This window comes from Camelus dromedarius, chromosome X (genome assembly GCF_036321535.1).
Source record: "Camelus dromedarius isolate mCamDro1 chromosome X, mCamDro1.pat, whole genome shotgun sequence".
In the NCBI taxonomy this organism is placed as follows: Eukaryota; Metazoa; Chordata; class Mammalia; order Artiodactyla; family Camelidae; genus Camelus; species Camelus dromedarius.
Genome location: NC_087472.1, coordinates 50,995,424 through 51,139,602, shown reverse-complemented (window position 1 = coordinate 51,139,602; position 144,179 = coordinate 50,995,424). Strand labels below are relative to the sequence as shown.

General features: G+C 34.5%; 1 protein-coding gene across 1 annotated transcript; it reads right to left on the bottom strand.

Moving 5' to 3' along the window:
- Positions 1-49,246: 49,246 nt before the first annotated feature.
- On the bottom strand, positions 49,247-142,130 carry HDX (highly divergent homeobox). Its single transcript, XM_010989685.3, has 9 exons — positions 141,984-142,130; positions 135,854-136,972; positions 112,613-112,666; positions 87,903-88,049; positions 75,824-76,031; positions 62,544-62,623; positions 59,343-59,426; positions 53,912-54,034; positions 49,247-49,724 (listed from the first exon to the last, which is right to left on the bottom strand). The coding sequence occupies exons 1-9, from the start codon at positions 142,128-142,130 to the stop codon at positions 49,599-49,601; spliced, it is 2,088 nt and encodes a 695-aa protein (XP_010987987.1). The 3' UTR covers positions 49,247-49,598.
- Between the last annotated feature and the right edge of the window lie 2,049 nt (positions 142,131-144,179).

Below are 144,179 nucleotides of genomic sequence, written 5' to 3'. Positions count from 1 at the left end.
TCTACAATGAAACAGAGAAAGTATTAGAAGATATAACAGCAGAAAAATTTCCTGAAATAAATTTGCAAATCTAAAGACTATACTCTGTGTTCCAGGTAAATCTGATAGATACTGATCGAAATCAAGTCATATCTTGATTACATTATTAAACGTCAAGGATAAAGAAGGCAACCATGTAGTCATGGAAGGCAAGTGATGTACAAAGGGAAAAAAAACTGTTAATATGGTTTTTCTCCAGAGATACAGCTAATGCCAGAAACAATGGAAAATATATAATGTTCTAAAAGAAAGTGTGGTCCAAGAATACCAGCAAAGTTCTTAGATCAAGTGTAAATGCAACAAGCATATATTCTAAAACATGAGAGAACTCAGAATAAATAACAAGCATGAGAATTTTTTAGAGGGCAATAACAACTGAATAATGAAGTATTTCATTAAAAAAAAAAAAACCCTACTGAATGTTGAATGGCTGGCCAACTGAAAAAGAGTGAAGAATTTAGAAAAAAGAATAGTAGTGAACAATTTATTCCATTTAATCATAGACCTAAGAATAAACTGAGGGGTTATTGTTACAGAATAGAATGTAAAAGTCACATAGTCTGATTAAGTTTTAAATTCCATGTACTCTGATTATATATATGCATACAATTCTATAAATTATATATTATATTATATATACCACAAAAATCAGAAAGTGGTGGAGGACAGTATAGGAAATATAAGAGTGCTATGTTCTTCATCTTTCAAAGCAGGAAATCAGTAGTTGTCTAAAACTGAAGCATAAAGCTTGATAATTCATGCCTCCAAAATTTTACTGTTTTTAATTCTGTATGTTCTTTTATATTGGCTGTTCATCAAACATTCCATGCATAGTCCCATTTCTACAACTGATAACTATATGATTATGAGAGTTACCAATCTCCAATCTGAAAAACAAAGAAGATGCTTTGGAAGACAGAAGTAAGACATGTCTTATTTCAAGTCATGGTCAGGTATTGATTAGTCATCTCCATTACTACAATATTCCTCAGAACTTGACAGCTTCACTAGAGCCTGAAAAGCAATAACTGAAACAGAAAATCTGACTTACTAGAGGCTTAGGTGCACTAAATCCACAAATGAAAGGCTTTAGTTGCACTGCCTCTTAATTAGGGAGGTAATTTGAGAACATCTTACTGCATGCAAGGGAGGAAAAACAGTGCCACTATTAGAAAACTACTGACAGTAGAATGATCAAGGAATATTTTATATAGGTTTAAAGGGCGAAATCCGGGGCAGAGGGAGAAACTAGATGGGGGTGGTGGTGATATGAGCAAAGGCTGTATATACGCAAACAAGCATATAGTTTTTGAAAACTGAAGTTTAATTGAATTCATTTTAGTTCCAGGTGCACAACATAGGGATTTGGCATTTTTATACATTGAAAAATGATCACCTTGATAAGTCTAATTACCATCTGTCACCATACAGTTATTACAACATTATTGACTATATTCCCTATGCTATACATTACATCCCTGTGACTTATTTATCTTATAACTGAAAGTTTGTACTTCTTAACCTCCTTCACCTATTTCACTCACCCCCCACCCCTGTCCTATGGCAATCACTAGTTTGTTCTCTGTATCTATGGGTCTGTTTCTGTTTTATTATGTTTGTTCATCTGTTTTGTTTTTTAGATTGCACATGTAAGTGAAATTATATGGCATCTGTCTTTCTATGTTTGACTTATTTCACATAGCATAATACTCTTTAGGCCCATCCAATTGTTGCAATTGGCAAGATTTCATTTTTAATGACTGAATAATATTCCATTGCATATATCCATGCATCTATTGATAGACACTTAGTTTGCTTCCATATCTTGCTATTGTTAGCAATGCTACAATGAACATAGAGGTGTATATATATTTTTGAATTAGTGTTTTTGCTTTCTTCACATAAATACCCAGAGGTGGAATTGCTGAGTCATATGGTAGTTCCATTTTTAATTTTTTCAGGTTCCTCCATACTGTTTTCCCTAGTGATTTTACCAATTTACATTCCCACCAACAGTGCACGAGGGTTCCCTTTTCTCCACACCCTCTCCAGCATTTATTATTTGTAGATTTTGATGATAGCCATTCTGACTAGTGTGAGATGATATCTCATGTGGTTTGGTTTGCATTTTCCTGATTATTAGTGATGTTGAACATCTTTTCATGTGTCTGTTGGCCATCTGTATGTCTTCTTTGGAAAAATATCTATATTAAGTCAACTGTCCATTTTCTAATTGTATTGTTTGGGTTTTTTTGATATTGAGTTGTACATATTCTTTATATATTTTAGATATTAACCCCTTATCTGATACAGCATGAGCAAGTATCTTCTCCCATTCAGTTAGTTGCCTTTTTGTTTTGTTGATGGTGTCCTTCCCTGTGTGAAGGCATATCTTTACAGGGCAAATTTCTTCCCATTGGGAGTTTCAAGAGGAATGAAATATGAAACAAATCCTGGTTTTCCATTTACTAGCTCTATGACTTCATGTATATCACTTCCTCTCTGGAGGTCTATATTTTTATGTCTCTGGAGGTATTCTTGGTATTCATAAATTTCTAATACCCACAGGCCCACTCTTTCAGCTAGGCTGAATCTAGGACAAAGCTCCCTAATTGGTAACTACCAGATATCCATTTCCAGGCATAATTCTTGGCAAAAGTATGAAGTTGGCAAAACTTATCTCTGGAGCCCTTCCATCTTTCTAATTCTGTAGGCACTTCTAATTTTGTTTCTTGTTTCACTTCCACCCCTGCTTCTTCCAACAGCTAATCTAAACTTCTTCAACATTTAGCTGATAATGGTTTAAATGCTGAAGGTGAAGCAGTGGAGAGGGATTAGGGAAGCATTTATGGAGAGGAGAGGTTAACATTTGAAGTGTGACTATTTGGGGCAAAGGGTAGATTTCTGGGAGAGAAAGGTTAGGTTGGAATCAGATTTTGGGGGGCTTTATACCTCAGGGTTAAGGTGTTTGAAATTAATTTGATAAACAGTGGGAGCCTTTGAAGAGTTTGTCCAGGGGGTGACATGAACAGGATGAAGCACAGTTCTCTAAAAAGCCTCAGTTAAAATGCAAATTATGTACCTTGGGAGGGTAATGTGTTAGTTCACTAGCACTTATTAACACCTTAGAGAGAGATTTATTATCAAGGTGCAAAGTGCCCTGAGGGACTGGGTCACAAGCACAAAACAGAGCAATATTGATTAGGAAGAAAAAAGGAGTATACGAGGTTCAGAGAACAAGTGGTACTTTTATTGTGAGGGTGCCCTGAACAGATGAAAAGCAGCAGGAGAACAGCACTGGACCCGGGGTGGAAAGGCATAATGGCACTGTGAGTTGGGGTGCTAGGTTAGGTCCTGGTTCCAAGTATAATGATCTGGTAACAGCTCCTGGCCTCAAAACATGTCTTTTCTGCTAGATGGAAATCATACCATGTGAGATTCATTCTATAGCATCTGGAAAGGCATTTATTTTCAGATACCTTGAGCCCTCTAAGAAAATTCAAATATCCCTGGGTAACAAAAACCTAATGCACATGATTGGGCTCTAGTTACATCACTTCTCACAATCTCCCTTTTCACATCTGTAAAATGGGGATAATTCATGCTTTGCATTGCTCATGTATTTGAGGTGAGAGAATAAGAGAGTTAGATGAGATGGTAGATGTTATAGAATTTAAGGAATGGTGAATTTTTTTTTTTGATTATTTTCCTTTCACAAAGAGCTGGGCCTTTTCTCATATATACTTATTAAGACTGAATTGAAATGAATTGCTGTAATTTAATATATTTTCATAAGGATTATATAGAGCTAAAAATCTCTAACACTAACAAGAAAGACAAAAAGAAACCCTTCTTTAGGAAAAGTAGTCCATGAGCAATCTAACGTAGATACTGGAAGATATATGAAAGCTTGAAAGAAAGCAATTATTTACCTCTACTTTTGCTGTAGCCTCTGCAAGATCTATGGCCATGTTGTTGAAGTCCAAATTTGCTTCAGACTATCACCAGTTCCTAATTAAATGCAGTTTTAGAGTACTGCTCTATGGTATTCGACTTTTAAAAAGTGATCTAGTATAATTTGTTTATTGAAGCAATTCTTTTTGTGTTTAATTTTAATATAAGAAAGCAGCTAATTATTTTGCTCCAAATGCTTTATATCAGTGGTTATTGATTTCACATTGTCTGGACATATTTTTGCTGGAGCTCTTTGATCGTTCCAAGAATTTGCTTAAAATCAAAGTAGGAAGTGTTAAAATCTTTAAATGTAAAAATACCTTCTTCTGATCTTCAAGTCATAGTCTTATATGGCTTAGGTCCTGGTATTTCAAAGCACTCTGAGGTTCACTGTGGTGCAGTGGGTTTGAAATTCTTCAGCTCTTAATCTTTCTCCTGGTTTTCTGCCTCCTTAACCATATCCCAATCTGGCTGGGCAACCCCAGCACTAATCATTCTTCTAAATTGATACAGGTCAGAGAAAGGACATAGGTGTAAGGAGAAAAATAAGATTTGCCTATAGAAATCTCAGTTTTCAGAAGAGCAAATAATGAAATTTGAGTTAGCAGACCTGAGTTCTAGTCCAGGGCCAGATATTTACTACATTAGGCAAGTTACTTTCCCCTTCAGGATCATAGTTTCTCTATAAGTAAAATAGTATACTGAACTAGAAGTTATCTAAGGTCTCTTCCACCTCCATCAACTGAATTTCCATGCCCGAGAATATAGGATAAAATTCTGCCCATTAGCCTAGGTGAGTGATGTCAACAGACATGCATATGCTAATTATTTCATTGTTATGTGGCTCTTTTAGCAAAATATCATGGAAGACCATTTGTGTATGTACTCTCCTGGTTGTCAGCTTTAGATCCTGAACAAGGCCTTTCCAAGTACTTGGTACTGCTATATCACATCACCCACACAACACCATCTCAAAAAAGTGTAACCTGGAGTCATTCTCGTTAGAATCACCCGGAATGCATGTTACAGGGTTCCATTCCAACCTACTGAATAAGAATATCCTGGGTAGGTGAGAACTGGAAATCTGCACATGATAATGCACATTGATAAATGTCCTCAGCTGATTCTAATGTACACTAAAGTTTGAGAATTATGGAATACAAGGTTAGAGTCATTCAAGAATATGTCAGATACAGAGAGAAGCAGAATCACTGTGCCTTGAAAACAGTGCTTGCTGGGGTGGGAAGAGTGTGGGTGAGGAGATAAGGCACTCAGGATAAGAAAAACAACCCCCTGCTTGTGGAATAGAACGTTAAAACAATTGAAGAACATAGCAGCCTTGAAGTTAAGCACAAGATTACATGAGAACAAATCATCAGAGGGGAAAAGTGGAATGCGAACATTTGACATATTAAAAAATCACTCACGTTAAAGAGATTACACTTGTAGAGAGTACAGGTAGTAACATCTTTAAGGTGTCTTGATTTTATTAGGGGGACTATGCAGTACTTTTCCCCAGAGACCAGGAATGTGGCTCTGGAGTTGTCAGAATTTTCCTTTTGGAAAGTGGGATGTCCCTGGAGGCTTTAAAAACCAAATCATCAGGGGCTTCTCCACACTCTGAGGTGCCAAGGCTGGCAGGAAAAATAATGGAAATGGACTACAGGAAAAGGAAAATGTGAGAATGAATATGGAAAATGACAGATGAGTCAGGGAAAGGAACTAATCAGAGTGAGAGAGACTTTATAGGAATAAAAAGAGAAGGCTAAGCCATGTAAAATATTGAATAGAGACTAGGATTGAACAAAACTGGGAAGGAGAAAGAATTCTAGGTAAACAGTTTTCTGAGTATAACTCTAATTCGTCACATGAAATAAAAAAAATAGTTTGATTTTGTATCTAACCTGGAATAGGGTCCACTGAAGGTCTTGGGTCCCATACAAATTTCTCCTTGAAACTGAAAGCTGGTTTCAAGGTTGTTCCCGTCTTCAAACATCTTTAAGAACTGCCTTTTTAAGAGAAACATTCAAATCCCTTTGCACATGGTTGGTTATATATTAATTTGCCAGACAAATCCTTAGAGGTGGATAACACTGTTAGCCTGAGGTACAGTGATAGGCTTTATCTTGTGATTTGAGGTTAAAGAGTTCCCACTCAGAACCTTATTCTTCACTAGCCTGATCTGAAATTCCCAGGAAAGAGTCACTCCAGTTCATTAGCTTTGTCTCAATAGTCTCTGTTAAAATGCAAATATCATTGCCAGAAGAGGTAACATATTAACCAGTTCACACCATTAACATTTATTAGTTTCTCAAATTAGTTTTAGCAGGTTTTCTTGGAGCAAGGCCCTGAGGCAATGGGATAAGTCCCCAGAAGTTTAGATATTTTTGGTGGGAAGGTGGTCAGTAGGGCAGGATGGTACTGAGGAAAACCCTGAGAACAGTTTTTTTCTAATATTCCATTTAAGGTTGACCTAGAAAGAGGTGGCAAAGACCAGGAGAAACTGGAGGAGGAGGTATGAGATGGGTTCCTCAGAAGCCAGTATTCATGGACTGGATATCTAAAGTGGAGGAAAGTGTTAGAAAAAGGTACAGACACTAGAAAGCATTTTGGGATGGGAAGGTGGGGTGGAGGGAGAAGAGGCTCTGAAGACCAAACTCTTGATATGACCTCTCTGGAGCTCAGTTTTCTCATTTGTTAAGATAAGGGAGATGGACTAGATAATATCAAAACTCCTTCAGGGGCTAACAGTCTGGGATTTTTGCTTCACAATGTGATCTAGGACTTTCAGTTCCTGGTAAAGTTGAGTTCCTAGTGTACTTACTGTTAACAAGCACTCTGATTGGGAGTATGAGAAAAGTGAAAGACTTAAATAATAACTTGCTGGTTGATCTGTCTGCTGGTAAAAGTCCAATGAATCACACACTGGTTTTGTATTAGTGAAGGAACTGCATTCTCAAAGGGTCAAATATCGACACACAGGGTTAATAACTAGAAAGAAAGTATAAAAAGTTTTTGCAGTTTCAACTTTCTTGCAGAGAATGGGATTGATGAGAAGTGATGTCTCTCCCTGGGCAAGCAGTCAAGAAAAGAAAAGATTCACAACTTTTCAGTCTGTTGATGATTCACCAAGATCTATTGAGCCTAGAAGAAATGTTTTGGCCACTACATGAAAGTGTATCATAAGATCGATAACCTCATTCTCAGTAAACTATATATACATATACATATTAACAACTTGTAATGTGCAGTAAAACATTCTCAGCCGTTACAGTAACTTATTAGAAAAAGAATGTTTTTTCAACATTTATTGAAGCTTAAACAGAATGTCCTTCACTGAGTTCATGAGAAGTAAGCAGTTTTGTAACCTGCAATCCTCTGTTTCAACACAGAGGGCAAAGACCTATTGCCTACAGAGATGAGCTAATTAGTCTCATAGACTCTCAAATTTGGAAGGTTACCAGAGATCATTCAGCCAAACTGTCTCATTTTAAAGGTGAGAAGGTGACTTGGCTAGGGGACCACAGTGATCTGGAGGCAACACCTAGATGGAAAGCAAGCCTTCTGGCTGCCAACAGAGGCAATGTGCCATCATGGTTGCACTTTAAAGAATGTGGACTTTTAGAAATGCAGACATGGTTCTGAACACCACAAGTACTACTTCCTAGCTGTGTGACATCAAATTAGTTACTAAACCTCTCTAATTCTTGGTTTTCTCATCTGTAAAATGGAGGTTGAATATCTACCTTGTGGAGCTTTTGTGAGGATAATAAATATATCATCTCTAATTCACATGTCAAGAAACAGCATAACATAGTGGTTAAGGATGTGTATTCTGGAGCGAGATTGTCTTGGTTTAAATTATGACACCACCACTTAACCTACCTCTATATGCCTGTTTCCTCATTTGCAAAAAGGTCAATTAAAACAGTATTTACCTTATAGGTTTGCATATAAAAGTGTCTGTCACATAGTAACTCAATGTAGATGGTAGCTCTTATTACTACCATAATTGCCTCCACTTGCTCACCACCTCCTTAACTCCATTTACTGCTTCTGTCATGGTTGTTAAAGTAGACTACCAAGGATAGGGTCTGAATAATATCTACTTTCCCCACAGGCAGGCAGTGTGGCCTGGACTCAATATTGATAAAGTCTCAGGTTTCAGTAAATCCATTAAAGTCATCCATTACCATACAAACTCTCTGTCTCAGAAGGAGAACATTTAAGTCATTATCACTTTAGTTAGAATAATCAAACTAGCTCCCAAGATTTAAAAAGGACTTTGCTGTCAGAATCTGGGGAGTTTAGTAGGGGCTGAGGAACCCTACAAGTTTTGAAAATCAGGGATGAAAACCCAGGTAGAAATCCATAGGAAAATATGTTGGACACCTCCATGGGGGGAAGGGGTGGTTATAAAAGAAAGGGAGGGTATTAAGAAGGGTAGAGGAGTGGAGAGCAAATCCAGCCCTAGACAAAACTGGCTAGTCTGGAGTGTCACTTGCACCCCTTTCCCCAGTCAATTCTTGCTGCTTTTAATACCACCTTCCCTCTGGGCCTCTAGCAAACAAATACCCCCAAGGTATAGGTGTCTTAAAGAGTTGCTCTTCCCACGAGTACAACTGTGCCTTATTTAACAAATTGTCTTCTTAAAGTTTCTTTTTATAACAAAATTGACCTTGATACCACCTCAAGATAAATCAGAATATATGAAAATTGAGTTCTCTGGAAAATCTAGGTAGGGGTAGCAGTAAAAGTAAGGGGGAGTTCTAGCCTCCAGCTTGTCTAATTCTGAGATAGGGATAGAAGCTGAGTAGGAGAAGCATCACCAGCAGGGAGTAGAGCACAGGGAAAACTACAAGAGGGAGAGGAGAAACCTCTCCGTGACCCCAAGCCAGTTATTTGGGCAGGGATTTTTATGTGAAGCGAGATACCCTCTGGGATTCCCATGTTCTGTAAGACATCCCTCTACTTCTTTTGCATAAAGTTTCTGATTTCTAGCTAGGTTATTAGAATTAATTTTCTTCATTTTTAGAGGCATCTATGATTCCCATTAAAAAGAATGGACCTTCCAAATGATATCACTCAGGCATCTACCTGTTGATAGGATATACTCAAGGATTTAGTATGCGCTTCACACAGAAGTGGAAGAGCCCCAAGTGTAACATTTCCTCAGCTGATACTGGTTCCAGAGGTCAGTCAAATATGTAACTCAAAGAATCAAAATGTGAAGATTCTCCTTTCCAACTTCTCTAAAGAGAGCTGTGACTGTTTTGAGAAGTGTACTTTGTACACTGAGATCCAAGGTGCCTCACATTCAACCATTTGATTTGTTTTCAAATGACTTAACTTGAAATCGAGCTCTGAACAGAAGGAAATGTATTGATGGTATTCACATACACCCCCCCCCATTATGATGTGTGAGTCACTGGCCTCACATTGCTATTTCCCTCGGCACTCCAAGTCTGTCTGCCTCTTTCTCATTTCTTTAGTCATTACAACAAAGTGTGACTTCCCCTGAGAGTTGGAAATTGCAGTTCCTGCTATAAGTGACATATTTGTCAAATGGATTCAAGTCTTTCACTGTCCTGATTCAGGCCAGAAAAACAATAAACTAAGCCAGTGGAATGGCTATACCAACAAATAAACTTTGAGACTCTGAAGAAGTGTCAATATCTGTTAACATGTCAGGACTCTTCCAAAATGAGTTCTATTTTACTTCTGATCTGTGGACAAAGAATGTCATCTGCCATTTAACTGAACAAAGGATGTTGTGGCCATAAAGCCAGCAGCCACCACAGCTGCCCCCTCCCCACACCCTTAAAAAAGGGCATCATGAGGGAAATTCAGGATAGAGAAAAACAAGATACTGGCACTAGATAGTTAAGGTGCATATCAATGGAATAATTTCAATGAACCCATCTTCCCATATACAGAAAAGGACTAAAATCATTAACTTGTATATCTGTTTTTTTGATTAGCCATAATTTTGTGATGTTCAACTACATGATTTTTTAACATTTTTGAGTTATAATCATTTTACAATGTTGTGTCAAATTCCAGTGAAGAGCACAATTTTTCAGTTATACATGAACATACATATATTCATTGTCGCATTTTTTTCAACGTGAGCTACCATAAGATCTTGTATATATTTCCCTGTGCTATACAGTGAAATCTTGTTTATCTATTCTACATTTTGAAATCCCAATCTGTCCCTTCCCACCCCCTGCTCCCTTGGCAACCACAAGTTTGTATTCCATGTCTATGAGTCTGTTTTTTTAGATTCCACATATAAGCGATCTCATATAGTATTTTTCTTTCTCTTTCTGGCTTACTTCACTTAGAATGACATTCTCCAGGAGCATCCATGTTGCTGCAAATGGTGTTATGTTGTTGGTTTTTATGGTTGAGTAGTATTCCATTGTATAAATATACCACTTCTTTATCCAGTCATCTGTTGATGGACATTTAGGCTGTTTCCATGTCTTGGCTATTGTAAATAGTGCTGCTATGAACATTGGGGTGCAGGTGTCATCCTGAAGTAGGGTTCCTTCTGGATATATGCCCAGGAGCAGGATTCCTGGGTCATACAGTAAGTCTATTCCTGGTCTTTTGAGGAATCTCCATACTGTTTTCCATAGTGGCTGCACCAAACTGCATTCCCACCAGCAGTGAAGGAGGGTTCCCTTTTCTCCACAGCCTCTCCAGCATTTGTCATTTGTGGATTTTTGAATGATGGCCATTCTGCCTGGTGTGAGGTGATACCTCATGGTAGTTTTGATTTGCATTTCTCTGATCATTAGTGATATTGAGCATTTTTTCATGTGCCTATTGGTCATCTGTATTTCTTCCTTGGAGAATTGCTTGTTTAGGTCTTCTGCCCATTTTTGGATTGGGTTGTTTGTTTTTTTATTGTTAAGTTATATGAGCTACTTATATATTCTGGAGATCAAGCCTTTGCTGGTTTCATTTGCAAAAATTTTCTCCCATTCCGTAAGTTGTCTTTTTGTTTTACTTCTGGTTTCCTTTGCTGTGCAGAAGCTTGTAAGTTTCATTAGGTCCCATTTGTTTATTCTTGCTTTTACTTCTATTGCTTGCATAGACTGTTCTAGGAGAACATTTTTGAGATGTATGTGAGATAATGTTTTGCCTCTGTTTTCTTCTAGGAGGTTTATTGTATCTTGTCTTATGTTTAAGTCTTTGATCCATTTTGAGTTTATTTTTGTGTATGGTGTAAGGGAGTGTTCTAGCTTCACTGATTTACATGCTGCTGTCCAGTTTTCCCAACACCATTTGCTGAAGAGACTGTCTTTATTCCATTGTATATTCTTGCCTCCTTTGTCGAAGGTGAGTTGACCAAAATTTTGTGGGTTCATTTCTGGGCTCTCTATTCTGTTCCATTGTTCTATATGTCTGTTTTGGTACCAATACCATGCTTTCTTGATTTCTGTAGCTCTATAGTATTGTCTGAAGTCTGGGAGAGTTATTCCTCTAGCCTCTTGTTTTTGTTTTCAGCAAAAACTCCTATATGTACTGGCTCCTTTCTTACCTCTTTGGAACAGTTTCTCAGAGCTACCTCAGTGGCTGTATCCTGGGCTATCATCCTCAGTAATGCCCCAAATAAAACACAATTCTCAACTTTTAGGTTATGCTTTTTTTTTTTTTTTTTTTTTTTTTTTTACAGTCAACAGACCTAAGAACCAAAGTAAGCAATATACCTTTCCCCTCCACAAATCTATTTCTGGTCTAGTCTGTGATCTGAAAGGAGACTAACTATTGGGAAGTTAAAATCAAATCAAGGGACTTTAAATCTACTTAGGTTTCTCCTGATTTTAGAAACTGTACTCATAAGTAAGAAGAGAAGGAGGATCCTGTTTGGTGTGACTTCAGGTTACAGTGAGAAAGCACCATTTTTCTTAAAGCATATTCCTCTAATAAACTGCTAATGCTCCAATATCTGTTGTTTATTCATTCAATAAAGCACTTACGGTGTTTACCATGTGCCAGGCATATTCTCAGGAACGTGGAAGAAGTTGAGGATATCTTTAGATGAGAAAAGGGGGATGTAAAAAAGCACTTAAAAGCTGACCTGAGGATAACAGGGGAGGGGAGTGAAAAAGGGATACTGCCAAGAGAAGAAAAAGTTCAGAGAGACAGATTTTCTGATATTCTAGTTGAGGTCCCAATGGAAATATGTTAATATGTCTCATTCACAGTTCCAATTAGCTGGTTCAATTGGTGACTATAGTTTTTAACAAACTAGTACCCTTCTAAGTTATGGGAGAGAACTGTCCTGAAAAAAATAATGTTTTACATTCATATTTTCTATCTTTACTTTTAGGGTTTGGGAATGATTGTTGAATAAGCAATTTATTAATTCAACTAATTTAAGGTAAATGAAGTTTAATTTAGTAATTAAATATTCACCCATGTTGTTAGCATGTAACTGATTCAGCACTCCTGCTTTGAGCAATGAGGGAACAGGTAAATATTTTGGCAGAGCTTATCAAGATTTTTCTCCAAGTTTCATGTTTCTGATTCCTGAGCACACATTGCTCCAGAGTATATTTTTTTGTGAACCAACATTGAATATATTCAAAGATCACTGATTACACATTTTTGGCATTGACACTTTCCCACAAGGACCAACATTGGTTTTACTAGCATTTTTTACATGACCACTGAGACCAGTAGGCAATGTAGGCAAAGATATTAATACTCCAGGGCCATGCCAGTAAATAAGACCTACCCTGTGGTAGAAATCTCAGCCTGAGATGGCTAACATTTGAAGATTAGAAATTTGCTTTCTAAATCTTTAATCTCTACTTAAGTAGACAATCAACAGATTTCTTCCCTGAAACATAAACTATTCATTCCTTAGTAGACTTCTGACACAAAATAAACAAAAAATAAAATATAATAACAATAAAACATTTCTCTAGAATGTGAAATATTACCTTGGTTTATGTGTAATGTACTATTGCTGTTTAACATAAGATGAAAATCCTAGTGGTAGTACATTTTATGTGATAATTTTTAGTGATGTGAAAGTTGTGAATTTCTGATACACTATCCAAGAAAAATACTATTGGGGCTGGATAAATTTATTAAATTAAGTTTAACTCACTTGAGAGTTTTCAATCAACAGTTGTTCAAAATAATTTCCTGTTGAAGTAATCTGTTTTGGAAAATTGTTACATCCTGTGAGGGGAGAAATCTGTTTAATTACTGGATTTTGAGTGGAAAATACTCACATAGGAAATCAAGCAAATGTTTCTGATTTTTATTAAATGGAAGATACTTGTTCAGAAAAACTAGGAAATTAACACTGATACAATATTATTTATTATACAATATATAACATACAAGCCTGTGGACCTTTTATGAATTCCACCAGTTTTTATAGGAATACACCTTTTCTTCTCCAGGATGCTACAACCCACTTAGTTGTCATGTCTTCTCTGTCTCCTCTGGTCTGTGATAGTTCCTCAGTCTTTCCTTGTCTTTCCTGACTTGGTCATGCTAGATTGACATTATGTATTTTTGTATGAACACCACAGAGGTGACATATCCTTCTCTGTTCATCAGATATATGTCTTACACTGGTCATGTTAACTTTGATAATTTGGTTAAGGTGATGTCAGACAGATTTCTACACTGTATAGTTACTATCCTTCACACTCTTTTGTAACCAATATGTATCTTGTGGAAGAGATATTTTGAAATTATGCAGATATCCTGTTTCTCATATTTTTGCCCATTGGTTTACACATCCATCTATGATTCTTGCTTGCAACAATTATTACTGTAATTTTTGTTTAATGGGTGATTTTAAAAAAATCCTCTCATTCTTTCTACATGTATTCATTGAAATTCTTCTAAAAGGAAGAGTTATTTCTTCTTTCAAATTTATTTATTTATCTAATTGTTTCCACAAAGTATGGACAGAGGAATATTTATTTTATTCTATGGGTTATAATCCAATAGTATCATTATTTATTTTTCCTGATCAAATTGTTCTAGTTTTGGCCATTGGGATCTCCTTCAGGGTGGCTATTCTGTCCCTATGACATGCCATCTTTCTTTAGTGAGTACATCATTACTTTCTGGGAAAGGAAATGCTTCAGGCTTGTCTTTTGTATTCCTTGCCCCAGCATTATAGTCAGAAATTTCTCCATGGCATCTTGGTTCCTTTTATTAGAGAATAGTAATTATAAACCAAGATTTGGAAGCTAGGTGTACTCATTGTTACTGAGGTTCATTGCTTCTAGGCTCTCCTTGGCAGACAGATCTATAAGTATTTCGGTATCTACCTGTCTGTATACATATTAAACAAACTATGAATTCATATCGATGTCTCTGACTTTCATCTCCAATTCCAATCCAACATTAACAGGTTTCATTCTAGCCCTTCTCTTTTTCCTATTTGTAACGTATTTCTCTGACAGTGAGAAGCCTGCCTCTCATTCTCCATAATCCTATATATACATAAACTAGTTTCAGTCCATTTCTGAGCTTTATATTTTATTGTATAGGTGATTTTTTTAATTTCAACTGATAACATAAGGAAAGAAATGGTTTACTTTACAATAGGATTAGTATAGGGAAATAAGATTGGGGAAAGCTTCCATCTTGACTGCATAAATCACATAGACAAATGTCCCATGTGTTGTGGACTCTATTCTTTCCTTTACATGCAGTGGGACAATTGCTAAGTCCCTTTCTGGGTTCACAGGAAAACAATATGCTCTTCCACTCATCTACATGATAATCAGCCTACCAGCAACATTGATGCTAAATTATTATAATAACAATAACAACTTATAAATACACACATGATTTCATGTGCAAGGCACTATGCTAATTGCTCTATATGCGTTTACCCTTCACAACAGTCCCCAGTAGTGCAAGATTATAGTATTTTCTTTCCAATTTGCAGACTAAGAACATGAGGCCCAGAGAGTTAATATGCTCAAGATCACTCAGCTGAAATGATCACATGGGTCTTTTCGATTCTAGTATCAGCACTCAACCACTATTTTACATTGCCTTACTACAGTAAAGCACATCAGTGAGAAAAAGAAGTTCATTAGCTATAGAAAGGACCCTAGAAATGGCAAACAAACTTTCCACAGACCAGTTTTAGTGTTGTCAATAGCTTAAGCTAGTGTTTCTCATGCTATTGTCTAAGTTCCTCTTGTATGAGAATCATCCAAGATGTTTGAAAAAAATAAAAATCCCTGGGCCACACTCCAGACCTCCCACACCACAACGTTAGCCATGGTGACTGTGAATCAAGAGTTTACAAAAGAGTTCCAAGCGATTCCTCAGTTTGAGAACCACTGGTATAAACTATGTGCTTATTTGTAGTTTGAGTGTATTTGGACATAGTCTGGTCATACATCTCATGCCAGGCTTCCCAGTGTGGAACATTACACCCTTCAGTTTCTTAAATAATGAAAATATCTGAGATCACAAGTTTATCAGCCTGCATCCTCCAACCAGGGAGTAACTCATACTACGAGAAATACCCATTCTCTCTCAGAAAGTTTGAAAGTCTAGTCATTTCTTTTCCCCAAAGCTCTTTGCAGTCTTGGAATGAAGCAAAATAAAATGCTCTTTTTTTTCCTCTTATTTTATAAACCCTGTGGAGTAACTGTGAAATGCTAATAATCAGTTAAAACTAATAGATGAGGTTAGACCTAAACTTTTAGCATTTTTCCTAAAAGCTGCAAAGTATTTGCAACGGCACATGTTTCAGAGGGACACAGAAGTTCAGGATTACAAAGACAGAGAGAGGTGATTTAGGCAGGGTTAAAGTTCAAAAATTGTTAGATGCAATCCTTTCTTGTTAAATCTTCATGTAATTAATACCATAAAGTCACAGACCACAATGAATTATATTTGTTAGTACACTTGTAAATATCATCCACCCATATCATTGACTTACCGCCTTTTTCTCCTCCACCACTCCTTTGCTACAGGAGACCTACCAAATCACTGCTTTGGGACAGTGGCTTCCACAGGACAGTCCACTTTTACAAAAGCAATCCAGTGATCTGCAATCCCAACAGAAACAATACAGTCTCTTCTCAGCATCTCTAGATCTGGTTACAACTATGGCAGTCAAGCCTATAGACTTGCAGCAGGCTAGAAAAGTTATTGGAGCTTCACATCAGGTTGTTCTTATAATAAAGTTGAAGCTTCAGGCTTGCATAGGTACCTTCCAAAGCTCTGAGAGGCACCTTAGCAATGTGTTCACATAGTCACATGCTTGTATAAAACTTGCAAGTAAATTGTGCTTATTATTTTTCTTAAATAAAGCATGCCATATTATATACAGTTCAAGCCCTACAAAACCTGGATACATCCTGCATCTACCATATCACAAACATTTTCTAGTTCATAAGTAGTTAGAACCTTGTGGACTGGATTTCAAATAGATGCACTTTTTACCGTATCCCACTTAGAGTGAATAACCTTACTTACCTGAAGTGTGACTCTCCAGCTTGTAGCTCTAAGGTCAGCCAGAATATACAGAAAAGAAACAATCTTCTTCCTTCTCTTTTCACTTAATGAATTATTTTCTTCACTTGACTGCTTTGAAGGCAACTGTGGGTTGTTTTCTGCCCCTTGGAGTCACAGGGAGGGAATCAGCTCATGCAAATAGCTCTCTATTTCACCATTCTCCCTATTTCTAAGCTCCCTCCCTACCGACAGGAAGGGTCATGACCCTGGCCCAAGCTCTGTTTTCTTTTCTGTCTTAGTTATCAGTGTTTAATCAAGATCTACATTGAGATGAATGCATTTAGTAGCCTTCAAGCAAGGCTAAATTTAGCACAGTAACACACATGAGTGTTCCAATCTCATTTTGAAGCAATGTGAACATTATTTACCACCTTGTTCTGTGAGCAGTGCCTCTAGACAATTTTTACATGCAAAGAACTTGATTCAGTGCTCAATATCTACAATGACGAACAGAATAGTGCCTGGACATATGCCCCAAAGGAAAATTACTCATAATAAACAGAACTTTGGGCTTTCATTTTGTCAAGGCTTCAGAATTACCTGCTTCAGTAATAAAAAAATACATTTCTTGTATATTCACTGGGTGCATGATTTTGTACTAGATGTTCCCATGATTTGATACTATTTAAGAAAAATGTGTCTCTTGGTTTTTGTGTCACTCTAATCAAGTGTTGGAGCTTCACATGGCTACTCTTATGTCAGAAAATTGAAAAAACTAAAATCAAAACAGAGAATTTCCTCTTAAAAGTTGGCTCAAGCAAAATAAAGAATGATGATGTTGGATTATAACCCATTGTATATATAAAATAAAAACCTGTGGGTCCATATTGATATAAGTTATTGAATAAGTAAATAAATGGGAGAGAAGAGAAAGCTCATTATCTGCTAGAGGAATTTCAGTTACTAAATGTACAAAAAATGATGGAAATATAAAACCACTATTTGACAAACACCAGAATAATAACATAGTATCAAAGTAGTCCCCTACATAAAAAATAATTATTAATTGTGAAAAGAAAAAATAATAAATTTATAGTGGAGAAATTCTCAATCAAATGATCAAAGTTAGTAACATCACCCATAATGGAACAAATGGGCATCATATGATTCCTGATATGATGCTCTGAGAAGCACACCTTACTTCTATGATATTTACCAAAATTCACAATCTGATCACAAACGTAAATTAAGGAACATTCCACAGAATAACTGCCAATACTTTGTAAAGGTGTCAAGGCTCTGAAAGACAAAAAAGACTAAGTGTTCAAGTTTAAAGAAGACTAAAGAGACATGACAACTGTAAATGTAACATGTGATCTCGAGTTAGACACTGGATCACAAAAAACACATTAATGGGGCCATTGGTGAAATTTAAATAAGGTCTGTAGATTAGATACTATCATTGGATCATTGGTAATTTCCTGATTTTGATAATTGTGCTGGGGTTATGTACAATGAATCTAAGGACAGGTATTTGGGAATTCTTTGTACATTTTTGCAACTGTTTTGTAAGTCTGAAATTGTAAAATGTAAAATTTAAAAATTAAAATAAAACTTAAAATTGGCTGATATTTCTGAAAATAACAGATACTTATGTTCCTGTATTAACATGCTATCACATTTCAGAGAGATGAGATGCTCCCTAATGTTGGCTTGAAGAGATTCAGTGTCTCATTTATTGAACACACCTCATATGCTAGGTACAGAAAAATGTGGAAGACATAAAATGAGTAAGATCTTGTCTCAGGTCTCAGTGTAATAGGGAAAAAAAGACAAACTCAACCAAGATGAAGATCTGTGATTATTGTTATAAGAGAAAGGCAGATAGCATGTTACAGGCACTCAGAAGAAGGAGAGCCTATTTCCTGCTTTAGAGTAGCAGAGAAAATGCAATTGTGAAATTAATCTTTGGGCTAGGCTTCAAAGGAGAGCAGGATTTTGACAAGTATAATTTGGAGCTAGGTGATAAAGTATGCACAAAGCTAAGAGAAATAGCAGGAATAAACTTCAGAGGAGGAAAGAAAATTCAAAGACCACTCTCCCCCTAGGCTCCAACACAACATATTTGCACATTTTGTTTTGGGCTACCTTATTGGGATATTATTTGATTATTAGAATTTTTGCTCATGAAAACCCTAGGTGTGTACCCACAAATCACTAGATTCGGAAGGTACCTTAGAGATCTCCTTATCCAGCTACCTCATTTTAGTGCTGTGAAAAATGGGAAGGTACTTCTAAGGCCTCACACAAGTATCAGCAGTAGGACTAGGACCTAGAGTTCCTATTTCCCAATCTAGTACTCTATCTATTCTAACATTGTGAAACTTTTAAATAAGAATTGTGATACCAGCCAGACACATTAAACATTACAGAAATCTTCACAGTGGCTTCTCCAGATTTCTAACATCCTCAGACTCTATTATACTTTGATTCTATCCTTCATTTCCTGGGCCCTTCCTATCTTCCTTATGAAGTTTTATATTGAAGATTGGGCAGAGAGGCACCATTTCAAGGTACTCTGTGACTAGTAGCAAGTAGCCACCTATTAGCTAACTTTGATGGGGCTGAAGTTCTAGTCTCATGTAAGCCCACTCATGTGTTCATGTCTTCTGACTGTAATTGGCTGATGAATCAGCCCTTAGTCTGAAACAAAACAATCAACAGAAAGCCAAATTAGCCTGTCATTTGTATCTCTTCAGGTAAAGCCTTCATAACCATCCTACACACTCTTCCCTCAGAATCATGTGCTTCCCTTTTTGAAGAGATGACATGAATTCTAAAAATGCATTTGCTGAAATAATACTGTCCTCAGAAGGCATGAAGCCAGGCCAGGGCACCAGAGAGGGAGAGTGAGAGAATTAAGTCAGAGGCTGGGAATTAATACTTTCTATTCCTTGTACACACAACTGACTATGTCTGCTCTGAAGGCCCATCTGACAATTTGCTCTTCACTGTAAAAAACTCTTTATTATCCTCGATATATCATTCTCTCATTTGCATGGGTGTAGGTAAGATTTATGCACACAGCATAGACAATTGTGAGAAGGAGGCAATGGAGATTTAGAAATCTTCTCACCTCACTGCTCACCAGGCCTGCAGGGTCAAAGGGAGGCCTAGGGACCCCTTTGGAATTCTAAGCAGTTTGCTGGTCAATCTTAAGATTCTGTTTTCAGTGGAATAGCATCTGTCATGCCTAAAGCTAAGGTTAAATCCATTTAAATTTGAACCCAAGTAACCAAACTGGCCATGAATAACAATTAGTAAAGCACAAAGAAATTGTGGGGATTGAAGCAGACCTTGTGGCTGCTCTGCAGAAGAAACACTGAGGTTTCCGTTGTTAATGAGTTATTAAAGAGGAGGAAAAAAGCAGCTAGCTCTGTAACTCTCCCATTTAGGAGCAGCTGCTTTATGATCAGGATTATAGCCAGAGCATTGGGCTGTATGCTGATGTGCATGTATCCCTCAAATTAGTATGTCCAAGTAGGTAAACTGGGGACAGATATGGTGAAGGAGGTCAAGATTAAAGTCTTCTGTTACCTTCCTGGTTTTTGGCAGGTCTCCAAATTTTCCATGCCCTCTCATTCAGTTCTTTCCCATTGACAGAAATGCCTGGGGGAAAATACTATAGTTTCCAATTTTCTCTTCCTACTTACCACTACTGGCAGTTCCTTCCTCTCCCACCGTCAACATTTGCCTGTCTTCTGTCCCATTTTCTCAGAATCCTGCTCAAGGAAAAGTTAGTTGAGATGGTTAAGACTGATGAATGTGTAATATGTTGCCCATTTCAGAGAACATTTATATTCTAACAAGGGCTGTTAATCCTTTACTGAAAGGAGTGCCAAGCTAAGGAAGGGGCAACACTCTGGGAATGGGATGCCCCTTACTGCTTTTCACATCACTGCATGGAGCTGGCCATCTATTTCACTCTGAGTAAGGCTGGCACAGTATAGTGGAAAGCCATCTGGATAGTGCTAACAGGAAGGACACGACAGCCAGTTTTCTATTCTGTATTCTGTGAATAGAGCTACAATGAGTTAAGAATGCAGAGTAACAAACGTATCAAACTGAGTTTTTAAGCTATGGCTAGATTCAGTGAGGAGAAGAGTTCATAATTTGAATTTTTCTTAAATTATCCCCACCCTCCCCATACACATATCCCTTTGCTATCTCCTCTAGAACTGCTAAAATCATGTCCAATGTAACATTTATTATTCAGCTTGTTCAAACCTACCCTACTCTGGATGCTGCTATTTAGTTGCCTTTATGGATGGGCACCATCTGAGAATTATATGAGAACAACCATAACGTATGGTACTTTTCATTTTTAGCTCATGTAACTCTTTTGTGGGTGGTTCTAGCCATTGTGAACCAGGGAAAGTCTTCATAATTCAGTTGCTATCATAAGAATAGGATTTTCTGCTTTATATTGGCTGTAAATCAGTTTTTGAGATGGTAAATCAGAAATTAGAAGCCACTTCAAACAAATTAAACAGCACCATAGTCAATATGTTATTTGTTTCTTTCCACTGTTCCAGTAATAGGTTCAAAATCACAGAGTTGGGCTTTTCAGCCCTGGGGAGGCAAACTGGTTCCAGGTTCAGCATGGCATTCTCTAAAAGGAAATTATCTTAAATTCTTAACTGAAAGAAATAAATATAATCCAGACAAACATTTTTAAGGAAGCAGGTGGGATCATGAGTTTAGTAAAATCAAACAGATGATAAGTTTATCCTGACTTTCCCCCAAATCAGAAATAAATGCAAGAGTGTATATGCGAAGCATGTAGGTGGTAAGAAAGCTGAGGACAAAGTACTCTCGACTAAGTCTCTCAATACACCATACTTGCGGAAAAGCTGGACTAATAATATGTGTCTTACACAAATCCTGGAGGTCAGAGCCCCAGGCAGAGAGTTCTTCTTGCAGCAGAAAATTCCAAAAGCATAAAAGCTATTTTGACTCAAGGCAGAACAGAACATTTTCAGGACCTGAGGAGTGACAGGTATATACTTTGGGTGACAGCATAATTTGAAATACCCATGGCACAGCTGTGTGTGTTGAGGGAGACTCAAAGAATGAGAGATCCTTGATTCACCCATAGGGAAGTGATAGTTAACTAAAAGTCTGAAGGGTTACTTTCTGACATTTTGCTTAAGGGCCTGGATTTAAATTAACTGTTATAAGAGGCAAGGGCAAGCATCTCAGAGTTGTGCAGTAGGAAAAAGTCAAATATTAACATTTTCAACATGTGCATGAACAAAGTTGTAAAGTTCCCTTGCAAGGCAAATTAGGGTACAAGGGAAAAGGGCTAGCTTAGGTGAAAAAATATCTGAGTTCTAGTCCTGGCTTCTGCTATTGGTTAGCTATTTGTTCTTGGGCAATTTTCTTTCTCTATTTGGGCCTTGGTTTCTTTAATTTTTAAATAATTAGTTTATTCTCTCTGTATTTTTCAGATCTAATAAAAAAAAAGTGTGGTGTAAATACAGGGTTGCTTAATTTTTAGCTTACCAATAAAGATACTTTAAAAATATCTTACTGTCTACTATTGCCATCATCTATAAACTGGGAACAAAATGTTACTTACCTTACAGGGTTGTCGTGAGGATTAAATTAAAGGCTTGATTCACAAAGTTATTTCGGTGAATATCTGTTCATAGGTTATCACATTACTATAAGTGAAGTAGCAAAAAAAAGTCCACTATCCAAAAATACTGGTTTCAAACCCAGAGGGGGAGAAAAATATTCTGACATAGAAGAACGGGTGTGTCAGTCTTTGGATATTATTTACCAGTATTTTTGATAGGTAAGCTAATGAATACATTTCATAATTTCTAGAAATAAGCATTTTCTCATAGCATAAATATTTTCAGTGTGGTTACAAATCATACACTAACAGACCTAAGCGTTTTTAGTTTTTCTGTAATAAGACAAAAGTAGGTAAGCTTAGGCTTGTTTACCATTAATGTTTCAGAACTTACTTACGAAACAGACTCACAGACATAGAAAAAAAACTTATGGTTACCGAGGGGAAAGGGAGTGGGAAGGGATAAATTGGGAGTTAGAGATTTGCAGATACTAACTACTATATATAAAATAGATAAACAAGTTTATACTGTATAACACAAGGAACTATATTCAATATCTTGTAGTAGCATATAATGAAAAAGAATATGAAAATGAATATATGGATGACTGAAACATTATGCTGTACACCAGAAATTAACACAATATTGTAAACTGACTATACTTCAATTAAAAAAACTTGTATAATAAACAGTTTACAATAGTTTGATTCTTAGTTTTCACTAGAAATTAAGGTTTCTAAGGGTTAAGAATTTTAATTAATGTATGTAATTAAAACTGCTAAAATTAATATGGAAAATATCTTTATATGTAGAGAAAAAATATGAGGAATGGAAATGAATTTTGTTAAGGGAAAAAGGTAATGTTGTCCTGAAGAGAGGTTAAAAAAAGAGAGGGAAGGCATAGGACACAATATAAATGCAGAAAAGAAAGTTACAGAATGTTTGTGGAAAAGGAACCTTGAGAAAAGAGTTTTATGCATGAGCAAGCTGGCTAAGACTGAAATGAACTGAACTGAGTGAGTGAATTTTAATATTCACTGGTGCAAAGCTAGAATTTTGTTTTCTCTGTTGAGAGAACAAAGTTATTGGACAATTGATCTGCTTTTGATAACAGATTATAAAAGTTTCTTTACCTTTTAAAGTAATCTGTTGCAACTTGCTATATTTGCCTTTGCAACCTTTTGTCACTTTAGTTGGGTGATAAATAAGTATTGCTTCACAGAGACCTATAATCCTATTTGGCAAAGTGTTATACAATCTTTTTGATATTTTTGACAAATGTACCAAAAATCAAATTCTAAATTAAGCATTGGGATTTCAAAATTTGTAGATACTGACAGGCATATGCAGAATAGATAAACAAGATTATGCTGTATAGCACAGGGAAATATATACAAGATCTTGTGGTAGCTCACAGTGAAAAAAAAAGTGACAATGAATATATGTATGTTCATGTATAACTGAAAAATTCTGCTCCACACTGGAATTTGACAAAACATTGTAAAATGACTATAACTCAAAAAAATGTTAAAATTAATTAATTAATTAATTAAGTATTAATTAACTGGAAATAAGTTTGAGGTTTCCCCTGGAACAACCCAATGAATCAAGTTTTTCCACTGGTTCTGCAATGTTTTACCCAGTTTAGTGGTATAGTGGTATAGGTTAATTTTCTCTCATTATAAAAGAGAAATAGTAAGCTAATTAGGCTTATTTGATATGTTAAATTATACGGGAAATGTTATCAAATACGTGATGATAAACATTCTTAGGTTATATTGCATGGATGAATGTTATTTAATATAAATATTATAGAGATTGTATGAAAGTCTTAAAATTCAACTATATCTTGGTATAATGTTATCAGTCATAATTCTAGTTACTGTCTTCATGTTATATGACACAGAAATAACCAAATTTCTTTGTCATTTGCATTATAATCACAACTTTAATGACACCATTTTAAGTCTTATTATTTTTGACAGTTATTGTTTTATTCTGATGCTTCTGCTAAAATGCTTCATCTTCAAGAAGATTCATAGAAAGAGCTTTTTGACAGATACAGCTTTCTGCTAACTTTCAGACTATACCACTAAACTGGGTAAAAAATTGCAGAACTAATGGAAAAACTCAATTCAAACAAAACAAGAATTATTCATATGGCACTGAATGAACTGATGAAGATGATTATACTTTTTATGACTTTTGTTTGAAATATTGCTGGCCTTTAATCTTTTGTTTTTCCAAATATAAGGAAACTTTTCCTCTTAAGCTAACTATGATTTATAGCAACTTGGTAAATTGTTCCTTTGAAAACAGAATTGAGACATTAATCTTTTTCTCCTTACTGGATCCCTCCAGAATTCAGAAATTTATTATCTTCATGACAAAACATTTATTTACTTAAGTTTAAAAAGAATTTGTTCTCATTATAATGGGACACAATTGGAAATGGTTATATTACCAAGGCTTTGAATGTAATGTCATATTTGAGAACAGGCATAGACTCAGATACAACCAGACAGCTTTAAGGAGCTGAGGTTAATTTTATGAAATCAATAATGCCTCTTGGAAAAACAACCTGGTAGTTTGCTTACAACCCAGCAGCATTACCTGGTGAATAAGTAAGGGAGGGCACTTTCTGGGAGGTGCAGGAAACTCAAGATATTTTGAGGACCTCAAAAAAGGGAATTCACCCAAATTTATAGGTAGGTATTGCAGTCAAGTCTGATGGCAAGTCCTTAGTTTGGCTTTCTGGCCTCAAGGCATTTTAAAGTTCAATCTGGAGATTCTTTATGAAAGGTTCCAGCAAGGCAGATTTGAAAGAGCCTTATGTGGTCAATCGTTATTCTTGTTGTACTTATGTAAATAGACCACTTTTAATGAAGCTAATCTTCTTCTGCAAACAAATTAGTCTTAATTTGGTTATCCTGGGTAGAAAAGAGGGTGATGTTAGAGGAAAAAACTGTTTCAATAGAAACTATAATACACATTTGTGGATATTAGATTCTAGTTCTGTCAATCATCTTTGAAGTCTTGTTTTTCCACCTGTAAATGGAACTGAATTTTTTCTAGTTTCCTCAAATAATTGGCTCCAACTCTCCAAACTAATATTCTGATTTTTCTCCCACATTTCATTTAGAATTATTGAAAACTAAAGCTGCAATTTTCCTGAAGCCATGAAAAATGAAGCATAACTTGATATAAACTTAAAAGAGATCACCACAATTGCCCATGTTTAGACAATCTTTGTGCCTCTTGCTTTGTAAGCCACTCGTAAACTTTACCTGAACACCCATTGACATCTTCAGAGACATTTCAAACTGCAAAAGATGCTTTTACCCTGAATCTAGAAAACGTCTCAACTGGCTACTCTCAGAACTCAGACACTGGGGTTATAATTTCCTCCAACCATTAACCTTTGTTTTTCTTTGTCTCCATAGAAATGCCTCTTGTTAAATACCTGATTGCTTGTACCTTATAACTTTGAGAGCCCACTGGCATCACCACATTCTGAAATGAAGTTAACTGGACCGACCTATTGTCAGGACTAAGAGACTGGTTTAATTATCTATCAACTAAGCTTCTGAATCAGGAAACTTCTTAAAAAATTTCAAATGCAGGACTGTAAGGGAGCAAAATTTGCGACCCCAAAATATGTCTCTTTGGCATGTTAATTATTTTAAGCCAGTATTTTCTAAGAAACAGCAGACACATGGGAAAGACTCTGAAAACCAAGCAGCAGTTACCCTTTTGTAAGAAACATTGACGTCTGTAAGAAAAATCTCCATTTGGAAGGATGTCTCCCTTACTGTAACAGAAAGAGGAGAATGCTCAAATCTTTAGAAATCTATCATCAGAAAAGGCAAAGACTTTAATCTTCATAACAATCTTACCCTTATTTACTATGCTTTTCCTGGAAGGCTCCCATAACTGACTCCTCACCCTCAACATCCTCTTTTGTCTTTAGCTAAGGATGGTATTTAAGGTGAGGGCTTCAGCCATTTTAGGGAGTTAGTTTTCCTGGGTCTTTTCCATGTATATATGTTATTAAACTTTTGTTTGATTTTATCCTCTTAATCTTAAATGTCTCGTGTCAATTTAATTCTTACACCAGTCAGAAGAACCTTGAATGGTGGAGAAAAATTTATTCCATGACACACCCCACCCACACTCTGACCTTATTTTCAAAGAATATGCAATTTCCTAAGTTGTTCTCGGAACATCAGACTGACTTTGCACTAAAGATCAACCTGAAAGCCATCCTGGAAATGTGCCTGATCTTTTAACACCTACCTCAAGTGCAAGTAGAAATTTTACACACCCATGAAGTGAAAGCCCAGAGAAGGTCTTAGGAAATGAGACCTTGAATGTTTATAAGCTCCAAAGAAGAAATGTGAATGCATCTGTATTGCTGTGCTGCCCCCTTGTAGTGACTGCAGATAAGAAAACTGATTAAGGAGAACAGCAGTTTCATTCCTTTAAATTTCACAAATCAAGCCTCATCAAATGCTTGAGATGAATGGGATGTAAGACTTAAGGCTTCCAAAAGTAGAACAGTGATCAATCACTTGCCATCATCTTGCTGGCCTTTCCAAAGTTTGCAGATACATAGGGCTATCAGATTGGCTGCTTTTCCTGAGCAGATTGATCAGTTGCATCGTATAGCCAACTAGTTTGACATTCTTTTTACCCAGCTGACAGAATTGATTGGTTATTTTGATATCAAGTAGGCTAAGTTTAAATATCTTCAGGGACTCTTTCTAGTGAGCACCTTGTAGAGAAAATATTTCATTATAGGCAGAGAACAAAATATCTTTTAAAGAACTAATGACTGCTGTTTATATCAGGGGATTAAGAACTTTAGATTTTATTCCAAGCATAGCTTCCCATTTTTATCATGACCTTGAGTTAGTTATATAACCTTAGAGTGGCCTTATTTTCTTCATTTACAAAATATAAAATCATACCAGCACCGTACTAAGATGTCATTGTATTTTATGGTTGTATTTTTCAATATCCATGCATGCTATGCATCCATGTCTGTTCAAGCATCAGATCCTCAATATGGTCACTTCCAATTCAGCCAATAGTCCTTTGAGATCATACTATTGGAGCGACTGCTGGTGAGTGTAAAAAAGATTCTACCACAGTTCAGACAAGCAGGCCGAGAGCTAACCTATCCATGGATTCACTCTCCTGACTCAGATTCATGTGCATCACCTCTTTATATCCTTTAGGAAGCTACAGAGCAGAATCATTATTTCTTTTTGCTTAAAACTGGAAAGAGAGAATATTGGGGTAGCGTGGTCTAGTTATCTAAAGAACTAGAAGGCAGAATTATTTCTTATTGCTTAAAATGTAGTCAAACCTACCTCTCATTTTCCAGATTTTGCATATGTAAAATGAGGGAAATAACATGTATAACAGTATTTCATCTTACCAACATGTACATCATTTATCTATTAAGTACTATATACATCTCTTTCAAAATAAATTTCCAGTCCATACTACCTAAAGAGATCTGCAGATTCACTGCAATCCTTAGGAAAATCCCAATGACATTTTTGTGGAAATAGAGGGGAAAATCCTATAATTTACATGGAATCTCAAGGGATCCAAATTGCCAAAATAATCTTAAAACACACACACACACACAAACTTGGAGGCCTCACACTTTCTGATTTCAAAATATATTACAAAGAGACAATAATCAGGACAGTGTGGTACTGACATAAAGAACAATAGAATGAAATAGAAAGCCCAGAAATAAACCCGTGTGTATATGGTCAAATGTTCCCTGACAAGGGCACCAAGAACACACAATAGGGAAAAGACAGTCTCTTCAACATATGGTGTTGGGAAAACTGAATATTCATATGCAAAGAATGAAACTGGACCTTTACCTTACTTCTTAAGTTACACAAAAATTAACTCCAAATGGAATAAAGACCTAAAACTAAAATCTTCAACTATAAAGTTCCTAGAAGAAAACATAGGGAAAATGCTTTTGGACATTAGCATCATTAATGATTTCTTTGCTATGACATCAAAAGCATAGGCAACAAAATATAAAAAGACCAAGGGGACTGCATCAAACTTAAAAACATCTGCATAACAAAGGAAACAATCAACAGTGAAAATGCAACCTATGGAACAAGATAAAATAATTAAACAATTGAAAAATCATATCTGATAAGAGGTTAATATCTAGAATATACAAAGAAATCTTACAACTGAACAACAAAACCCCAAATAATCCAATTTAAAAATTGGCAAAGGAACTGAATAGAAGATATACAAGTGGCTAACCAGCATATAAAAAGATGTTGAAAATCAATAATCATTAGAGGAATGGAAATCAAAGTCACAATGAGATATCACTTCAAACCCATTAGAACTGCCATTATCAACAAAAGAAGCATTGATGAGGTGTGCAGAATCAGGAACACTTGTGCATTGCTAGTACAAATATAAAATGGTGCAACCATTATGGAAAGCAGTACAGAGGGTACTCAAAAAACTAAAAATAGAATTACCATATGATCGAGAAATCTAATTTCTGGATATATATCCAAAATAATTGAAAGCAGGATCTCAAAGAGATATTTACATGCTTATGTTCATTGTAGCATTATTCACAATACTAAAGAGGTTGAAGTAACCAAATGTCCATCAGGAGATAAATGGATAAAGAAAATGTAGGGTATACATACAACGGAATGTTATTCAACCTTTATAGAGAAGGAACTCCTGTCCCATGCTACAATATGTATGCTCCTTGAAGGTATTATGCTGAATGGAATTAGCCAGTTACAAAAGGACAAATACTGAATGATTCCACTTAAATGAAATATCTAGAATAGGCAAAATCCTCAAAACAAAACATAAAATGGTGGTTTCTAGGGGCTGGGGGGTTGGGGATAATTGGGAGTTGCTGTTTCATGGGTAAAGAGTTTCAATTTTGCAAAGTAAGAAAGTTCTAAAGGTCTGCTACACAGCAATGTGAATATAGTTAACACTGTACTGAGCTGTACACTTAAAATGATTAAAATGGTGAAGTTTATATTATGTGTCTTTTAACCACAATTTAAAAAAATATTCTAGAAATATCATCTTATTTAAAAACATACTTTATCAATAATTAAATGAGAAATCCTTTTCATGGGATGTCATGCTATATGCTCCCAAAATCATTTAAATTAGTACTTTAAAGGTTCACATCCTTGGAAGGGGATCAAGATGGTGGAGTGGTAGGACGTGAAGCTCACTTTCCCCACAAACAAATCAAAAATACATTTACACCTTGAACAGTTCTCCCAGAAGATTTACTGGAAACTGGCAGAAGATCTCCTATACAATCAAAGCTTCAAGAAATATCTCCATGTAACCAGGTAGCAGAGAGAAAAAAGGCATCAGGACAGGCTTGGCACCCCTGGGAGGGATCTGTAAGGAAAAGAAAGCCCACACAGGCAGACATTCACACTGGGGAGCCTCCTTGCCTGCTAGGAAAGCCACTGGAACAGATAGAGGGACTGGAGAAACCTAGAATCTATTCACAAGGAGCATGCTCGCTGGCTTGTTAACAATCTGGGTGGAGAGAGACATTTGTCCTGGCAGATGCTATCACACTGCATTTCCCAATCCAAAGGGGGAACACCCTAGCCCTGCTCACTCCAGACCATAGCCTCGAAGGAGATCAGGACAGAGAGTCAGTCTAGCTGCACAGAGACAGACCAGGGCACCTGGGGTGCGATCCAGGAAGAACTGTGAAGACAATTGTTAGTGCATACACAGTGAGGGTGGGTCTGGCCATGGTGGATGTTGTCAGTGCACACACTGGGCAATGCCACAAGAATGAGCAGTGGCTAGGTGCTAAATCTCAAGCAGATAGGCCTTGGGAGAGGACTCGATCTAGCTACACAGAGAAAGCATGGAGGGTCTGGGTGTTACCCAGGGGGAGCCATGGAGCTCGTGGTCAGCACGTACACAGTGGGGGTGGGCCCAGCTGGGGCAGACATTGTCCGTGTGCCCAGGAACACACAGTGGCATGGTGCTGAGTCTTGGGCGGACAAGTCCTGGGCAAGAGTATGCTGTGGTTTGTTTCCTGGAGGGATACACCCACTCCACAACTCAGCTTGCTGCAGGATCAGGGGTTAACAGGTCCTGGGATTAGTCTGCCACAGAGGCAGCCTAGGTCTCAGGGAGCAGCACAGCCACCTCGATTCCTCCATCCACAGTGCTCCAGCTCCTAGGCCCAGCCTCCTTCACACCACAACCTTGCACTAGATCTGGGATGAACACAACAGAGAAAGGGACACAATCTTAGGCTGCTTCTGGGTGGAACTGTGGACACCAGCACGGGTAGCACATAGGTTTCTTGTGATCACGTAAGCCTCACTTGCTTCAGCAGTCACCTTCTTTGGGAAAGAGCACACACTCAAGGGCAATGGAGCCTGACTGAGCCCAATCTTCAGGGCTTCTACTCTAACAGCTGGGAAACAGGCCCCACCCCTAACGTGATGGCGAAAGCCACAGAGCAAAGAGGAGACCCTAGCAACACCAGTCGCACTCACTATCAAGGGAATAATGAACAAAACATAAATACAAAACAGAAACAGACTCATAGACATAGAATACAAACTTGTGGTTGCCAAGGGGGTGGGGGTTGGGAAGGGACAGACTGGGATTTAAAAATGTAGAACAGATAAACAAGATTCTACTGTATAGCACAGGGAAATATATACAGGATCTTGTGGTAGCTCACAGAGAAAAAATGTGACAATGAATATATATATGTTCATGTATAACTGAAAATTTGTTCTCTACATTGAAATTTGACACAACATTGTTAAATGAGTATAACTCAATAAAAAAATGTAAAAAAATAAAGGGGGAATAATGGCCAGCACACTTGGAGGAAAGATGTGGCTGATATCCATAACAAAACCAAGCCTCACACCAAAAATATTGGACAAGCACAGTCTACAACAAAGATACGCCCATATAAAAACACCTCTTCAAGACCACAGAAAATAACTATTTCTCCTAAATTCATAGAGACAGAGAAAGGTAAGTAAAATGAAAAAAGAGAGGAACTATTCCCAATTAAAAGAACAAGAGAAATCCCCTAAAAGAACAAATAATGAAACAAAACTCTCCAACCTACTAGACCCCAGGTTTAAAAAGAAGGTGATAAAAATACAAAAGGAATTAAGAAAGATTATCAATAGAAGTGCAGATCACTGAAAGGAGGAATTTAAAATTACAAAGGTGAACCAATCAAAATTAGACAATTCAATTGCTAAGGTAAGAACCAATCTGGAAGCAGTGAGTAGCAGACTAAGTGACACAGAAGAATGAATAAGTGATCTGGAAGACTGAATAATGGAAATCACCCAATCAACACAGCAGACAGAAAAACAATTTTTTTTAATGCAAGCAAGATACAAGATCTATGGGATAATATAAAGCATGTAACCTATGCATAATAGGGGTTCCAGAAGGAGAAGAGATAGAAAAGTTGATCAAAAATATATGAAGAAATTATTGTTGAAAATTTCCCTAACATGAAGAAAGAAACATATCCAGATACAGGAAGGACAGAGGGTCCCAAACAAGATGAACTCAAACAGACACACTCTAAAACATATCATAATTAAAATAGAAAAATTTAAATAGAAGATTCTAAAGGCAACAAGAGAAAAACAGTCATTTACAAGGGAGCCCCCATAAGGCTGATTTATCTGCAGAAACTTTGCAGGCCAGAAGAGAGTGGCAAGATGTATTCAAAATGCTGAAAGATAGCTAAGACATGGAAACAACCTAAATGTCCATCGACAATTAGGACTGGATAAAGAAGTTGTGAGATATATCTATACCTATATATCTGTAGATATATAGGTATAGATATATAAAATGGAATACTACTCAGCCATAAAAAGGAATAAAATAATGCCATTTGCAGCAACATGGATGGACCTGGAGATTGTCATTCTAAGTGAAGTAAGTCAGAAAGAGAAATAAAAATATCATATGATATCACTCATATGTGGAACCTAAAGATAAAAGATGAACGAACTTATTTATAAAATATAAACAAACTCACTGACATAGAAAATAAACTTATGGTTACCATAAGGGAAAGGAAGAGGAGGTAGATAAATTAAGTGTATGGGATTTACAGATACAAACTGCTACACATAAAATAGATAAGCAACAAGGATTTGCTGCATAACCCAAGGAACTATATTCAATATTTTGTAATAACTCATAATGAAAAAGTATCTGAAAAAATATATATAACTGAATCACTGTGCTGTACAACTGAATTAACACAATATTGTAAATCAACTAACTTCAATGAATAAAAGGGAAAAAATTCACATCTTTGTATACATTTCTAAGATACGTTATTTCAGTCTTTAAACCATGACTTAATTGTAACATTTGGCTTAGTCACATGATCTATGTAAAACTATTTTATTTCTGTAAATTACCATTCATTCAAATTTCTTCATCTCGTATTCTCACTATTATAGTTATGCAGTCTCACTCTAAAGCTGTTATATTGATCTCCTGTCTCTAGGAACACAAAAGCTTTATTTTACTCAGGAGGTTCTCAGGAGTCTCAAATGGTCTGTGTTATAGCTATCCACCTCTGAGACCCCGCTATCTTTTCCTTTAAGGTGATAGGATACAGAAGATTATATTACAGACCTAGGATGCTATTACTGTATGCCCTCTCAGCTCCTTGTATATTATTCAAACACATGGGGACAACATCCTTGTTAAGCAGAAATACTCCTTATCTGAAAATAAGATGTCAACTTATTACAAAGTATTGGAATTGTACAGTCAAATGAGTGGCACTCCCTTCAAAGTAATAACTTTGAGGAGCTATACATTTTACTCTAATGATGCTGCTTTTGCTCTAAACAATGCAAAGAGCTTCTCTTTTGGAGCTGCCAGCAGTCAATTTATGAGCCACATGAGGAAATAAGTCCTACCAATTTATAGTCATGCCTCGTATAATGTGCGAGACAAAATGGCAGGACCGTTTCTCTCAGTGGGAACTCATCTGAGGTGATATCCACATTACCATTATAAATGAGTGAAAATTCAGACTTGGCTTAAATACCCAACTATTTCCTAAAACTTTATCTGATTTTCCTCAGTCAGAGGCAAACCCTCCCTCCTCTGAACTGCCACATGGATACTTTTCTTAGGACACTGAGGTCATATTGTTTTTGGTTATAGTTAATTCTACACCTTTGAATTATAAGCTCCTTATGAGCATGTCTTATTTAGCTTTATATCTCTCTCACAGAGTAGGCTATCATTAAATATTTCTTGAATGAATGACCAAGAAGGAACCACTTTTTAACATTGAATAAAGGAGCTTCCTGGGCCTTATCTGCCACATCTATGAAATGGAAACACTAACAATCATATCTAGTCCAAAAGCATGTTGTGACAACCAAATCAGAAAGCTGAAAAAATGCTCTGAAATAGCTAAATGTTACAAAAATATAAGATATTAATTCTTTTTTGTTGTTGTTAAAAGAAAACTATTCAATACTCTCAACACATATTTCTTGGCACTGTAGTGAAATAAAGATGAATCTGTCACATTTCCTGCTCTAGAGGAGTTTCCAACCTTCTTCATAGCACTTTATCACTCCCAAAATTATATATTGACTATTTTTGTCTCTTCCACCAGAGTGAAAGCTTTAACAAAGATAGAGATGTTGTCTGTATGTTTGATGCTGTATCTCCAGTAAATGTTTTTTTTAAATAAATGAATGAATAAATGGCTATATCTAGGAGGATATATAGAACTTTAGACAGTATTCAAAAAATATTTACTAAGACTCTGTAATGAGCAAAACTCCAGAGGATGTAAAGGTGAAAAGAAAATGGACAAACATCTAATATAGAAGGCAGAGTGTGAACAAAAAGGTGACAGAGTTATAAGCAAAGTTCTGTGTGAATCTATAAGATTTCATGGAGTTGGGATTTGCTCTGTAACTTGAAATATGAGCAGAATTTGGGCGAGTGGAGATGAGGTGAAAATATTTTAAGCAAAAGTAGCTTCAGGAGCAAAGGCATAAAAGGTGGGAACATACAGGTATACTTGGGAAATCCAGATAGTTCAATATAACTGGAGCATAGGATCCAAAGGAAGTGAAAATGGTTGAGTCCATACCGGAGAGGGCTTTGAATACATGAATAATTCAGCCAAACAATATTCTTGCCTGAAGAAAGAGGAGTTTTGTACAATACTGCAGGGAAGCAAGGGATTAGACTTGATGACTTACAAGTTCAACCTAGACCCATTATTTCCTGACCCTTTAATGCTGTTGCCAGTGTTGTTATTTTAGTTTAAAATCCAGTTTTAACAAAGGTAGGGTCCTAAAGATCAGTTTTATTCAAAGAACTTTTCTGACCCTATAGAAAACGGTTTTGACATGATTGGAGAATGGTGTTTTGCCAGCAATGGAAAGTCTGAGGTAAAATAGGGAACAGCAGAAATAAGACATTTCCTTTTGTTGTGTGGCCTTCATACCTTTGATCAGAGATTTACTTGTATTTTATCGTGTTTTAATTTCCATAGATTGTGTACAAATCAAATAGTATCAAACTCTGGCTAAGAAAATGTAAATGAGATTTTGAGCAAATGCTTTCAAAAGAAAGATATACAAAGGTCACAAGAGTCAGTCTCAGTTGGTTGTCTAATTTCAAGGGTGGTACTTATGCCTTTTTACAGGAATATATGTGAACATGAAAACTGCTCTCTTCTTTGGCAAATCTTAATAATGAGACTTTTATTTCTTAATTCTAATTTCACTTCATTTTCACACACAGACACAAACACACACACACACACACACACACACACACACACACCCCTATCTGTAAAACATTTGGGAATGGAGGCTGTTGTTTTATTGTTCTTTCATTGAATATTTTAAAAAATGAAAGTGCAAACCAGATCAGTTGCTGTAAATAGTCTCCTCCTTGTGTACTCACTCTTATGTAAAACTAGGTTCTTGATGTCTGCCATGTTTATCTATCCATCCATTCATCTATCTATCTGTGCATCTTTGTGTCCATTATACAAGCATTTACAGAGTAAGTATATTTTCAGATATCATGTTAGGTACTATGGATACTGTGCTTTCTCTTAACAAGGTAATTTACATTTATTTTCAGTATATCCACATGCAAAATCTAAAATGAGTATAGAAAACAAACATATTAACCTATAGATGGAGCCATTTAAAAGCTTTTAAACATTTAACAATACACTGATTTATTTTTTTATTTATTTTTAATACACAGTAACTGAATGGATTACTTCAAGACAAATTGTTCTTTTTAAAGTCAGTTTGTTTGAGGAGCTGTAGTTAATCATTGAATTGAATCTTCTCTCTCTCTCTTTTTAAGGAAGTCCAAGAATCTTAGAATTAGAATGAACCTTGCCATCTGATCATTAAAATGCTCATTTACCTACCTTTCTCCAATGAGGAAAATATATTATATTTATTCTTAAATATGTAGTATGATGTTTTTGGTGGTTAGCTGACACAGTGATGGTCAATAAAAAGAACACTGAACTTAGAGTGAGAATTTGGGGTTTGATTTTCACTTCTATAACTTATTAGTCATATGGCCAGAGGCAAATAATTTAATTCTTTATGAGCATCAGTTTCTTTATCTTAAAATAGAAAAAATAAGGCTGCTTTTGTCTACCTCGTGGAGTTGTTATAAGAATCAAAAGAAATAATGGATATGAATACCCTTGTTAAATTACCAAATGCTCTTAGGTATAAAAGGGATTTTTTTTTTCTTTTTCAGTCTACATGTCCAGAAGGATCAAGGTTAAAGTTAAGCTGCTGGAATTTTCAAAGAATTGTTGTAGAAACCTAATGAGAAAAAAAGATATCTTAAGTGAAAGACAACAAAACAAAACAAAACCAAAAACCCACAAAGCCTCCTTATTTACAGCAATGCATTGAGCTGGCTCCAGGTCAGCCATATTTGGTTCTGGATGGTCTTTTTTTATTCCTCAAATCTCCAATTCATCTGTTTTGCTTTGAGTTTGAAACATTCATTAGTAGCAGAGCTGCCCCTAAGGGATAGAGATTATTACTCCAGGTCTTGGGATTTGTGTGTGTGTGTGAGGGGTGGGTGGGGTGTTCACTCTAGGAACTAGGACATTACTAATAGAGGGAGACTATAAGGGAGAAGATGATGGCTCTCTTGGATGATACTTAAAGAAAAATAAATAAATAAAAGCCTAAATCCGGTCCACAAACTTTCACACTAGAGTAAATAGACTGCAATAGCCATAAGGGTAAAGATGATTCATGTCTTGCTCAGAATTGTCTGAATGCCTGGCACATTGTAGATACTTTGTAAATATTTGTTCATTGATCTTCAACCTATAAGAAAGGGAAGAACTTTCCACCTCTAACCCTCCCACAAAGCCTTTGAAATTTGTACATTTTTTTGTGTTTTCTGTTTAATGGCTGATTAAATCTAAATATAAATGTTTGAAGAAGGGCAAGGGGTAAAGCACAAGCGTTGTCATGGTTGCAGACCCCAAATTGCAATTGTTTGCTGATCCCAAATAAACCTATTTTTGCTGGAGAAATTACTGGCAGTCTATTTAAGATCAACATTATAAAACAGTGGCCCCTCTGGCCAAGTGAATTTTAAAAGGGCGACCCTTTCAGGCTGCCTTCCATTCCCAGGTTAAGTCTTAACAAAGGGCGCACTAATTGGATTTAATCCCTTGCCTGGATATGTAGGTGCAGTGTACAAACTGAACAATAATATGCACCATTACTACTTTCAATATTGTCACTATTCCTTAGAAATAGCCCATACTCTCTAAAAACAGCTGTGATAACTACTAATTACTGCTTGCAGTTTAATTTTCTTCTTCATTAGTAACTTTTTAATCTTCTAGTTTAGCCTGTATAACTAAAGCATTGAAAATTTACTCTTTATTGTTTATTCTTTTTTGGGAGTAGTCATATTGTTAAAACCTCCATCTTTTTAAAGGCAATTTGTAGACTGTATAAGAAAGTATATTTTACATTAACCTTCAAGTTTTTAGAGGTTTTCAATGGATGTAAATGACTATAATTGGGCATTCCTATTTCAATAGGATGCCAATTTGAATTTAAAAAAAAAAGATGTGAGAGCTTCTTTAGTATGGCTTGAGTGTTTTAGCTTTTCTAATATGTAGCTCAGTCTTCTTTAACTATATAGAAATCCAAAGCAACACCATTAGTAGTTCTACTTTACTCCTGACTGATTGCACGGCATCTGGAATTTGATTTCATTCCAGGGGCAACAATCTCAGATATTCTTCTATAGGAGAGTGACCAGGCTGGTTTAAAGTTTGGTTATTATGAAGTAAAAAGTGGAATTGTTGGAAATAACTGGGGCTGTTTGACATAGGAAAATGCTCGTTAAAATTTAAAATTTGATTTGTGGATAGAAAGAGACGTCATTTTTAATATTGGATATATTGTCACCACAATTTTTTGATTAGATACTGGTGAAAGACCCAAAACTTCCAGTCCTTGAGATAAAATGTGAGAAAATCTGCTTCCTAATCATTGTATATTGTTATTCCATTTTGTTTCTGGGAAGTGTTTAAAAAAAACCCACAAGTACAACTAACTGTGGGAATAGATAAACTCGAATAGCTTCTTAGCATGTAATTGTTTGGTACAAAGAGTATGGGACAGTGAGTACAACACTCTTGGGTTCTATACTGGCTTCTAACTTCTCCTGTAACTCTTAGAGCTTGGACAAGTTATTTTTCTCATGATAAAAGAGGTTCAATGATATTTGGTCCTAAAATACTTCTCTGTTACTGTTAGGGTTTGGAGAGCTTTGGAGACTCAAGTATGTCCAAATTCCCACCACACCAATCATCCTTTTCCTTTTGAGGTCACTGAAGGAGACATCATGTGAGAAATAATGGTAAATAAGAAAGTAAAGTGTGACTGTCTATTTTACTGGGCTTGTAAATTCCTAGAGCTGAGATTTGTGTAAAACTGGTTTGAGAAGAAGCTTAGACTGGAAACCTAACAGGGGTCTTTTCCTTAAGCCCAAATCAGTCAGCTCAGCTACCAACAGACTACATAATACAGAAAATTCAAAAGATGAGCTTGAGAAGAGGTGAGCAGGCATCAGTGGATCATGCCTTTTGACACTCCTAGATTTATGGAAGGAGGACATACAAAAGCTCCAGAGAGAGAAACAGAGACAACAACATTAACGATATTTTCACACATAGTTATCCCACTCACTAGCAATGGGTAACCCAATTATATTCCTAGAATCTGATTCATCAGAGAGTGCCACTCCTATTTGTGGATTGTTGTTATGTGTGTGTATGTGTGTTCCTTTAGATAGAATTTTAATGTGACCTTAGAGGCCTACATTTTCCTTAGAGGCCTCTGTTGATTGTCATCACAACATGGTTCTAGGGTCTAAGCTAGGTATCAGTGATTCTGTTCTAACACAGAATCCTTTCTGAAAACACCAGACAGGTATTGATTCATGAGCAGCCTACTCAGTTTGGGGCCACTGCTGTGGTATTAATAGTATAGGGTAGTCATTTCCTATTCTATGATGAAGGAACTAAAAATTCTAAGGCTATGAAAGACTTCAACATAATAAAATAAATTTAAGTTCAGGCTTTTTATATATGCAAAGACCAAAGATCAATGAAATGTTTAAAATTATCAAGATTATTAATAAGAGTAACATCAAATCATAGAACAATGGAACTATGTATAGCTATTAAACTTTAATATAAAATTTTTCTGATGTGTGATCTGAGGATCACTTACATCACAATCACTTGAGTAAATCACAAGTTTAAAAAAAAAACATAAAAAAGCAAGAGAAAGCAAACAAACAAAAAAACAACCCAAACCCAAGTCTCAGGTTTCCAGAAGTCTAAGAACTTTCCCTTTAAATAGCTCCTTCCCAAGTGATTCTTACTCAAATTTAAGTATGAGAATCATTGTTTTAAAGAGGCAGTTTGAAATTAGTAAAATAAGGTACTATTCTATAGTTTAATATTATGGAAAACACACTGACCTGGGTAGGAAGAGACTTAAGGTCTAGTCTTGGCTTCACCCTTTATCATTTGTGAGATCTTGTGTAAGTGATGTCATCTCTGAGCACCACTTTTCTTCCCTTTACAATGAGAAATTTGATCCAGAGAAACTCTAAGGTCTTCAGCCCTAACATGTATTAATCTACACAAGGGACATTAAATTAATTGAACTTGTTCCAAAAGGCCACAGAACCTAGCACCCAGCACAATTTCCTGCACAGAATATGAATTCAATATTAGTTATGTGAATGCAGACAGAAAATATAAACATGTTCAAACAGGAGTTAAATCAGTTCTCAGGTGACAGATATGTAAAGAACAATGCCTCAAGGAAAGCTAGGGAAATATTTGGGAGCTATCTTTAAACCTGTGGAGACAAATCATGTATTTTTCCCCACATCATCTTTTGGTGACCAACAAGGATGAATTCTTGGCTGGATCCAATCATCTCAAACTTACCCTTTCACACAAAGCTTCCTTTGACAATTGCCCCTTGTTTAGGTCCCTTCCAAACAACTCTCCACCAACCCCTTAGCAATCACATCATGATATTTAACACTCAATTTTATGTTATCTTATACGTTATGTTTTATCTGTTTAAGCTGAATTTTTCAAAGTACATCAAGCTCCTGGAAGCCAGGGAAAGTATCCCTTTCCCTTTGTCTCCCAGAACCTATATAGCGTTGAATATACAGGCAATCAATGAGTATTAGTAGATATTAATCTTTTTGCTGTAGTGCTTTGTAAGTTGTAAAGGGCTTTTCAAACTGGTTAATGATTCTCACAATCACTGTGAGAGGCAGTCGGAGCAAGTATTATTTCCATTACATAGACGAAGAAATTGAGGCTTCAAGAATTTACAGCTTGAGCAAAATCACATAAACAGTGATCTTTCTTTTCTACCACACTACATTGTGTCTTATTGGAGAAAAGAGAGGCTGGGGCATAGGTTTTAGGATCCTGGAACTTTCCATCTCAAGAATTTCAGCCCCTTCTGCTAAAAATGTTGGCACTACAAAAAGACCCCAAAAAAGGAGAGGATAGAGCCTAGAATATTACGAGTTTCTAATTAGGATGAAGCAAAACATTAATTATTGGATAAGTAGCTGTATTAATTTTGACCTAAATATTGTCTTGGTTCTAGAGTTTCCTAAACTCCTTTACCTAGCCCTTTTTTTCCTCCTTCTCAGTTCCCAGTAAGCATTTGTGTCCAAAGGGGTCAATGTTTCTTATTAGAGTGAATCTGAGGTCTCCTGCTTTTTATGTCTTAACCTTTTGTTATTGTTGTTGTTGCTGTTTTTCCAGTTAAGATGTGTTAATGCTTTAAAAATGAAAAATGAATGTAAAAATTTATAAGGCCATATAAGAAAATAAATCCATTGAAATCTTTATCTAATTTCTCTGGCACCTATATTAGTAGATTTTAAAAGAGCTTTGCATGTAGTAAACAGCCTTCGGGAAGGTAAACAGCCTTTTCCTCTGACCAGATGTGCCAGTGAAGATACAGGTTGTACAATCCTTGATACAGGGGTGAACTAAGTATTTTCAAATGGCATTTGATTAGAAAGAATAACCCTTAGAAAGCAAAATATTTGCTCATGAATAGACTGGAAGAAAGCCTATCTGTAAATATAGAACCTGTTAATTAGAAAAACCATGATATGTTTTCAAATGTTAAATAACATGAGCTTGAACAAAATATGTTAACATATTCCAGAACCAGTAATAACTGACTAGAATTCACTTTTTTTTCTATTGCCCTAAAAAATTCCCTTGTGGCAGCTTGCTATCTAAGTCCTGCTCCTTACCCCAATCTCTGGCAACCACTTATCTGATTTCTGTTTCTATACTTTGCCTTTCCCAGAATCTCATATAACTGGAATAATGCAGCATGTAGCCTTTTGTGTCTGGTTTCTTTTAGTTAGCATAATGTCTTTGAGATTCATCCAAGTTGTGCATGTATCAGTAATTTGTTCTTTGATTCACTTAATTAGAAACTGAAGACAAGCCAAAATAAAGCAAGTAATCTAAAATTTCTCCAGATAATTTCAAAAATCTGTGTCAGAAATTCACCTGCATACACACACACATTAAGCTGGAGGCCAACATTTGCTATATGAACAGTTAAATGAATGTTTAAAGCAATATCATTTTCCACAGTGAGTTTGGCTCATATAAGATTACAAAACTATATATATACAAATAATAGATCAATAAAAGTGGATGAAATATGTTATATGACATCGATATTTTATTCATTGCAAGATAATGTGTCTGATTCGCCCCAGTTCCCATGGTAGCTCTTTGATAGTGAGGAAGGGCTATTAACTCTCTAAGGCAGTAAGAAGACTACTGAGGACACTACAGATAAATTGTGCTGTCCTTTAAATGTGACTACCCTGCTAGTAAGAAACTAGATGTAGGTGAAATTGGTTCAAGTTGTGTTTTTATTCTAAGATATTTGCATTGAGCTATTTCTGTCTGAGGTAAAACTGGTTGGTGGGAATTGTCTTTGGATCCCTTCAATCTCCTTTTCTGTAAGTAATAATAATAGCATTGGGCTAACATTTACTGAGGACTTACTGTGTGCTAGGCACCATGATAAGCACTGTGCTAAGCATTTTATGACAGGTTATCATATTCCTCACAACAACCCCATGAGATAGGTATTATTATTATTCACACTTTGCAAAGAAGCTCAGAGAGTTTAAATAACTTGTCTAAGATTATACAGCTAATAAGTGTTAAAACTGAGATTTGACCCCATGTTTAACTCCTACAATACTCTACCATAACCTCTGCATTCTTCTACTCTACATACATTTAACCTTCAGATTTTAGAGTCTAGAATTCCCTCTCTCCTACCCACCAGCCACTTAGTGCCCTCTATTGTTATGCCTCCTTCAAGACTTCTAGAGGTTCTATATTTATCCCCCTCCAGTTTTAATCACCCACCTCCCCAGCTATCCTTTTCTCAGTGCCCTGATCTTCTTCACCCAATCTTGTAAAGAATGCAGCTGATTAAGCAAATGCCACTATGGTATGGATACCTTACAGACCCTCCTTATCTTTGTTAAGGATGATTACATTTTATATCAAATTATCCCCAATAAATTACTACCATTAAACTTCCAACAGAAGCATGGAGGGTGGATGGGAATGGACAGGAGAACCTTTCCAGCATCTATTATCTTATACCATTTAAGCAACATATAAGGTTAACTATATCTACCTGCATCTTTCCTCTGGTGTTCTGTGACTAGTGATAGACTTCAAGACAAGATTTGGACACGGTGGTCCTGTAACAGGATTTTTTTTTCCCCTCTTGTATAAACTAACTGAATTGAGATCAAACTTGTGACCTAAGTCTAGGAACTGTGTGATAGACAATTTAAGTTAACAAGAGTTCTTGATACCAGTTCCAACATTACTGAAGCAGTTCATTGAATGGTAGCTTAACAACTTGAAAGAATTAATAAGGTTCACTACAGATGTAATTCTTAACTAGGGAGTAATCAAGGTACTGGGAAAGATTAGAGTTTCATATGGCCTAGATCACAGAGGAGGTATTTGAATATGATAGTCTCGGTATACACTGTATTACATCATAAAATGGAAATATAAATATTGATTACTTCACAAGAAAATCCAGAATTGGCAACGTTTTTAAACTTTCCAAACTGGCAGAAACAGAACACTGTAATAAAAAGAAACAGTCTTATTCTTTACAGAAAAATTGGAATTGCATTCCGCCTGACTTCTGAAAAATTATTATTCCTAGTAAATTCATAGGAACAAAAAGTAAAACAGAAGATATCAGGGGCTGGGGGAGAGGAGAATTGGAGTCATCGCTTTATGGGTACAGATTTTCTATTTGGGATGGTAAAAGAGTTCTGGAAATAGATAGTGGTGATGATTACACAAGTGGCCATTGAGTTAGAACAGTGAATTTTATGTTATGTATGAGGCAGGGAGCCCCATAAAAAGACCGGCAGGACCCCTAGGCAGGGCCGCTGCTCTCCTCCCAGCACCGACCGGTTCCCTGGCCCAGAGGCTCTATCTCTTTGCCTCTAAAGTGGCTAACTTCCACCTAAAATTCTATTGGTTCCCTGAGCTCATTTCTGATTGGTTATTTCCTTCACTCCTGATTGGTTATTACTCTCATTTCTGATTGGTCCACTTCCCTCACTTCTGATTGGTCCATTTGTAGTACTTCATTTGCATGGAGCTCACTCCTGATTGGTTATTTATCTCACTCCTGATTGGTCTATTTCTACAAAGCGTGTTCCTGGTTGGTCAACTTCTGTTGCACTTTATTTGCATATGATGTTACAAAGTGTAAAACTGGCAGCCTATAAGAGGCCTGTGTAAACCTACAGATGGGGTCCAGAGCTTAAAGTGTTAACTCCTCTGGGCCCGCTGGCATAATAAACCTGAGTTGTCCAACTCTCCGAGTGCTGCTTGGTCTCTCGCCTGGATCCAGGTTGCTGTCACAACTGAGCTGTATCACCAAGCTGTAACACATTTTTCCGCAACATGTATACTTTACCACAAAAAAAATTAACTCAAAATTAATCAAAAAAGTTCACTAAGGTTATACGCTGAATGTATAAAGTATCCTGAACCTCAAAATTTAAATGTTAATCACTCTTTAAAATAGCTAAAGGTTTAAAAAAACATTTTATATGGGTAAATCAATTGACAGAATTTTTATGGAACTATGCCTCCTTCTCTCAAAGTCAGTTTTGTAAATAAATAGGATTTCCAAACTAAAAACAAAAATCACTCCAAGTGCATATTGGTGTACATAATATGAGACTTTTCATACCTGAAAATGATTTTGTTTTATTTTTAAAGTTTAGAATAGCTTACTAGTAGGCGGAGGGTATAGCTCAGTGATAGAGAGCATGCTTAGCATACATGAAGTCGTGGATTCAATCCCCAGTACCTCCATTAAAAAATAAATAAGTAAATAAATTTAATTACCTCCGCCCCAAACAAACAAACAAAGAAATAGCTTACTAGTATAGATGACATAAACATCACCTAGGAAGAGGTCTTAAGGAGAAGTACCTTGTAACTTGCAGCCAAATTATAGCTACTTTATTATTGTGAAGGTAAATAAGCAGTATCATTTGTTTTAAATTTAAGGTAAAAAGTATAGTACTTATGTAAAGCAGGTACTTGTTAATTCTTTAGAACAAGCGTATTTTCATCAATGGAAGGTTTGATTTTTTCTTGTATAAATTTTTTAAACAATTCCTGTTTAGGTCTAAATGTAACCGAGAGTAAAATACCTTGGTGACAAATGGTCACATTGGAAAATGCTCTCATTACATAATTAAGAGAAAAAGCAGGATATGAAACTGCATAATCAGTATAATCACAGTATTGCTGAATATATGTAATATGTAGAAGAAATGATTAGAATTAAATATGCATAAGATATTAACAATGATTATTATTGGGTATTGGGGTTACAAGTAGTTTTTTCTTTATATTATCTACATCTTCTAAAATGTCTACAATGAGCATCTATTACTTTTATAACATGATAAAAACTAGTTGCAAAAGATGTGAAAATACTCAATCTTATCTTATGGACATACTCATCCACTGACTTATCTTTTAAATAGATTTGTAATGATTCTCATTCATTTTTATAAAATCAAACGACTTCACCACCTTAAATCAATGTTTCTGCAGATCTGAGAAAAGACTTGGGTATTTGAAAGTGCATGTTTATATGATTTTCTACTTGCAACATTCTTGAAAATGTATCAACTGGGAAGGAAAACTGCTGATGTGCTATGTGAAACTCACCCCTTGCCCTCCTCCCCCATCTGATGACAAGAAGAGTTTCATTTGGTATAAGATTTTGAGAAAAAAAAAAAAAGCATGGGCATTTTTCACCCAAAGTAAAAGAATGCTCAACGAGTGTCAAAGAGAGCCAGAATTAGATACAACACTGCCACTTAAAACAAAAAAATCTGTTGTAAAAATAGTATTCTTTGTTTATACTGTGGAGATTTACTTGTTGGTTTTTACCATTGGAATATACAATTATGGACAAATATATTGCATATTATAGAATATTCACTCTATATCACTGGTGTTGGAGTAATTCATTTATATGCAAAGTCAATTAAGGATGATATATGTGTCAGCTTGGAAATCAACCAAATTACTTGAGCATTCCATGTCCTACCTCCCATAACACCAAATACCTTATTCTCTGCATTTTTTGTCTTTTTATCAGAACCTTATTTTGGAGAGGAAAAAAATTATCTTTAAAGGGGGAACAATGCTTGCAAAACAAAGACTTGAAAAATAAACATTAAAAGAAAGAAATAGATGTCTGTTAGTTGGAAATCATTTATTGCCTCTATAAAAGCTTAAATAAAAACCCTACAAAAGTTCACATTACAGTCTGATGTGGTTTTAACGTGATAGTATGTTTCAGAGGTAGTACCAGTAAAATGGGATGCAAGATTGCTAAAAGGAATTACATAACAAGTTAATGCAAAATAAAATTTCAATGTGGAGCAATATATACTCAGTATACACTTTAATGGAACAACCATAATATATTTCCATGAAAATATCACTTTATTCTCTTTTCTCCCTTAGCAAATCTGTTCTTAACAAAAGTTTGTTTTGGGCAATGGTATGTTGACTGTAGGCTCACAAGTTAGTAGGCTCCTCCTTTATAACATCAGAGGGCATAGCTTGGTGAAGAGCATGATACAGTGCTGTCTGCCAAGGATAACACCAACTTCAAAGATAAACCCATATATTCATCATTAGAAAGTATGGTACTGATAATGCCCTTAAAAGACTGATCTCTCAGAATTTGGCATTTTAAGATCCAAATAAAAATTTAATATAGTTATTAAAATAGGCAATATTCCTGATATACCATCACTGCAATATGGAAGAAGGACAGGAGTTAAAGTTTTCAGAATCCCTCTTTAAAATGATCATAAGCTATCAGGCTAAAATGAAGAAATTATTCCTTGGAAATGGGCTGAATGGACCCTCCTCGACCCCCCACAAAGGGCAACAAAGTCAATCTTAGAGCCTAGAATGCTTTTAAAAATACCACATGCTTTCTCTTACAAACTTACAGATTGCTGACTGTGAAAGTGCCTTAAAAGAGATGTTACTGTCCTTGGAGAAATTACCTCTTGGACATCTTTCGAGGTCTTGGTAGTATACAGAGTACAGGATGTGATTGAGCTGTGGTCTTTTCTTTTCCAACAATAAGAAACATTTCTATCACATGATTGCAGTGGTAGTAAAAATGTCCTGCTGTTGATAACTGACCTTACAACAAAACATCCCTAAGTTCCATGAACAGGCCAATTTTCTTTTAACGTTTTCCTTGCAGGTGTTAATTTTCCTATTCTCCAGGGTAACTGCAGTTCTCATTTTCTTGAGACTAATTTTAGCTTGGCTGAAATGAGAAAAGTACTTTAAGGTTTTTTTTATATACATTTTGGAAGGTAAGTGGTCTTAGATACACATTTCCTCTTTAGAAGCTGTTTGGCTATCTTAAGCAGAAAGCAGACATCAAAGAGTAGTTAAAAGGAAGGAAAACAACAGTTTTTTTTTTTTTCACGGTGGCATCTGCCTTTGTGAGAGATAGTATGGGTTTAGATAGTATGTTCTGTTTTATTATTGTGTCAAAACCCTAAAGAAAGAAATACTAATTGTTTTTCTCCTCCCAGTCATGAAGAGGCTCACAAAAGCAGTCTATAAATTAATATTTTTCCTGCTCTAAAATGTCTCAAAACCAATTCCAATCTATACATGTAAAAATACATTTTCTTCAAAACAGATTTTTAATACTTTACCTTGACACCTTTTTCAAAATCTACAGTGCATAATTTCATTCTGCCAATTATGATTTTCTCTGGATATGTATATTTCCTTTGGTTCCTGCTATAGAACAATGACATTTCATTTTAGAAATGTTTTAATTCCAATGGTAGTAAAAAGAAATAATTCTGGTGCTGAAACACAAATGCCAAGACAAAAGGATTCTAAGTGTACTGTTATGATTTATTCAGTTTCTATTTTAATGGAACTTTAAACAGGGACAAGGGAATAATCAATGCTTTCTCTTAAAATTGTAGACTAGAAATCGTTCTAGGAATCGTACTTAGCAAAATCCTTAAATCTATTAAAATTTCTACTTAAATAATTTTTATTTATATCCCTGAAAAAGTGAAAAGAATTTGTTTTGAAGTTTATGGCTTGCTGAGGAGCACAAATCCAATGTCCCCATAGCAGAAGTTCAGTGAATATTTTTTGATTTAGTGACTAATTGCTGAACTGTGACAAATATAATCTATGGAGTCAAAAGATGTAGGAGAGAATCACCTATCTTTACTTTGTAACAAGAACCAAATAAGAAGGGACTTAAGTTGAAGCAGGAGAAATCAGAGTTTAAAGATAAACTCAATGACTAGTAAGGAAACCTTAAGAGAGACTTGAAGGCCTGAAATTTGTTCATGCTACCTTCAGAAATGGTTTCTATATGTGCTGTATGATGTAAGGACTCTTTATCTCATAGGGGAATTAGTGTGACTGATAAATTTAGTCTTAAAATTTGAGCTTCTGTTACTCAGCCCTCTTTTCTCTGAATGGAATTTGACTTGTCAACACGGAGTACTAAACATTGTTTACAAAGAACCATATGGTTCTCAGCTAAAAGGTGGCACACCTAACCACTGAAATATTTCTGCTAACAAAGAACCATAGTAGTCACATGGCAGCAATATTAAATCAAACAAATGGCTGACAAAGCGAAGGATTATCATTGAACCTTACCTATTTGTGTGTGGGGGAGGAGACATTTCAAGGTCAAAAACATTCATGACTGCCTTTCTGCATTCATAAATTTGTATTTGTGAATTCCAAGATCAAAACTGGTTTTACTTACAAATTACAAAAATATCTGACATAGAAATCCGATGACCAAAAGAGCCATCTAGCTGCTTCATTAATCTTTTAGGTATAGATATTAATTTAACCATGCAATCCAGTTCCACACTGCCAACTCACAAATATGTGATACTGTGTGCTCAGGGAGAAACTGGCATTTTCCCTTCTATGGGTCTTGGTTATACCATCTGGTACCCCGGAAGGGAGGTCTGCAAAAAATTGTCTACAGTGTGGTGCCATCTGGTACCTACTAATAGAACAACTGGGTAGCATGCCCATTTTAAGAGTGTGCTCATAGAATAGTATCCAGGAAATTCAGAGGACTGTGATTTACAACCAAAGTAGTACAATTCTTTTTGGATATTATCCTTGGCTGATGACTCGGTACAAGGCCTCACATGGAAATGAGGTAAATTTTGTGGCAAAGCTGAGTGACTAGATAAAAAAAAAAAAAAACAAAAAACACCAAGCTCAGTGGCTTACCTTGACTTCCTGTTTCATAAAATGGAAGAACTGAAAAAATATTATGAAGATGGTGATACACTTGTAGTATTTGTGCAACATTTCATCTAACTCAGTTACACAAATTTACTAGTAGAATGCAAATCTTTTCAATATTTGTCATTTGCAACAATGAAGAGTTCCCATTAAGACTAATCTTTTACAACATTTTGTTTCTATACACTTAATAATTCATTTGACTTCACGGTGGTGAATCACTTTTCCATAATGCTTTCTCTCCTCCCCCCAAATATTTGGGTTAGATAATGGAAGAATACCAATAATTTACAATTGTATACTAGTAATTACTTCAATCTTCAATCATTAACTTAAGTCAGATTCTCATAGGGGTTTAAAAATAAATCCCAGGACTCACTCAGTCTAAAACATTTTTAAATTTTTGTTTTCAATTTTCAGTCCACTTTCCTGAGTAAAAGTGTATGTGGATGACAGGAAAGGAGAGAGGAAGAAAGAAGATGTAATGGCTACAAAAACAAGACTGATCAAGCTTCAGTAACTTAATGAGCCATGTTGAAATACCTTTGTTTTTGTGTCTCTGGTTAAAACTATTACTAAAACTAAGATTCATCTATAAAGTTTAAAAAAAACTTTCAGAAATTAGACATTATGCATTTCATAACTAAACTGCTCAAAATTAAATACATTTTCCCCCCAGAGTTCCATCAGTTTGGGAAAAACTCTCAAACAATGCTTTTCAATTTTACATATATATTTTTTGCACCATAGCCATTATATCTTGTTTATCCTTCACAGAATGTTTGTTTCAACAATGTTTTACCAACTGAAGAATTTCAGGGTAACAGAATGCAAGTATGAAATGCATACCTGTTAGGTAGCCAAAAGGCTGTATCATATATCCCCCCACCCCATCACAAACTGTCTGAGGCATTTTTCTCTGATAAAGAAGACACACTGAATGAGGTATCATCAGGCTCCGGCGAGGCATGATTGAAATCCATCTCTTCTAATTCAGGAGGTAAATCTGACAGCAGTGCCTGAGTCAGAAAAATCAATTTTTTTGAATTATTATGTGGACATATTTTTTCCAATTTTATAGTTGTAGTCCTTTCATGTTGATTTATTCTTACAGATTTAAAGAAAAGAGCATTTCTCTTTCAGGACTAAATACAGTATCTCATCTAAGAGAAAAATTCTTCACTCACTATTAAGGAAGTAACAAAATACTCGATCTTGAGAGTGTGGTTTATGTAGAGTGGAACCCTGGACAAAAGGGAAATCAGGAGAGAAATGAGCAACTATTCTGAACCAAACGCTCTGAAGTGTTTGAGTTAAGTGATTTTCATACTAGTTTTGAGTGTTCGCTGATCATTGCTAAAGGGCTTTAGAATTATATTCCTTAATAAAATATTCGTGTCCAGTTATGCTGTCCTACAGAGAAAAACGCATTTCACAAAAGACTATTTTATACTTCAGTGGGAGAAAGAACTCAGCAATTCAGGAAAAAGTTCAGCTATTCTACTTCAGACTAAACTTTAACAACTTGAAAAGTCCAAGTGATTTTTTTTTCCTTTTTTAAAGCTATGCCCATATCTACAGATGGCCAAGCATTCACTGGGGCACTGCTGAACAAGTGAAACTAGCTGTGTAACTATGTACCTAGAGGGCTGCTCATTTCTCTGCTGAAATAATAAGCCAAGAGCCATGAACTAAGCTTTGCCATGGTTTAATTGTTACATCTGGAGTTGCAAAACATGCATTCATTCATCCTGGAGAAATAAATAATCAAGTTTTATGTGCTTGGTAGTGCTGATGCCCACTTGACCATCAGAAATTGCAAACTAAGTGACTGATTGCCGTTCCCAATACTAAAAATAATATAGCATACCTTGGCAATTTTTAGACAACATTACTTGTAGTGTGGGCTTTGGGTGCAGTAGTAAACAAGGACCAAAGGAAAAGGAACAAATGCAAGCTTGCCACTACACAAATAAGGAACAGAAAGACAGGGCGTTTTGGAGAACATATGAAGTCCAATGTTGGAATAAGATAGTATTCTCTTATTCTCTTTATTAAAAGAAATGACAGCTATAAATCCTATACTTTTTGTCTTACAGCAGAAAGGAAAGATTAGACCTTTCTGCCAGGCTGCATAAGGAAAGACTAACTCTTATCTGAAAGAAAATTTGTTTTCTATTTTATAGTATTAAATAGTTCATGAGCTTCTTGATGAAATTGAGAGTAGTATTTACAAAGAAGTCACCTAAAGGTACTACGTGCTTTCTAAGGTTTCTAAGGTTTCCAGGTTGCAGTAATAGGACACAAAGCCATTTTCTTCCAGAATAGTTGTTTACAACTAACGCAGCCCAGGTGAAACAAAGCCTTTGCTGATATTGGTTGATCATAGTTTATGAAAAATATATCACTGGATTTAGTTCTCTTTACAATTGTGAGCAAGCCACATTAAAGAGGGCTAAGTCTTTCAATTAACATAGAATATTGGAAAGTCAAATGGATGTGCAGTCTTAATGGCATTCTAAATTCTATTGAGGGAACCTTCAAATAAAAGAAGCACTACTATTTATTTCCCTGTCATTGCATTTAATGTAGTTGGCTGACTAAAATGAGTGTAGTATGAAATAGGAGAACTTTAATATCTGAGATAGTATAAGGGACTACTAATGCATGAGGCCTATGTCAAAATTCTTTTCAACATCTTTCTGGATTGCAACATTGGCACACTGAACAAATCTTTGGATTATGTCAGTTGCTAGAACTGACTTTTTCATAGATACCAAAGTAAATACAATTAACTCTCTTCATTCAGGTTCTTTATCAATCAGAGTCAGACCTAGTGCCCCTCTTCCCAAGAGATTAAAGCATTTCCCAAATATATCATCATTCTCCATAATATTTATTCTAGTTCCTAGGTTGTGAATGACAAGTTCCATAATGTTAATCATTCTTATACTACTTGCAAAGTGGAGAAATTCAAATCTAAGAAAGTCAATTGAGCTGACTAGAATCACGTAGTGAATTATCAGTGGGAAGAAAGACCATAACTAATGACTTAGTACAGTGCTGGCAACATTTATTTTTATTTTAAAGAGACTACTGATTTTAAAAAAACACATTTGGATAATCTAATACTTCAGTCAGTATCATATATTTTAAAATCCTAGACTGCTTCATTGGGGCAAAATATTCTGTGGGCAACTCATATTACTCAATTTGCCTAAGTCAAGATTAATAAAAAAAAACACAGGATTTGTTTTAATGAGAAACCAATGACACAATGGTTCTTTTTTATTAGGTAGAGTAAAAACCAATTCCTTTCAGCAGTAAACCTCTAAGTATTTCATAGCATAAAGATCAGTATTTGAGAGATCACCTGGATAACTTTTGTGGATTACTATTGGTGTCTTCTATATTTTCAGACCATATTTCGAGATCCATTATACCCAATCTCAGCTATGAAAATCAGTAGTTTCTGTTTGGGTGCTGATTATATAGGCTATGATTTTCAGTGCAATTTTTGTATAACTCTTTTTTTTTTCAACCAACATTTTGCCCATATCTTAGTTCTTCAGCCTTTTAGCAAAGGAAAAGTATAAGAGAAGGAGAAAAGTGAAATGTGCAATAGATACTTTTGTTATTTGTTAGTAGTTTTGGAGAATCAAGTGATGGATGAGGTTAGAGTTAGAAAATAAAATTCAGTCTGTGTGCTATTTCTAGATATCAAGAGACACAGACAACTGCTAATAAGTGAGCATATAGCTGAATTCCAAATCATGCTACAACTTTTGGGATCAGGACCACATTCCAACTTAATCTTATGCTTGGACCTAATTCTGCTTTTTTTTCTTACATTTATTTAAAATGTACAGTTCCTTTGGGACCATGTTCAAAAATACCATCGTATCATTTAAAATCTATATTTAGTTTCCTAAAAAACAAACAGATTTTCAATATGACATGGAATATGCATAACATACATAATATAACAATATGTTTAAATAAAACTGTCAAAGGTAACTGAAAACTACTGTCTTGGGATGTCTCTGTGTGTATAGCCCAAGGGGAGCAAAATTCATGAAACTGGACACAATGGACATGCTGGTTTACGCCTCATGAATTAATTCTTTTATAGTTTAAATTTTGTGGTTCAGTACTTTGGTGAAACATATAAAAGCTTTTTTCTTAAAAACAAAAGGGATAATTGTGGGATGCTAAGACTCTAATCTGTTTCCCAGGAGATGACTGGGAGAAGACTACTACATATGTGCAGTCTTACTTGGATATAAGGGATAAATGTGTGTACTCTAGCTGCAGAAAAACCTCTGAGATTGTTTCCTAATTAATGGTCACCTGTGTGAGATACTACTCACATTGAATTTCTCCGACAAGGAATCAACATGGTAGTGTACAACTCAGAGGTAAATTTGGTATCATTTAGTATTGAATGAAATATTTAATATAATCCTATATTCCTTTTTAGTAAGAGGAATAAATTAATACAGAAATTTCAACTGAAAAAAGTGAGACAGAAAATGTAATTTGGGAGGAGTTTGTAAACAAAAATCTACAGAGACAAATACAAGACATTACATTTCATCTTTGAGGTAGAGGAATCAAATACTATAGTTAGACTAGGAAAAGTAAAATGATGCACTGTGTTCACAAAGAATTTCACAAAGTAGTTTCACATTTTTTCTAGTGATGAGCAACATATGAAATAGAAGGTATTCAAACATTTGTGAACTCTAGTAGGGACTGGAAGGTAACTGAAATCTACAAGAGAAGCAAATGTCTCACTTTTTTCATTCACAATATGTCCCAAATATGTGCCTCTCCAGTTAGTGTAGCCTCATCTCTACAAACATTTTGAGAATTTCTTCAAAATTAATGAAATGAAATGAAATATGTAAGATGGGGAATATAATCAATAATTATGTAAAAATATTTTAAATGTTTTCCCTATTTAATGCTGGCTTGGAATAAACAAAGTATGTTAATCAGTTATTTTGATTTTCCACTAAAACACACAAATCTGAATATCTATTCTCAGGAAAACTGTGCTAAAAAAAGTCATGAAGTAACAAATCTTTCCTTGATGCCAAGCAGGAATGAAATATAAAAATGAAAAAAATATGAAGAACCTAAGTGTGACATGTCATTTTCCAATATGATACATTACAGCTTACTTCTCTCTTCTGTCACCTACCTGCTGTTGCTCCTTATCATCAGCTTTTATAGCTAGTATCAAGCTTCTAACAAATGTCTGAAGTTTAAAGTATTTTTGCTTTTGAATCTCTAGCTCGTTTTCAATGAATCTGACTTCTTCATTCTGAAGGACAAAACATCAAACAATACAATTACTCTATGCAAACCTAGGACTATACATGTTTGAGGCACAATACATTTTTAAAAGCAGTCAAATGAGAAGGACAATAAAGAGGATAAAATTTTAGCATGAAGGAATATAAAGCACAGAAGGAAATTATCCTATTACACAAAGGCTCCTTTTTAAGCAAATCAACAGAACACAATCTGCAAGGTCAAAAATCCAATCAAATAAATTCCAGTAAGAGAAAAATCAAGAAACAGTTCCCTTCTTGGAAAGACTCCTCCTATATTAAACCTAATTAGCATTTGGATTAGGATTAAGAATAGACAGAGGCCAATTAACTCCAAATAAAGAACATAGCAGATGCAGTAATGCTGAATGTACCATTAACAAAGTCAAATACTAAGAACTAGAAAGGTTATTATTTTGTACCAAGGAGGGACTGAAATTTTTACTAAGATTGTCTTAAGTAGTTTGCTGAGCACTCCCACCTTTAGGTGTCTGTTATTCAGAAAATATCTCCAAATGTACCACTGTGTACCACTGATTTAAAACCTAGTTTCTCTTCACTACATTTGCTAGTTGTGTAGAAAAATAATAATAGACTAGGTTTGGGGAAGATTTTAGTGCCAGGTCTACTGATAATTGTGCAAACTTGTGCAGGTCAATTAACCTGTAACTCTATTTACTCAACAGTAGAATGGATGTAATGCTAGTAATCTTTGGCAAGTCTAGTTTCAGGGTCATAAGGCACAAATAAGTAATGGCCACAAAATTGCTCTGAACAGATTTACCGTTTAAGCTACAGCAGTCAAGGAAGTGTGGTGTTGGCAAAAGGATAGACATATAGATCAATGGAACAGAACAGGGAGTCCAGAATATATATGTATTTTTTTTCAGTTGAGTTTTGATGAAAGTGTAAAGGTAATTCAATGGACAAAGAAAGGATAATCTTTTAAAAAAACAGTGGTTGATACCCCCCAAAAAAGATTATCAACCCCTACTTCACATCAGATACAAAGTTTAATAAGAAATGGTCATAGACTTAAATGTGAAACCTAAAACTATAAAACTTCTAGTGGAAAACAGAGGAAAAAAAATCTTTGTCCTTGGGTTAGGCAAAGATTTCTCAATAGGACACAAGAAACATGAAACTTAAAAAAAAGACTTCATTAAAACAAAACCCCACAATACTGTTTAGCATGGGGAACTGCATTCAGTATTGTGTAGTAACGTATAATGAAAAAGAAAATGAAAAGGAATATATGTATGTATATGTATGACTGAAACATTATGCTGTACACCAGAAATTGACACAACATTGTAAACTGACTATACTTCAATGAAACAAAAAGGAAAAAAAAACCTCACAATCTTTGCTTTTCCAAAGACACTGCTGAGAAAATAAAAATAATAGCTACATATTAGGAGAAAAAAGTTATAAATCACATATCTGATAAAGAGCACTTACAGCACAAACATAGGACCAGCGAGAGAATAAAAAGCAGGCAAAATATTTGAACATACACTTCATCAAAAAAGATATGTGAATGATCAATAAATATGTGAAAAATGCTTAATTTTTTTTGTGATTAAGGGAATGCAAGTTAAAATCACAATGAGATACTACCACCAACATACTACAATGGCTAATGTTAAAGAGACTGACAACAGCAAGTACTGATGAGAATGCAGAGCAATTAGAAGTCTCATCCATTGCTGGTGGGAATGTAAAGCAGTACAGTCACTTCGGAAAATGTTTTGGCAGTTTCTTGTAAAATTAAACATACTCTTTCTTACCATCTGACTCGGCAGGCAATTCTACTCTTAAGTATTTACCCATGGGAAATGAAAACACATGCCTACAAAAAGACATACATGAATATTCATAGCAGCTTTATTCATAATAGCCCCAAACTAGAAACAACACGTGTTCACCAGCAGATGAATAAACAAACTGTGGTCATGGTTACACAACTGTCTCCACTTGTCAAAACCCTAACTATATGAATTTTATTGTATGTAAATTATATAACATAAAACCTGATTAAAAATTATTAGCCAGCTTTAAAATAATAATTGCTAAAATAAGCTATGCCAAAAATAAGCTATGAGTATTTTCTGCAGCTGGCGAACTTGTCTCAAAGAGCACAGCAAGACCTTTACAGTATTAGTTTAAAAAGCTGCGCAAACGACATTAAAATTAGTCAATTCTGTGGGCATTCTTGTTTCAACTGAGAGGACACAGTTGTATTAATCACACTCAATCTATGACTATGTTTACTGCATCAATTAGTTTATCAGCTCAGTTTAGAACTTATTTTACCTAATAAAACTGCTTCCTTTTCAGACCATTTAATAGCAAGTGAATGATCTGCAAATGATGATTCAAGCTAAATTCCTTATCTAAAGGCACTCTTAACAGCAGTCTAAGTTACAAGTAAGCATTATAATAAAAGTCCACATGATCCTGCCATAATACATTTGACTAATTCTAAACTTTTGGGTTTTTTTTAGTATTCATTGTAACAGCGACAGTGTTAGTAAAGTGCTGACCAGGAAGTGTTTTTGAATACACGAGATATCTATCATCATTACCATACTGTCTCATTTGAATGCACAGTCCTTTTGATCTGCACTCACAGTCCATTAGAAAATATTTTAAAAATATTAATTCACATTTGCAAAAGTCATGAAGCATCTTTTGGTATGCAGATCTCTAATTTCGCATGCAAATAGTCCTCCTCCTCAGTATTCATGCAATGTTTGAGAAACATAAACAGCTTTAAGATAATTTAATATTGCAGACATTTTCTTCTTGGAGCTGCTTTCTGCAAGCCTATTAAACACTTCCTAGATTACAGGCAGTAATTTATGTTCTTTTGAGATTTTCCTGAGCAAATGGAGCCTTTGTGAGAGGAACTAGTAAGATAACATCAGTCACTGAATTTCACAAAACAAGACCTAGCTCATTTTTCTTGTTAAAATCTTCTGTAAATTACCACTAAGCTTTGTCAATTCTTTTCCAAGGTGACTGCAGGAAGCACTCAAGGCTTCTTGTGGACGGAGGCTTTGATCTCTGAGCAGGCTATTAATGGCTGCCAAACTTGAGGTGTTATTTTACCATAGAGCTACTCATGCCTCAGGAACTGAGCTCACCAACTTCTCTCATAAGCATTTGGGGTTAGTTAGAACTCCTAGCAGTCTGGATTTCTAGCAAATATCTTAATCAGAAACTGCACTATGACCAAACTGAATATTGATAGTTGCATAGTAGTAATAATCAAATGTACATAGAAAACCTTTCATTTTGCTACAATGAATCCCAAGAATGAGAGACTGCCTAATTTAGTGTGGGGGAAAAAGGTCATAATGAGCCAGCTTCAGATCTTAATTCATTTTATGTAAATAAGCATAATAATATTAAAAGTATTTCCAAGGATAAATTAATTATTTTTTCACTTACTTAGGAACTAGTTACTGGACACCTATATCCTAGGCACTAGACCAGGTAACATGTACATGAAAAAGTATCTGCTTTCAAGAAGCTTGTGGTGAATACACTGGAGGAACCAACAAAGTGATTTTGATCCCAATTCAAGGAACATTAGCATGTGTACGCAAATAGAATACAACAATGTTCTTTGAAGGAAGATTAAATTTCCAAACTGGTAAGGCTCTTTTTCAATGAACATGCTGAAATCAGCAATGAGAACTGCTATATGAGATTTTGCTTACTTTTACTTTAGAATTAAGGTAACAAATTCACAGATGAAGTGAACTGGAATATTTTAAATAATGATTATAAAATGATAGGTTTTCTCTATAGGTGCTAATTTTTGAAAGTTAAAGAAAAGTTTATGTAGGATGGTGATGTGTCATAAAAGATATCCCTCATAGGGTAGTGAAGGACCCCTTGTTCCCACAGCATTTACCACAATGGAGAACACCGGATTGTTAAATGTCCATTAGAGCTCAATGAAAATGTTAATTAACATTTCTGAACTGAACATTCCAGCCTGCTCTGGTCTTCAGTTTCAAACCTTCTCAAACTGAGCTGGCACCCTAGAGGGGAAAGGTCCTGGAAAGAATCCTCTGAGTCCTGGGCCCAGCCCTATCTGACCTGTTTGAGAGTACTAAGTGGAGCACACTTAACAGCTGTGCAATCCAGTCATCTCGTCTGTAGTTTCCATAGCCTGTGCCAAGTGGCGGCGTGCAGAGCCATTTTAATCCTGAACTGGGCATTTAGAAATATTATATGACCATGTAGGAGAGATTAGAATGATCTCTTGTACTTCAGACCAACAACTTTATGATTTTATTAGCTGAAAATACAGTTTTAATGCCGGATTATATTGTGCTCTTTGACCACTTAACAAAAGCATTTCAAAAGCTAATTTCCTTCTGTGTTTACAATGCTCAATATTTTAAAGTCTGACATGTTATGAGCATTTGGAAAACAGAATCTGTTGACTGACAGAACTTTCAATTATAGTAAAACTGAAAAGATTTTTGAGAAAATGACAGCTGTTGTCTTTTCTGATTAAATGTCTTTTCTGTTAACACCTTACTAGTCTCTGAACACTTATGATATTCCAAAAACTTTTGTGTATGAAAGGAATGACTGTGTGGACAAAATTCCAGAAGGCCCCAAAGTTACCTACTAAGATAGGATACTGATTAACAAAGGGACAACAATTACACCTCTATCCAGAAAACATATTGACATATAGACTGATGGCTTCTGTCAATTTAATAAAAACAAAATTATGTATGGCACACTGTCAAAGTAAGCCTTTCAGTTTAGTAACAAGTGACATTAAGAAAAGGTCATCTCCATTCATATTCATTCAGTATTTACTTTGGGGATTGTTTTTAAACTTCTAAAACAGGTATATTATTATAATGAACAAAGGTCTTTAGAAATTGAAATTCAAGATAAAATCAGCAAGGGACACTAGAAAAAAATACCTCTTCATCATCATTTAAAAATGAACATTGGCTATTAAAAAAGCATTATCATTTATTTCACATTAACCATCACTATGGCTTATCTTGCCATACACTATCAATAGTTAACTCCTGCTCAGGAAACTCTACTTAAAATCATAACCACTAAACCAGCCAACATCAATTAAAATGTGTGTCACCCTGATTGATATCCACGTGACTGAGAGAGTCAATGGAAAGCCCCAGGGTGCTTAACTTATCAAAAAAAGAGTGAAATAAACCAGTACATAGGTATTGTAAAAGTCTACCCCCTTTAATACCTTCTTTTAAAAAATTCAGAATCTGAAATTACTTTTACCTTATAATCCAAGAAAGAGTTCACTTGTTCTGCTTCAGAATTACTTATCATGTCACTTTCTTCATCATCAACAATTTCTATTTTCTGTAACACAAGTAGAGAAGTTTTCATAAATATATATCTGATCATCATCATTACACTCAATAATGTATAAAGCATATATACATTCAATGTTCAGTTTTAGTGACGGGGTTATCTAATATAGATTATCCATAATAAACTCTTAACTAACTGGTTCCTCAGCATTACACTCAGTATGTGTCTAAGCCACCACCACCTATTTTTTTTTTTTTTGGATTCTACCACTTTATTTAGATAAGAAGTCACAAGCCACAAGACTTTAAAGTGCATGAAATTCACTGGCAATAAAGCTGCACATATGCCAGCCTCCTCAACCCACTGCTGATCCCCACCACCTTGCTCCAATCCATCATTACATATCTGAGGGGGAAGGGGTTGAGACCCATCATTTAAAGGTGAGGAATACCTCCCTCTATCTTTAATTGATGACTGCTCAGTAAATAGAAAATTACTGTAATACTATTTAAAATAGGAAAAAAAAATTTTCACAATATCCCTGAAAAAACAAGCATTTACTTAACTCTGCTTAAATAGTGCCCTCCAGGAACAGGGAACTTGCTTCCTGTAAGAATGGTCTATTTAATGATAAACTTAATTGGTTGGAAGGGCTTTCTTTCTTAAGTCTCCGTATATCTCTTTGCAACTTCTAATGTAAAATGTCAACCTATGGCATGCATTGCAAAGTCAAATACAATTCTTAAAAAAAATTCACTTATTTACTGCACTCCATTAGCTAGACAATTAAAAGCAGACATTTATAACGTAATGGTGACAAAGCAAGGTGATTTGTTTCCTTTACTGGACAATGAGAAAGTGGAGAGAGAGAGTGAGAAAGAGGAGAGAGAGCGAGCGAGAACAAGAGACACACTATACTGCCCTTGGCTTTAGAATTAAGGTACAGCATAGATTGTACAGTATCTTGCACACAGTAGGTACTAGTTAAATACCTGTCAAAGGAATAAACAAAACAGCTTAGCACTGACAGCAATAATGACCAATAAGCTCCAACCATGGAGGCAAGGCAAGTTCTCTAATCATAGAATCTTTTTTTTCCCTAAGTAAAACCAAAACCACAAGACAAAATCAGCTCTAAATTTTTCTTTTGCATATGAAAAACACAGTTAAGAAAAAACACTTTTAAACATTTAAACCCTGCCAACCCAAAAGAAAATTTTAAAAAGTGAAAAGCTAAGCTAGAGTTAGTCACTAGGCAGTCTTTTAAGAACAATCACATTAATAGAAACATGTCGTAGGCAGAATTTAAATCAGGTTTCCTACCCAGCAATATATATGGTGATTAAAAGTCACAAACAAACTTGGAATGATAGAATTTGTTATATTGCCTATGAGGATACGATACCATAACAGGGTTTGTGACCTGCAGGCTTCTGAGTCAGGAGGACAGCTGCAATGAAATTGCTTTCTACCGCTGCCTGGAGATGAATCTAATGTTTTGTTTTCTACTATAATCACTATAAACTTGGGGCTTAATCATGTCGGCTCTCACCATAACTCAGATTTAATATGTTTTTTGATGTTGTTTTTTAGATTTTTTATTTGGATTGGTTCTGGGGAAAAAGAGCCAGGGAGGATAGCCCCAAGGGCCATAGTATAGATCTGTGCATATAAATAGGTCTTACGTGTCTTTGTGATTTGTCATTCATGAATAATTTGGGGCACTCAAAAGTTACAGACAGAGGAGATCAACCTTTCAAAGTTTGGAGTTTTGTCTCTGAAAATCAATTGTTCTTGAAAAATTAGGTGCCTAAGTGACTGTGAGTCATCCCATGCCATGACTTCATTCACTATCTTCAAATGTCTGCCACAGGGGAGATCCAATGCTGAGAAATTCAAGCTAAAAATGAGCATGCCTTTAGGGGAAAAGAGGTTCCAATTTGTAAATAATCATATATAATTTGTATAGTATAATTCAAATCTAGAGCAGAGGAGATTATTGCTTGCAATTTAAGAATATTAGCACAATTAATAACCATGAAAAATAAGTACTACCAGCTAGCTAATGAAAACACAACTCTGCTTCAAAATAGAAGCTTGTTTTCCTATATGCCCATTGAATTTAGTGTTAGAAGGGTCAAACATTAACTTACATCAGCACTGAGATCAGTAAAATGCAATCCTAAACTACATGCTATGTGTGGAAAACAGTGTTATATATTGTTGATGTCTAACAAAAAAAGAACAAAACTGTATTTTATGTACTCAACTTTTATTAAGAAGATGTGGCAGGATTATAGTGTCAGATAAATAATATTTATAATGGAAGCCAGGGTAAATCTTGAAGTTACAGACATTTTGTAACAGAAAAATCCATTATAGGGACCATTTTTAAAGGTTTCAATCAAGCACAAAACACTGATTCAAAAGTAAAAACAAAAGCACAATGACATTTGCCTTTATGTCTCACTTTTGATTAATATCACTTTGATTTCTGTATTACTTGGTGGAGTCAGAATATAAACAGAAACTGTTAAAACAGCTGCTTACAGAACATCTCTATATACCAATAGTGTTTACTTTTCACAAAACCTAGTTTAATCCACACCTTGGCTGTCTCTGCTTGCTATTCAGTTTCTTAATACTGCCTTTCCTCCATTACTGCAATTTTTAAGATGATTAGCAGAGTTCAACTTAACTAAAAAGGAGAAAACCTTCCAAACATAGATAGATATGGTCTGAACACAGAGAATTCAAGAGTCAGGAATCCTTGGATACAAGTCCTAGAACTAAGAAAGCCTTCCTCCATGATCTCAGCCTAAACTCTGTTTTAATTCTGCCATCTGTCAAATGAGAAGAAATCTGCTCTTTGCTAAATGTGTTGAAGCAAAATAACTTTTTATGTATAAAATGTCACATATGTAGTAGGCATTAGATTTTTATATTTGCAAGGCTCCTAAATAAAAAAAAAGTGAGGTACAAATGACATCACTTTAAATTTCATTTATTAAACCCTCAGAATATGTAATTTTATTGGTAACAGATCTGTTTTGGTTTGTGAAGTGGAGCAAGACTTTATTCTGACAACGCTAATATTGTCACCAACTGGAAACATATCCTTGGAATCCATCATGTAATGAGGAAAGAATTTCAAAGTGTACATACCACATTATCTGCGGATACTGCATGGTGGTCCTCCTCCTTATGAGCCCTTGCCTCATTTGGAACAACTTCACCAGACTCCTCTATAGAAACAAAGAAGGCTAGGATTTCATTTTTCATTCCTTAAAACTTTATTGAGAATGTTCTTTTCAAAATCACTTAAATAATTTCTCTATTGTAAAAAGACACAAATGGCAAATTCACTTCATATATGCCTTGTTGAGCAATTCTACTTCTAACAATGTATTCAGAGGAAATAAGTGTAATTGGGTTTGCACATAAGGATGAGTTTATAATTGAAACCCATGTGCTGTTTATAATTGAAAACAAAAACTGAAGCAACCTATGTGCTTAACAGTGGAGGCTTGGATAAATCATGTAAGACTTATCCTTACAATAAATACTATAAAGCCACTAAAAATGAAGTAGAAGAGTAACTGATGATAAAGAAAATATTAATGATCTATTGGAAAGTGAAAAAATGAAGATGACAAAATCTACTATGTAGGTATATACTGTAAGCTTGATTTTGTAAAAGAAAAAATAGTGTGCAATTTCATGGAGAAAAAATGAAGACTGACACTATTTATACCAAAACATTACCATTATTATTTCTGAATGGAATTACAAGCAACTTTTATTATTCTTCATTTTGTCTAATTTTTACTTCCTTTGATAATTCTTATTTTTTCCATTTGCTTGTTTATATTTAAATATTTTCCAAAGTAAACATGTATTGCTCATTGTAATAAGAAAAAAGAGATAAAATAATGTTCAAATACATGATATAAACCTATATAAGTTTTACAAATATAGTACATTTCCAATTTTGTAAGAAGGCATGTGTATATGAGTGCACACACATGTACATACACATAAACACCATTATATATGCAAAGAGAAAACACTGGCATAAATATTCTCCTGCTCCCATTTTAAGAAAGGATATCACTGAAGTGTAGAATTATTTCTAATTTTTTCCATAGTATTTTCCACTATTTTCTAGAATAATCATGTATTCCTTTTACAATCAAAATTCAGTATTCTGATACTGTAGGGGGAGAGGCCAAGATGGCAAAATAGGAAGACTCTGAGCTCACCTTCTCCATGGGCACACCAAAATTGCAACTATTTACAGAGCAATTATCCATGAGAGCAACTTGAAGACTAGCAGAAAAGATTTTCTACTGCTGGAGATACAAGGAAGGAACCATAAGAAGATGGGTAGGAGGAGTGAAGACACAGTATAGTCAAGACTCATGGTCCCAGGGAAGTCAACCCACAAACAGAAGGATAACTACAGTTGCAGTTTTCCCAGGGAGTAAGGGGTCTGAGCCCCACATCAGGCTCCACAGTCTGGGGGGTCCTTCACCACGAAGATGAGCTCCAAGAATGTTTGGTTTTGAAGGCCATCAGGGCTTACTTTCCAGACAGCCAGCGTGCTGTGGGGAAAAGGCTGTATTCTTAAAGGTCATACAGAAAATCTCACACCCCTCAAGACCCAAGGCAGAAGCAGTAATTTGAAAGGAGACTAGGTCAGACACACTTGCTGATCTTTAAGAGCCTCCTGGAGAGGTAGGAGACAGTTAAATTCACCTTGGGGCATAGACACTGGCAGTAGCCATTTTGGGGAGCTCATCCCAGCATAAGGACATTGGTACTGGTAAACACTATTTTTGGATTCCTCTCTCCAGCTTATTAATGCGAGGACCCACCTCGCCTACTAGCTGATTGGCACCAGTTCTGATATACTCCAGGCTACACAGATAGCTGGGTAGGGACACGGACCTACCCAACAGCAGGATGGCTGCTGTAGGAACTCTTGAGCTCCCAGCCACCCAGAGAACTGACTCTGCCAACTAAAGGGCCCAGGACGTGGTTATGCTCACCAGTGGGCTGGCACTAGCCCTGGACTCAAACTCACACAGCACAGGGTAGTACCAGCCCTGGGATCCCCTGAGCCCTGGCTCTGCCCACATGTGGGCTGATACTAATTCTGGAAACCCCCAGAGCCCTCCATCCAGAGATCCTGGGACAAGGCTCTGCCAAATAGTTGGCTGGAACTAGCCCTGACACTAGCTGGCCCTGGCACCACCTATCAGTGGGCAAACAACAGCCCCAAGACCTCTAGGCACTGCAATCAGTACCAAGAACCCAGTACTAAGGCCCACTTGGGATCAGGCCTCACTGACAAATGGGTTGACATCAGCTCCAGAACCCCTTGGGCCATAGCCCCACCCACCAAAGGGTGCACACTAGCCCCTGGACCACCATGGCTCTGCAGCCAGCTGCATCGAAACACAACAGTCACCAGCAGGCAAGCACCAGCCCCAGAACTCCTTGGGTAAATGCTCTGCCCACCAGTGAGCTGACAACAATTCTGGAACCACAGGGCCCTACAGCTAGAGACCTCAAAAACCAGCTCTCCTTATCAGTGGGCTGGCACTAGGCCCAGAACTCAACCTCACCCATTAGTGGATGACCACCAGCCCTAGGACACCCCAGGTCCAGGCCCTAACTCCAGCAAGCCAGCACCATTTCCAGACACCTTGTGCCCCTCAGTCAGCCATGTCAGGATCTAGCAACATCCATCAGGGGGCCATCACCAGCTGTGGACATGGCATGTCAATGTCAAGAATTAGCCCTGCCTACCAGCAGGCCTACACTGGCTATGAGATCCCCAGACCCACAGTCAGCCACCTTAGTATCTAGCTTCAACTGCCAGTGGGACAGCACTAACCCTGGGATCCCCTAGAAATCCAAAGCCAATCACCTTGTAACCCAGCCCTGCCCACCAGTGGCCAGAAGCCACAGCACAAGATAGGATCTGGCCACCAAATGGACCAGAGGGCCAGTCACACCTACTAGCACATCCAGAGTAGTCAGCCTGCCACAAAAGAAAGACCAATGCAGCCCACACAGAGAGTGCCTGTAGAACATATAGCTTGGGTGACCACAAGTGAGTGCACTGCTGGGACCCATAGAACATTTCTAACATAAGGCTACTACTCCAAAACTGGGAAACAGAGCCAACCTACTAAATACATAGAAATAAAAACTGAATTAGACAAAATGAAATGACAGAGAAAGATTTTCCAAATGAAGGGAAAAGATAACTCAGAAGAACAAATGAAGTGGACATAAGTGGAGAAGTTAGTTTTTAACAAAGCATTAGAAGACATAAAGAAGACACAAACAGAGCTGAAGGATACAATCAGTGAAAAAATAAATACAATTGAAGGAATCAACAGTAGATCAGATGATACAGAGAAACAGATCAGCAAACTAGAAAACAAAGTAATGGAAATAATTGAAGCTGAAGAGAAAAAAAATTACAAAGAATGCAGACAGTTTGAAAGAACTCTGGGACAGCATCAAACATACTAACATTCACATTATAGGGGTCCCAGTGAGAGAAGAAAGAGAAAGAGGCAGAGAACATATCTGAAGACACAAAAGCTGAAAAAATCCCCCAACCTGGGAAAGGAAACAAGCATCCACACCCAAAAGCACAGAGTTTCAAACAGGATCAAAACAAAGAGGAACACACCAAGACACATTATAATTAATATGGGAAAAATTAAAGCTAAAGAAAGAATGTCAAAAGCAGCAAGGTAAAATTAGCAAGTTAAATACAAGGGAGCTCCCATGAAACTATTAGCTTACTTTTAAGCAGAAACTCTGCAGCTCAAAAGGCAGTGGTACAATATGTTTATGACGATGAAAAGAAAAAAAAAACAGCTAAGAATACTCTACTCAGCAAGGCTTTCATTCAGATTTGAAGGAAGGAACAAAGGTTTTACAGACAAGCAAAAGCTAAAAGAGTTCATACCACTAAACCAGCTTTACAAGAAGTTTTAAAGGGACTTCTCCAAGTGAAAAAAAAGGCCACAACTAGAAACATGAATATTATAAAAGAAAAAAGCTCATTGGTAAAGGCAAATATACAGTAAAGGTAGTAGATCAACCACATACAAAGCTAGTAGGAAAATTAAAAGGCAAAAGTAGTAAAATCATCTATATCCACAGTAAGCATTTAAGGGATACAAAAAACAAATAGATGTAAAATATGATGTCAGGAACAGTAATCATGAGGAGAGAGGAGAGTGAAAATGCAGGGTTGTTAAAATGCATTTGAAATTAAGATACCAGCAACTGTAAATAATCACATATATATAGATTGCTGTATACAAACCTCATGGAAGCCACAAACCAAAAATCTATAATTGGTAGAAGCTATCAGTTACAAAATAAATTGTCACAGGTATGAAATGAAAGTGTGGGGATATAGTCAATAATTATGTAATATCTTTGTATGATGACAGATTATAACTGTAATTATCATGGTTATCATTTTTAAAATGTATAGAAATATTGTATCACTATGTTTTACACCAGGAATTAATATAGTGTGGCAGGTCAGTTATACTTCAGAAACAAATAAACCAACAAACTCATACAAAAAAAGATCAAATTTGTGGCTACCAGAAGCAGAGGGTGGGGGGAGGGGAGACTGGCTGAAGGTGGTCAAAGAGTTCAAACTGAGATAAATACATACTAGGGATATAATGCACAACATGATAAAGATAATTAACACTGCTGTGCATTATAAATGGAAATTGTTAAAAGAGTAAATCCTACAAGCTCTCATCACAAGGAAAAACTTTTTTTCTAGTTTTTTAATGTTGTTTCTATATGCGATGAGGGATTTTCACTAAACCTTTTGTGGTAATCATTTAATGATGTAGGTAAGTTGAATTATCATGTTGTACGCCTTAAACTTATACTGTGCTATGTCAATTATATCTCAACAAAACTGGGAAAAGAAGTTAGCATACTGTTAATATGAATGAATATTCAATACGTGGCTGTCATATTAAATAGCAATAAAACAGCAATGAACTTTTTAAAAATCTCAATATTTAAAAAATGATAACAGAAAAAATAAAAGAAAAAATTAATTCAGAGAAATCAGTGTACTAAAAAGCTCTCTGTGCTGAGCAGGGGAAGTGGCTAATTTATAGCATAGCTGTCTATAAGGTAATCCTCTGTCTTAGATTCCCCCACCTCTACCCCTTAGAAAAACAGGGCACTAATGTTTGTGCCTTTTCTTTCTGTACAACCATGCCATGAAGGTTATTTGAATAAATACTAGTAGAAGTCCTCAGTCCCTTGGTAAAGGACATTTTATTTAACCACAGAAAGCAGAACAAAAAGAGTCATCAGTTCCCCTAAAACTTTTCTGAGTCCATTCCTTCCCATGGAAAGGTGCTCTGTATGAGCATGGGGGATGATTAGGAGGAAAGCATTATAGATCCAGAACTCACATATGAGTACATTGTGAATTAAAGATATCCAAGGAAACATTACCAGAGTTTAATTCAAAGTCCATTATAAATTCAATTCAAATTTTTAATATAAAAGAGTAGTTCCTAGATAAAGGATAGAAGAAACTTATTTCTAATTGAAGTACAATTATGATATGTCTTTCTCTGGTGTACGGCACAATATCCCAGTCATGCATATACATACATATATTCATTTTCATTTTTTCTATTAAAGGTTATTACAAGATATTGAACATAGTTCCCTGTGCAATATAAAAAATCCTTTTTTAAAATCTATTTTTATATATAGTGGCTAACATTTGTAAATCTCAAACTTCCAAATTTATCCCCTCCTACCCTGTTTCCCTGGTAATCATAAGATTGTTTACTAAGTCTATGAGTCTGTTTCTGTTTTGTAGATGAGTTCATAGTGTCCCCCTTTTTTTTTTAGATACCACATATGAGTGATATCATATGGTATTTTTCTTTCTCTTTCTGGCTTACTTCGCTTAGAATGACAATCTCTATGTCCATCCATGTTGCTGCAAATGGCATTATTTTATTCTTTTTTATGGCCAAGTAGTATTCCATTGTATAAATGTACCACATCTTCTTTATCCAGTCATCTGTCGATGGACATTTAGGTTGCTTCCATGTCCTGGCTATTGTGTATAATGCTGCTATGAACATTGGGGTGCATGTATCTTTTAAACTTAAGAGTTCCCTCTGGATATATGCTCAGAAATGGGCTTGCTGGATCATATGGTAAGTGTATTTTCAGTTTTTTGAGAAATCTCCATACTATTTTCCATAATGGCTGCACCAACCTACATTCCCACCAACAGTGTAGGAGGGTTCCCTTTTCTCCACACCTTCTCTAGCATTTATCATTCTTGGACTTTTGAATGATGGCCATTCTGACTGGTGGGAGGTGATACCTCATTGTAGTTTTGATTTGCATTTCTCTGATAATTAGTGATATTGAACGTTTTTTCATGTGCCTATTGACTATTTTTATGTCTTCCTTGGAGAAATGCTTGTTTAGGTTTTCTGCCCATTTTTGGATTGGGTTTTTTTTTTTTGTTATTAAGTTGTCTGAGCTGTTTGTATATTCTGGAAATTAAGCCTTTGTCAGTAGCATCATTTACAAATATTTTCTCACATTCCATAGGTTGTCATTTTGTTTTGCTTATGGTTTCCTTTGTTGTGCAAAACGATCCTAAGATTTATATGGAATCACAAAAGACCATGAATTACCAAAGCAATATTGAAGACAAAGAACAAAGGTGGAGGAATAACCTTCCCAGACTTCAGACAATTTTACAGAGCTACAGTAATCAAAACAGCATGTTATCGGCATAAAAACAGACATATGGATCAATGGAACAGAATAGAGAACCCAGAAATAAATCCACAGACCTATGGCCAATTAATCTTTGACAAAGGAGGCAAGAATATACAATGGAGAAAAGACAATCTCTTCAGCAAGTGGTGCTGGGAAAACTGGATAGCAGCATGTAAATCAATGAAGCTAGAACACTCCCTTACACCATACACAAAAATCAAATCAAGATGGCTTAAAGACTTAAATATAAAATGAGACACAATAAATCTCCTAGAAGAAAACATAGGAAAAACATTCTGTGACATAAACCTTAGCAACGTTCTCCTAGAGCAGTCTACATGGGCAATGGAAGTGAGAGCAAAAATAAACAAAAGGGATCTAATTAAACTCATAAGCTTTTGCACAGCAAAGGAAACTTTATTGATTATTTGGACATTCCAAATCATGGCATTTCAAGTCCTATGTAATCAGCAATTAAATGAAATAAAGGAAGGAAAAACTGTCATCAGATTTAGTTGCCAAGTTGGTATTAGTACTGATGCCCTCAGAATAGGAGTTATATTGATAATCAACAAGATCATTACTAAGATATCATTCTTTATATCTCACTTGCTCGTAACTTGATACACAGTTCTGTTTTACCAGCAACATATTCATGAATCATTTGGTTATTTTATAATATGCATAGAAAAACTGTTTTGAGGATTTCTAAAACAGCACAGGGAACTATATTCAATATCCTGTAATAATCTATAATGGAAAAGAAGTGAAAAAAATTATATACTTTGCTGTACACCTGAAACTAACACAATATTGTAAATCAACTATACTTCAATTTAAAAAAAGGTAAGAAATGACACAGTTGAATAAGGCACGCTTTCTTTTGCTTATACATAGCTTCCAGATTAGTGAAAGTTTGAAAGCTAAATATTGTCACTGTGTCTGGTTATTCATCAAGAAAAGCAGCTCTGCTAATTGGAAAATAAACAAATAAGTAGAATTAATAAGCAGTGAAAACTCTAGAGGACACTCTATGTGGTGGCCATATACTCACACTAAGTAACTGCAGGCAGAATTATCTTTCATATGCATACCCATATATACAACGGATACAACTGAAAAAAGGCTTTGTTATAAAATTTAACATTATAAATGTTAATCGTTCCTATAGTTTAAACAGTTTGCTTCTCAGGATAGTATAAATCTTTAAAGTTGCTCAACCATAAATATATTTTGGTAGACACAAAACTTGACATTAAGGAGCTGAGTCATCCATTACTTTTGCTAGAGTTTGCAGTTGGGTGGGGGGTGAATCCAGGGAGCTTTTTCTTTATCAATCCCAACCACATCTCCTTTCACTTCACATTCACACATGGAAAGGAAAAAGGAATGGGAGAAGCAAAAGAGGGAGGTAGAAGGTAGAAATTAGAGGTAAGTCAGAAGCTCTGTATCAGGGGAGCACCTACTCTCTCAGAAGCAAAAGAAGGGAATTGAACTGCTAAAAGGTCAACAGCACTTTTTCATGACTGGCTAGCTCTGCCTTTTACTGAGTTTAAAAAAATCCTTGTTTTTGCTTGTAGGGTTTTTTCCTAGAATATTTTAAAGTGGTTTTAATTGATTTTTAACATGTAAACTGTGAACCCTGATTTAAAGACATTTTTTTCTTAGACATTTAGAAGACTCTAAACATACTGGATCAACAGCTGTATTATAAAGGACCCTGAGTTTCATGTTGTTAGTTTTTTGAAATAGTATGGGAAGCTACTCTGATTATCCTGTCTCTATATTTCTAAGATGTAATTAATGGAAATCTCAAAGTAAACATACATTCAACTACATTCTCATAACTGGAGGAGAATATTGTTAGCCTATTTTAAAGGTATGATATTAGTCTAGTTCAGATGATACAATTCAGTTGTCACAAAAGGCTCACACAGTTAAATCAATCATATTAGTACTCTCCATCAGCAAAATGAGGATGAAAACAGGACAGAACTAGTAGAAAACCATACAGAAAAAAACTCTTTTAAATATCTGAAAATTCTTTTATGCTTTTCTCTTGCAATTTCTGATGAGAATGAAAAGGTTACCATGCAGCTGTGAAAAATAAGGCACCGAGAGGAATTCTAGGCAATCTCACTTCCCATCAAGGGTTTTTTGATTCATGCATTAAATTCTCTCTCTTTTTTCTCATTAGGTCTTGATTACTATGCCAGCTGTCTAGAGAGTGTGCTATTAAATGGCAAAGGATGCCAGTGTAGGAGCAGTGGTCCATTAGCAACCTTAAAATTAACTCACTTTTTTCCATTAACTACTTATTTTTTAAAATTCCCTTTTAGGTAGGGAAGTGGGAGTTGGGTAATGAAACTCCCTTAGGGGCTTATGTAATTTCCTTTTATCAGAATACTTCCTCACAGATCTCCCACCTACTCATAGAAACACACAAATCCCTACTTCTCCACTATCCCTCAAATAGCTGTCAGACATCATTGTCTAAGTATCTACTCATGAAATCACTGAAAATATTCAAGTATTCTCAGGCACATGCAATTTTGTAAAGACTAATAAAATATAAAAATGGTTTAATGAACCAACTAGATTAGAAATATAAATGGCTTGAAAATGATGCAATAGCTTTCCCTTTTTGTCCTGCATCACAGTTTTCCTGTACACCAAATTCTGTTAAAATCTTCATCACTATAAAATGTTTGTAAAAAGACACACACACACACAGAGAAAACTTGAATATTCATACAACTCTTCAAATACTTGCTCTTAAAATACATGGTCCTCTCAACACTAACAACTTTTATATCCCTTTCATTACTCAACCTACTGCAATCTGCTTGCCTGCCCTCCCCATGCAGTTGACTTTTCAAAAAATTCCTTAAGCACCCAATTCAGTGGCTTCTCATTCTTTTTAAACTTTTATTTTTCCCACTTTATTTAAGTATAATTGGCATACAAAAGCTGCACATAATTAATGTATACAATTTGGTGAGTTTGAACATAGATTTGTGTTACCATCACCATACTCCAGGTAATAAACATATCTATCACCTCAAAAAGTTTCCTTGTGTCCCTTTTTTGTGTTATAAACACTTAACATGATTTATCCTCTTAAGTTTTCAAGTATATAATTTCTTATTACTAACTATAGGCCTATGGGCACTCAGCTGTTCAGCAGTTCTTTGGAACTTACTCCTCTTGTGTAACTATAACTTTATATCCATTGAACAACAACTCCTCATATCCCTCTCCCTTCACTCCCTCCTACCATCATTCTGTTGTCCACTTATATACCTTTGGCCATTTTAGATGCCTTATATAAGAGGGATTTATATTCAAACTCTGTAAGATCATTGAGATAATAACCCCCTATCTTCTGAAATCTCTTTCTTTCCTTGGTTTTAGTAGTAACATACTATCCTGATTCTCCTGTACCTGAATGTTCTTTCAATGGCTCCCTTTTCTCTTCCAGTCCCTAAATCTGGATATTTCTAAGCACACTGTCTTTATCCATCTTCCTCTCTTGTTTTCCATTTTATCACTTAACTAATATTCTATTTCTAAGGCTAGACATTTTCTTCAGCCTCAATTTGGGCGATTCCAACATTTCTTCTCATGTCTTAACCTTTCTTCTGAGCTCCAGACTCATATTATCCAAGGGTCTGCTGGACAGCTCCACACGGACGTCCTGCTATCATCTAAAACTCAGCACATGAAAAACTGAATTCATCTTCCCACATTATACTGTCCATTTAATGCAATACCAATAAAAATTTTAAATGAATTTTGAGGGGATTGGGTAAAGATACGACTACGAAATTCTAAAGTTCACCTGGAAGTATCAGTGTGCTGCAAGAGCTAACCAAGAATGAGAGCCCTGACAGATCTTCAGATATTTTATAAGACTGCAGTTACAAATAATCAAATCAATGTAACATAATAGGAAATCCAGAATTTAATCCACATGTGTATGTATGCATACATGAATGTCTGTCTACCTGTCTATCTATCTATCTTTGATAAAAAGCTACACTTTAACTCACTGGAAAAATACTGGATTATTCAACAAGTAGTGTAGGGCATTTGGTTAACCATTTGGAAAAATAAAATTAGGTATTGTCTTCACACATCTTAAAGTAAAGCAAATTCTAGGTCGGATACAAATGAAAGTATAAGGATACAAGGAGCAAATATAGGGGTATGTTTACATAATTGTAGTACAAAGAAGAATTTTGTAATCATGACACTGAAGTTAGAAAAATATACCATTAAAAATTGGTATATCTGACAACATAAATATTACAAAGAAAAGTTCTGACATCAGGAAACTCCATAAGCAAATTTAAAAGGCAAAAATAAACTGGAACATATAGTGTGACTGTCCTGATCAATAAAATAAAAACAAACAAAATGGGCCAATAAAAATTCTATCACAGAGGCAGAAAAAAACCCTATATATTATATGACTCCATTTATGTGAGATGTCCAGAAAAGACATATTTATATAGTCAGAAAGCAAATCAGTGGTTGCCTGGGCTTGCGGGTGGGAGTGGGGATTGACTGAAAATGGGCTCAAGGAAATTTTTTGAAGTAATGAAAATATTCCAAAATTGGATTTTGGTGATGGTGATGGTTGTACAACTATATATAATTTACTAAAAAAGATCACTGAATTCAACATTAGCAATGGATGAATTTTATTCTATGTAAATTAAACCTCAATAAAAATGTTCATAAAAAAGTGACAGAAGAGGACTGTTTCTATGCTTGAAGTCAAATGAAAAAATACTTCTCATGGACAATTGGTATAATTACACATTATTATTTAATTATCATTTAGGGAAACACTGAGAAGTATTATAAAGATGATTCAGCCTAATTCCCTTATTTTGCAGATGAGATGACTAAAGCCTGTTGAATTAAATGCTTTGCCTGAAGTCACATAGTCAGCTAGAGGAAGATAGACTGGGATTTTAAAACTGTAGAATAGATAAACAAGATTACACTGTATAGCACAGGGAAATATATACAAGATCTTATGGTAGCTCACAGAGAAAAAAATGTGACAATGAATATATATATATATGTTCATGTATAACTGAAAAATTGTGCTCTACACTGGAATTTGACACATTGTAAAATGATTACAAATCAATAAAAAATGTTAAAAAAAAAGAAGTCTAAGAACACAAGCTAATTAAAACTTGATGAAAATTCTTGCAAGTTAATGGGTTTTAGATATGAACCGAACTTCTGAAGGACATTTTCTGTAACATTTTTAGAGGTTAAAAAAAGAAAGATCTAGGACTTGCACCCAGGTTGCCTGACTACTAGCCTGGTGTTTGTCACATTATACCATATTCTCTTTCATTACAATTCATTTAAAATGCTCTAACCTAAATGGACTAGAATTCCAATAAAATTAAGACAATCATGTACTATAATGTATGGATTGTTGTAATAGCCAACATTTCTAAGCATGGGAGATCACTATTGTGGTACACAAATTTTCATTTTTGTGGTGATGATGTGGGAGACTTTATTTGGGGGAATTAAAAATCAAAAAGATAAATTTTGGTAAGGGTATGGAAAAAAGGGGTACAGTCATTATGGAAAACAGTATGAAGTTTCCTCTAAATTAAAAAGAAATATTCCATATGGTCCAGCAGTCCTAGAGGACATTATGCTAACTGAAATAAGTCAGACACAGAAAGAAAAGTACTGCTTGATCTCACATATGTGGAATCAAAAAAAAAAGTCAAATACATAGAAGCAGAGGGTAGAATGGTAGCTACCAGGGTCGGGAGGTAGGAGAAATGAGGAGATAATGGTCAAGGGTATAAAGTTGCAATTACATAGGATGAATACGTCTAGATAAGATGAGTATGGTTAGTAACATAGTGGAACCTTGAGCAACGTGGAGGTTAGGGGCACTGACCTCCCTGCACAGTTGAAAATCCAAATAAAACTTTTGACTCCTCCAAAACTTAACTTTTAATAGTCTACTGTAGACCAGAAGCCTTACCAATATCATAAACAGTTAATTAACACATATTTTATCTTATATGTATATCTACTTATATCTTATGCATTCATGACATAATTAAATTTTCTTAATTTTTTGGTATTTCTAGGCTACATGGTTTGTCTGAAGTTTTTCAAATTGTTTCAAATCTCCAAAAAATTTTCCAGTGTATTTACTGAAAAAAATCGGAGTGTAAGTGAACCCATGCAGTTCAAACACATGTTGTTTAAAGGTCAACTGTGCTATAATTTACATTGGAAATTTGCTTTGGGAGTAGATTTCAGGTGCTCTCACCACACACATACAAAAATGTAACTATGTGAGGAGATGACTATGTTAATCAGCTTGACCACTGTAATCATTTCACTATGTACATGAATACTTAAATATATCGTGCATTTTAAATATATCCAATTATTATGTTAAAGTAGGATTAAAATAAAAATGTGTCTTTCTTGTCAAATGTTTAACCAAATGTTTTGAGGACTTCAGATCTGAAGTACAGTAAGCTGAAAAGCAAGTAAAAATGCATCAAATTCACAAAAGATAAGATTAGGAGGTGCAGGGTATAAAATACCTTGAGAGCTTCCTTCAGACAAACAGATGGATACTTCATCATTTCTGTCATTATCTTCTCCTACTTCAGGACCAGCTTCCTCTCCTGGTGTGAGTGCAGACAAAGAACCAGATTCGGGCTGCTCAGAAAAATCAGCAGGGCCCCCTCTTGGAGGTGGAACTTCAATTCCCATTAAACGATATTTCCTTCTTCGATTCCCAATCCAAGTCTTTATAAGAGAGATACAAGAGGAAGCTTTGTTATCATAGAAAACTTAGCAGTTCTGGCCACTAAAACAATAAATGGATACTACATAAAATATGATTAAAAAATAAATAGATGCCTAGAATAACAAAAACTTACTATTCAATAAGCTAAAATAAAAATAATTATGTTTTTATTCTAAAGTATCTTACTAGTAGAAATGATATTTATCTAAATATTCAGACTTTCAAGCAACATGCAGTCCATTGCAGAACACTTTGTTTTTGTTTTTATTTCTATTTCTGGAGAAAATAATCCACCAAGTATTTCAAAAGAAACATGAATCGGTTCTTTTCCTAAAGGGACTGGGCATGAAGCTCTTAACTATAGTTTATATCCTATTTCCAATCTTGCTCTTTGTATGTGAAAATGTGCCTTCTATTAACTTTGTTTGGCTCCATAATGGTGACCTGGGTATTTCAAGTATTCTAAAATTTCATTTTATTGGATTTAGAATTGAATTTCTAAAATTTTTTATATTAAAATAAATTTTGGGTCATAGGAAGTTGCAAAAATAGGTCTCCTTCACTCAGTTTCCTCCAATTTACATTTTAGACAGTTATAGCACAATAACAGAAAGAGGAAATTGATATTGTACAGTATTTGTGTACACTTCCATGTTCGTTATCACTATTCTTCTCCTTCCCACCACCCTCAACCCCCAGCAACCACCAATCTGTTTTCCACCTCTATAATTTTGAGATTATATAAATGGAGTCATACAGCATGTGACTTCAAAAAATTTTTTTTATACTGGCTTTTTTCACTCAGCATAATTTCCTGGAGATTTATTCAGGTTACATGTATCAACAGTCCATTCTTTTATTGCTGAGTAGCAATACATGATACTTGTGTACCAATTTGTTTACGTATTCTTTCAACATGTGTTTAACCCTTTACTTGCTGGAGGATACGTGAGTTGTTTCTTATTTTTGGCTATTACAGATAGCCAAAAAAACCTCTATGAACAGTCATGTACAGGTTTTTGTGCAGATGTAAGTCTTCATTTCTCTAGGATAAATGCCCCCAAATGCAATTGCTGGACCAAATGGTAATTGCATGTTTAATTTTAAAAGAAACTGTCAAATTGTATCCATAAAAGTTGTACCATTTTACATTCTTACCAGCAATGTAGGAGAGATCTAGTTTCTTGGCATTCTTGCCAGGACTTGGTATTATGAGTATTTTTATTTCTTTTTTTTCTTTATTTATTCTTATTGATGCATGTAGTAATAGATCATCAGGTTCTTAATGTGGTTTTCCCAATGGCTGGTGATTTTGAAAATCTTTTATGTACTTTTTGCCATCCATATATCCTCTTCAATGAAATGTCTATGTTTTTTGCCCGTTTTCTAATTGTGTGGGTATTTTTCCCTTTACTATTGAGTTTTGAGAGTTCTTTATATAATCTAGAAATGAGCTTTTGTCAGATATGTGGTTTTGCAAATATTTTCTCCCATTTTGTAGCAGATATGAGTTCTTGGTTAGATATATGGTTTGCAAATATTTTTCCCCCCGTCTGTAGCTTATATTTTCATCGTTCTGGTCTTTCACAGCACAAAGGTTTTTAATTTTGATGAAGTCCAAGCTAATGCTTTTTTTCTTTTATGGAATGTGCTTTTAGTACCATTTCTAAGAATTTTCACCAAGCTCTAGGTGAAGATTTTCTCCTATGTTATCTAAAATTTTATAGTTTTATTTTTTTAAATTTAAAACTCTGATACATTATGAATTCATTTTGTATAAGGTCTGAGATTTAGGTCAAGGTTCATTTATGTTTTCCTATAGATATCCAATTGTTCCAGCACCATTTCTTGAAAATACTTCTTCCACTGAATTGCTTGTGCACCTTTGTCAAAAATTGACTCATGGTTACCAAAGGGGGAAGGAGAAAAATTAGAAGTTTGAGATTAGCAGATATAAACTACTATATATAAAATATATAAACAACAAGGCCCTACTGTATAGCACAGGGAATTATATTCAATAGCTTGTACTAACCTATAATGAAAAAGAATATAACTCAATCACTATGCTGTATACCAGAAACTAATACAGCATTACAAATCAACTATAGTTCAATAAAAAATTAACTAAGCTGGCCATACTTGTGAAGGGTTATTTCTGGGTTCTTTAGTCTGTTCCACTGATCTATATGTCTATCCCCCTGTCAACAGCACAGTCTTGATTACCATACCTATACAATAAGCCTTGAAATTGGATAGATGGATTTCTTCCACTTTTTTCCTTTTTTTTTTACATAGCTGTACTAGCATATTTCCTTTCCATATGAATTTTATAATTATCTTGTCTACATCAACAAAAAAACTTTTATAGGAATTATGTTACACTTAAATATCAGTTTGGGGGGAATTTACATTTTTACTATGTTGGGTCTTCCAGTACATGAATACAAAATGCCTCTCCATTTATTTAGAAATTCTTTGATTTCTTTCATCAGTGTTTTATAGTTTTAAGCATACAAGTCCTGTACATGTTTTGTTAGAGTTATGCCTAAGTATTTGATTTTTTGAGTGATTGCAAATAATATTATACCTGAAATTTCAGTTTCATGTCATGCAATTTTCAAAAAGCTCATTTGTTATGATTAGAGTTTACAACCTTCATAGTTTTGTCATGTGGCTCTATAAAGTAGAATTGCCAAGCCAATCTGCAAGGTGGAAAAAGAATTTTTAAAACCTGTGTATTCTCTTTTAGTATAGAAAGTCATTCAATAGCATTTCATAATTTCAGAACTAAATTTGGTTATGGTACCTTTTTTGTATATTAAGCAGAATTTCTTCTATACAAGATCCACATAAATATGGAGTCACCTTTGATATTCTCTAATGTAAGTTAAAAATGAATAAAGTTAACTTTTACATGGTAAGATTTTAAAAAATGCAGCACAAAATCGAAGAACTATTCAGTTAGTCCAAGAAGACTAATTCTTTATAGTTACTGGGGAGCATTTTCTCTTCAAATTCAGGAAACGTAGTATTGATGTATTTAGCATTCAGTGCTAAATGTGAAACCTGAAACACATAGATTGTTTTGTGGACTCCCAAGTGAAAATTACCCAGTAGAAAAGAAAAATATTTATTGGTATTAATTTTACTAGCTTTGCTAATTTCACACATAGGAGAAATACTAATTTAAAGAGTATAGTTCCATTTCAATTTCCCATTATATGGTCTCATTGAGAATAAACTACTAAAATTGAGAAAAGGTAACGAACTGCAGCTTCTTACTGAAGCTCCATTAAGTTGTCATGTACTTTCTCTATTTCCTTTCTGTAATTATTGATGTTTATCAAATCCTGAATGCAGAAGCTTCTTTTTCATAATTTTAGCTATGGATGGTTGCAAAATGGTGGTGTGGGCAGAAGAAGGACAATATCAGTTTTCTTAGGATGTTTTCTGCTTTCTTTGAGTCAAAGGTTTGGGAAGAGAGAAGAAAACAGAAAGCAAACTAATTTCTATTTATCTCCAACTTCTTTTTCCACCTTTCTTGGGAGAAATGAATGATTATGGAATGTACAGCAATAAAAGTGAAAAAATATGTGATGTGAATATTGGGATTATATGATAATTTATTGCATACTAGGCCTGAAATAGTCCTTCTCTGGGTATTCCTCAAAACTGGAAGGCACCAGGAAAATGATTCTGCATGCAAATACAATGCTAATGGGTTTATTATATTTTCAAAGAATCATAGAAGACGAAAGTAATCTTAGAAGCCAACTAGTCTAAACTTCCATTTAATGTAAAAGTCCCTTCTTCAACATTCTAGGTGGATGGCTATTCGGTCTTTGCATGAAGACTTCAGGAATATGGAACATACGACATTGCAAGGTTCCCCAGTGCAGTTTTTAGATTGCTTTTTCAAATTGCGCTTCTTTAAACTGAATCAGTATCTTTGTCCTATTAATTCTAGGCATTGGTTCCAGCGTGAACTGGATTCACCTTATCCCGAATACCCTCTTGTACATGTCAGCTATCAATAACATAAAGAGTATTTATTTCTGTGTTTCAAATTAAACATCCATACTTTTGAAATATACAATTTTTCAACGATTTTATATGACCCATGATCAAGTTATTTTATCACTCTGGGCCTCAGATTCCTTATCTGAGGAAACTGAAAATTGAGAAAACTGGTTTCCAAATCTTTAGTCTCCTGGATGATCTTTGTTCCTGCAGAGTGCTCATAAATTTATAGACTAATACTGTATCTTTTCCACCAGATCAACTATATATTGGCAGCACAAATATAGTGGCTATTAAATAGGAGTACTCTCAGGCCCCATAAGCTTCCAAGTACATTTATATTAAAGTAATAAAAAACAATATTCCAAACTGATGTTAGTTTAAACGCATATTATTATATATTTGTGTTCTGTGTAGGATATACACAGAGGGCAGACCTTTTTGTTAAACATTCATTCTTTCGTTCTGCAAATATTATTGAACATCAAGTATGCACTAAGCACTGTTCTAATGCTGATATATGCCTTCATGGAATTGAATTTATAATCTAGTAGAGATATAGACAATAAACAAATAGATAAGAAAAATATAAACTACAAAATTTGACCAAGGGGAAGAATCAGCTAGACTATTTAGCCACAGTGACACAGTGTAGTGAAATGAAATTATTTCCAAATTAACCTGTCATAAGAATTACTGGGGGAAAGGAAACATAGATTCTAAGGTCCTTCTCTGAAAATACTGATTTAATAAGTCTAAGATGGGGTGATCCGTATTTTTAAGAAGTATCCAAGGTAATTCTTATGATGAGGCATACACTGGTGAAGTGCAAATGGAAATAATGTTAGACTGGTAATAATGAGATCTGGCCTCTAATCACTGACTAGATATGTGACCTTGGGAAAGCTATTCTCCTATCTATCCCCATTTCTCTTTTTTCCCGCATTTTCTCTTAATGTAACAATTATGCTTCTTAAACATTTTTAGTGGTTTCCTTAGAGTTTGCAGTATACAGTTACAACAAATTATATGAACATCTTCAAATAACCCCATAATGCTTCATGGATAGTGTGGGTACCTTATAACACAATATTCTCAATTCCCTTCTCCCACTCTTTTTTAGCATCTTTATTGTGGTATTATTCTTGTACAATAAACTACACATATTTCAGATGTACAGCTTGATGAATTTTGATAGATGTAGACACCAATGGAAACGTTACCTATCTTGATTGTGGTGGTGGTTTCACTGGTATATTCCCATTTCTCTTATATAAAGTAAGAGCATGAAATTCAATCTCAAGATGCCCACCAGCTTTAAGTCAATGTCTATGGCATATAATAGAGAGTTTACAATTATTTATTTTGCACACATATTGGGAGTGGAGGTTTATATTTAATGCAAAAGGCAAGGTTAAAACAGTATAAATGAAAAACATTCATCTATTTAAAGACATTTTAAATCTAGCCATGATCCTTAGAAAATAAACATAATCTAAAATGTTAAAACATACATCTGTTTTTCATGAAATTTACTTGTCTTTCAAAATGTATTTTAAACATTCAAACATGTGTTGTTTATACAGATATTTGACCACACAAGAGGTCGTTTTGACATATGTCCACTATAACCCAAACACAGATGGAAAGGGCAGGCATTAAACTGAACTGCAGAGAGATAGGGAAGGGAACTAACTTTTATTGAGGACTTATGGTGCTTTACACTAGTTATCCACATATATTATCTCAAAACAACCCTCTGTTATATTATGTCCCATTTACTGTGAACTGAAGCACAGAGACATTAAATAATTCAACCATGCTAAATTGCAAGTTCCTTAGGAGAGCTGTGATTTTTTTTCCATGGCACCTAGAAGAGTTCTGGTACATCACAGGTGTTCAGTTCACCTTTGATGAATGAATGAGTCAAGAAATAATAGGCACTAACTTGGGAATGATAATCCAAGTTAAAGAAATATATGTATATAATAATACTCAACGAAGTGAAAGGGAAAATATGCCAAGTTTGTTTCCTAGACTTTTTAGAAGTATAAGCTATAACAAGGAAACAGGAATCTAAAATTTCCAAATTATACCACAAGTAATGGCTAACTAACTAGACATCCTGAGGCAAAGCTCATTTTGGTGATCAACAACTAAAAGGTCTACTAGACTGTAAAACATCTACATAGTTTCTCCCAAAATCTCAGGAATATATTTATGTGATGAAATATTCTTATTTGGAGTTAATCTATTAAATATCACAGAAGAGGACTTCTTACAACACATCACCTTTTCACAGTTTCTTTCTGCTGTGGGCATGCTGCACTCTTAAAAATCACTAAAAACAAAAGGATAGTAAGCAGTTCCCTCTTCTTTCTTCTAGTAGAAATTTTAACTAGCCATCAGCAAGAAGAAAATGGTAATACTTCCTTTTTCTGTATGTTAGGACTTTCTATAGGGATAAAGGTTTCTGTACAGTATCAATGGCTTTGGCCAAATTTTTTTTGTTCATTTATAGAAGTTTTATTTATAATCATAAATACTGAAAACAATAAAGATGTCTCTCAACTGGTCAATGGATGAACCGTGGTACATTCCGAGTGGAATACCACTGAGCAATGAAAAGGTATGAACCATTAATCTAAACAATGTAGATGAATCTTAAATGAATATTACTAAGTGAACTAAGTGAGTCTATAAAGGCAACATACCATATGATTCCATTCATATGACATTCTGAAAAAGGCAAAACTATTGATGGAAAACAGATCAGAGATTGCCAAATGCTTGTGGAGAGGAAGGGAGTTAAAGAAGTGAAGCCTAGGAGATTTTATAGGGCTATGAAACTATTCTGTTTGATACTATAGTGATGAATAAACAAAACTAGGCATCTGTAAAAACTCATAGACATCCTTACAGCATTAAGAGTGAACTTTATAGGTGCAAATTTTAAAAAATCAATTATGAGACGTGGGGATCCCAGAAAGGAATCCAGACTGTGACAAAAGGATCAAATCTGTATTACAAATGTGTGACATAATGTCACTGAAGGGGATGGGCAGAAAGAAACTGACCTAAGTGACGGGAAATGAGAGTAGCCCGTAGGATTAAAGATGAAGGAAATGCATACAGTCACTGCACTCAAGTTGGCAAATTTTTCCTGTGGGGGTAATGTGTAAAAATTCTGAAATCGCTGTACCTGTGTATTGAGATTAAAAGATAAGTACATGGATGGCATATGGTAGGAGGCAGGTTTCTCACTATTGGAGTAGTAGTTTACAGATAAGCAAGAAGAAAAGTCTAGAATGATCCATGTGTTTATGGACTAGAGTTGGAGTCACCACTATCAACTCATGCATAGTTTAATATAAATACAGATACAGATTGGGTTGCCATAAGAAAATACCATAGCCTGAGTGGTTTAAACAGCAAACATTTATAACTCACAGCTCTAGAGCCTGGAAGTCCAAGGTCAAGGTTAAGTTATTAGTGAAGGCCCTTCTCCTGTTTCACAGAAAGCTGCCTTCTCACTGTATCTTCACATGGTATATAGGGTAAGTTCTGGTTCCTTCATCTCCTTATAGGGGACTTTGGCCATTTTTAACAACAATTATGCTTAAAACCTCTCGGTATCAAAGAGAGTCCTAGCTAGGAACCCTGTGGATATCTTATCTTTCATTTTGGGAGAGTATGTTTTTAGTAATAATCTGTCTTTCTCTAGTCTTTCCTGCAGGATTGGGTCTCAAGGAACCCCTATGACAGTCCACGGAGTCTGGAAGCTGCTGTCATGGCACATGGAGTTTATTAGTATCAGTGGCAGATTGAATACAAACAAAAATGAAAATCTCAGTAGAAAAGTTGGAAGATAAATTTGAGGACATCTTACTGAAAGTAAACCAGAAGAACAGTTTGAAAATGGAAATCTCAGGGTAATAGCTGTGCTCCAGGTGCAGACTAACCAATTCAGTTTGGAGCAGATCAGAAGATTCCAGGAAAAATGTTTTTAAAATGATAAAATTTTTGCATTACCAACGTGTATGAATTATTGAAAGGTTATATGTACAACTAGGGAAAGGTCTGAGGATAAATTAGCAGTAAATACCTAGAAAATTAAGTAAGCAAACACATAAAAATCAAAAACTTAGTAAATAATGAACTCCAAGGAGACAAAATCATGCTATGCAGAAAAGGACAAAAAATAATATTATACTTCATAATTGAACTGTATAAAGCATTTACCTAGTCGTAGTAATGTTAACACTGAATATGAAACTAACCAAAATTATGAAATAATTATACTGGGAGGATAAAAAGAGAAGAAGTATACATGTAGGTGAAAGGATGAATAAAGAGATCTTGAAAGAGTTTTTAAAAAAAATTCCTTGCATTACATACTCAAAACTCAATCAACAATTCCTAACACTGAAAAATCAAGAACTAGCAATATAAACAGATATGAGAGACAGTTAAGTGTTCCCCAATATCTGTCTTCTCCCTTTTACATAACAATAGAAAGTTCAGCTGGGCACATGGCTCCCCAGAACATAACTATATTTGCAGCTTCCCTTGTAGTTAGGTATGACCTTGTAACTAGTCTTTAACCAGTGGGCTGTAAGTGAATATGTCCCGTGGCAGTTTCTGAGAATCCCTTTTAAAAGATAAGGGTACACACTTTTTGCCCCTTCCTTCTCCCTATCTCTGCCATGCTGCTTAGAGCATAAGTGCTTTAATTTTGTACCTCGAGGACAAGGGTTACATAATATGGATGGCAGAATGAAAGGTGGAAGGCGCCAGAGTCTCTGAAGATTTCACAGGGCAGAAATGCCATGCCAGCTCTGGATGTGTACATAGAATTGAAGTATCTCGTTTAAGTCATTGTTATTTTGAGTCTTCCACAGACAAACCTAATTCTAATTAATACAGCACATTATTCATAGGTGCAGGTAAATACCAAAGGAATCATCCAAAAGAGTGGAAAGTAGTTGACTCCGGCTATCGGGAAATAGTAGGAGGAAAGGAGTAAGGAATGTTTGTTTTGTAGCAAGTTCTACAGAACTTGACTCCTTAAGCTATGTGCATGTATAACTTTGATTTTAAAAAATTTAAAAACAACAATGACAACAAAAACACATGCTTTGTCTTTCCCTACTGGTGGATTTAGCTTAGGCTCCTCATAACATGATTCCACTCTAATTCCTCTTCAGTCACTTGTGTTCTTTTGCCATTCCTTTTGCTAGACTCCAAATTTCTTAGAAACAAGATAAGTGTCTAATGCATTTCTACTTCCCTGTTCTTATATATAACACATAGCATGCTGGGTAAATAAAGTATTCATTTGATTTCTCACCTGGATCCTAAAAAAAATTAAAAAGCAAGGCTCTGGACAGGACGGCATTTATTTTGAGAAGCGTATTAATTTTGAGAAGTATGCTCTATGACTTCTCCCTATACTTCTCCCTCTTTCTGCCTTTGTGTATGAGAAAATAATAAATATTTCCTCTTCTGTAAGAGTTCTGTGTTTTGCCACTTGTTCTTTAATAGTACTTCCCTCTTGATCTTCTGGACTGATCCTCCAGTGTGAGCCAAAGCCTACTCATACTTGCTCACAAGAGCCAACTATTAGCCTCTCTCCTGAACTCTGTATTGAATGAGTCATGGAATCAGCCATGACGGGAATGTTTATACCATGTAAATCAACAAATGCTATAAACTAGGGCTTTTTTTTTCCCCTTAAAAAGCTAGTTGTTAAATACTCACCAACACAATACTGCCACTATCTAAATCTTTTTATAAACATCTTTCAAATGGAATGTAAACTTCAGTTCTCACGACTGATCAATATAATTTTTCAATCTATCATTCATTATGTAATGTGTGAGACATACAGTAGTCCCCCTTTAACTGAGAAAATATCTGAAACCAGGAATAGTATAGAACCCTATATATATTATTTTCTTCCTATGCATACATATCCATATTAAAGTTTAATTTATAAATTAGGTCCAGTAAGAGAATATCCAAATTGCCAGTATCACTACTCTTAAGCTTTGGGGCCACTATTAAATAAAATAAAGGTTACTTGAAAACAAGCACGGTAATACCATGACAGTCAATCTGATAAGCAAGATGGCTATTAAGTGACTAACTGGTGGGTATCATGTGTGGCAGGAATATGCTGGACAAAGGGATGATTCATGCCCTAGGTGGGACAGAGCAGGATGGTGCAAGATCTCATCATGCTACTCCAAACAGAGCTCAGTTTAAATCTTACCAATTGTTTATTTCTGGAACTTTCCATTTAATATTTTCAGACTGCAGTTGACTGCAGGTAACTGGAACTTCAAAAAGTGAAGCCACAGATAAGGAGGAAGTACTGTATTTCAGATCACCTCATGCAATTTTTTAAACAATGTCATTGAGATATATTTAACATACCATACACTCACTCATTTAATGTGTACAATGAAAAGGTATTTAATATATTCACAGAGTGGTGCAACAATTACCACTATCTAATTCCAGAACAGTTTCATCATGCCAAAAAGAAACCCTTTATCCATTAGAAGTTATTCCTCCCTACTCCCAGCCCCTAGCAACCGTTAATCTACTTTCTATCTCTATAGAAGTCCCTATTCTGGACATTTCATAAAAATAGAATTATAAAATATGTGGCCTTTTGTGACCGGTTTCTTTCACTTGGCGGAATGTTTTCAAGATTCACCTATTTTGTAGCATGTTCAGTATTTCATTCCTTTACGTGGCTTTATAATATTCTATTATATGCATATATCACATTTTGTTTACCTAGTCACTTGATAGACATTGATTTTTCCCCACTTTTTGGCTATTATGAATAATGCTGTTATGAACATCCACATATAAGGTTTTTTAAACATTTTTTTTATTGAATTATAGTTATTTTACAATGTTGTGTCAATTCCAGGGTAGAGCACAATTTTTCAGTTATACATGAACATACATATATGCATTGTCACATTTTTTTTTCACTGTGAGCTACCACAAGATCTTGTATATATTTCTCTGTGCTATACAGTATACTCTTGTTTATCTATTTTACATATGCCTGTCAGTATCTACAAATTTTAATGGACATATTTTTCATTTCTTTTGAGTATATACCTAAGGGTGGAATTGCTGGCTCATATGATAACTCTAAGTTAAAAAGTTTGATGACTGTTTTCCAAAGTGGCTAAAATACTTTACATTTTCACCAGAATTGTATAATGGTTCCAATTTCTCATTTGCCTTTTTTATTATAGCCATCATAGTGGTGTTAAGAGGTATCTCATTGTGGTTTTGATTTCCATAATGACAAATGATGTTGATCATTTTTGTGTATTTATTGGTCATTTGTATATCTTCTTTGGATAGATGTCTATTCAAATCTATTGTCCATTTTTAAATTGCATTATTTGCCTTTTTTATTACTTAGATGTAAGATTTCTTTACATACTCCAGATACAGTTCCTTATCAGATATATGATTTGAACATATTTCCTTCCATTCTGTGAATTATCTTTTTCCCATTATTTTTGTTTAAAGAACCTCATACAAGTTTGTTTTTTTTTTTTTTGTTTTTTTTTTTTTTTTTTGCTGGATGAGCCAATATTTTTTCTTTTCCTTTTTTTTTTATTGAAGTATAGTCATTTTACAATGTTGTGTCAATTTCTGGTGTACACCATAATAGTTCAGTCAGACATATACATAAATAAATTCTTTTTCATATTCTTTTTCATTATTTGTTACTACAAGATACTGAGTATAGTTCCCTGTGTTTATGACACTCATCAACCACAATATGAAAATTATTGGAAATGTCTTACCCGAACTATTTCACAGTCCACATTTAATTCAGTTGCAACTGCTTCAATTTTCTCTCTACAAACAGAACCAAGGCTGGTCATACCATTGTCCCAGTACTTCTTAAGGGTGGCTAAATCTCGATCACTGAACTGAGTGCGGTCTTGTAGCTGTAAAACACATTTTTAAAAATTAGAATAATTAAAGGAAGAATATAATAGAGAGGATCATCAAAATGATATGTACTAGGTTACTTTCAACACATAATAGTAGCTAATTAATCTCACAATCCTTACTCTATGTTCCCTCGTTCTGAAATGGGTATTTTCCATGGTATTTACTTCTATGACATGAAAGTATGCTAAAATAAAATAAGCAAAAAAAAAATTTAACTGATAGCAGTTAAGCAATGTTGATTTTAAGTGGTTGTAATCACACAAATTATACATGTAATTATAGAAAATACAAATATATTTTTAAAAGAAAAGAATTTAAATCACCAATAATCCTAGAAATAACACTTGTTAATTCTAATGTATATTCTTTTAAACTTATTTTTATGATACATATAATCACATTCAAACTACATATATTTAAAAAATAACAGGATCATGTCACTATGCTGCCTTTTGATAAGTTAATCAAGATTTGTCATACGTAGGTCTTCTACTAATGTTATGATTAATTAAAAGAGTAAATAAGAGAAACGTAAGAAGATAATTTTGCCCTAAGAGAGCAATCATATTTATGGATTCAGAAAGTTTCAGAATAAGCCTATCTTTTTTGTTCTTAGGTTTTTTTTTTTTAATCCAATAAACTATGGACTTTATATATTGTCTTAATCCAGTGAATCTTGGAGGCATCCCTAGGAAGTAAGTTAGAAGCATGATAAATAATGACCTCCATTTGCTGGTAAGGAGTCAGGAAAAGAAGGGTCAAAGGATTTATTCAAGAGGGTGCAGAGAGATCACGGCAAAACTAGAAATAGAAATATATCTGATTTTCCTAGTACCTTTATCCCTAGGATGTCCCTGATTATCTCAAGGGGTAGTCAAAAAATCCAAAAATTAACTTTAATTAAAAAATATATGTCCTGCAAAATCCTGTATTATGTGTGCATGTGTGTTTGTGATGAGAGAGTGTAAGTGACAAAAGCGAGAGAGTGAGAGAAAAAGAAAGCCTGTGAGAGGGAGTTGAAGATAAAAGTGACAAATCATGTCATGAGGTGTGAGGTTCCATTGCTGCTTTCTGCCTAAGAATAAATGATCTGGTCCCAACACAGAGGTTAGACCTCAAATCCTTCCTAGACATAAACTGCTTTCAACATTTAATTTCTAACTGAAATTTTAAATGGAACCCTCTCCTAAATCAGATTCAGGTTACAATGGAAAATAATGAATACAACATATAAACCATGACAATTAAAATGGTTATCATAGCTAAAACTGATATAATACTAAACAGCAGGTAGAAATTTGTTTTAAAGTTACAATCTTTTGCAAAGGAGTTTTAGCTATCAGGAGGAAAAGCAGTACATGAATTCTCAGATTACTACCAAGAAAGTGAAGTTAGATTGTATAATGTCTCTTCATAAGACATGGAGTACAGTTTTTTTTTGTCTGTGTTAACCAATTTCCTTACCAGTTAGACCTATTCTTAAAAAGACCTCTGAAATTTGATATAACACTGTAAAATTGTTATAAATCAATAAAAAATGTTAAAAAAAGACCTCTGATGAGTAACATTTATTATAAGTACCAGTACTAAATTACATGTTTCCAATAAAAGAATCAAAATATGTCATCCAAGTTTTTTTAATCAAGTGGAATAACCCTCAAGTTATTTATAGCACAAAAATCTCATTAAGTGTCCCTCCTATATTGATTGTACAATAATTGTGAGGTTAAAATTCTCAAAACAGAGAGAAAAATAAATGGTGGTATGGTTCTAGGTAGGTTCAAATAATTCATCATAACAGCCAGCATAAATATTCCCATATTTTTCTGTTGCACCAAATTCTCCACTGCAAGCTAGCCTACATTATTGTCAGAATGGAAGGAATAATGAACAGAACACTGAACATACTCAGCCAATTAATTTGTAATTCATTTAGAGGACATCCAAAGCTGATTCATCCCTTAAATTGAACTAAATAAAACCTGATTTGATTTGTTAGGAATGTGCTGGGGTCTTAGCATTAGCAATGCTGAAGGAGACCTATTATGACAACGCTTATTAAGTAGAAGCTTATGGGGGAAAGAGCAGTTATTTTTAAAGCTCCTAAGAGCATATTTTAACTAAGGAAATAAATAAGGTAATAAAAATCAGTTAGCATTAAAATTGAATATTCTTCTAGAGAAGGAAAAAAAGGTGGAAGCAAAGAAGAAGGTGAATTCTTCCCCAAGGAAGCCTGAAGTTGAAATCAGTTTTGTGTTTGTATTGGACTCTAAAGCCACTTTCACTGTACAAGGCATCCCTGAGCCTTAAGTGGGGAGGCCATACTAGTCAATTATCTTGCTGCTTTTGTGAAGGGTAACATTCCAGCAACTCTGGCAATCAAGGTGCAAGTTGAGATCTGGCCCATGTGACCAGACAATTGTGTTGATTTCACTTGGATTATATTACAATACAACAGAAAGAAACTTTCTGGCCTCTTCACCAGCCTCAAGGACATTTCTAGGAATTTAGTTCTTTGCTTTTCTTTTAAAAATAAAACTAAGTGACAAAACTCTGATGTTGGGGAGAAGAGTTTCCAGTTTTAAGTATGCATCTTAGTTAAATGTGGAATTGATTTATATATCTGTACTCAGAAGCAATCCTTTTGAAATGAGAACTATAGAAAATTTCTAACTCAACTAACACTTCCCTCACTCCCTCAACTTACTCCCTCAGTTTTCTATATGCTGTGCACTACTCTGCCCTATCCTGATCATCAGTCCAGACACTAACCCATGCTGTTGAGATTTCACACTTGTTATGTGAAAGTTTGTTCATCTTTTCACCAGATAATGGGCTGCTTAATAGGAGGCATCATGCCATTTTACTTTTATCTTTATGAAAATAAAATTTTCATAAAGATAAAAGTAAAATTTTGTAAAAATAAAAAGTAATTATGCACTTGATAAAAAAGTCAATCAGAAAGGTGTAAAATGAGTTATAGTCTCTCTCCATTCCTTACTTACAAACACCCAATCCTGACACCAAAGGCAATCATTATCAATAATTTCCTGAGTAACATTCCAGGATAAAAATGCATATACACTTAGAAAAAAAAATCAATGATGATATAAACTTAATTTTTTTCACTTAGTATATCTTGAAGATCTTTCTATATCATCACATACAGTTTTACTTCAGTCTTTTTAACTGCTGCATTGTTCTCCATGATATGGACACTATACAATTTACTAATGTGACTTAATTATGTTACCTAATTTAGTTATCTAGTCATTCTGGTACATATCTCTTGCTTTATATTTGCAATTATATATGATGGGAAATTACTAGCCATGTGTTTTGACCCCCTCCACCTCTTCCAGTTGACAAGGAATGGATTCCTGCCCTAGAGTTACGGGGATTGCCAAACAAACAACTCCCAACACTAGACAGATGAAATCAACAGTAATCAATTCTGTGGGCTAGCACCCTGCTACTGAAGCTTGCTATTCAAGGATAAGCAGGCACTGTGCCTGATCTCCCTGCTAAGTTGTTGTTTGAATATAGTACTTTATCTGTAGGAACACGATGGTAAAGGGAACTTGTAGCTGGGCCATCATTCAAGATCCTTTTGTCTTTCCCCAGATGTCAAGACACATATAAGATGGGGACTTAATTTTAGGTCTTATAACGAAAATGGAATTGGTGAGCCAAAGAGTATGTGTGCTTAATTTTTTTGTAAATATAGCCAACTTTCCCTTGGACAAAGGCTGAAATGTATGCTAGTTCCTATTTTCCTATATCTTTGTCAGTGCTAGGTATTATCCAACTTTATAATTTTTGCTAGTTTCTTGAAAAAATGACATCTTGTTGTTTTGATTTGTATTTCTTTAAGAACAAGTGTTTTTATATGCTTATTTGCTATATGTATTTTTCTGAGAAATGCTTATTTAAAGGATGATGCTTTTCTTTCCATTTATTATTTTTTTAATTGGTATGCAACTGGTGACCAGAACTGTGCTAAACATGTTAGATATCTTTTTAGCATGCAATGATATTTTTAATCACATATAATATATTTTCCATGATTAGCAATGCATTGCCCTTTTAAACTATGGAAATAACTTTTAGAAAATTTAATGATTTACAGATAAACCATTCCATTCAATTTATTCATTGATACAATATCTACCCCCAGTGAAAATATCTTCTTATCTATAAGAGATTGAATATGAGGTCCTCAAAAATAATCCCCTCTTGTGACTCCTGGGTGAAAATTTAATTTGACTGATTTTTTTCCAAATCGTGGTGAAACACACATAAGAACTACCATTTTAACTATTTTAAGTGTACAATTCAGTAGTGTTAAGTACACTCACACTGTTATACAACCAATCTCCAGAACTTTTTCATATCCATTAAACAACAACTTCCCATTTCCTCATCTATTCAACCCCTGGCAACTACCATTCTACTTTCTGTTTCTATGAGTTTGACTACTCTAGATAGCTCATATTAGTGGAATGATACAGTACTTGTCTTTCTGTAACTGATTTATTTCACTTAGCATAATGTTCTCAAGGTTCACCCATGTTATAGTATGTGTTAGAATTTCCTCCCTTTTTAAGAATGAATAATATTCCCTTTTAGGTATATACCACATTTGTTCATCAATGCATCTCTTGATGGATATTTGGGTTGCTTCCACATTTTGGCTATTGTAAATAATGCTACTATAAGCATTGGTGTACAGGTATCTGTCTGAGTCCCTTCTTTTAATTTTTTGAAGTATATGCTTAGAAGTGGAATTTCTGGATCATATGGTAATTCTATTTTCAATTTTTGGACGAACCATCATATTGTTTTCCATAGTGGCTGCACTATTTTACATTGCCACCAAGCATTCTAATTTCTCATTATGCTCACCAACACTTAGTTTTTTTGTGTGTGTGTTAATTTTTTTTTAAATAGAGCCATGCTAATAGGTAGGAGGTGACATCTCATTGTGGTTTTGATCTGCATTTTCCTGATGATTAGCTATGTTGGGCATCTTTTCATATGTTTGTTTGCCATTTGTATATTTTCTTTGGTAAATGTCTATTCAAGTCTTTTCAAAAACCCATTTTTTAAATCAGGTTATTTGTTTTTCTGTTGTTGAGTTGTAGTTTTTTATACATTCCTAATATTAACCTCTTATCAGATAAGAGATTTATCTTTTAGATTCTGAAAATTTCTAGTCCTTGAATTTCTGAGCTATATTTCTGTGATGATTAATTTTATGTATCAACTTGGCTGGACCATAGGGTGCTCAGACATTTGGTCAAACATTATTCTGGGTGTATCTGAGAGGGTGTTTCTGGATAAGATTAGCATCTGAATCAGTAGACTGAGTTAAGCAGATTCCTTCCTTAATGTGGGTGGGCCTCATCCAATCAATTGAAGACTTGAATAGAAAAAAAATGGCTGAGTAAGGGGGTATTCCTTCCACCTGACTGAGCTAAAACATTGGCCTTTCCTAGCCTTTAGATGAGGACCGACACATTGGCTCTTCTTGGGTCTGGATCCTGCTAAGCTTACGGACTGGATCTTGTACTATCAATTGTCCTGATTCTCAGGTCTTTAAACTTGATGTATATATACACACACACACACACATATACTGTCATACTGTCTCTCTTATCCCATGTAAATATAAATTCACATATATACATATATCTTAGTAGTTCTGTGTCTATGGAGAACCCTGACTAATATAATATTTTTATAAACCCAAGGCCATTTGTACTTTAATCTTGAGAAGAACTCACTTCCGTTTTACATTATAGATGTCTGGGCATGGGATACTGTAAGTCTTTAGCCCTAGGAGTACTGTCATCCAAATCCTTGACCTAGGATCTTTCTAAAGCCACCATATATGAGAATATACTGTCATTTTTGTGTCACTCTTTTAGAAAGATCAACAGCCAACTCTAGAGTTTAAACTGACGTTATCTAGCTAACATTTTACTTGTCACACATGCAGTTTCAAACACAATCTTCTGCTACAGGAACATGATGCAAAATACATCAGGCAGAAACAGAAAGCTTCTTTCTACTGACAAGCAGAAGTGAAGCAAAAACCTCTATTATCATAGCTAAGCTTAAAAACATTGAAGGCAGATAACTAGACTTTTTAAGGAATTCCCTGGAGAAACTGACTCATCCTCTTTGGAAAGAATCAAATAAGTTTTTTATTTTTTTGCCCCTCTAAATTTAGCAGGCAGTAGTCTCAACACAAAATGAAAGAATTGATGCTAAGCCTCTATGTACAATAGCAAACTTGCTGAAAACAAAACAAAACACAACACAATCTCACACCATGATGCCCACCACTTTATTGTGCATACAAAACTTCCTTTCTCCAGCAACAAAAATTAAAAGCCAGAGGCAGCAGAAATTCTGATTGTGTATATAGTAAGGGCTTAGACTTGGTAGCAAGTAGTGAGCTGCAATTTTCCTCCAAAGTGCAAAATAGTGGGAATTGTGAAAGTCCTGTATTTTAATCCTAACTCTGTCTCTTCCTAGTCGTGGGTAAGTGACTTAATCTCTGAGGCTTAGTTTCCTTATCTGAAAATGGGAATAATAATAGCCTAGGATTGTTAAAAGGGCTAAAAGAGAAAAGCCATATAAAACAAATCATTCTCATAGAGGGATCCAATGCACTTTAGTCTCCCTCTGACACCTACCCAACCCACACACGTACCTCTATCCTAAACAGGAAGAAAGTACACAGTGCTATTAAGGGGAGACTAATTTCAAAGAAGAATTACATATACCTGAGGAAATAATCTGCTCTTGTAGAAAAAAAAAATCAGCAGTAGCTGGGCATGCTTGGAATTTGCTCCAGCTTCTTTGTGAAGGGCATTTCATCTTGTCTACTTTTCCCTACTTTTAGAAATTTCACATTTTCATATATTCAAATATATTCATATATATATATTTTTTACTATTTATATTTTAGTCACAATTCTTATGGAACACAGATATCACTTGGATGATAGCATATGAAAAAGGTCTGATTTCCTGTCTTGACAGTATCATGTCACCAGTCAGAAGGTCTTCTAGGGATCCCCCTATGATGGCTGCTCAGGTTCGCATTTGGTACTGCCAGCTATTATGTGCTCTCTGAGGAACTTTCCTTGTTGATTAAATTAAATATTGGGAGTCCAATACCCTGAAGCAAAGTTCTGCAGCCGAAGGGCAAACTGCTGCCAGTTCCTTCTGCAGTATGGCACCTGGCCAGCTGCCCATTTCTGTCACTTCTACTGCTAACTTCCTACAGTTCTACATTGGCTCTATTTCTCCATTATTTACTTAGTAACTTATATAATTAGGAAGAAGTTAGTTAAAAAATAAATCAAAATAGGAATCCCACATCAAAATGTAACTTAAAAGCAATCTATTATTGATACAATAAAATAAGCCTGTAGATGTCTTGGAATGTTCAGATCTAATAAAACAGCAGCCACAAGGACAGACAGGCGAATATGGGATCATAAAATTAGACACAAAGAGGGTAAGCATAGTAGCAAATCAGGTAGTGCAGCACTGAGGAAAGATTCCATAATTTTTCCTTACATATCTCTCACAATCTTAACCCAATAGCAGAAACTGCTGTTACATTTTTCAATGTTAAGTACATTTTGGGCATCATAAATAGATATCGTTATGCATATCCACATTTAATATTCAATTTTAAGACATACCTAATGAAAATAACTTTTTGCAAAACCTTAAGTGAGGAGAAAAATCAGTGGTAAACTTTCTACTAGATGGGAGATTTTTGTCAGCCAGTCAATCAACATTATTGAATATCTACTGGATGATACATAAGTACATAGCTGTATTGTTTGTAAGTTTACATTTGCTGCCACTAAAACTCATGTGTGGCTAAGGATTCTGTAATATAAGCTTGAACTCCAGCAGACTTTTGCCATTTAAATTTTTTTTCTTTAATCTCATTGTATTTTACAGGTTCGTTTCTGTTCTTACAGTCTTTTTAAAAATATTTTTATCTTACTGAACTAAGGCATAACATAGATCTAAAAATGAGAATTATTATAAAATGTGATTAAACTCCAAAAGGTTCATCAGAATGTACTATTTTTAACTCAGTGTTCTTACCTGAGAAGGGGAAAGCTTCTACAATGAGTATAAAACAAATAAAATCATGATAATTAGACATTTGATTGGCAGCATGTGAGAGACAAGACAATTTAATTTAATAAAATATCTGTATAACAGTAAATTATCCTGCCCCTCACACTACTATCCTAAAACCCCTCAGGTGAAATGAAAAAGTCCATAATTACTTTGACAACTGCATTTAAAATACTTAGGCATTTAAATGACAGCATTCAGAGAGTTAATGTCATTAAATTGCCCAGACTTAGACCTATTTTTCTTGCATTAAAAATATGTCATTTAAAAAACTTATTCCTAAAGGATGATGTTTTGAAAACAGATTAAAACAAAACAAAACAAAAACAAGCCCATAAGCATTTTCTAAAGAATAAGACTTAACTTAGGAGAAAACCATGGCTGTCCCTAACCTACTCAAGTGTGAAAAAATGAAGAACAGAGCTATTCTGCGGAATAGCACAATATATTAAAAATCCAAATTTATGTGATTACTGCATTGTTTATTGAAAACATTGCTTTTAAATGGGCTTTGTTCCATGTTTGGAAACACCAGAGTCTGCTAGGTAACGTGGATAAGCAAAAAGATTTAGTTTCTGAATTTTGACCCTTTGAACATGATGGGTAAATAATATGTATATTAAAAATAAACCCAAATTACAAGATACATTTGAATCATTTAGAAACTATCTTTAAAAAAAGAAAAAGAATCTTAAAATAGTTTTTAATAACCAAATTAAGTTGTGATCATTTTGAAAACATGAACAATTATATAAAGTTTAAAAGTGGTATATATAAGATAAAAAGGCAGCTTTCTTCTCAATTCTGGTCCCTCCTAATCTATCTGTAGAATGATGCCATCCCCAACCGGGAAGAAAAACTTCTGGGAATGCAGACTTACCCTAGCAAATGTTTAAAATTAACATGAATGTTTAAAGATGACTGAAATTAAGTCACCCAGAGGGAGAAGAGACTGTTCCTAGGTAATTTTATAATATTGCACATGAATTTTGAAACCTGATGTCATATATGATAACATAAACCATAACTAGAGAAATTTGCACCCAGTCCAGATCTAAAAACAGCTTCCAAAAGAATGTACATTAATTTATTGCATCCTGTAGGTCAAATTGAAAAAACCTCAAGTCTATTGTAATTTTATATTAATGTGCATTGTATGCAATTTTCACTGTTAACTTTAGTAATAAGTACTAAAAATGGTAAAAGTCATTAAGACCATATGTTTGACTATATTACTGTTGTTATTATTTTGTTAATATTACATTCTGTCCATAGAAGCATCAACCATCCCAATGTCCATTCACACATGCATCTATTTCTAAAGCATACAGTCCTATAGACTCTTAAAACAATCTGATTGATAAGTGTAATAACTGATTATATTTTTTCCAATAAATTGTTAACTTGTGGTTGATATTAACTAAACTTATTGTGGTTATAATTTCATAATATATACATATCAAATCATTACAGATGCTTTCAAAATGTATGTATTATTCTGGGACTAATGCAGTGTTATATGTCAAATATGTCTCAATAAAACTGGAAAAAAGAAAATAAAAAATAAATGTCATTAAGGCAATAATTCATATCCAGTTTTACTCTGTTCTACGTTAAATAAACTTTTACAAAAAGTTTTTAATGAGTGAATTCCTGATTCCAATGCTGTAGGTTAGTAATCTCTGATGTGCTTGACTTGTTATGGTATAAATATAAATATTTTTTGTCATATTCCAAACATTTGCTTAGCTTTTAACAAGAAGCTAGTAGATGGCAGAGACTGGAGGAATTAGCTTTCCTTCATATAACAGTTAGCATAGATTTCAGAGCACAATTCTGAGGCATGTGGCTCACAGAATTGCAGAAAAAGCAGATCTTTAGCAATTTCACAGTTCAGGCTGGACAATTTCAAAACTACCCAAGATAAATAAGTAGTAGTATTCAACTATGTTTATCCAATGTACAAAAGGAGGATCTGTACAAGTTATCAGGATATTTTAATTTGTGATAACTTTTGCAGTCCTCTGTACTTAAATTGTAAGTAAAAGAATAAAATAATTGGCTTAATGATTTTTCATACAAACATTCTCTTGCATAGGAAAATAGCTTAGCCAGCTAGTCAGAAGAAATTCATACCTTTGGGAAGCTTAACAGTAAAGTATTTAAATAGATATTTGTCTCATGGCAAGACTTAAATCTAAAATGTGGATATGTGTTATTGGTTAAAGCAGATAAATATAGAACTTGACAACTACTCTGCAATCAATTTAACTTGATAGGCTGAAATTTTGTGCAATGTATTGCAGATATTACGCATATCTCTATAGCCTTCTGAGGAATGGGAAATGGAACTACACAGCGTAAAGCCTTTTTAAACCAGCTGCTTCTCATAGCAATATGTGTTTAAGATTCATAAATGTCTTTGCATGTCTTGATAGCTCATTCCTTTTTATCACTGAATAGTATTCCAATTCTATTCAGTGTACCAGTTTGTTTATTTTGCTTATTGAAGGACATCTTTGTTACTTCCAGTTTTTGGTGATTATGAATAAAGCTGCTATAAACATTTGCATGCAGAATTTGGGTAGAAATAAAATTTAAATCAGTTGGGTAAATACCTAGGAGCGTGATTGCTGGATCATATGGTAAAGACTATGTTTAGCTTTGTAAGAAACTGCCAGACTGTCTTCCAAAATGGTTGTACTAATTTACATCCCCATCACCAATATAAATGAGAGTTCCCGTTGCTCCTTGTCAGTAATTGCTATCTTAGCATTTTGGATTTAGACATTCTAATGGATGTATAGCCTTTTAACCTAACACATATACAGTAAAAAAGTCACATGGAATTTTCACACTAAGGACACTGGTACTTTGCAAAAATATTCTTGTATCAAACTTTTCCCACCAAATATCCTCTAAAACTATAATTTTATATTTGAGCTTAAACATGTGTTTATGCTAAAATTTATGCTTGCTTAGAATATGTTTTTAAAAGTCTGGAACTATTTGTTCCAATATGACTTTGAGAAAAATCACAGTAACTAACTCATTTTATCAATCACCTTAGAATACAGTCTTTGCTATCTGCATACAGAAAATGCTAGACTCTGGTAAAACTTCCCAGTGACTTGTTTTGAAGCATCAAGCAACTGTAATCTAAATAAGCAATTTGAGAAACACTGAGAGATTAAAAAAAATGTTAAATATAATGTCCTTCGTACTTTATCTATGAACACTAAAAAAGAGGGGACTTGGATGAAGATGATCAAAAGGTACAAACTTTCAGATATAGGACAAATAAATATTGGAATGTAATGTACAACATAATGACTTTACTTAACACAGTTGTATAGTATATTTGAAAGTTGTTGGGAGAGTAGATCCTAAGAGGTGTCATCACAAGATAAAAGCATATTTTTTTCTTTCTTTTCTTTTCTTTTCTTTTTTTTTTTTTTTTTTTGGTATCTATATAAGATGATGGATGTTGCTTAAACTTACTGTGGTGATCATTTCACAACACATGTTAAGTCAAATCCATGCTGTACACCTTAAATTTATACAGTGCTGTATAACAATTTTATATCAATAAAACTGAAAAGCTAAAATTTCTTTTACTGACATTGAGACTGCCAATTTCAAAACAAAACTGAAGAAAATCCAGAAGATATATTGCAGAATTATCATTTGGGAGCTATAGCACCCCTAGAAAATGAAAATCCATGTCCCTCCTCCATATTAATGAACAACAAAGAGAAATCAGTACCCAAAAAAGATTTCAAGTTCTAAGTAGACTGAAATCAGTCTAATGATTTAGTACTGATCTTAGTTTTTCCTAAGTTGGATATATTGCAACAGACTAGACACCAAATACCTTAGTACAGAAATATGAGTTGTCTAATAGCTCAACAGTAAACCACTAAGTATAGACTTAGTAACCAACTTAACTAATATTTTGCTGGTATATACAGCCAGATAGCCAATGTCCTTCAACAGACATATATGATGGCTATAAATTAAGCTCTTTAAGCTAAATTTTAACTTCATTACAATTGAAAAAACAAACCAATATACATGTAGGTAGGCAGTTTAAAATGCTTATCATGAAAATATCATATATTGAAATGTCAAGAAGTTTGATATGACATCCATTCAACAGAAAATGGATGTGTTTTACCAGTATTACACATTTATTATTAAGTCAGAAAAGAAAAGATAGCATATTAATTTGGGATAGGAAAGAGAGAGAAAAAGACACTGTACTTCTTAAAGTATCTCTGAATGAACCAGAATGGTAATATCATTTAAAAAAATTCATAATTCTTAATTTTTGGTTAACCCTTTAAAAAGAGAGCCTATCTTAGTTAACTGGCAAGTAACTGTTCTAATCATCTAATTCAACAAAAAGAATGGGTCAATCTAGTTTCTTAGATCATAAAAAGTATTTGAATTATAAAATTAACACATACAATTGTGTTTCTAAAAACATATATACCTCCTATTACTCTTATTACATACAATTCCTACTATTTTCCCAATACCACAGTCGTGTCACATCTATAATATATTTATTTAAGCAATGGCATGATTCAACAAATTTAGAAACAGTCAGCACAGTTTTTGAAAAGTCATCAAGTTGATTATTGTCCAATAATTGACTGCTCAACTAAGTCAAAAAAACATATTTAAAGTTCTCAAATAGAGAATATTATCATGTAATCCATTACCAATTCATTTCAACATGCTTACAAGTAAAAGCTCAGAACTTCATTAAGTATTACAGGTGATAGAGGAGAGGCTTGCTGGAAAGACAGTAAATAAACAGAAATTGAAGGCTAACTGGAATTAAAGGCTGAAATGTGTGGTACAAACAGTAAGTGTTTGGGAATTTCAGACGAAAGAGACCAATGTAGGTGGTCACTGGGGAGGACGGTGATTTGAGACTTGAGGCATGAGTAAGATTTGACTAAAGAAATAAAAGGGGAAGTGAGAACAGTGAACATAAACACAAGGATACCAGAGAACACAATATGTTTGCTCAAGTGAAAAAAGGAGGCAACAACCTCCATTGAAAAATACACTTAAGCAGACAAGGTAAAACCAGAAAATAGTGATCTTGAATGCTAGAATAAATTTTTATTAGATTTCACAGGTAATAAGGAGACACAGTGGCTGGCTGCATCAACAGAAAAGGAACAGGAAAGAAACTAAATAAATGCTAAACAGGATCATAGAAACCAAACTGGGGCACTTATATTTTAAATATCAGAGGAGAAAAAGAATATAACTATGAATTCCAATTATCAAAGCAAACCCTGATATGTAATTTTTAAATAATGGGCAAATAATTTATATATAAGTAACACACTATACTTCCTTAAATCCCTAGATTTCATAACAGTTAACTCTAAAGAAATTCCACAGCAATGGTGCCAAAATTGCAAAGGCAAAAAACTTTTTGACTAATGCAACAGTCCACTATCAACGTATACACTGCAGTAAGTATCCTTCTTTCACTGCAATGAGGCTTATTTACTACTGCAACCTGTCCCTTGCCCTAAGGCCCTGCAATTCCCCCTACTCTGCTTTCTTTTTTCTCCATAGTACTTAAAACCTTCTGACACATAATTTATTTACTTATTTTATTTGGTTACTGTATATATCCCCTGACTACAAAGTGAGTTCCACAAAGGCAGGAATCCTTGTCTGGTTCCTGACACATGCCAAACACTTAGATCACTGCCTGGAACATTGTAGGAGCCTCAATTAAAAATATTTGTTGAATGAATAATTGAATGAATGGATTAATGTGGAAATTTTATTGAAATGAACTATAATCTATTGCACTTTCAGTTTAAAGAAGCAAGATATAAAGTTATTTAAAAATAAATGAAAAGGAGAGAGCAAGAGATATCACATAAATATTTTATGTTTAACTACCTTTATCTTCCAAGTTTCTTAAGTACTTTGATTTGAGTGAGAAGTTGAAAGATGAGGTGCGTGAAGTATAAAGAATAAGGAGAATTAATTATTACTTCACAGCCAAAAAATTGAAATTTTTTTCCCTTTATGCAAAGTAGATATCATTTATTTTCTCAATAGAGAAGGGTAATTAAATAGGCAGAGAATGAAGCATACACTTGTTCCACTGGGTTTTGTGTTGTAAAAAAAAATCTATCTTTGCATACATGATATATGAAAATTTTAAAGTAATAATAATCATTGAATTGAGATTTTACCTGTACTGATTTTACATAAATGTGAACAGAAAAAAAGCAAATTCAGTTGAAAATTTTTGTCTATAGCAAATATTCTAAAAAGAAAAAAAAGCTAAAAAACAACATGTATTAGAATATTTTACGTCAAACTCCATTTATCAATCATCTATCTTTTTCAGAAAAGCTTAATTCCAATCTAGAAATTTAGATGACTGAGGTCATTCAACTTTTAAAAATATAAATATTCACAACTAGTCCAACTTAGTTTCCTTAAAGCTCTAAATATTTTACATGACATAAATATCAACCTTCTACCAACCAGACCAGTATCTTATTTTTGATATAGGTTTCACATTTTAAATTTGTGTCTATGTACAAGTTAACAACTTTTAAAAGGCCCACTTAAACAGATATGAGCAAACAAGAAGAAATGTTTCTTGAAAGTAACTTTATGTGAATTAAAAATATCTTTCAACCATCTTTATTTTGTAATGACTAGAGTATTCCCTGGGTAGTTGTTGCAATGTACTATCTCTTCTTCACAGACTCAGTTTGATGACTGCAGTGGCTGATTGATTTATTCAATTGTTCTATTGCATTCCTATTTTGCTTTATATTTTTTACAAAAGTATTAGGGAATGCTATTAATTTATTTTGAAAATCTATTTTCCCTCTTTTGACACCAACTTGATTTGAAGCGTCAACTATAATCCTTTTTAATAAGCCAGATTCTTATCCCAAATCCAGAATTAGTAAACCTAAAAAATACATTTAACCACAATATATACCATTCTTGAGCACTTTCAAATTTATTTCATTTAAACCTCAAAATAACCCTAGATGGTACATGTTATTATCTAGATTTTTATAGATTTGGGAATTTAAGTTTATAGAGGTTAAATAATTTGCTTAAGATTATGCAGATAGTAAGCAGTGGGACATGGTTTTAAATCTAAAAAGCCTACAATATTAACCACAGACTATATGCATACATGAATCCATGAATCCATGAATCCCATGTTCAAGTGACCTCTGTAAATTTAATATTCAAATGACCCCAGCCTAGGTGACTAACTTTTGAACAATTTCAGACTCTGGTCTTCAATGTAGGTTCAACAAATGACAGATAGCTTATTACAACGAATATAATTCATATAAAAATATTTACTAAGCAACAGACCATGACCAAGATAGACAAGGTTCATATTCTCAGGGAGTTTAAAGTCTGGTGGTCGAAAAAAAACAAGTAATCCGATAAACATGCTAACTTGGGCTAACGTTTTATGCAAAAAGAAAATTAAATAGGGTAGCAGGATAAAGAGTAACGTGGGCTAGAGAAGGATTTTTTTTAATACAGAGTGGTAAGGAATAACTTCTCCCAAAAGAGGTGACATTTGAGCTGTGCCCTGAATAATGAGACACATATACATACATAAATAGATATCTACATAAAATATTTATGTACAGTTATATCTCCAGACCTAGATAGGTGTTTTTAAAAAGTTCACAGAGCTTCAATTTTACATGTTCAAGATATGAGACAATTACATCAAAATTAGTAACAAAGTAGACTAAACAAAAGGCTACCAAATAATACTCTCTTATTACTACTGTGCATTCACGAGCATTTTACAAGTTTAGTTTAGTCTTTAGATTTATGGTTTTAACTCAGGAGATTTCATTCCTATATATCAAATTAAACTATCGATTTACAAATTTATTTCACTTGAAACTAAGCAAGAAAAAACACATTAAAAATTTTAGAGGCACTTAAAGGTTCATTTCACAACAATATTTCTATCATTTTTTACAGTTATTTTTATTTTTATTTTATTGAGGTTAAAGACATTTGGGATCTAAATGTAGCTTAAGGATGGAAGTGTGAAGCCTTCAGGTTTGCCCTTTTTAAACACTATTTTGGCTATTTGGAGTCCTTTGTGGTTTCACTTGAATTTTAAAATGTCTTTTCCTATTTCTGTAAAAATTGCTATAGACATTTTGATAGGGATGGCATTGAATCTACAGATTGTTTTGGGTAGTATGGACATCTTAACATCTCATTGCACTTTACTGCACTTTGCAGATACTGTTTTGTTTTGTTTTGTTTACCAATTGAAGGTTTGTGGAAACCCTGCGTTGAACAAGTCTGTTGATGCCATTTTTCCAACAGCATTTGCTCATGTTTCTGTGCCACATTTTGGTAATTCTCACAATATTTTAAGCTTCTTCATTATTATATTTGTTATAGTGATCTGTGATCAGTTATCTTTGAAGTTACTATTGCAAAAAGATTATGACTCTCTGAAGAATCAGATGATGATTAGTGACTTTTAGCAATAAATTATTTCTTAATTGAGGTATGTATATTGTTTTTTAGACATAGTGTTAGGCACACGTAATAGTATATAAGTACAGTATAGTGTAAACTAAATCTTTATATGCACTAGAAAACCAAAAAAATTGTGTGCTTCACTTTATTGCAATATTTGCTTTATTGTGGTGGTCTGGAAGCCAACCCACACTGTACCTGAGGTATGCCTATATATCTTTTACCTCCTTAGTAAGTTTATTACCAAGTATTTTATTCTTTCTGGTGCTAGTGCAAATGAGATTATTTTCCTAATTTTCCCTTCAGATAGTTCATTGTTAGTGTATAGAAGCACATCAGATTTTTGTACCCTGCAACCTTACTGAATTCATTTATTGGTTCTAACAGGCTTTTGTGTGTGTGTGTGTGTGTGTGGAGTCTTTAGGGTTTTCTGTATATAAGATCATGTCATCAGCAAACAGAGATCATTTTACTTTTCTTTCCAACTTGAATACATTTTATTTCTTTGTCTTGCCTAATTGCTCTGGTTAGGGATGCTAATACTATGTTGAATAAAAGTGGCAAGAGTGGGCATCCTTGCCTTGTTCCTGATGTTAGAAGAAAAGGTTTCAGTTTTTTTCCCATTGAGTATGATGTTAATTGTTGGCTCTTCATATATGAGCTTTATCACGTTGAGGTACCATACTTCTATTCGCACTTTGTTGAGGGTTTTTATAATGAAATGGTATTGAATTTTATCAAATGCATTTTCTGCATCTATTGAAATGATCATGTGATTATATTAGTTTAATATGCTGTATTACATTAATTGATTTTCATGCATTAAAACATCCTTGCATCCCTGGGATAAATCCAACTTGATCATGATGTATGATCTTTTTAATGTGCTGTTGAATTCAGTTTGTTAGTATCTGTTCAAGGATTTTTGTATCTACATACATTAGGGATGTTGGTCTATAGTTTTCTTTCTTTACAGTGTCTTTTTCTGGCTCTTTTGGTATCAGGGTAATGCTGGCTCTTAAAAATGAGTTTGAGCGTGTTATCTCCTTTACTTTCTGTAGCTCCCAGAGGTTTACTGTATACTGTGCCTCATCAGCACTCTGAGACAAGTGAGATAGAAGCCATTTCTTCAGGCAGCACCTGGAAAAGTTAGTTGGGATATTGGATGTTTGGTACATCTCTTTCCCTCCTCAGGAAGAAGCTAGGATCTAGGGGTTTCCTCCCAGTCATATAGTGCTGTGTCAGGGGTGCAGATTATGATGAGAGGGTGCCCCCAATTTTCTTACCAGTTTAATGTGGGCTAGTTTCACACTAGTCCTCTAACTTGTGTCTTGATTTCTCACAGAGGGAACTGATCTGTATATTGTTCTTGAATTGTAGTTTCTATGCAGGGAAGGAAAGCCCAGGGCTTCGTATTCCACCATCTTGCTGACAGCACTCCCATTATTTTTTAAAGAGAGTAAAACTAGAGGAATTTCAAAGGTTTGGTTTAGTATCAGTTTTATATGACTCTATTTTATTGCTCTTTTTTTCTGAGGATAATGCATTGTATTTTGGTGGTTTTAAACTGTATTATATGTTTAAAAGACTGTGGTGCTCTTAGGCTTTTTCTGGGTTTCTTAGAAATCCTGAAATTATGTAATATCTGTTATTGGCAGAACTGAAAATATATTTCAATTATCCTAAGTAGGTAGATCACAAGGGATCAATCTGAATTTTTAAAGTTCTCCTTTCTGCTGAAAATTACAATATGAAAAAATATTTTAAGAAAATCTCAGAGTTTAAATAGAAGTGCAGAAAATTAGAGAAGATTAAATGAAATTGTAAATAAATCACATAAGTTTCATAGACCTATAGCCTTTTGGAAAAAAGTCATTAAAATTTTTGGTAAGATTAATTTTAAAAATACGACTTAATTATTGCTAAACAATGAAGTCTGATTAGTGTACCCAAACACTAGATCCAGGACAGTGTTTCACAACCTTGTCTCATCATAAGAATCATCAGGCCATTTATTAAGAATACTATTTCCAGGTCCTCCTCTAAAGATTTTGATTGAGTATAACTTGGGTAGTATCCAAACATTTATTTTTAACACACCACTATCATTTTCAACAGTCTCCAATGATTCTTATAATCTGACAAGGTTGGAAAACACATACTGGTGAGTTGGATCCTTGTGTTACTGATTGCTTTCTCCAGGCTTGCCCTTCATTCCAGGGACTGAAGAGAACAGAGTTACCATTAGAACCAATTTGCAATGACTTACTTAAAAGGTTACACTTCCATATTTTCCCAAAACTGACTGAAACAGATAATTAACCATCTTCATTCTTCCATTTTCCTTTTAGTTCAAACCTTGTTCCAGGCAGGTCAAGACTCCAAGTAAATAAAAATAAAAAAGCATTCTTGCTCAAAAGCAAAACAAAACAAAACAAAAAACAAAGATCTAAGGACTCCTGCCAAAAACAGACAGTAGCTTTTTCCCTTTCCTGATGCTACGGTGAGGCAAAATACTAATGGCTGTGGGACCACAAGTCAGAAAAGACTTGAGTCCTAATCCATATTCAATTATTTACTAGATATATAGTTTTTCAAGTCATTTAATCATCCTGTCCTTAGTTTTTTCATCTATAAAGTCTAAATAGAAATGCCTGCTGTACCTCTCTCCATTTTTGCAAGGATTAGAATGAGATACTCTAAATAAAATACCTTTAAACTATAAAATACTATACATATGTTAGTATTATTTTTACTATTGAAGAGTCACAACCTACTATGAGTAGTATTAACATACATAAACAGTGTGTTATAATCAGAACAATCAGAATCACTATGGTTTTCAAAAGTCAAAAAGACAGCATCCAGATTTTAAAAATTCTATATTAATTCTCTAATTTATATAGAAGTACTTTCATTCTACAGGTGGCATCATATACTCATACACAGTTTGATTAATATAAGAAATTAAAACAAATGAAAATATCTCTTTTCTTCTGTATAGGAAATTAAGCTACATTTTCTCAGCTCCAAACACATTCTTCTATGCCATCTTTTTTGATGGGAATCTGCAAACAACGTTTCTGCTTTACCAATTGTCTTTGAGATTCTGCCAATAGAGAACAATAGGAGACTGGAAGGCTGAAGATGAGAAGACGTGCCTTTTTCTTTTGCTTCCTATGCCGGTCAGTATCACCCAAGGAACAGCCCCTCATCCTGGCAGTGGTTGTTGGTAATATTAACAGTTGGTTCCTGTTTTCCCACACTACCAGGATCAACCTGGTTGTGCCCCTCAGAGGTACCAGCATTAGCTGGCAATGTACCACATTCAGAAATCCGAGTCCCATCTCACCAAAGCCTCTTCTCTAATTTTGTAGTTTCTGAAAATACAAACTTCTCTTTGTTTTCCTAGCCCTAGGCGTGATAGCTACTACCTGAATTTAGCACTCTTGTTGCTTCCTAGTTTCCTCTTGGCTTTTTAAAATCCTCTAAAACCTGTCTAAAGAATTTTTCATATGAAATTCTTCTGATGAGTTGTCTGTTTTCCTGCTTGGACACTTACTGACACAGACTGTCCATTTAACAATCAGTTTCACAAAGATGACTTTTCAGGATGGTGTGCATGGACAGTAACTGTGATATGAATAGAATGTTAAACACAATGTGCATAATGATGTGAAGATGTATAAGATGTATATTAATGTATATTAATGAGACAGATAAAAAAGCAGCCACTGTCATTCAAAACTGAACTGACGTTCAGAGCTAGACCACATTATTATTATATGATGGCTTGACACTCACAGTCAGGCCATTTTGTTCTCTTGATGAATATAAACAATTACACAGACTGCAATATAAAATAAGATTACCCAGAGACCATGATGAAATGAAACAAAACAAGGCTACTTCATAATTTTGTCTGAACACAGACAAAACCAAGCCTGCAACTCCACATACAACATATCTGATCACAGAATTGCCCCCACTCTCGCATAGTATCCAATGTAGAACAAATGCTCATTTCCTTACAGCCTCCCTTAAATAACTCAACCAAAGCCCAAATCCTCTAATAAGTTATTTCTAGCATCCTTTTACTGAGACATATCATGGTTCTCCATTGTATGTGTTCTCCTTTGCTTCAATGAGTAGTAAACACAATTTATTTAACTACTGGTTTTTTCTTAGTGGGTTTTGGCAGAGAGACATTGACACTGGTAAAATTCTCCTCGAAGTGGGTGAAAGAATTTTCAGAGACAATGGTTATATTTTCTTGTGAGGGTAAAGTGTGCTTCCAGAAGAAGCTAGAAAGTGACCAACATGGGTATTTGTCACAATGGCATTTTATATTTGATTATGTGATTATTTCATGAATACCTCTCTTGTTAAATCTAGATCGTTAGTTCTGTGAGAGCAGGGAAAACATCTGGTTTTTCTCACCATCGTATCCCTAAGATCAAGCACAATACCTGGCACATTGTGGACCAGTGTAGTACAACAGAATACAATATGAGACACATATGTAAGCTTACATTTTCTAGTAGCAACATTGAAAAAGAGAAAAGCTGCAGGTAAAATTAATTTTAATAATCTACTTTAACTCACTGTATTTAAAATCTTTTCATTTTAACATGTAATTAGTATAAAATTGAGATTTTTACATATTCTTTTTACTATATAAAACTTTTGAAACTTTGTGTATTTTACACTTATAGTACATGCCAATTTGAATGCTAAATTTTCATCATACAAGCTGGACCTATATGTAAATTTTGTAAAATTTACACTAGAAAAAGTAGATTCAAATATTCAGGTTTTCTAATAACTGAATTGAAGAGTGGTGGTTTTTTTTTAAAGCTTTACTGAGGTATACTTAACAAAAAATAAGTTGTACGTATTTAAACTGTACAATTTGATGTTTTGATATGTGTATACTCTCAATAAATCACCTTGGCTGAACACATCCATCATCCCTAAGTTTCCTATCATTCCCTTTCAGTTTGCTGGAAATTTTGCCCTCCTACCTCACCATGCAACCACTGATATGCTTCTTGTCACTAGCCTGCATTTTCAATAATTTCATAAAGATGGAAGCGTATAGTATGTACTCCCTTGTTCATCTGGTTTCTTTCACTCAGGCTGATTATTCTGAAATTCATCCATGTTGCTGTGTGTATCAATAGTTCATTTTTTATTGTTGAGTAATATTTCCCTATACAAATGAAAATAATTTGTTTATCCATTTACCTGTTAATGAGCATTTGGTTTGTTTCCAGCTTTAGGCTATTATAAACAAAGCTGCTATAAACATCCATGTACAAGTATTTGTTTGGATATGCGCTATCACCAACTTTGAGTAAATACTTATCAGAATAGCTGGATCATAGTAGGTGTATGTTTAGCTTTTTAAGAAACTGCCAAACTGTTTTCCAGATTGGTTGTACCATTTCACACTCTCACCATCAATGTATGATTATTCCTTTATTTCCATATATTTGCCAATATTTGTTATTGTCAATTTTATATTATTATGCTTCCAGTTCCTTCACATACTCACCAACATTTGGTATGATCAGTCTTTTTAAATTTTAGCTATTATAATGGGTGGTCATATTGTGGTTTACATTTTCATTTATCTTATGACTAATGGTGTTGAGCACCTTTTCATGTGCTTATTGGCTATCTCCATATCTTTTTTGGTGAAGTGTATTTCAAATATTTTGCCCATTTTTTACTGGGTTGTGTTCCCTTATTATTGAGTTTTGAGAATTCTTTCTGTATCCTGGACACAAGTCCTTTATCAAATGTACCATTTGTAATTATTTTCTCTCTATCTGTGGCTTGTCTTTCATTCTCTTAGTAATGTCTCTTTATAGAAACATCTTTACTGCAGTATATGTTTGTGTATAATAAAATGCACCCATTTCAAGTATACAATTCAATGATTTTTAGTAACTTCCCTTAGTAGTGAAAACATCATCATCTATCAGCTTTAGAACATTTTAATCTCTGCAATATATCTCTCATGTCTATTTCCAGATATTCCACATTCCTATCCCCGACCTCAGGCAACTACTGATCTACTTTCTGTCTCTATGAATTTGTATTTGTCTTTTCTGGACATTTCATATAAATAGAATCATACATATATGGTCTTTTGTGTCTAGCTTCTGTCACATTGCATAATGTTTTTGAAGTTCATCTATGATGCTTCATGTGTCACTAGTTAATTCCTTTTCATTACTGAATTGTGTTACATTGTATGGGTACGCTGTATTTTGTCTAGCCATTCACAAGTTGATGGGCTTTTAAGTTGTTTTCAATTTTTGGCTATTATTAATGCTTCCAAGAACATTTGTATGCAATCCTACATGTGGAAGTGTTTTTGTTTCTCTTTGGCAGATACTTCTGAGTGGAATTGCTAGGTTGTACGGTAGTTTTATGCTTGACATTTTGAGAAACTACTGAGCTGTTTTACAAAGTGGCTCTACCATTTTATATTCTCACCATCAATGCATGATTGTTCCTTTATCCCCATATCTTTGCCAATATTTGTTGTTCTAGATAGTGTAAAATACCTCATTTTGGTTTTAATATGCATTTCCTGAATGATCTATGATTTTGAGCATCTGTTCATGTATTTATTGAGCATTCATGTATCTGCTTTGGTGAAATATCTGCTATTATCTTTTTTTTTTCCATTTTTTGATCAGGTCATTTGTAAGAGGGTTTTTTTTTTTGCATATTCTGGATACAAGTTCTTTAATTGATAAGCGATTTGCAAATACTTCTTTCCAGGCTGTTGCCTGTCTTTTCATTTTCTTCGTGGTGTCTTTTGAAGTGCTGAAGTTTTGAATTTTGTTGAGATCCAATTTATCCATTTTTATTTTATGAATGGTGCTTTTGATTTCATATCTAGGAAATCTTTACCTAACCCTAGGTCGCAAAGATTTTCCTCTATTTTTTTTTTTATCTTAAAATGTTATTGGTATAGCTCTTAACATTTAGGCTTATGATCTAGTTTGAATTATTTTTATTGTGCATGTCCAGTTGTCTCAGTACCATTTGTTGAACAGACTATCCCCTCTGCAATGAATTGCTTTGATATCTTTGTATAAAATCAACTGATTATAAATAAAACTTATTTCTGGACTCTCAATTCTGTTCCACTGTTCCAAACCTATCTACCACACAGTAACTGGAGTTATCTTTCTAAAAGTCTATTCATGTATTTTTTTAACATCAGAAGCCCAGTTACATCAAAATCTTCCACATGTTAAAATGCAGGTTTATGCATCTTACGGAGAACAACTGGATGAGATTCTTTGAGAAAACACCATTTTAATGAAGTCTTGTTATATTAACATTATAAAAATCACAACAGTTGTAGCAGAAAGCCAGAAAAAAACGATTGTTAATATTAGTTACTCATCACTTCTAAATACTGAAATGCACAAATAATAGTAATGTAAATTATTTAACTTGATTGAGATGTTTATATCAATCATGATTCAATTCTATGATCAAATGAACTGGGCTTATTAGATGTAGAAAAATTATGCTATTTTACGAAATACATTTAAATGATTTTTTAACTGCAAAAACTTGTTCAAAGATTATACAGTGTGCTGATTACTACATTTTATTTAAGGTTACCTTTTTAGTATATATTAATATATATTTCAATATGCCTTTTGAGATTAATGCAGACTTACTGAGTTTCAGTTTTGACAAATTTACAAATGTCTTGACAATCTTCTCAATGGCACCCTTACTAACAACACAGGGGTCGGGGGAACCCATTTGCTGCTTTAAATGAAAGATTACTTACTGCTCTTTTTCTAGAACACCCTGTAATCCAAGGCACTGTAAGGTTTCCTGAAATCTGTGGAAACAACAAATGGAATCTCAGTAAGGTATGCATTGACACTACTTGGAATGCTGATCAACACCAAAGAATTCACACAAGATGTCAAGATAGGGTTGCATTCAGAGCATAGCCCCCACATGGACAGTGCTGTTTCCTTATTGAACAGATTTAAAGGGTCTTCCTTTGTGGGAAAATTTTAAAAGTAATGCAGTTCTTCTGAAAATTCAAGAAAATTTTGAGGACATTGTTGGGGCCTGGAAGTATGGTTTGGAAATCTATGGACAATAAAATTATTATAATAAAAATGCAGTGCTCTGTGGAATAAAGGAATTACAATAATTAAATTATTAACTATAGTCATCATGCTATATATTAGCTCTCTAGATTTATTTATCCTACATAATTTCAAGACTCTTTTAAAGTAGAAACCACTAAGGTAAACAGCTAGTAACACTTTATTACATCAGCATTGCCATACCAGGAGATAGGTACTACTCTCATAGGATTCTGGAGAGTGTTTACAAAGATCAAGGTGGTTCTGTGAGATATCATTCAGGTTAGCCTGGACTTAACCTTTTCCTGGGGCACACAAGGATTGAAGAGTACTCCGAACTCTCCACTTGCCCTCGCCTTCCCTCCCAAATGTATACTTCCCGAGACTCTGACAAGTCAAATCAGTCTTGGTAAGTAGTGGTGGTGGGAATGTGGTATTCAATCAAACATTTATTGTTTTTGATAAATTATATTCAGTGATGGCCTATGTATTAGTATTATGCTTACTGATAAGTAGTGATGATCAAACAGTCAAGGTAAATTGTAAAGTAATATCTTCAATTATTCAAATTTCAGGTAAATGATTACTGTCCCTGGCCACCAGGCCTGCCATTTTAGTTTAAGTTCAAAATATATCAGTATGCTAGGGATAGGCTAAAAATGATATAAACTCCAAATAATACTTTTCAGGAAAAATTTTACTCTAGTTAAAATCCCATTACAGTAAAACGTCAATTAACTAGAATGCTTAAGAGTCATGAGAATGTTTGAATAATTGATTTTTTAAAATGGTGAACTGAAAGTTGAAAGTGAAATTTCTCTGGAAAAACTATTTAAAAGGTATACTTCCTTGTCCTCCCACTAAAACTTGGTATATGATACAATGTTTACATAGTAAATTAATTGCTAGCCTCAATGAAGGAGGTAAATCTGCTAAAATAATCACCTAATATACTCTTGAAAAATGAGAAGTATACAATTATTTTGGAGTACATGTGCATTTACTTCCATCTATTAGTGAGAATAATTTAAAACTGATTATATAAAGTTGCTAGAGAAAATATGTTAAACCAAATGAATTGCAAAAAAACCTCATAAAGTAGTAATCACTAAAAAGTTAATATTAAACAATAAAAATGATACATATAATAAACATGGTAACTACATTTCTTTAAACATGGACATTATACATTTTAAGAATATAAAATGAGGTTTCCTACCTAAATCAACTGTATGTAACCAAGGAAATGGAAAACTTCTATAAGCACTTTAACATTGAAATATTATAGATTCCATATGATTTGGGAAGAGATGAAGTTTCATTTTTTTGTTTTATAATCCTGTGGCACCAGTTATGTGATACTCAAATGCTATATTCAGCTATCCCAACTACCCTCTACTGTTTACTTCAAATCTATTCTTAAGTCCTTTATGTTTCTGCTAAAACTTAGGAATGGTCAAACATGGTAGCTAAACTTTTTTGAATCATAGTACTCTATAAATTTTTCCCTCAAATTTGGGAAGTTTTGTTTGGTGCAAATAGTGATGACAAGGTTTCTCCCTCACCAGAAGCTATAAAATACATTATTTCAAATGAGTAGGGTAATATCTTCTCATTTAAATGGTATTTAAATTCCAAACACATTTTTTAATACCCTGGTTTGGAAAATTGCAAAATGAATCCATAAGAAGACAAGACTGATTTAACAAATATATTAGAACGTACATGTCCAAATGAGTACTGTGTGTTTCAGATTCTTAGGAAGTTATTCAGTCAGTACAATGATGTTGCTATTGTTGAAAGCACTTTGGGAACTTTTCTTTTGTAGTTGTTAGTTCATGACTCACTCAGATATTGTCTCATTCATATTCCCTTTGTTTTAACTGAAAATATAACAGCCCAGATTGAGCATCTTTATTATTCACTAATGTGGCTCAGAATGAATTCTACTTTCCAAAATCAAATTTTCCCTCAAATGATGAAGATTTGTCACCACTGAAAGCATTTAAAAGAATCCCACAAGCCCTTAAAGTAATTGTAAAAGAACTTCAGAAACTTTTGACAAATTGAACATTATTGAAATAAGTAGAGATAACTTTGCAAGGTAACTAATTTGAATTCTGTTCAAATATTTGTCAGGCATCTCTTATGTACTAGATGCTGTTTTAGGTGTTACAGGAAATAAAAAGATGGGTAAAACATAATTTCCTGGAGGGTAAGAACTATGATCTGAGAGGGAAAGATAAGACAGGTACATGAAAGACTTTGATACAAAGAAAACTATGATAAGTGCCACAAGGGAAGTACAATAAATGAAGTGCAATAGTAGTTCAAGATATGGCAAAATTACATCAACTTGAGGATTCATATCTCAGCTGAACCTTAAAAGATGAGCAGAATTTTGATAGAAATAAAAAAGAGAGAATTCCAGGGGGAAAGAACGGCATGAGAATAGTGGAATGAAAGGACAAGATGCATTTGGCAATGGCCAATTCAGCTAGAATTAGAAAGGGAGCTGAGGTCACTTCATGGAGGTCATAAATGCCAAGGTACATTTATCTCAAATTCTGCAGAAAATGGGAAGTCATTGAAAGTTTTTAAACAGATGAGTTGTGTGGTCAGAATTGTACTTGTATACATTAGGATGATTAATTTGACTAGATGTGTATAGTGAATTGAATAAGTATGGAAAATTTTACAATAGTTTAGGCAATAGGTATTCCAGGGTTGGAACAAGGTTAGAGGAGGTAGGAATTGAGAGGAGAAATATAAAACATTATTTCTAAAGAAAGGTCTTGTGCATGAAATAGAAGAGAACTAGACAGTCTGGAGATTAATGGAATAGTCTTTTTATGGCTATCATACTGCCTCCTCAAATGGCTGGTCTGTTCAAATGAATGGGGAGTTGGAGAGTCACAACTTTGAATGTAAATACAAGGAAGTGCCTAATGTTAGAGATCCACTTCTCTTGGCTAAGAGTGGATACAATAAAGGAGGTAACACACTAATTTGGATATAAATTGTAGTCACATCACATGGCTAGTTAAGGCTTGTGAATCCAACTATACATAACTCACTTATCTTGCTCATGGAAAATTATACTTAAAATATATACCATATATCAGAATATTAATTATACATTATATACACATATTATACTTGGTTATGCATTCATAGGAAAACATGCATATAGTTACTTGTATGGATGATTTAAGACACTTTAAAGGAATTTATACTATATTTCATTTTATACAACTTAGACCCTACATATGACTCTGTTGTTATATTTCTGCCAGCCCCTGAGATTCTTATGGGCAAGTATCATGTTTAAAAAAATTTAGTTTAATTATTTCTATATAGTCATATGGGGAACACGCACAAAAAGCATTTATTTGATTTTTTAAAAATCTTTGTTAGGAAGACCATTTTACACATATGATAGGTATTCTATTTCAAAATTTTCAGAGCAGTTCATGGGTCTAACAAAGCTCCTATCTGAAACAGATTTTCTATAAGCCAGGAAAATTAAGTATATTATTAATTAGCATGTCCTTAAATGGAATTTGATTAACGATGAAACAATCAGACAATCACTATGCCTTTCTGCCTTTCAGCAAAGTTCAGTAGTAAGATTAATAAATTAATGTATTAGCTTTCCATCAGTTGTTTTGGTTATCAGTTGAGCATTAAAATCCATCAATCATTTTGCTTTAATCAGTAGGGTTTCCTAGATGTTTTCCAATTATGAGGTAACCTAATGGCAATAGTTAGTCCTTTGCTATCAGTAATTACTTTAAATGCAATTGAACTGACTTTTCCAATTAAAAGACACAGGTTGGAAGAAAAAATTAAAAAAACAGGATGCAACTATAGGCTGTCTACAACAGACACACATTTTAGAGTTAAGAAAACTAACCTTACACCATATACAAAATTAGCTCAAATGGAAGAAAGGCCTAAACATAAAATCTAAAACTATAAAAATTTTAGAAGAAAATACAGGAGAATAGCTCCATGGGATTAGATTTGGCAATTATTTCTTAGAATCTAACACCAAAAATATAAGCAACAAAATAAAAACTAGATAAACTGAACTACATCAAAATTAAAAAATTTTGTGCATCAAAAGGGTACTATCAGTAGAAAGAAAAGGAAACTCATAGAATGGCAGAAAATATTTGTAAATCATATATCTAATAAGGGGTTAATATACAGAATACAAAAAGAATCCTTAAGATCAACAAGAAACAAGTAATCTGATTAAAAAATGTCAAAGAAGATCAAAGAATGGAGAAGGAAGGAAATAAAAAGTATTAGAGGAGAAAAGATTCAATAGAGAATGGAAGAAAAACAATAGAAAAATCAACAAAAGCAATTTTTAAGAGTAATAAATTTAGAAAACTTTAGGTAGATTGTGGTGTGCTGACTGGTGACTGCCAAAAAGATATGTCTATGTCTTTTTTTTTGTTGAAGTATATTTGATTTGCAATGTTGTGTTAGTTTCTGGTGTACAGCATAATGATTCAGTTATATACACACATATATATTTCTTTTCATATTATTTTTCATTATAGGTTATTACATGTTTATATAAAGTAGCTAAGCAACAATGTTCATATCTTAACCACTGGAATTTGTGAATGTGACATTTTTTGAAAAAGGGCCTTTGCAGATGTAATTAAGGATCTTGAGACGTGATCATCCCATATTATTCAGGTAGACTCTAAACCGAACTACCAGTATCTTTACAAGAGAAAGAAGAAGAGAATCAATGAGAGGAGGTCATGGGAAGATGGAGGCATAGACTGGAATTATGCACCTACAAGCCAAGGAGTACTTGGCTCCAACAGAAATTGAAAGAGGCAAGGAAGTATTCTGCCTCTAGAGACATCAGAGTGAGTTTAACTATGATGATACCTTGATCATGGACTTTTGGACTCCAGAACTGTGAGGAAATAAATTTAGACTGTTGTAAGCCACCCAGTTTGTGGTCATTCATTACAGCAACCCTAGAAAATTTACACACTAGCCAAAGAAAAAGGAAAGAGGAATGAGAAACAAAAATTACTAAAATTAGAAATGAAAGAAGGCACTCACTACAAAACTTACAGACATTAAAAGCATGATAAGAGAATATTATAAAAAGAAACCTTATGCCAACAAACTAGGTAACTTAAATAAAATAGATGGATATACAGAAAGAGCTAAAATCCCTAAAGTAATCCAAGAAGAAACAGAAAATCTGAATGAGCTTAAACAAGTAAAAAATTAGTAATACCAAAATATCCAACAAAAAAGTCCAAGTCAAGATGTCTTCACTGGTGAATTCTACAAAACATTTAAAGAATTAATAACAATTCTTTACAGACTACTCCAAAAAGTAGATGAGGACACTTCACAACTCATTTTATTATCCTGATATCAAACCAGACAAAGCATCAAAATAAAGAAAACTATAAGCCAATATCTTGTGAATATACACAGAATTTTCAACACGATAGTAGCAAACCAAATCCAGCAACATGTAAAAAGGGTTTACACTATGTTTAAGTGAGATTTACCACAAGAATGCAAGGTTGATTGAACATCTAAAAATCAATTATTGTAATACATCATATTCCTAGAATAATGAACAAAAATCACATGATAATCTCAATGGACATAGAAAAAAACATTTTAAAAAGATTATTCACAATGACCCACTGGAGTTTATCCTGAGGGCTTATGGTTGGTTCAACATATGAAAACTAATCAGGAGTGATGTCACTAAGGGTGGGACATAGGTCTTTCCTGACTTTGCTCCCCCCCACAAGAAAAACAATTATTACTGGGCAAAGCACTACTGACAATGTCTTAGAACACGGATGTGAGGTTTCTCTTTTCCCACTGGAAGAACCAAAGGCTCAATGGAGACTTGTCCATGTGTTCTGTGCTGGCCTGGGTGAAAGGCAATGCAGTCAATAGGTAGCCACTTCTCTTACCCTTCTAATGCAATCTGTCCTGGTCTCTGTGGTGCAGGGGGCTGCTTCAGCCTCACACCTGTGTTCTAGGATTCTCTCAGTAGTGTGTTGTTATTGAATAGTTGTCAGTTGTTTTTCTTGTGAGGGAGAGTGAAGTCAGGAACAACCTATGTTGCCATATGAGTGACATCAGAATCCCCATGATGAAAACCCAACAAATTAGATATACTAGGAACATGCCTCAACATAAAAAGCCCACAGCTAACATTACACACAAAGGTAAAAGTCTGAAAGCTTTACTTTTAAGATCAGGAATAAGACAAGCGTGCCAACTCTCATTACTCCTATTCAATCTAGTACTGGAAGTCCTAGCCAGAGCAATCAGACAAGAAAAAGAAATAAAAGCCATCATAATTGGATAGGAAGAAATTAAATTGGCTCTATTTGCAGATGACATAATTTTACATATAGAAAACAATAAAGAGTTCACCAAAAAAACATTTGAGCTAATCCATGAATTCAATAAAGTTGCATGATACAAAATTAACATACAAAAATTAATAACATATCTATACACTGACAATTGAATTACCTGAAAAAGAAATAAAGAAAATGATCCCATTTACAATGGCATTAAAACAATAAAATACTTAGGAAAAAATTAAACCAAGGAGGTGAAAGATCTCTACACTGAAAACTGTAAGACTTTAATGAAAGAAACAAAAGACACAAAAAAGTTAAATGATATCCAGTGTTTGTAAATTGGAAAAATTAATATTGTTAAAATATCAGTACTATCAAAAGACATCTATATATTGAATGCCATCCCTATCAAGATTCCAATGGCATTTTTATAGAAGTAGAAAATAATCCTAAAATTTATATGGCATTGTAGAAGACCCCAAGCAGCTAAAGCAATCCTGAGGAGTAAGACAGCTGCGATCATACTCCCTGATTTCAAGCTATATTAAAAAGCTATAGTAATCACTGTGGAAAACAGTATGGATGGTCTTCAAACAAATAAAATATAGAACCACCATGTGATCCAGTAATTCCACTTCTGGATATTTTTCTGAAGAAAACAAAAGCACTATTTCAAGAAGATGTATGCACTTCATTGTAGAATTATTTGCAATAACTAAGGCAAGGTAGGGAAACCACCTACGTGCCCATCAATAGGTGAATGGGTAAAGAAAATCTGATACGTATATAAATTTGATATGTGTGTATATGTATATACACAAACACACACACACACACACACACACCATGGAATATTACTCAGCCATAAAATGAATGAAAAATTGCCATCTGTGACATGGATGGACCTAGAGGGCATTATGCTAAGTGAACTAAGTCAGACAGAAAAAGACAAATATCGTATGTTTTCATTCATATGTGGAATGTAGAAAATAAAATAAATAAACAAAGATAACAGAAACAGATCCAGAGAGACAGAGAACAAACAAGTGGTTGCCAGAATGGAGGAGAGTGGAGGAATAAGTTGAAAAGTTGAGGGAAATTAAGAGGTACAAATTTCCAGTTACAAACTAAATGAGCCATAGGGATGAAATTTTCAGCATGGGGTATATCGTCAATAATAGTGTAATATTTTTGTATGGTGATACAGTAGCTAGACTTACCATGATGATCATTTTGTAATGTGTAGAGATATCAAATCACTTTATTGTGCACTAGAAGCTAACATAATGTTGCAGGCCAATTATACTTCAACAAAGAAACAAACAAACAAACTCATAGACAAAGAGATCAGATTTGTGATTACTAGTGGCAGGGGGAGAGGAGAATTGGATGAAGGTGGTCAAAAGGTAGAAAATTCTGATTATAAGATAAATAAGAACTAGGGGTATAATGTACAAATGATTAATATAATTAACAACCTGTATGCTATGTATGAAAATTGTTAAAAGAATATATCAAATCCTAAGAGTTCTTATCACAAAGAAAAATATTTTTCCTTTTTTAAAAAATTTTGCATCTATATATGATGATGAGTGTTCAGTAAATTTATTATAGTAATCATTTCATGATGTATATAAGTCAAAATGTTACGCTGCACATCTTAAAACTTATATAGAGCTGTATGTCAATTGTATCTCAATAAAACTGGAAGAAAAAAGCTATAGTAATCAAAATAGTATAGTACTGGAGAGAGGAGGCCAAGATGGCATAGTAGAAGGATGCTCGTAGCTCACCCTCTCCCACAAATGCACCAAGACTCACATCCACAGACCCACTCAGCCAACCAGAGCACCTGCGGAACTCAGACAGAACATCGTCCTCTTCAAAAAATAGAGACGCCAAAAATCTGGTAGGAGAAGAGGAAAAAAGAAAGAACAAAAGGCAAAACAGTGTGGGATGGGTCCCACGGGGACGGAGCGGCAAAGGAGGACTAACACTCGTTCACTGGGTATCCCCTCTCCAACCTAGAGGCCAGCGGGATGGAGGCGGAGCCTCCGAGGCTCAGATCTGTACAGAGCAGCCCTTGACCTACAGAACTAAGTTAAACGGGCACAGAGAGTCCCCACGACAACCAGCATGACACACGGGCTGGCAGCTGGGGGCCAGGACAGGCTGGCTGAACCGGGCGGAGGATGGGGGCGGCTGCATTGAGGCAGCCCCGGGGGACGGCAGGGGGATGCGCACTGTGGTTGTGGGTGCACAGGGCAGAACAACCTGGGCCCTCCATAAAACAACACGGTTGATGTGCCCTGGGGGTAAGGGTGCATACACCCATCTCTGAAAACCCATGGAAAGTTTTTGGGTGAGGAGAGGCAAGGCTCAGGCACAGCTGCCATATCCTCCGGCGCTTAGCACCCAGGCGGGGGCAGGGGTGAAACCTGAATCCGCACCGAAGGGCTTACTCAGCAGCCTCCAAGGCCAGATGGAGACTTGTCTACAGCCCGAGGCAGATAGGATCCTTCCATCCTGGGTCCTCAGAGAACTTGCTCCGCCAAGACAAACAAGGAGCTGGATTTTGGGCCGGAGCAGGGACAGGGCTGTTCCTCAGTCTTCCCCGAGCCCGCCTGCGGAACGCGCAAGGGCACAGAGCAGCAGAGTAACTGGCGCCGGGAGAGGGCAGGCGGCTGCCCTCCTTTCGGGCAGGAACGCAACCCCTGACCTTGGTGCTGGGAGGGGGCGCGACCCCCGCTCCTACCTGACCAGACTGCAACATCTGATTGCAGCATCCTGAGGGGCAGTGACCTGCACACCCACAGCAAAGGAGAGCTGCACCTGACCCAGTGTTGTGAGGGGGTGCGATCTAGTGGCCAACAGACACTAGGAGCAGCACAGACGAGGGCACCAACGGAGGGCCTCTGGAAACAGCAAGCTGAGCTTCCAAAACAGGGCAAAGACAGAAAGACTTCCCATTAAGAGCATACAGTCTTCAGGAGAACACCGTCCCTTTTTTGTTTAAACCTGCTTTTACCTGTTCTATTTTCTATTACCCTTTAAATTTTTACTTCTTAAACAAATATATATACTCCCAGTTTTAATCCCTTTAAAATTTTTTAAAAATATTTTTATTATTATTTTTTAAAAATCCATGTCAATCATTTTTATTTCTCTTGGTTTTGATGTCCTGTTATTGATTATACACAGGTTTCAAATACATGTTTTCCCTCTTTTCTCCTTTTTTAAAAGTTTTTAAAAGACGTCTCAACTCTATCACTATTCTGCTTCAACTTGCTCTTCTATTACTCATTATACACTGTTTTCAAACCTTTTTTTTCTCCCTTCTTTTAAAATTCTCTTTCTCTCTGTCTCTCTTTTTTTTTTTTTTAGTTTTATTCCTACATAGGCATTAGATAGATAAATAAATAAACTCTTTAAGGACCACAGTAGATAATTGATACTCCATAAACCACAGTGCCAGAGAGGTATAAGCAAGATGAAGCAGAGAAATCATTCCCAATTAAAAGAACAAGAGAAATCCCCTGAAAGAACGATCAATGAAATAGATATTGATAGCCTACTAGATCAAGATTTCAAAAAAAGAGTGATCAAAGTACTGAAGGAACTAAAAGAGATAGTGTTTAGAGATATAAAATATGTCAAAGATGAAATGGAAGCTATAAAGAAGAGACAAGTAGAAATGGTAAACTCATTGGCTGAGACGAGAAATGATCTAAAGGCTGTGCAAAGCAGACTAGATAATGTAGAGGAACGAATAAGTGACTCAGAAGACAGGACAACAGAAAGCAACCAATCAGAACAGGTACAAGGTAAACAAATAAAAACAAATGAAAATAGCCTAAGGGACCTATGGGATGATACAAAGCATGACAATCTTTGCAAAATAGGGGTCCCAGAAGGGGAAGAAAGATCAAAGGGGATTGAAAAGGTATTGGAAGAAATCATGACTGAAAACTTCCCAAACTTAAAGAAGGAATCAGATATCCAAGTACAGGAAGCTCAGAGGGTCCCAAACAGGAAGAACCCAAATAGACCCACACCAAGAGATATCATAATCAAGATGGCCAGAGTCAAGGATAAAGAAATGATCCTAAAGACAACAAGAGAAAAGCAAAGAGTGAGTTACCCCTGTAAGGCCCTCAGCTGATTTCTCTACATAAACACTACAATCCAGAAGGGAGTGGCAAGATATACTCAAAGTCCTGAATGAAAAAAAAGATGCAGCCTAGGATACTTTATCCAGCAAGGCTATCTTTTAGGATAGAAGGAGACATAAAGAATTTCACAGACAAGAAAAAAACTACAAGAGTTTAGCAACACTAAACCCATGTTGAAAGAAATATTGAAAGGTCTATTATAAACAGAAAAGCAGCAGGGTGCTACAGAAATGAGAAGCTCACAACTGGAAAGGTGATAACTCATGAATTACAAATAAAATAAACATGAAATTATAAAAGAAGACATACAAATCATTGAGAGTGGGAGAGGGAGGCAGGAAAATATAGAATATTTTTTCTTTCTTTTTAAAATTTTTTGTTCTTAGTAGGATGGGTTTGAGATCATGTCACTATCAGTTTAATAAAAACAGTTATAGTAATGGGCTAATAGACTTACAAAAAAGGGTAATCATAAGCCAAAAACTTACAAGGGAGTCACAAAAACTAAATAAAATCCATGATAATACAAAAGAAAATTATCAAACCACAAAAGGAGGAAGAACAGAACAAAGAGGAAACACCAAATAAGCTGCAAAGATAAGTTCAAAATGGCAATAAACACACATCTATCATTAATTACTGTAAATGTTAATGGACTAAATGCTACACTCAAAAGACATAGAGTGGCAGACTGGATAATAAAGCAAGAACCTTCAATGTGCTGCATACAAGAGACCCACTTTAGGGAGAAGGACACATATAGATTGAGAGTGAAAGAATGGAAAAGGATATTCCATGCAAATGGAAAAGCCAAAAAAGCAGGTGTTGCAGTACTGATTTCAGACAAATTAGACTTTAAAACAAAGGCCATAAAGAAAGATAAAGAAGGACATTTTATAATGATTAAAGGAGTGATACAAGATGAGGATATTACACACGTTAATATATATGCACCCAATATACGAGCATGTAAATACATAAAACAATTACTAACAGAGATAAAGGGGGATATTTATGGGATTACAATAATAGTTGGAGATTTTAAGACTGCATTAACATCACTAGACAGATCTTTCAGACAGAAAATAAATAAGGTAACAGAGAAATTAAATAATACAATAGAAAAATTAGACTTGGTGGATATTTTCAGAGCATTAACCCCCAAAAAATAGGATACACATTCTTTTCAAGTGCACATGGAACATTTTCTAGGATTGACCATGTACTTGGGCACAAAAGAATCCTCAACAATTTTAAGAAGATAGAAATTATCTCCAGCATCTTTTCTGACCACAATGCCATGAATTTAGAAATCAACTACAGAGAAATAAAGGAGAAAACAGGAAAGCATGGAGATTAAACAACATGCTATCAAAAAACCAATGGGTCAATCAGGAAATCAAAGCTGAAATTAAAAATATACCTTGAGAGAAATGAAAATGAAAGCACAACCACACAAAATTTATGGGACACAGCAAAGGCAGTGCTAGTAGAGAAGTTTATAGTGATACAGGCCTTCCTCAAAAAAGAACAATCTCAAATAAACAATTTAGCCCACCAGCTGAAAGAACTAGAAAAAGAAGAGCAAAAAACCCAAAAAGGCAGTAGAAGGAAGGAAATTATAAAGACCAGGGAGGAAATAAATAAAATAGAGATTTTAAAAAAAACATAGAAAAAATCAATCAAAACAAAAGCTGTTTGTTTTTTTTTTTTTTTTTGAAAAAGTAAATAAAATCGACAAACCTCTGGCCAAACTCACAAAGAAGAAAAAAGACACAGCACAAATTAGCAAAATAAGAAAGGATAATGGAAAAATTACAACAAATAACATAGAAATACAGAAGATCATATAAGAATATTATGAAAAACTATATGGAACCAAAATGGATTACCTAGAGGGGATGAACAAGTTTCTGAAAACATACTGTCCACCAAGACTGAATCAAGAAGAAACTGACCACTTGAACAAACTGATCACTAGAAATGAAATCAAAATAGCAATAAAAAATCTCCCTACAAATAAAAGTCCAGGACCGGACGGCTTCACCGGGGAATTCTACAAAACATACAAAGAAGAACTCATACCAGTCCTTCTCAAACTCTTCCAGAAGATTGAAAAGGAGGGAATACTCCCAAACTCATTCTATGAAGCCACCATCACCCTGATACCAAAACCAGGCAAAGACACTACAAAAAAAGAGAATTATAGGCCAATATCACTGATGAACGTAGACGCCAAAATCCTCACCAAAATTTTAGCAAATAGAATCCAACAACACATAAAAAAGATTATACATCATGACCAAGTGGGGTTCATCCCAGGGACACAAGGCTGGTTCAACAAATGCAAATCAATCAATGTAATACATCACATCAACAAGAGAAAGGACAAAACCCACATGATCATCTCAATCGATGCAGAAAAAGCATTTGATAAAATTCAACACCCATTTATGATAAAAACTCTCACCAAAGTGGGTATAGAGGGAACATATCTCAACATAATAAAAGCTATATATGACAAACCTACAGCCAGCATAGAACTCAATGGTGAAAAACTCAAAAGCTTCCAACTAAAATCTGGGACAAGACACGGATGCCCACTATCACCACTCCTATTCAACATAGCCTTGGAAGTCTTAGCCACAGCAATCAGGCAACAGAGAGAAATAAAAGGGATTGAAACTGGAATAGAAGAGGTAAAAGTGTCACTATATGCTGATGACATGTTACTATATATAGAAAACCCTAAAAGGTCCACACAAAAACTACTAGAGCTGATTGGATAATTCAGCAAGGTAACAGGTTACAAGATTACTGTTCAAAAATCAGTTGCATTTCTTTACACTAACGATGAATGAACAGAAAGGAAAGTAAAGAAACAATCCTCTTTAAAATAGCACTCAGCAGAATAAAATACCCAGGAATAAATCAAACCAAGGAGGTGAAAGAATTATACACAGAAAATTATAAACCACTGATGAAGGAAATTAAAGAAGGCTTTAAAAAATGGAAAGATATCCCACACTCTTTGATTGGAAGAATCAATATTGTTAAAATTGTCACACTGCCCAAGGCAATCTACAGATTTAATGCAGTCCCTATCAAATGACCCAGGACATATTTCACAGAACTAGAACAAATCATAATAAAATTTATATGGAACCATCAAAGACCTAGAATTGTCAAAGCATTACTGAAGGGAAAGAAAGAGGCTGGAGGAATAACTCTCCCAGACTTCAGACAATACTATAGAGCTACAGTCAGCAAGACAGCATGGTATTGGTACAAAAACAGACATATAGACCAATGAAATAGAATAGAGAGCCCAGAAATGAACCCGCAAACTTTTGGTCAACTAATCTTCGACAAAGGAGGCAAGAATATACAATGGAATAAAGACAGTCTCTTCAGCAAATGGTGTTGGGAAAACTGGACAGTAGCATGTAAATCAATGAAGCTAGAACACTCCCTTACACTATACACAAAAATCAACTCAAAATGGATCAAAGACTTAAACATAAGACAAGATACAATAAACCTCCTGGAAGAAAACATAGGCAAAACATTACCTGACATACATCTCAAAAATTTTCTCCTAGAAGAAATAAAAGCAAGAATAAACAAATGGGACCTAATGAAACTTACAAGCTTCTGCACAGCAAAGGAAACCAGAAGTAAAACAAAAAGACAACCTATGGAATGGGAGAAAATTTTTGCATATGAAACCAACAAAGGCTTGATCTCCAGAATATATAAGTATCTCATATAACTTAATAAGAAAAAAAACAACCCTATCCAAAAGTGGGCAGAAGACCTAAACAAGCAATTCTCCAAGGAAGAAATACAGATGACCAATAGGCACATGAAAAAATGCTCATTATCACTAATTATCAGAGAAATGCAAATCAAAATTACAATGAGGTATCACCTCACACCAGGCAGAATGGCCATCATTCAAAAATCCACAAATGACAAATGCTGGAGAGGCTGTGGAGAAAAGGGAATCCTCCTTCACTACCAGTGGGAATGCAGTTTCGTACAGCCACTGTGGAAAACAGTATGGAGATTTCTCAAAAAACTCGGAAGAGACTTACCATATGACCCAGGAATCCTGCTCCTGGGCATATATCCAGAAGGAACCCTACTTCAAAATGACACCTGCACCTCAATGTTCACAGCAGCAGTATTTACAATAGCCAAGACATGGAAACAGCCTAAATGTCCATCAACAGGTGACTGGATAAAGAAGTGGTCATATATTTATACAATGGAATACTACTCAGCCATAAAAACCAACAACATAACGCCATTTGCAGCAACATGGATGCTCCTGGAGAATGTTATTCTAAGTGAAGTAAGCCAGAAAGAGAAAGAAAAATACCATATGAGATCACTCATATGTGGAATCTAAAAAAAAAAGAAAAAACAAAAAACAAAAAACAATAAAACAAAGTGTAAATATAAAACAGAAATAGACTCATAGACATAGAATACAAACTTGTGGTTGCCAAGGGGGTGGAGTTTGGGAAGGGATAGTGGGATTTAAAAATTGTAGAATAGATAAACAAGATTATATTGAATAGCACAAGGAAATATACACAAGATCTTATGGTAGCTCACAGAGAATAAAATGTGACAATGAATATATATATGTTCATGTATAACTGGAAAATTGTGCTCTACACTGGAATTTGACACAACATTTTAAAATGATTATAAATCAATAAAAATGTTAAAAATATAAAAATTAAATTAAAAAAAAGTTTTCACACACAAAAAATTAGTATAGTACTGGCATAAAAAGAGACACAGACCAATGGAGCAGAATCAAGAGCTCAGGAATAAACCAATGCATATATGTTCAATTAATATTTAACTATGAGGACAAGATGACTCGATAGAGAGAAGACAATCTCTTCAATAATTAGGGCAGGGAAAGCTGTATATTCACATGCAAAAGAATGAAACTAGACCCCTATCTTATATTATTTACAAAAATTAAATCTGACTGGATTAAAGACTTGAATGTAAGGCTAGAAACCATAAGAACTCTTGAAGATAACAGAAAAAAATCTCCTTGACAGGGATCTTGGCAATGATTTCTTTGTATATGATACCTAAAGCACAAGAAACAAAATCAAACATAAACAAAGGAGACTACATCAAACTAAAAAAGCTTCTACATAGCAAAAGAAATGATCAACAAAATGTATGAACAACTTACAGAATGAGAATAAAACATTTACAAACCATGCATCTGGTTAGGGGTTAATATTTAAAATATATTAAAAAGTCATACAATTCAATAGCAAAAAACCAATAATCCAATTAAAAAGGCAAAGGACCTCAATAGATGTTTTGCAAAGAAGATATATGAATAGCCAAAAGGTATATGAAAGGTGCTCAATATCACTAATCATAAGATAAATGCATTTTTAATATCACAATGAGATTTTTCCTTATGCTTGTTATAATACCTATCACCAAAAAGACAATACATAATAAATGTTGTCAAGGGTGTGGATAAAAGGGTAAACTTGTGCACTCTTGGTAGAATTGTAAATTGGTACTGGCACTACGTAAGACAGTATGTATCCTCAAAATTTTGAAAATAGAACTACCATATGATCAAGCAATTTAACTTCTGGAAATATATCCAATGGAAATGAAAACTCGAACTTGAAAAGACATCTATCTGCACTCCCATGTTCATAGCAGCATTAGTTACAATAGCCAAGACATGGAAGCACCTAGGTTTCGAGCAACAGATTAATGGATTAAGAGGTTGTGAAATATGTAGAGAGTGGAATATTATTCAAACATAAAAAATGAAGTCTTGCCATTGGCAACAACATGGATGGACCTCAAGGGCATTATGCTACATGAAATAATTCAGACAGAGAAAAACAATTGTTGTATGGTATGACTTATATATAGGATCTAAAACAAATAAACAGACAAAACAAAACAAACAAACAAACAAACAAACACCTCATAGAAAAGGAGATCTGATTTGCGGTTACCAGAAGCAGCAGGTAGAGGGAGTGGGAATTGGATGAAGATAGTCAAAAGATACAAAGATCCATTTATAAGATAAGTACTGGGAATGTAACGTACAACACCATGACTATAGTTAACACTGCTACTACATATTTGAAAGTTGTTAAGAGAGTAGTCCCCAAAAGTTCTTATCACTAGGAAAGATTTTTTCTTTTTCTTTTTCTTCAGTATATATGAGATAATGGATGTTAACTAAACCTATTGTGATAATAATTTCACAAAATATGTAAGTGAAATCATTATGATGAACACCTTAAACTTACATAGTGTGGCATGTCAATTATATCTTAGTAAAACTGAAAAAAAGATATGCAAAATAAATAAATACCAAAAAAGAAAAAGAAAAAAACAGTATAATACTCCAAATTAATAGAATAAAGAAAAAATGCACATGAATATATCTTATTAGATGCAGAAATAGCATTTGACAAAAATTTAATACCTTTTCATGATAAAAGCTTCAACAAACCAGGAATAAAAGGGAATTTTTATTTTTTATCATCCTGATAAAGACCATCTACAAAAAAAAACCACAGGTAACACCATATTTAATTGTGAGAGACTGAATGTTTTCCATTTAAGATAAAGAAGAAGAGAAAGATGTCTTACCACTTCTACTTAACATTGCACTGGAGGTACTAACAGTTAGTTGAGAAAAATAAAATGTAGTAAGGTTTTACACAAGTAAAACTACCTAAGCTTGTAGATAGCATGACTTTATATAAAGAAAACCCTAAGAAATCCACTTGCATCTTATATAACTAGTAGATTAGTTCAGTATGTTTTTAAGATACAAGACCAATGTACAAAAATAAATGAACAATCCAATAATTAAATTAAGAAAGAAATTCCATTTAAAATCACACTAAAAAGAGCTATATACTTATAAGTAAATTTAACAAAATAAGTGCAAGACTTATTTACTAAAAAGTACAACATACTGTTAAAAGAAATTAGAGAAGATCTAATAAGTAGAAAGGTATACCATGTTCATGGATCAGAAAACACAGTATTAGTAATATGACAATACTCCCCAAATCAACCTACAAATTGAACATGATCAATATCAAAATTCCAGCTGTCGTTTTTGCAGAAACTGATAAGCTGATCTTAAAATTCATATGCAAATTCAAGGGACCTCAAATAACCAAAATAATTTAGATAAAGTTGAATAAATTAGGAGGACTCTCGCTTCCCAATATCAAAACTTACTACAAAGGTACAGTAATCCAAATCCAATTATAGTAATCTAATACAGTGTTGTATTAGCATAAGAAGAGACAGATACATCAATACAGTGGAACTGATAGTCCAGAAATAAACTCTTCCATATGATCAACTGATTTTAAGAAGGATGACAAGATCATTCAACGGAGAAAGTATAATTTTTCAATAAGTGGTGCTGGGACAGCTAGATATTCACATGCAAAATAATCAAGGTGAATTCCTACCTCACATCATACACAAAAACCACCTCCAAACAGATGAAATGCCTATATGTAAGAGATACAATTATAAAATTCTTAGAAAAAAACACAGGAGTCAGATTTTGTTACTTCGGCTTAGGTAATAACTTATTAAATACCAAAAGTGCTAGTAACAACAGAAAAATAGGTAAATTGTACTTAATCAAAATTTAAGTGTTTCTGCATAAATAGTACCTTCAAGAGACTGAAAAGAAAGCATATGGAGTGGGAGAAAATATTTGCAATTCATATACCTGATAAGGACTAGTTTAGAGAATATATGAAGAACTGAATAATTACAATTCAAAAAACAAACAATTTAAAAAATGGCCAAATTCTCTAAATAGACATTCTCCAAATAAGATACCTGAATGGCCAATAAGCACATGAAAAGGGAGTTACTATCATTAGCTATTAGGGAAATGCAAATCAAGACCTCCATGAGCTATTTCACACCCATGATAGTGGCTATAATCAAAATGACTGACATGGCAAATGTTGGTCAATATGTGGAGAAACTGGACCCCTTTACACTGATGGTAGGACTGTAATGTGAAACAACCACTTTGGAAAAAATTTTGTCATTTCTTCAAAACTTTAAGCATAGACTTACAAAATGATATAGAAATGCACACCTAGATACATACCCAAGAGATCTGAAGACATATTTCCACATAGCAATTTATATATAAATATTCATAGCAGCATTATTCATAATAGACTATGCATATACAGCCCAAATAACCATCAACTAATGAATGGACAATTTATGCTATATATACACAATGGAATATCACAGAGCAACATAAAAGAATGAAGTGGTGATACACAATACTACATGGACCTTGAAAACATTATGCTAACTGAAAGAAGCCAGTCACAAAAAGCCATCATATTGTATTATTCCATTTATAATAATATTCAGAATAGGTAAATTTATAGAGAGAAAGAAGTTTAGCTGTTGTCTAGTGCTGAGATGGGGGATTTGGTGTGCCAGTGAGTATGTAATTCATTTTTGATGTAAAGAAATGTTCTAAAATTAGATTGTGGTGCTGCCTGAACAGCTCTATGAATATATTAAAAACTACTTAATTGCACACTTTTAATGTATAAACTCTATACTATGTGAATTATATCTTAATAAAGTCATTTAAAAGTGATCCATGCTAACTATACATTCAACACAGATTACTATTACTTTTTTTAAGTTGAATATTGCCTGAGAGTTATCCTAGCAAAGTCATTCAGTCTTACTGGCCCTCACTCTCCTCAGGTCAAAATAACATTTGCATTGGTTTAGATGTCATAATGTGTAGCTTTCACAGCTATTAAATTTCCATGTTTACTTGAGAAAATGCATTGAAGCTTTCAAATATTGAATAAATTTGGAGGACACTACCAAAGCACTTTCACTGGTGGGGATACATTGTACTTATTTAGTGCATTGTAAAGGAAGCTCAAAGTGTTCTATTAACTTCTAAGTTCTTATGAAGTCCATGAGAGTGAGGAATGCACTTAATTATAAGCAACAATAATAGCAGCAACAAAGAATCCTGAATTTTTGTCTTCCAAAATGCTCCAATACCTTCACATAAATGATAAGAACTATTAATCTTTAATCATCACAGCACTCAACATAAATAGGTCGACTGACATAGAGATAATATGAAAAGTGAAAGGCACTTTGGAGACCAATACGTTTGCAATCTGGCCCCAAAGCAGTGAGGCCAACCTGTGGAGATTTTGAAATACAAATGGGCTATTGTACTTTGGTATAGCTACCGAACTTCAGCCCTTAATGTGGTATTTCAAAGTGGCTCCAAAAACAGAGCTGACTGTAACTTCTTAGCATCCTTACAGATTTCTTCAATTTGTATTCAGTAACCTATATAGCTTGGAGCTAGACTATCTTCCAGAAATAGGACCTCAGTTCAAAGATACCTGGTATAACAGAGAGAAGAGGCAAATATCTGTTATATAGTCCAGGGTCAGAAACTAAAGAGAATCACTTGCTTGCTTATAGTTTCAAAGCTATAAAATTGCCAAGTTGGTCATAGGTTTTATCTTTCTAAGTCCTGATTTAATAGTAATACAGCTTGGTAATTGAGCTTCATCAAAATCTGAGAGGATAACTACCATGGGCTGAATGTGTCCTAGATGAATTTGTATGTTGAAACCTAAACCTCAATATGATGGCATTTGAAGGTGGAACTTTTGGGAGGTGATTAGGTCATGTGGATGGAGCCCTTATGAATGTGATAAGTGTCCTTACAAAAGAGACCCCAGAGAGCTCCCTTGCTGCTTCTGCCACATGAAGACTCAGTGAGAAGATAGTCATCTATGAATTAGGAAGCAGGCACTCACCAGATACCAAATTTGCCAGCACCTGGATCTTGGGTTTCCCAGACTCCAGAACTGTGAGAAATAAATGTTTGTTGGGTTTTAAGTCACCCAGTCTATGACATTTTTGCGATAGAAGCTCCAATGGACTGACATTAATCTTTCTGAACTACACTTACCCAGGCTGCCTTGGTTTCCTCAAGTATCTACTAATTAAAAGGAAGATGGGGCAAAGTGATATCCCAAGGGTTCTATGCAAATGCTCTACCATACTGTTTCAGGTCAAGTTGAAGGAGAGCTGGTATAATACAAACAGAAGAATATGAAAACGAATATATGCATGTATATGCATGACTGGGACATTATGCTGTATACCAGAAATAGACACATTGTAACCGACTATATTTCAATAAAATTTTTAAAAAATTAAAAAAAGAAATAGATGGGCTTTTAATACATAGATTGTGATATTGAGAGCTGATCTCCAGTCTTCTTTCAGCCAGCACTGCAGGTATTTCTTTCACAACTGCCTTGTGATAATTGTGGGCCAAAGAATATCTACTTGAAATAGAATGTAAAGGAGACCTGGGCTAGCAGAGTTTCAATAACTTTCCAACTATGATGTCATAAGTACAAGAAAGTTTATGTGCCTGTACAAGGAGCCTTGCACAGATCGTGTCATTTCATGTACAGCATTTCTATGAAATAGATGTTATTAAGCTCATTATACAAATGTGGAAACTGTTACACAGAAAGGTTATGACACTTGCCTGAGATCACACAAGTAGAAAGTGGCAGAGCCTAGATTTGAATCCAGCTCTGTCAGGCTCTAAGCCCGTGCTCAAAATTGTTATGTCAGATTGCCTTTCTTTAAAGAGATTGCTATTCAAAAAGATGTTACTAAGTTTCATTCCATTTAAAAAGTTCTTCTACATAAAACAAATTTAATTCCTCTAAAAGTTCTGTTAGGGAAAAAGATAGAGACTATAAAAAGGTAAAATCATAGGTTAAATTATCCTTTAGGGAGCAGTCAGTTTATGAAAAATTAAAAATTAAAATCTGCCACTATCAGGCCTCCAAATATTCTAATAAAGTTGAAATCATTAGGCTGTATGGTAAAGCAGAAAAAATGAGTTGGAATCCTGGTTCTTTCATGTATTGGCTGTGTGATTCTAGACAAGATTTTTAAAATATGGATAAAATGCCTGTATGTCCAGATTGCCATGAAGATTAAATGAGAGCAGGTATATACATTTACTTATGGTGCCTAGTATATGCAAGGCCCTTAACAAACGGTAAACGTTATTGTTATTACTACCTTTAGGAACAATACTGAAGGCATAAAGAGATACAGAAGAGTTGGTGAATGAAAGGGAGCATCATGGAGAATCTTAAGGGTATGATTCAATATTACTTTAAGCATGCTGTAGGAAAGAGCAAACACAGAAAAATGAGAAGATTCTCAATAAGAATGACTACTAATGATGATGATGGCATACTCTTCTATTAGAGGTAGGTACCAGAAGGATACTTCCTATATTCTTCTATTGCTTTTCATTTTGAAGCAGGGAGCTATAAGATAAAGGGAGTTAAGAAAAGTTGTTTTCTTATATTGGTTGAGAGCAGCCTGGAAGCATCTTAAATCCAGATAAAATTCAAATGCTGCAGTTGAACAAATTAAAGGGTCTAGCCAGTAGCATGGAAAAATGGCAAACATTGATGCCCTGCTATTCTAATTCGCTGAAGCAGATTTTTCAAAGAGAAGCTCTATGGTCTTAAGAGATGTTCTGAGTTAGGTTTATACCTCACTGCTGAAATTATTTGAAGCATATCTAAACAACTGAATATGTGAAACAATAAAGAAACTATGCCAATTTTTTGCATAGGTCTAAAACTGTTTTCTTACTTTGAATACATCTCTTTCCTATAAACATTTTTAAAGACAATTTGATTACTGTTGCACTTAACGTTTTAATAAAGCATTTACCTTTAGAAAAAGCAGTTGGCTGAGTCATTGTAGGCTCTGACTTCTCAACCACTGTCACCTAGAGAATTGATTGACCTGCCTACCTATGTACCCAAGGAAAGTACCAGTCATCTAGTGACATATCCCCAAACTGCAAGTAAAAATCATCACAGGAATAATCCATGTTCAATAAGATGAGTCTAGCCAATTTAGTCCTATTTTAGTGATGGGAAATGACATGCTTCTCACAAGGCTATTATTTCCTGAACAAAATCATTTTAAATGTCAGGAGAAAACTGCCACGTTATAAAAATGATTATATTCCATGGAAAAAAACTCACCATTTTTAAATGTGACAAAGAAAGCACAAGATTCTTTAAAGAGTTGACTCCAAACCATCACTTTGAAGCAAACAAATATCAAATTACTTCAATATATGAGTGAAATGATCTAGGTCTCATGTCTAATTGGATACCAACACAGTTTTTGACACAAAATAAACTTTAAAAAATCTTTATAAAATAAACTTACATATTACCTGGTAATTGTTTTGGTTTTGTGATAACCTCAATTGGTTTGATGATGCAAAGTGTGAAGAAAAATTACTTCGTGATGGATTTGTATTACTGTACATTGTAGTAGATGCTGTGTGTAGTGAGGTCCGTGGTGTCAAATGGTATTCTCTGTTTTGATACAGTACATTGTCTGACAAGTCTCTAATATTCACCATTTGTGAATTTGGCATACTTCTTCCTGGTCTGGGCAAAGCTGTACTTTGGTTCTCAGCTCGAAGGGAAGTGCCACTTTCATAAAATCTTGAGTAGCTTGGAATCTGTGCTCCCATCAATGCCAACTCTTCCTCTCTGGCATACTCATCATCAGCATCTCCAGTCTCCATAGCAATGGACAAACAAGTTCCTTCTGTTGAACTAGGGGGCTTCTGTGGGGCATTTCCTCCCAGAATTCTCTGGGGGTAATCACTAACTGCCAATGAAAATACTTCATGGATTTCCAAGTTTTGTGTTCTGCAGTAAGGGTCTCTAATAGATGGCTTTTGTCCACATAAGTTATGTGATGCTAGACCTGTGTGCTCAGGTTTATATGATCTTTGAATTCCGACTGGTTCAATTTTGCAAGGTCGGTGGCACACAGATGGCTTTTGAGGTACCGTCATCTCAGAGGCTTGTATTGAAGAGCTTCCATAGTTTTTCTTTGTGTGATTGTATACCGAGCTTCCAGCATTTAGCACACTTGTCTGTCTTGACAAAATAATTGTTTTTTCACCTAAAAGCAGAGAGGCATTTTTACAGTGTGCTACTTGTCTTTGAACAGGAATGTGCAACTGAAACTCAGTATCATTCTTACTGGCTGTTTTCTGAATAGGGATTTTATGTGCTTCTGTAATTTGTGTATTTATATGTTTGGTTGTCCCTTGCCTACTTGATGAACTGGCTGGACTGTATATACCAGTTACAATGACATCATTATTGGGAGATGTCCAAGAAGACTGTTGACCTGAGGGTGGAGCAATATTAACCACATTTCTGACTGCAGTGTCTGGAGCTGCCAAAGAAGTACCAGAAACAGTTCCTGTTGTTGCTGCTCCGGATTCAGAATTCTTACTACTCATTTTTCTTCTCTTATTGCCAACCCACGTCTGGAAGGATAAAAATGACATTATAGAAAAGTTTTTAACAAAAAAACAAGAAAAATAAATTTCTATGTGATAAACTGCATTCCCATTAGTCATAGAATCAAGATCTACACAAATTTAAAATAAAACAAAAGAAAAATAACTAAAGTATAAGGTCAGATATGATCAGGGACTGACACTTAATAAGTATCTAGGGTCTCTGATAAAAGAATTGTATTATTATTCCTCTCCTCCTCAAAACCCATCTAATTAATCTGTAGCAAGAACCCTAAAATGTTTATATTCCTTGGCCTAGTAAATTCACTTCTGGGAATTTATCTTAAAAGCAATCCTAGATGTATACAAAGTTCATATGCAAAGACGTTCAACATATATTTATGTATAATAGTGAAAAATTGGAAGCATACTAGAGGTAGGATATTTAATGACATTGGAAATGCTCATAGTATTATGAAACAAATACACACTAGAAATCTTCAAGTTTAACAACTTCTGTTCTATGAACATAATTTGGTTAATTTAATACTGCTATATATTTAGATTACTTTTAGAAACATTCACTATTATAAATCATACTTCAATACACATCAGGGATGTGCATGCCATCTTTGTTCTACTGGTCCATTAGAATGCCACATTAGAAAGAAAACTGCTGGGCTTTTTGATATTTTTAAAGTATCCCCCAATGTACAAGAGGTCTGGTTTCCCCACACCCTCACCAACACTTTGCATTATCTTTTAGTTGTCTCTAATAGCCCAGGAGTTAAGAAAAGGTATATAATTGCTGTTCTGATTTGAATTTCTATGGTTACTATATTACTTTGATAGAGTTGCTTACCCAAAATGAATTTTTATATTGGAGTATTTGTCTTTTTAAACTGATTTATAAGAGCAATTTTCTACTAGAGATTGCAACACTTTGTCACAAGTTGAAAATATTTTTCCCTGTTTGTCATTAATTTATGGTAGTTATTTTCTTCTTTATGCTTTTCTCTACTTACCAAATTTTATGCAGTGAATATGTATTACTTTTATAAACAAAAAATTAATAAAAATAATACCAGTGCTTGGCATTTAAGACTTGATTATAAAATATGCACTTTTATATAAGTAATTTATTTTAATAATCTTAGCAGTATTACACTGAATCATGATTCTTCTTAAAATACACAATAAGAAACATTATGTTCCATAAAATGATTAGTAAACTTTACAGTTATTTCAAAAGGCCTACCATATTTTAAACTACCAAAACACATTAATCTATTAAGAATTTTAAAAAATAAATAAGTGAAACATTAAATGAACTAGCCTTGCATAAACATGGTGCAGAGTGTATCTGGTCACCTTTTGTGTGATGTGTTTTTGAAGACCAAATAAATTATCCAATTTTCAACGTATATTTACATTCTATACAACATTAATGTTATTGTAGTGCTATAAATAAAAGCCAACATGTATTGAATCTCCATTGTGTGTTCTTATATATATATATTAGCTCTTTTGCTAGATATTATTTTTCTAATTGTATAAATGAAGAAACTGAGGTGCAGAAATATTAAGTAGCTTGTGGAAGGATATCCTGCCAGCTAGTGGCAGAGCGAGGAATCAAAACCAATTTTACTTGACCTCAGAGCACATTCTCCTTCCACTATGATGAGAAACTCCTGAAATGGAGTTGGCCATCTCTGTTGGTCATTTTACTCTTGTAATTAGTACTTCTGTAATGAAGAAAATGTTCCAGAAACTGAAATGTCCCATTTTGCTTCACATGAGGCTGTGGGAATTTAAAACTCCCTCTGATTTAGTTTTACTAAACATCAGAGGTGAGAATTTCAAGCAGAGGGACAAGAGAAGAAGACAGGAGAGAAAAACTAAAAGGCTTTAAAGTATACACACAAGAGAAATATTTTAAAAGAAATGTTTGGGGATAAATATAATTTCAGTGTATGGTTTGAAAAGGTGAATATTATAAATATTCAAAATAAGTTACTATGTTATAGCTTTTCAAATATGAAAAATATATGTGGGAAGCATGATGCATTTGTTCATAATTTTTACAAAAACATATAAGCATTATATTTTAAAACTTTCAATGGGAAAGCAGTGAATTGGTAAAATTTGAACTCAAGAACTATTACATCTGGAGGGCAGTTCTGGGCAAGATTTCTAAGAAAACAATCTACCAAGTTCTCATTACAATACCTTCCTTAATTTTAAGAGTGATCTTAGTGCATTGCAAATTTACGACTTATATAGTTTCATAGGTCATATATATACATATATATAGTTACTTATATAGTTTACCAGATATTTGTATCATGTGCCCATTAAAAAGTAAAATACAGAATATCACATGCATATGAAACTCAGCGATCTAACAACCTCACTTGTTGAGAATGTAGCCATTGTAGATGTCATTAAATCCATGTACTTTATTGAAAGAACTATCTTTGACCTTAAAGCTCACTTTCTCTTATTTTACACACAATTTAACCAAATCTGGTTTCCTAAAATATAATAAACTAGAAATAAAAAAAATAGGAGAGGTATTGGTAATAGAGACTGTTGTTGGAGGCACCTTGATAGCACCAAAACTAAGAATGTCCATTAAATATTGCTCACTAAAAAGGAGAAGAAAGGAAAAGTGTGATAATCAATGTAAGAAATCATTAAATAGTCTGGGGTTATTTAGTAAAGGAGAAAATCACCCCATTTACTTTACCATGTTGTGAGTATTATTATTTTATAGCAAGTACAATAATTGATTTGCATAGTAAAATTCTGAGTCTAAAGGAAAGGTTCAATTATTTTCAATAATCTCTATTGAAGTAAAGTAGGAAATTATATACTTAAGAAATATTTTACATTAAAATGTTGAAAATGAAAATTCATTACCTGAAGGTTCCCAATAACTGAATTAAATTTTACTAAGTCATTTAGTTACACAATCCAGAATTTACCAATGCTTATAGGATATAAATAGTTCTCATTCCAGATGTTTCATTGGTGTGAGAGAAAAAAAATGGATCAAACAAAATTGATATGATGAGAATTTAATAAAACGATACTACATAGAAAAAGAAAGAAAATAAATTTGAGTCACCAGTCCTTGGTGTCCATAAAATTATTTTTCAGTTCTTTCTTAGAAATTTAAAGTATCCAAACTTCTTTTCCTTTTTCTATACCTCCTTCTTTGCTTTCCTGTTCCTCTACCCCACTATATTTTTTTGCATGGATGTTTTAAGCTTTTAAGTTCTTTCTACATTAGGATCAAGTTCTTGTACAGTGGAATTTAAGTTCTTTTGATAAAAAAAAACACAACAAGTAGTATATTAAAATATTAAAGGAAGATATCTTTCAAGTAGAACATATAGACCTAGCAAAATATCCAGCAGGGGAGGTTGTGGAGTAATGAGTCTATAAACAACTCCCTTCTCCTCTGGCTGGAAAAGCTACCAAATCTGTCCTGAAATTTAGATGAGGAAGATTGAACTTCTCTAGAATTTACACTCTCCTAGAACAGAGAGAATGAATATGTTTTACACAATTCTTTATAACTTAGGAAACATTTTACTTGTAAGCTTACAGTCCATGAGTTTATTTTTTTCCTTTCCATTATTTGTTACAGATTTCACACCATTTGGAGCATAAATATAGACATTTATATTTCAACGCTCTCAATATTCAAGTACAATCAAGTAAGTTATTAAGAGGAAAATTCCAATAGCAAATTCGAAATATGGAAGGTCACAGTCCACAAAGCAGCTGCCTAAGAAGATGTTTCATTTTAAAGTAATGGTAAAAATAAAAGAAAAAAATAAAGAAGTTGCTGCAGAAAATAAAAACGAGTTTGTACTTATAAAATGGAACTATCATCAACTTGAAATATTACACATTTAAAAGTACTTTTTCTAAGGCAATTAATTTTTTTTTCTCTGAGATTTTCTAAAGGTATCTCAAGTAGGGAATTTAGCGCTATCAATAAGAGATACTTCTAGTTCTTACACAAATCTGAGTATGATGGTTGATCTCGGCAAACAAGAAACAGATATCCTGGCTATTTCCCCCATAGAACTGGTGGCATAATTTCCTACTTGAAGGTGAATATATCCTTCAGTCTTTAAGAAATAGATTTCCCCCAACATTATTTTGGTCAAGAGATTTTTATATTTAGGGTCTTTGAAAGTTCCTCCAAGAGAAAAATAAACAGAAATCCTCTCTCTTACCAAATTAGCCTAATGAATGACAAGACTGAGAAAGCTGCTAATCTTTGAATCTCTAAGGTTTCATGCCAGGAAGATTTGTAGCATGTTTAGACAAACATGGAAGGACTTAATGCACTCAATAAAATCTGTGACTAGTTCTTTTAGATTTCTTTCTTGCCTCCTCTCTATCACCTTCTCATTGCCTTTCCCAAATGTGTAGCAGCTCTGATTTTTCAGCTGAATAACTATGGCTGTGATAAAGGAAATTTTCCTCTCTCTCAGGATTTCTTCTCCCTTACTTGCTGACCCATTAAAGTGGATACATTTTACTTAGAAGGAGGAAGAAGTATTCACAAAAAGACTAGGTTTTCCTAAAAAGACAAAAATACTAAAGTCATAAATGTCTGATGAAAAAAATTCAAACACAGTAAGAAAATATGCTAAGTCCCTTGGTAAATGCCTGTTTTACTGATATCAATTTGGAAGATTATATCTAGATTAATTCTAGATTTAAATAAAGCACAAAATCTACAACTAATCCTAAAGGTACTCATTAGTTTAAAGGACTGAGAATTTTTTTAAAGATATATTTAAAATGCAAAAGTTTTAGTGCTTTCAAGGTTTTTATAGAAATAAATACAGACTAAATGATTAGCTCTTTATTAAAAAACAGTATTTTTATACCAAGTAAATGAAGCTATTTATAAAGTTACTGACTTCATACCCTGATAGTTTTTCTCATATTAAGCAATTATCACTTGTAATAAAAAGCTATAAATTCAAAAGTTTAAGACCTCAATACTTACCCTGACTACACTGAAGTCCAGCTTAGTCTCCTGTGCACACTGTAATATGAGCTGAAAGCAATTTTTACTTTGATTTGTCATTCCATTTTCATAATAACGCTGTAAAATCCTTTGTTGTTCTACAGTAAATACAGAACGTAGATTCATCTAAAAATAAAAGAAGATACTCTGAAAATTGGAATAAAAATTGGGTATGTGTAGAATTTGCATGTTTTTGTTTTTTGATACAATTTCAATGCTTCCAAGCTGCAAGATTTCTTTAAGTGAAATAATCCCAGTAATGGGCAATAGTTTGTGTGCTAAAGGGAGACAGGTTCTTACTGAAAATAATGCATAATGTGAACAACACTTATTGAATTTGTTCAGAAAAAGCACCAACTTTGAAGTTAAAAAAGATAAAGACAAAAGCCCTTATCTGGCTAGTGTCAGTGCATGGGGAAAAATAGTTTCTTTTGCTGAAATAAATATTTATGGCTAGTAAAGCCAGAGATGGTGGTATGGTGGTAGCCAAACGTGGTCAGTTATCAACAGGGACACTCACTGTTCTTTGTCAAGCAAGGCATCTGGCATATGTCTTACAGTCAGAAGCTGTGCTCTGGAACAAAAGGGTGCTTTTATTTTTTTCTTTTTTATGGGATAAAGGGGTTCATTTTATATATTAAATGAAAACCTCTCTTTAAAGCTTAAAAATAAACAGGAAGGTTTAGTGACTGTGAAAATGTATGTGCTTTAGGCAATACTAACCAAATAATCATTTTAATAACTGTTGTACGTAAATCAATAGTACATTTTACTAAAAATAAACCATGTAAACACTATGTATTTTTAATTGACACCTTCATAATTAGACAAGAGAAATTTTAAAAACCTTTATCATTCCAGCCAATTGATTAGATGTTTAATATTAAGGGAAAACAACTCTGTGAATCTCACAAATAAAAGGCAGGTCAACCTTTTCATAAAAGAGATGAATTCTAGTAGTACGTCTTATAAAGAAGAACTCTTGTAATTAGATTAAGGAAATTTCAGGTTCCTGTTAAAAGTTGTCACACTGAAACTGTTATTCCTAAAAGTTGACAGACAGAAAAATAAACCTTTTCTAAGGAATTAATCTCTTCAAAATCAGGAAAACAGCAACAACAAAAAAACATAAGCTAAACCGAACAGAAATCATTCTAGTATACTGGGTATGGAAACAACCAAGTACACTGGCACGGAAATAAAAAATAATTTCCCTTTTTAGAATATTTTGAGCAATAAAGCAGTCTCATAAAGAAAGTAAAGACAATCATACACCCATCCACTGCAATCTGTACACCTAACTTTTTTTCTTGCACATTCAAGCATCTTCCTATTTAATGTTAAGAGATCTGATAGGAAAGTTCCTCCCTGGAATATTCAGAAACAAGTAACTCCACTTTATGAAGGGGATCTCATTCAAGTACACCAATGTGGAAGTATAAACCTCTTATCTGCAATCTGACCAAATATTCAAGGATGTTTGGGCCAGAGGGTAGGGGTGGTATTCGTCAAAGCAATATTACTATCATGTCTGCCAGCTTTCAGAGCAATTTGGGGTTCCTTTTCCCAAATGGTTCAGCTACAGTCAGGAGAGAAGCCAGAAGATGGAGGTTAAATACTTGAAATACCTCATCTGGTGTAGATTAAGAAGCAAGGTACTTTGGAATGAGATCTGAGGAGGTTGATAAACTTAAATTCACTAATACATAATCAGGGTAATGGTTCTGATCCTTCTCAGCAGGGCTGTAATTTCTACAGAAAGCCTAAAGTTCACGATATGGGTGATCCCCAAGTGTCCTGATATCTGCCCTAATAATGTAGGAATGTCATCATATGGTATTTTTCTTTCTCTTTCTGGCTTACTTAACTTAGAATGACATTCTTCAAGAGCATCCATGTTCCTGCAAATGGCATTATGTTGTCGGTTTTTATGGCTGAGTAGTATTCCATTGTATAAATATACCACCACTTCTTTATCCAGTCATCTGTGGATGGACATTTAGGCTGTCTCCATGTCTTTGCTATTGTAAATAGTGCTGCTATGAACATTGGGGTACATGTATGTTTTCGAATTAGAGTTCCCTCTGGATATATGCCCAGGAGTGGGATTGCTGGATCATATAGTAAGTCTATTTTTAGTTTTTTTGAGGAATCTCCATACTGTTTTCCACAGTG

Bases quoted from the DNA above. Each gene is read 5' to 3' on its own strand.
- HDX (XM_010989685.3), bottom strand. From the start codon at position 142,130: ATGAATCTACGTTCTGTATTTACTGTAGAACAACAAAGGATTTTACAG. The intron at 54,035-59,342 runs GTAAAAGTAATT...TTTGTCCTTCAG, and splicing joins ACTCTTTCTTGGATTATAAG to AATGAAGAAGTCAGATTCAT. The intron at 49,725-53,911 runs GTAGGTGACAGA...TTTCTGACTCAG, and splicing joins ATGATAAGGAGCAACAGCAG to GCACTGCTGTCAGATTTACC.